The following is a 144179-nucleotide window of genomic DNA, read 5'->3' as shown; positions in this document are numbered from 1 at the left end:
GCCCCGTCGCCCTGACTGAAGGCTCCAGTCTCAGTGACTGTCCTCAGGCATCACCAGGTCCCCTGTCTGGAGTTGGTCCTTCAGGCCCAGAGCACTTACAGTATCTGTGCACAGGCAGCCAGTCAGGTGAAAGTGTGGGGGGCTGAGGCATACACTTAGAAATCATTCTTACCTTGTCCACAGAATGATATTTATTATAACTGTAGATCCCTAAACGCCCATCTGATTCTGTTCTTTGTCCACCCAGTAGTCCCTCTGTGTTTTATATTAAGAGTCTGTGTCATGGGAGGGAAAGTGAAAAGCTTTCTCTGGAACAAATCTGGAATGGAAACCTAATAATGATTTTTTTTTTCCAGGCTGGATAAATGTCCTAAATGAAAGTGCCAAAAAGTCTGACATTATGTCCCTGATTATAAGCTTTTTCTTTCCTTTTGTAGTTGGTAATTACTTGGAAGAATAGAGCTACGGTTTCCAAATTGTATCAGAGTTTTAGAAATACAGCTTGCATACGTTGAACTCTAATTTTCCTCTCTGGAAGGTAAATGATCATGATTAATAGCAATTCCATTTGTGAGACTTCTGGGCCACTTGGCCCCCTAAGGAAAAATGAGAAAATAAAATCAAGCTAAAACGCATTTGTCTTCATTTCAAGAGCATGTGTTATTTGCTTCTATTTATTTAATGGTGTGTTCTATCAGTCATTGACTGGGGCTGCCTAATATTCTTGTGCCTCCAAGAGGGCTTACGATGGCCCTGCTACATTCCAGAGCCTGCCTCTGGGATAATCTTGTCATCCAGCCTGGCTTATCTGGAGAAAGAAGGACAACCTCACATCTGTATGGTATTTATTGTTTATCATGAACTTTTACAATATTATTCCTGGAGTCTAATGATAAAACCATTAAATGGGCAGAACGACTGTCATAATTTTCTTTATATAAACACCTTACCTTGCCTCACTTCCAGACACTTGGGCCTTCTGGTCTCTGATATTTATGGATTTATATTTAGTATACACAAACTAATTATCTAGTTCATTAACCTGGTAGAGTTGCAAAAATATCATCACATCCTTCTGGACAGGATGACCACTTCTAGGCCTCAGCTTCCTCATCTTAGAAATAAGGGGTTGCATTCAGCTGATGAGGCTCAGTGGATTGAGCATCGTCCCATAGACTGAGGGGTCCCAGTTTGATTCCTGGTCAGGGCACATGCCCAGGTTGTGGGCTCGATCCTTGGTAGGGAGCATGCACGAGGCAGCTGATCAATGTTTCTCTCTCACATCGATGTTTCTCTCTCTCTCTCTAAAAAATCAATAAAAACATTTTTTAAAATAAATAAATAAATAAGGGGTTGGTTGTATACGATTGCTTAGCATCTTTTTAGTCCTAATAATCTATTGGTGCATAAAAGAGGCCTAACCAAAGTACAGACCTGGAGCAGTCAAGAGTGGGAAGCAATGACCACAACACACATAGGATGTAAGGAATTCTCCTATAAACACAGAAGAGCAGTATACACTGGATAAGAAACTGTTAAAGAAAATAGGAAAATGGGCACCAACCATGGTCAAGAAGGACAGCATGTGGTTTGGCTGTTAGTGATGCTACACAGACCATCTGGTTTGGGTGATCTGTCCATAAAATTTGTAATAATGATGGATTAAATTAGGTCTATTGCGATATGTAGGAAGGGCATGAATGACCCCAACTGGGGATGACTAAAGAAGATCATGCATTTCAAGATTGAACAGACATAAATACAGGACAAGGTCTGTTACTGATAATAAGATCTGGCTTCTGTGACAATGGTGGAAAATTCCATTTTTCTACTTACCTTGTTTGCTTGCTTTCTCAGTCTCCTTTACTGGCCCTTCCTCTTCTAATACAACCTCTAAGTACAGTTGTTCCCCATGGTTAAGCCCCAGGGCCTTTACCCATCTCTACCTTCCACCTGTTCATGGGTTATCTCTTCTAGACTGATGACTTTAAATAGCACCTACATGTCGAATACCTTTAGATCTCCCAGTCTCTCAGCAAATGGCACCACTTCCCATTAGGAAAACCCCAAATTTACGCATCGTCCATGATTCTCTTTCCCACAAACTTGTCAACCACTTACTCTGCAAATATCGTCAATCTCTGCCTCCACATAGCCTAAATACATCCATTTTTCTCCATCTCCACTACTATCATAATCCAAATTATCATCATCTCCTCTGTGGGATACTTTAACAGAAGTTATAGTTCCTCTGGTTGCTAGACATGGTATCCATAGCTAGGTCAATCAGATTTCCTCTCTTACAAATTTAAATCTTAACCAGGACACACAGAAGTCACCCTCTATCATCCTTATTTTAGGAAGCTAGTTGGAGTTGAGTCACAACAATGTTAGCACCATGAGGAGCCAATCCAAGGGTTCCTGGCCCTGAGATTCTAGAGCTTCCTTGGGTATTTTTTCTTCAAGTCCTCATCATTTAGTTTTTCCTTTGATTTGGGGAAGTATACTTCCTTAGTGAAAAGTTTACCTTGGGGGACTCTGCAGAATACACAAATGAGCTCTAGTTGGATGCTTGCCATGACAAGGGATACAAAAACTTGATTAGAAGAGCACCAGTCCAGAAGTTATCAGAGATTTTCTATTTTATTCACTGCCATATCCTTGATGTCTAGTACAATGCCTCACCAATACAATACATTTACAAAATACCTGGTAAGTGAGCGAATGAGTGAATAAATTCCAGCCAAGCAAAGGAGGAAACAAAGAGAGTTTCAGATCTAAAAAGTAACAAGGTAAGTTAAAGAAACTAAAATAAGTAAATAGTCCAGGTTCATGTGACCCAAAGAGCCAGAGAGGGAATGGCTAAAGATAAAGTAAGAGTGGTCAGATCATGATTGGTTATAAGCCTGTCTCTGTTTTCCAAGTAACCATTTCCAAATTTTCTACTCTCCCAAAATTCCTGACCTCCCTGCCCCAACTCATGATCAACCTTGTTGAGAAGACAGAGCTATCAGAAAGGAGCTCCCTGGACTTTTTGTATCTGTGCCCATCTTTCCCTCCTTTCATCCTGACATGTTGAAGAGGTCTTCCAACTCCTGTTTAGGGCTATTGTCCCACTTGCCTTCTCCCTCATCCATTCACTCAACGTTTCAAACAGCCCTACGCTGTGCACATGAAACACAAAGTTGGAGAAGATACTGTCCTTCCCCCAAGAAGTTCAGAGTCTGTTGCTGAGATAAATAGGTAAGCATACTATAAGTGGATACTATTGGTAGTGCTGTGAAGAGAGTGCTAAACGCCCCGAAATGGTTCTTTTGGGCTCTCAGATAGGAAATCCTGGTGACTCCTAAACTTCTCAAAATTAGGCCCTCTCAATTCACCAGCTCCAACACATCAAGTAACATCATGGTAGCCCTACAGAAAAATACCATTTAAGATTGTAGAACAAAACAAAAACCCAAATTTTCTGAGGGGCATTTGTCTTAATGGAAACAACACTTTCTATTTTGAAATACAAATGCACACAATATATTGTCTTTAAGTGTTAAATAAACAAAGCAACCCATTCTATTTAAAGTGCTGCTATTTATTTCTTGGTAGCTAATCTTAATTGCCATGTTCCAGGAACAAGGTTGGGGAACAATACAGGAAAATCCTCAGCATATATTCAAGCTTCCCTTGGTAAATATGACAGACACTATAATTACCAGCATATTGAGTTTGCTATATTAAGATTGAAGTATATCCATGTATGAATAACTGAAATGCATGAAATATTCAAGTTGTATCAGTTAAAACATGCCATTAGAGATATGTAGTTTCCAATGGCTTCTCTCTCAGCAATGAGCAATCACCATCTGGGCATCATCTATAACAATGGTTCCCAACTGCTGTGCCACAAGCGTTTTTTAAACATGCAATACCTGACTATTTAGTCAGGGGCACTGACTTCTTTTCCCTTCAACTGTCAAATAAGAAAATGACAATGGCCAACACAACAATAGCCGTCCAATGTGAATGAATCAAAACTATGCCTATTTTTTTCTGTCAAATCGGCAAAAAAAACACACATATTTTTTGGTGTGCCACATAATTTTAGTAATTGTTTATGTGCCACGAGATGGAAAAGCTTGAAAACTGCTGATCCAAAGATACAGGAGCCCCCCCCCCCAACAAATACCCCATAAAATGAAACTCAGTCTAGAGCAGTGGTTCTCAGCCTTCCTAATGCCGCGACCCTTTAATCCAGTTCCTCATGCTGTATGTGGGCGCATCTGCATGTGGGTGGACCCGCCTGGAGACGGATAGAGGAGCGGTGTCTCGGGTCCTAAGACCATCAGAAATACGTGTTTTCCGATGGTCTTAGGTGAGCCCTGTGAAAGGGTCTTTTGACTCCCAAAGGGATCGCGACCCACAGGTTGAGAACCGCTGCTCTAGAGAAAGAGAACAGTCACCGAAACAGATCAAAAGGACTGTGTGGCAGAGATTGACACAGGCTCTCCAATACCACTATTTCCCCCATCTGCCCTTTAGTACTAGGAAACTCTGAGTTTTAGCTGGGCATCTGCCATTCAACTACAGACTTTACTTTCCAGATTCCCTTGAAAGTAGGTTTGGTTATGTGGTGATATTTTGGTTAATGGCATGAGAAACTTCTGGGAAGTTTCTTAAAGGGAAGCTGGTTGCCCTCAATGCCCTCTTACCCTGTTCCCTTGTGCTGGAAAGAGGACATGATGCTTATGACCTGGCTTTGACCATGCAGCTCAGGACAGCAGACCCAGGGAAGGCAAAGCTACAAGGTAGAAGAACTCAGTCACTACTAAAACTTCTAGAGGATCGCCAACACCCAACCTGAATCTAGAGAAAGCACCCGCGACAAGGACAGCAACTGTGTGTGACATATTCGCCTACGGTATACTGGTCTTGTGAGTTTCTGTTACGTTCAATGCCAGAGAAGCAGTTAATTATTTTTCATCAAGGTGTTTAAGGGAGAAAAAGAACCAGGTGGTCAGGGTAAAGGTGTACTTCGCTTCCTGCTGCCCCGTTCCAGCTGCCCACCAGTACAGACAAAAATCTAACAGTGAAGGATTTTCTAAGCAAAATGTACACAGAACAAAGCCCTTTGTGCACACTGAATGGTCAGCAATATGCTATTTGTTCTACGAGTTATTAGCACTGTACTCACACACATGGCCACAGTTTGTTAGTTTTCTCGGCGGCATCTGCCACATTCTTTGCTATTATCCACTGACTGTTCTACTAAATACATATTAAAATATATTTTTTTTTCTGAAACAAGAGCTTCTGTTGCTAAACTGGTACACCCAGACATTTTCATTTTTTATAAGAGTTGGGGTTCATTGTTTATTATAAACCCAATAAACAAACGTCCCTTTATTGCCTCATTGACAACTACACAATATCTCTACTCTCTTACCTACTGAGTTTTATGGAAACTATTTCAACAGAGTAGACATTTATCATTGCAAGAAAAACTCCCATTCAGACATTAACTACCTTAGCTTTATTAGAAACTCATTTTCTACGAATGTCCAGGCATGATTTGCTCCTTTTTATCAGGAAATAAATAATATCAGGTAATGGCTTCCTGTAGCAGGGGTTACATCTTTATTATTCCCAGGGAAATAGATATCCACCAGTCAGAGAATAGCCAGATGGCGTCCTCTTCTTATCAATAAAATTTAATTTTCACTAAGCCAATTCTGACCAAGCTTATTTCTAAATAGGAAGCAGACATTTAAGATTCTTATAAAAAGCAGCAAATATGCCATCCATGAGAGTCTCAAATTTGAACTAACACAGATCCCAAGCCAGAATCCTAGGCATCTTCCTTGGCACTCAGTCAATCATTCATTAAGTCCTGTTGGTTCTAACACATATTTTTACCTGAATTTGTCTACTCTTCCTAGTTCCAATATCACCCCATAGTTTAGTCCTATCATCTCGCACCTGCTTTACTGAAACCACCAAACCAAACTGTGCCTGCCCCGTCGATCTTCCTCTTTGCCATCACACGGCCGTTCAAACAGAAGCTCATTCCATTTAGGGTAGATCAAAATGCTTAAATGTGGCTTTAAATTCTGCTTGATCTGCGTCCCTGCCTGGTTGCCTGCTTCGGTTGCTGCGGCCTCCACTGCCGATCCCTCGACCCATTTACATGCTCACTACTTGCAGCTCCTTCAGATAGACCACCTTCACTTCTGCCTCTGTGTGTTTCCAGCACTGTTCATTTGCCAGAATGCCTTTCCTCTGCCCTCCCAGCTCTGCTCTGTCTCCACTTTAGTAATTCACTGCTGCTGTCATTTAGTTTTGAGCATATGCATCCTTTTCCTGGTGAAGGTTTTCCTGGTCCTTTAAGACTAAACTAGGTATCCTTCCTATACGCATCCCCAGCATCTAAGTGAATTTTCATAAACTTTACTGACAATCAGCAACATTGTCAATATTAACTGGTTAATCTTGTAGAATCCTGCACAGATGATTAGTTGAAGGGGGGGGGGGGTGGTATCGGGCATAATTATTACTCTGATTTCTGATTCTGACACACATACCCCAAGCCCACTGAACTTGACAATGTCACCAATAATACTAGGTGCATCTGTTAGGAACTGCAATAAGGATGCTCCTATGAGAGAACAGAACAGAGGCTTAAATAAAAATAGAGGGTTATTGCTTTCTCGTAGAAGGAAAAGTCAAAAGACAGACAGTCCAGGCTGGCACGGCAGCCAATGTCTGTCTGGTTCCTCCACCATCTTCAGTGTGTGACTTCCGTTCTCAAAGCTGCAAAGTATCTCCGGGTCCCTAGGTACCCAGCTTCGTTCCGAAGGAGGAAAAGGGAAAAGGAAGGGGGCAAAAGGGGCCACTTCCTCATGCCTTGCCTACTGCCTTCAGCTTTCAGAAAGCATGTAAAACGAAGTCTTCTGGTGCCTCAAAGAACAAGTTGTTTAGGAAAGAAAGTGAAAGTGAATAGTGTGTTTAAATCAACTAGCAGTGTACTCCACATTCAGAGTAATTTTATAATCTACTCTTTCAGAAAATAATTGCCCTGCTTTGTATAATCTAAAAATCAATTAATTGTTCAGCCAAAAGAGTCACAGCAGGAACTTTTAAAACAACACACTTCAAAGATGAAGGAAGTTTTAAAAAATTCAAATCACATATCATCTTTCAGGAACACATCTCTGGTGCAGAGTGGGGGGCATTCCTCATGTGGAGAACTCACTTATGCACTCAGATATTATCCATAATGAACTGTTAATGACTAACATTAAATACCTCATTTGTACCTCACTTGATGAAGCAGGATTATTATTCCCACTTTGTAGATTAAAACACTGAGGCATAGAGTAGTCAAGTGACTTACAAACAAATCGCATTGCTGGGGACAGTGCCAGCACTGGCACCAGGTCTGTCTGATGCTCTCTACTCTGTGACACTTCTCCACCAACTTCCCCTTCACTCCGACTAATGATTCTGTCACTCCAAGAATATAACTGCCACTGTATTGTGTAGGTTACCTTAAGATTGAAGTGGACTCGTGTGAATATCTGAAATGTATGAAATATTCAAATTGTATCAATTTAAACATGACAGCCAATAGCTGAGCCCATGCTGGTTTATCCTTAATGGCAAATATTGGGTATTTTATGTGTTTAAGCATTTTAGCACACGATGAGTAATTTAATTAGGTTATTCAGGGTCCTTAAGCTAGACCATCTAGAATCACTTTGCTCATTTTTGAGATGAGAAAACCAAACTGGCTAAGAGAATTTGTGAAAGTCATACAAATAGTGTGTTATACTGCCCAGGAGAGATCCCAGGCCCCTAACCCTCATTATTTACAAATTCTCTTCTTCTTTCCCAAACTTATAGCCAGAGGTCTATGTCCTCGGCCACACCCTGATACCTTTTATTGTATAGATCTGTTTTATTGGGTAGATACAAATCAGAGATTTATTTCTGATTTCAAAATCCAGCTTAAATTCCATGGCATCTTTCAGGCACTTCATGATTTTCCTAATGAGAATTATTCCTTTTGATTTATATTCATTCTGTGAGCTAGCATTCCATTTTAGATTATACACTCTTTAAAGATTTGTTTTTATAGCCTCCAAGCGTCTAGTTTACTATTTTGTCTATACTAGATGTTCAACATGTATTTATTTATTGAATGAATGAATGAATAATCTAATAGTGTCTAAGTATTTCTTTAGTTCAAGTGTTTGCATCCAAAAGTGTGTCTCTCTAGACATGAATATAAACAAAACTATGATCATCCCTCTGCAATAGTATTTTTCATATTGGGATGGGTTTTTTGTTTTTGTTTTTGTTTTTGTCTATACCCATTCAGAGTGTCTTCCAATAGAACACAGGTCTATACAAATAGACTTTTTACATTTGTTCTCTTTCTCTCCCAAGGCCCAACACCATGTCTAATTCAGAGCCAACTCCCAACCACCCAATAAATGGCAGGTAAGTAAATGAATCTCCTCCTCCATTTCACAGACACCCATTAGATATTTGCAATTTTTTTTTTTTCGTGGTATGTGCCCCTAGCGGGAACTGAACCTAGGACTCTCTGGTCCGCAGGCCAATGCTCAACTGCTGAGCCAAACCAGCCAGGGCAGATTTTTGCAATTTTATTTATTTATTTATTTTTTATCCTCACTTGAGGACATTTTTCCATTTTTTTCTTCAGATAGAGCGGGAGGGAGAGAGAGAGAGAAACATCGATGTGAAGGGACACATCGAGTGGCTGCCACCCGCACGACCAACCAGGGCTGGGGACACACTGCAACCGAGGTACATGCCCTTAGCGGGAACCGAACCCGGGTCTCTCTGTACCGCAGGCCGACGCTCCAACCACTGAGCCAAACCGGCCAGGGCCAATTTTAATCCAAGTCTTTCAGAAGCATGAACCCACCAGAAGCAAACAGTTACTACATTCTTCCAAAGAAATTGTTGTAGAATATGTGAGACCATTAAGTGGGCAGATATACACCATGTTTTAAGGAAAATAAAAATGTGGTTGTTAAGGAGAAAAAATATGAAGACAAGAGTCTTTAAAGCTTTCTCATTCACTATTCCCACAACAATTCTAACTCCCAACCAATCACAACACTTCCATTGAATACAACAATAAGCAATTTTTGCTCATGTCTCTGAGATGGTTGATTAGGCGACTTCACTGATTTTGGCTGGGCTTGGCTGGGTGGTTCTTCTGGTCTCAGTAGGGCAATCTCACATATATATGGAGATGTACTGATGGATGAGGGTCAGTTGGCTTTCAAATGCTATAGGATGTTCTTGACTGCAATGACTGGGCTAATTCATCCCTGTCCCAAATGTCTAATCACCCAACAAGGAGCACAGGCATTCTTATGGTAATGAGGAGGGTAAGAATGAGAACAAGCCTGATAGCATACTGCTTTCAAGGCTTTGGTTATGTCATGCCAACAACTCACTGGCCACAGCAAGCTTTATGGGAAGCCCCTCGCCACCCTGCTTTCTTATAAAGCTGCAGGCACTGGGGTTACTTTAGAATGTGGAAATATCATCTCCTGGAAGAAAATTACCAAGAAGTCCCATTGTCATCTCCGGATCCTTGAAGGCTTGCTTCTGGAGAGGCGAGTCCTAGGCTTTAGGAATTACTGCATTTTGAGAAAACAGTTTTGAAAAAAATCAATGCTAATGAAATAAAGCTTCTTATAATTAAGAACACATTAAAGCAAGACCCTTGGGACATACAACCCAGCCCCAGTGGCAGCTCTCCAGGTATGGGTTCCAACTATAAGGACCCACCCAAATCTATTAGAGTGTGATTGTCAAAAACAGAAAGTCAACAAAGAACTTCAGACAGGCCAACATTTGATTCAGATGCTCTGAATTTCTAAAGTTCTCTCCGTTCTAGCAAGTCCTATTTGGGCCCTCTTTTAGATGGGGCAAGTACTACTATTACTAATACTACAAATAAGAATGATAGAAAAGTATGTGGTTACCATTTATTTGTGCCTGCTGTGTATGGTAGGTGGGATAATGACCCCCATCCTCACTTCCAAAGATGCCCTAATCCTCAGAAACCATAAATTTGCTATGTTAACATGACAAGGGAGAATTAGGCTATAGATGGAATTAAGGTTTATAATCACCTGATTTTAAAATCCTGGATTTTCTGAGTGGGCATAATATAATCACAAAGATCATTAAAAGTCATAGAAGGAGGCAGAAAAGTCATCATCAAAGTGATGAGATGTGAAAAGACTCAAGCAGCCACTGCAGGCTTTGAAGATGGCGGGATGGGGACAGGAGCCAAGGAGAGCCGGCAGCCTCTAGAAGCTGGAAAAGGCAGAAGTAAAGGCAGCCCTGCCAACACCTTGATTTTATCCCAAGACCCATTCTGGACTTCTGATTTCCAGCACTCTAAAGTAATAAATATGGATTGATTTAAGCCACTAAGCTTGTGGTGATTTGTTACAGTAACAATAGATAACAAATACACTATACCAAACTTTGGGCAAAGTGTTTTATGTTCAATGATCTCTAATTCTGACAAACACTGCAAGAGAGGCATCATTACCCCATTTATACAAATGAGGCTCCAGATGCTAAGTGACTCGCTGAGGCCTTAGCTAGTAAAATAAGGGGCTGAAATGCAATCCAGGTCTGTTCCACTCCCAAACCCCTGTCTTTTCTCTATTCAAGACTGACCATGTGAAATAAAACCCTAAACAACCTCAGGTCCTTGTCCACCAGATATGCACTGCTCCATCTTGGCTATTAGACTAGCTCCGTAGAAGCTGAACACACACACACACACACACACACACACACACACAGAGTTAATTACCATTTTAAAATAGCTCCCTATCCAAATGGCCAAATTAAAGTATTATTTTGGGCTAATTGGTCCTCATCTATTCACTACATAGGACTCTTCTGATGAAAAGGAGAGAGGGAGCAAGGGGTGACTTGTGAATGTAGCCTAAAAGCTTGGCTGAAAGCATTTTGAATCAATAAGCAAGCCAGTGCTTTGGTCTGGGAAATTTACTACAGTAGGGTTTGAACTGCATTTTTGTTCTTACTTTTATAATTAATTACTGTGGATAATGGCTTTTGTTGTTATTTTTATAATTAATTACCAAGCATTGCTAGTAGCCAGCAACTTTTCATACATTGCTTAAAAATACGGAGATAAGAAATCAGAACCATAACTGGAGTGCACGTTCATGGGTTACTAAAGTACTCACATAAGAATTACACACTAATTCAACTACAACAAAAAAATTACACTTGAAGAGCTTATTATGTACTATTCCTTCCCCTTTTAAGAAACATTTTAGCAGAAGCTTAGCAGGGTTACCATGGCAACTATAATGCAAAATTGTCAGTAACTTTATGAATTGCAAATTCCTCTAAGGGTGTTGGGGTTTTTTTTTTTTTCTACTTCCATTTTTAACCATCTCATATGCATTATTCCAGCAATATGTTAAACAAGGTTTTTGAGAACTCATGCATCATTCTGAAACAAGCTACGTTTTAAACCCTCAAATTCCATTATTCTAACAAGGTCAGGCTAAACAGGGAATACCCGATTTACTGAATTTTAAATTGTCCATTGTTTTTAACTGAGTTCTTAACACGTTTACCACCTGCACCTTTTCTGAGGAGGAGACAGTTAGTCAAATAAATGAAATCACTATTTTCTTCACTATTGCCTGAATCTCTCTGTGTATAGAGAAAGAGGATAGCCCCAGTTTAAAAACAAAACCAAACCAAAGCCCTGGATCCCACAATCTGTATTTTTCTCCAAGTAACTTCAGTTTCATTTGCATAAAGCCTTTAGTGGAAGGAAGCGTCAATATTCAGTGTTTTCCTTTCTCAATCCCGTCTTCTCTCATAGACACTTCTTTCGTTAGAGCATGACAGTGAGCCAGAGAAGGTCCTTGAGTAACCAGTTTCCCTAGCTAGAAACTTGCAGAAGTAGCTAAAACCATCATGGGACAATGTGAGTGCCTTTTCATTTACAAATGCTTGTAATGAGCGGTAGGGTTACCCGCATAATCATAACTGGTTCGGGTGTTAGTGTGGCTCTTTCCTAGCCAGGTGACTTTGGATAAGTCACTTATCTTCTATGAGCTTCACCCTTCTCATCTATAAAACAGGGATCTTTTTTTGCCTGTCCATTTCACAAGACTGTGGCAAGGATCACAAGAAAATGTATTAGAAAGTACTATGTCCTATTAAGATATTACTATTAATTCTTCTGACAATTTATTTCAGATTACCAATACTAAGGATCTACAAAATATTAATAGTCTTTATTTTCAGAATTTTATATCAAGAACATAGGTGTTTATGATTGTGTGTCAAAGGGTTCAGAAAATAAATATAAATAAAGATAAAAACAAAAAGATTAGAATTAAATTCTATTTTATATAGGAAGACCTAAATTATTTCCTCTGTTCCATTTCCAGTTTGGGGGACCTATTTATTGGCAACACTGTACACAGAAAATGACTGCATTCAAAACACATCTCTAAGGCTAGTGTCCCTCCATGTGCCCAGTGAGCTCAGGGAGCAACAGCATTTTGTGAAGACAAGAGTCTCCTGCTTTGTTCCTTTCTGTGCTGTTTCATAGCAAATTCCTGAGGTCAGGAGAACATTGTTTTTCTATCCTTGAACAGTACTTTTCAACAAGGATGTGAGTATGGCATAAACCCTGATAGAAATAAAATTATTATATGCATGATAATCAGAGAAGTCTGATGCCAAAGCTTCAAAAGATGGAAACCCTGCCTGGTTTCCAAGAGCTTTCTGTTTTTTTTCACTAATACCTTTATTTACTCACTCAACAAACATCTAATGAAAGCCAATTATACTCTGCTCAGGAAAATAAAGAGAAGATCAGATGTGTTTCACTCATGAGGAGCTCTTAGTTTACTGCGCAGGGGGGCATTACAGACTCCCCTTTTCCAGTCCTAGCTGCATCTAAGGGCTATGGGAACACAGAAATGGCATAAGTGGGGGCAGCAACACCCCAGGGGATTGGCTGTTTGAGCTGCATTGACTAGGAAGTTTCCAGACGGAGAAGAGGTGGTGGGAATTCTGCAGAGTAGAAAGCGCGGGAAGGCTCGGGAAGATAAGATTAGAACGTCGATGAGGGGCTCTGGCATTCCAAGGATGGGGACTAATGACCACAGAATCTCAAAAAATGGGTTCAGGGTTCAACTCACCTATATGCAGTAAATGCGTAACCAATGAGGAGGTCTGAATAGTCTAAATAAGGGAGAGGGTCTGGTTTCAGGCAGGCCCCACTGGGAGTAGCAGAGTTGACCAAAACAAGTACAAGTAGTCAATGTCACTGACATGTCCAACAAATAAGCCCAATTTCAACAGCGCAGGACCTAAAATCCTGTGGTCTTGGGCAAGAGATGCCTGGAAGAGGAAGTCGGGATCCACCCGACACCACAACTTCCTGAAGAGTGAGGAAATGTTTGGAAAATTGTCAGCATTATCTCAGAAGGTGAGCACACAGATTATGCAGAATTTCTACCTTCCCCAGCTTGGCAATAATACAAAAATGTGGTCGGTTCCCTTCACTCCAAGTAACTCACACCAGATGCTGATGCCCTTAGCCTCTTCCACAGCTACAGTTCCCAAAATCATTTCTTTCCAGAGGTCAGGCATATGGAGCTCATTAAGCCCCATACGCCAACATTTTGACTGTGTAAAACTTTATGTTTGCAGTGCAATTTAATGTTGAATTTGATTTACAAAGCACTGTGTATTTTTAGTCCTGGGGTGACAGGCTACTCCTCTATGAGCTTAAGACTTAGTCTGAAGCAATAAGAAGAACCGTAGACCGGAAGCTGGAATTGAAAATCTGAGCTTATGCTAATCATTGGTAAAGAAGGAAGAGCTTCATGTCTTAGAAGTCTATCTGACCATGTTGTTGTACAGATGAGGAAACCCAGATCCAGAGAAGTTAAATGAGAGACTAGAACCTGGATCTCCTGATGCTCAGTCCAATGACCTTTCTTCTTTACTCTTTCTACCTAAAGTTCAAAATACAAAGTAGAAAAAAGAGGTAGGAGCCTTTCTCATTCATGATGAAATTCATTCAAAAGTGAAGAAAAAATTATCCATGTATAACGCATTAGTACCTTTATCACCTAGCATAAAAATGAGAGAAAAATTGATGGCATTTGTTTGAAAATTACTTGCTTTCTGTTTGATTAGCATGAAGTTATGTAATATATCATATATGGCTCTGGAATCGGATCTGAAAGATTACGTAACTTGCTCAAAATTATGTGGTTGGTAAGGCTAAGTCTGAGTTCCTTCATCTATGAATGGTCATAATAATATATACCTTAAAGTTGAAGTGTTAACCATTGAGAAAAGTGCTTAAAAGATAGTGGCTATTATCATATTTTATATATTTGGGTTTGGGCTTAAAATAATTTCCCTGGGAGACTCACTATATATTTATTCCCATGATGATGTCATTGTTCAAAATATTTGGTGCATTTTTCTTTTGGAACTGCCTTCAGAACTAGTATTTACATTTTAGGAGAAAATTATCCCTTTATGCTTATATTTTGGCCAAAAAGAGTATAGCTCAATGTTATCAATTTCACCAGCATTAGCTATGAAACCCTTTTAATGTGTGAAAACCCGAGACAAAGATAAAGTTTTGTCATGACTGTGGATATTTAAAAGAATTCGCTTCCTCAAGTGGAGGGGACACATTTTCTGCTTGCTGGGTCAGGCCCAGAATCCTTGGGAAAGTCCTAAGTCACAGAACCAAACCCTGTTGAGAAGACAGAAAACGGGGATGTTGCTGACGCAAGTTCAGCCCTTGGGAAGCTAGAATTTTCTGGAACTCTTGAGAGAGAAATACTGCCTCTCAGGAACAATGACATGTGGATTTTCACAAGCAGGGAAGATCATCGTAGTTCTGGTAATGATTAATTCTCATTCTGTGGGAGGGCCAGAAGGAGGAAGCTTGTGAGAGCCCTAAGCACTCATGACCTTGAACACAAACAGCCTGTGCTAAACCTAAGAACACCTGGCCCACTCCTAGCCCATCCTTACCCAGGGTTAGCTTATCCCCCTCCACTCCCCTGGCCCCAAAGTCTCACACTCACACACACACACACACTTACAGAACAGACTCCCTGCCTCTGAAATTGTCTGCAATTTGTGCCTCAAACATTTTCATTCTTCATGTTGTTATTATAACCCTATCATTACAATGCTGGTTAATCATAAACAAAACAATAAACAATGAAAAACCTTTCCCTGGTGCGTATAAATAATTGCAGATGAATACATCTTGTTTGGGGCCCTCACCGTGTAACTTGATATGCCATTATAAACAGTATTAGGGGATGTTTATTGCAAGAGATGATTTTTCTAATTGTAATGCTTACTCCCCTCAGATTCCAGCCTCATCCTGAAGGCCAAACAAAGTCACCTAGAGGGAGTTGCAGCGCTTGCCTGCAGTTTATGGAAAAAGTGTCCATTCTCCTTGGTAATAACCCTAAAATGAAAATGAGAAACCGAGCAGAAGGAGGGGTTGTTTCCTTAACCAGAAGCGAAAAGAGGGGAAACACCACACAGGATATGGATTCTAGAGTGAGCCTGGCTGCTGGGGTAGAGGAGCAAGGAAAAGAAGTCCCGGGTTCCTCTTAAATTTACACGCACGTGGGAGGCCTTTACAGGTGAAACCGGCCTGCCATGCGGGCCAGGTCAGCGGAGACCTCTCAGGCATATACCGGAACATTTGGAGCCTCACTTGGCTGTCAGAATAGCCTCATTTCCAGGTATTAAAAGTTCATCTACTGACCTCTTCTCAGGGCATTAATCTCTCACCCAGTTTGAGGTTCTCTTCTCCAAGCTCAGCAATGAGCAGCAGTCTCTTCTTTGGCTGTTTGTCTACCTTGATCTTGTCACTCCTCCTGCCCCACTCCCTGTGCTGCCTCTGGTCCTGCGGGGCCAGGATGGAGATGGAGGACAAAGGGTACAGGGACAAGGTCTATTCGCCGGTGACCTGTATTCTGTGATGATGCCTTTCGGGTATTAGATGCACAACACTGGCTCCTCCTCACGTGAGGGACCTCTGGGGGTTCTTAAGAGACACCCAACCACGCACCCCACCCCCTTTCTACTGGCTGCAGCTCTGACACCAGTGTCTCTGCCCTGCCCCCCTCTCCCCCCGCCACTCTCAGGCTGCCTGAGATGACCGCACACAGCCTCTTTTTGTGGGTTTGGCAGGAGGAGCTCCTCTAGGGCTGTCCTGTTCAGGATGGCTCAAGCCTGCCACCTTCTTTGGCATCCATTTCATCCATGGGAGACATTATGCACCCGTGCCCTCCCTCTCCCTGGCAAAACCTAGGCTCCTGAAGCCCTCTCGCCAGGCCCTCTGATAGCTCTGCCATCAGAGGCAGCTCCAGGCAGCCTCCTGCCTTTGGGCTCTTCCACGTGAGACTCAGGGTCCTGTCTCCAGGCCCCAGTGTGCAATGGGCTCACAGGAAGCTCTTGAAAGGCTTCTGAGTGTCACTCTATGAATCACGGTTCCACCTCACTGTGTGAACAATGTGTCCCAGCCAGCAGACACCCCCGGTCCCAGGCATGGGGGCCATCCCCTGCCCTTCCTCTCCATACACTGCGCTCCCGGTATGGCAGGTGGCTCTAGCTAGGATTACGAATCACGTTTCTCTTGAGACTGTATCAGCCTTTTATTTAACTAAAAACGTCAAGCATAACATCTTTCTCTGTCATCATTTTAGGAAATCTATGGAGATAAATTTATGATTTCATATCTATAGCACATTATGCATGAAATTTTAAGGTTAATTTGAATATATAATTCTCGCACATACAAGTTTATACTCATATACAATATTTCCACAATACTCAAGTCAAAGATGGTGTGTACCTACATACATATATATACATATATATAGTAAAATTCATCTCTGATTAATTAATCCTGAAAATGTTGTCAGCTACACATAATATATGGGACCTAATATAGTCATACATTCTTATGAAATGGATGAGCAGGTGGATGGATGGATAGAAGGAGGGATGAAATATGTTTAAAGCACCAGATCTAGGAAGGGGGGCGGGAATTAGAGATGGATTTAGTTTCTTGTTCAATATAATAATTGTGACCTTGGAAAATGTCATTCAAGCTCTTAGTGTCTCCATTTCCTCATCTGTATAATTGTGACCTTGGAAAATGTCATTCAAGCTCTTAGTGTCTCCATTTCCTCATCTGTATAATTGTGACCTTGGAAAATGTCATTCAACCTCTTAGTGTCTCCATTTCCTCATCTGTAAATAGATCTAATCATCACAAAGACCCCATGTGAGCATCAGATGAGATCATCTTGGGAGCTCTACCTCTGCCCGTAGTGGAAAGGTGTCAGTGGGATGGGGGCAGAGGCTCCGCCACTCTGCTGCTGCCTGGAAGAATTTCCACCTTTTTGTGACTCACTTTTACTACCTGCAAAATGAACATTAAAAGACTTCTCTCCAGCTTTCCTTGGAAAGTAATATATATAGGGCATTTAGGAGACCCGTTGATTTCCAGGCCCAGCAAACCTAACCAGCTGTACAACCATGAACCAGTCATGAAAATCTCTGTGCTACAATTCTCTCACTGTTTAAAAGGATGATGATGATTACTTCATGGGGTGTTTGTGAGAACCAAATGTCTTAAAGTAGGACGCTGCCTAATACATAGATAACAGTGCTCAGACTAGATACAATGATTAGAGTCAACAGTGTCCTGTGAGTTTCCAGGGAAAAATATCATGGGGTTACCTCTCCCTTTATTGCTTAGATTCAGTCATTTCTGAATAAGCTTAGTTGCTATGGTTACCTCCAAAGACACCACATTTGAAAATGTGTTGGGAGATGGGGATTGATGGCAGAAGGCTTCAGCAGAGGACACAAAGCAACTTAAGCAACTGAGACATTTTAATGCATGCGAACTCTTTCCCTTGGAAACCAAAGTCACATTTTGCCAAAATGGAAATGAACTCAGGACATGGAGTGTTCAGAAGTTCTTCTTCTGGCCAGCCTCCTTCCCCCATCACCAGGACCTCAAAGACAGGTATACCTGGCCGGGAACCAGCTCCCGAGCATCTCAGTTTCCTGCCGCAGGAGGATCTGGCAGTCTGAGGGGTGTTGGTTGCCAGACAGAATTCATCAGATTCACTTCCCAGATGCTATCGCTTCTGATGCCGAAAGAAAAATAGGTTGCCCAGAAATTGAGGTTGGAAAGGACGCATGTCGTTGAGAAATGCACAGTGACACACAAAGCAACACAGGGCTATTCTTGTTAAATTCATTAACATATGTATTTGAATATTCCAGGGGTCCTTACTTCCCTCATATCCCATACTCAGTCCCTGGAGGGACGAGCACGAACATCTCAGGCTAAACTGTCCCACACAGCAGTGTTGTAAATGGTATTCGATCTGTCAAAATCAGTCATGGCTCCAACAGCGAATGAATAAGAGTTGGCCTGAACCCGCTTCCTGTTTCCAGCTACAGCAAACCCAATACCCGATGGGGCCTCACGGGCAAGAGTATTGTATACTCAGTCGTACTCAAAAGACTCTTTCTTCCTGGTCACTTTTTCCCAGACATCCCAGGGAGCTGTCCTGTTCTTATTTGAAATTCAAACCAGAGGGAAGTCACCTCTAAAACTACTGGTTTCCCCTTGTATTTTCACGATGATGCAGCGCCACCTAGGGGAGGTTTGCATTCATTTCTCACTATTTCCACTATAAAATTCCTCTTAAAATAGTTCAGTGCCTCACCAAAAAACAACCACCTCCCTATATCTCATGAGAAAGGTACAGAAGCTTCTCTGCACACACTTTTCAAGATTCACTTACAGACTTACTTCAACTGAAAACCCTGGTCGATTCACTATCACACAGTGACCGCTGCCAAGGGTGGTGGTTCACATTCACAATCACCATGGAGATGTTGCTTCCTTATTACAAGAACTACCAATTATTAAGTATCTACTACATAGTAGGCATATATAACTATTTCTAATATACACAATAGTCCTTCAAATTGGGTATTAGTATCCCTGTTTTACAGATGAAAAGACCAAAGCTCTGAAATGTTGAGACTTACCCAAGATCTCTGCTGAGGGCTGTCTTCGTTTTTCTGCTATAAAATGCTCTCTTTCTTTGCCCTATGTTGTGCTTATATAGACATGAAGCTGCTCATTTTAATGACTATAAAGCAGAACATTCAGACAAGTATTGTCTTTCAAAGAAGTCACTTTGAAGCCCATACTGGTCATTCCAAGGACTGATGGGAACTTCCTGCAGGGCTCTCTCCCTTAGACACATGTTACATTTTTAACGAAAATAGGCTGGAGAGATCATGACGTCAAGCAATGTAATTTTTTAGGCCCCTTGTCTGTGGATTTTGATTCCGTATATCTGGGACAGGGTCAGGAACTTGTAGTTTCATCAAGTACTGAAGGGATGCTAATCACCAGGAGAGTTTTAGAAATACTGGTGTAATGATGCACATGTGATCATGGGGGTCAGAAGGACTTAGGTTTCATATCTAGCTCTTTTTTTCTAACTGTGCAACACTAGGGAAGTCATTTAATGCCTCTGAATATGTTTCCTCCTCTATGAAATGAATATTAATACTTATTAATAGCTGCCAAACAGGGTTGTGGCAAGGACTGAGCGAGAGTATGGTGTGAAATGCTAGCAAGTGCGTGGCATACTAGGCACTTAATAAATGGTCATTGCTATTGTTACTTAATCATTCACTCAGTTCATCAGATATGTCCTAATTTGCCTTTTTTTTTTTTTTTTTTTTGCTATTTCTACAAATTAAACACACAGTGAAAGGATCTGAGGATACATAAATGTACTATAGTAATATACTTATTAAAAACAAATAAAGATTCTTAGGAGAAGAGATGATAGATAATACACAAATAGATGAATACAGAGATACAATCTTTAAGATAAGAAAATGTTCTAGGAATGAGAAAACCAACATTTAAAACAGTTTGACAGTTAGGAGAATAACAAACAAACAAAAAAGACACCCAACACATTGACTGGAAAGGGGGAAGCAACCCAAACATCCCCGGACAAATGAATGAATAAAAAATGTGGTCTATACATACAATAAGGTATTCTTCAGCCTTAGAAAGAAGGCAATCCTGTCGCATGCCACAACATGGATGAACCTGGAGGACATTATGCGAAGTGAAATAAGCCATCACACCAAAGGACAAATGTTGTATGATTCCACTTGTATGAGGTACCCGGAGCAGCCAGATTCACAAAGACAGCGGTGGGGCCGGAGCGTTATTGTTCCGTGGTGTGATTTCAGTTTTATAAGATGAATAGAGGTGTGTAAGGGCGTAGAGGTCATAGCTGCGCAGCAATGTGAATGTACTTAATGCCACTCAACTGTCCACTTACAAGTGGTTAAAAAAGATGGTAGATTTTGTGTATTTTATCACGATTTAAAATGTTTTAAATAGATAACTTACGTGGATATCAAAAGCCCAGCTCAGTGGAGTTTGAGAAATGTCCTGCTGGGTTTGTGCTCGAGGACAGAGTGAGACACCGGGGCTGAGAAAGGCGCGGAGCCCGGCCTTTTCCAACACGAGCCAGGCAATCCACAGGGACTTCTCCATCCACATTCTCCAAAGTGTGCCGGCACCGCCTTGTTGCCTCTGTTTTTCGTTAAAACTACATGTTTCCTAAAGATCACCCCCAAAATACTATTGGGCAAAAGAGGGGGCTGAGACAGGAAAAACAGCTCTGCTTGAAGTCCCCTGGCCCGGGGGAGGGCTTTGAGAAATGGCCGCAGGGCCTGGAGCATCCTCGGGAAAACATGGGAGAGAGGCCGGTGCTGTCCCGAAGCACTGTGGCCGGGGCAGAGTCCTGCACTGGGGCAGCTGGGGAGACAGTGGGCATCGAAGGCACTGCCTGCGGGTGGACTGTGCGGACCCAGCTCAACGACAGCCTGCAGCACAGCTGCGGGAGCAACAGCTGGGCGTGCAACCTTGCCTGAGCCTCAGATGAAGAGGGCATTGCCCTCCGTTTCAGTTCGCTTTAACCGATTTTCTTCAAGGCTGGCATTTCACAAGATTGACGAATATTTTTAGATGAATGTAAGCAACATCAAAGCACTTCAAAGTTCCCAAAATGGTAGCATTGGCTTTTTGTCAAAAGATGAAAGTTTTCATATATTTAAAAAATGCCATGTATGTCTTCATTCATTGCAATTATTTTTCTAGTAAACATCTGCATAGCTTTCCTGAGACAGCTGGGACCTCTTTCTCTCTTCAGGTTGATGTGGGTCCGGCATAGAGAGATTTTGAGAGACGGAACTGGCAGAGCTGCAAAATGGGGAAGGACAGTGAAAACTGGGTGCAAGGAAAGCAGGTAGGAAACAAAGGCAGGTGGCCTGGCTTTGTCCCTCCCCTGCCAGGGGAGCTTATTGCTGCCGGAGAAACCTCCAGAGTGAGGTGCGTGCAAAGCCAGCTGGCCGTGTGCATAGATAGTCCTCATGGTTCTCAGTAACATGATGTATGTCTCTAAGCTGCAGTGAAATTCCCTAGAGATAAATTCAGAAAGTTTTAGAGAAAGATATCCTATTTTTGGCTCTACAACATAGATAGATAGATAGATAGATAGATAGATAGATAGATAGATAGATGATAGATAGATGTTATCTTTAAAATCAATATTCAGATAACAGAAACCACTCTAGCTTAAATGTAATGTGGTTGGATGCTAACTTCTGGCCATTCACAGAAGCCGTCTGCACACCTGATGATGGGAAGGACTGTGTAGTCTGACTTCCAACAATGACTCTCAGAACAGCAGTGCAGAGCTCCCTGTGCAGAAGAGCAGCTACTTCTGCTTCTGACCTGGAAGCTGGAAAATCATGAAGATGCTGCCAAATTGCTGGTTCCAGGGCCACATTACCTTAGCCACAATCGCCACCCACAGAACAGATGCCCCATATCCTGCTGCACCACACTCTGGGGCCTGTTACTGCTATTCCAGAAAAACCAAATGCTCCGTGATTATTGGCAGATACAGAAAAGCATGGTGTCTATCTCATCTGGCCTTCTTCATCTCCAGCACACACATCTTCTTGGAGGAAGCTAGGTCACATCTGGAATTCAACCTGGAAGGGGGTTTGGGAAATGTAGGGACTTCGGTTTTCTGGGCCCACCAGTGAACCAATGCACAACCACGTGCCACAGATGGTTTGCAAGTATGTCAGAGAGATCTGTCTCCTCCGCCTTCTGGGTAGCCACAAGGGCTGGGCAGCCAAAGCCCCCTTGGCCAGTAACCTTCTCACCTAGCACTCCCGAGTAGGCAACCCAGGGTGGGGTCAGATGGGTTACCCCTCACTTCCTACTAATAAGGAATATGGGAGGCATCTGGCTTTTGCTGTCTGCTGTGATGGATTATGTGAAGCCAAGAATACACCCAGTCACCTGGACAGCTACTTAAGAAGCCTGCTGCTGAGTGAGCCACTGACCATCATCAGGAAGAGGGACAGTCTGGCTGTTCAATAATCTTATGGTAAATTGCAGTCATTTGGGGTTTGGGGAAGACTAGCTCTTCATAAGTACAGCTCAGGAGCCCAAATCTCTGTCCGATGTTTACTTATGTCTGGTTAGAGACATCCAAATTAGCTGTAGGTTGAATGCTCTTACAAAACACACACACACACACACACACACAATAAATGGGAACTTCATCATTATTTGGAAATAGTTGCTATGAAAAAATTCAATTGCATTTGAGATCCATTTGTATTATCACAAAAATATCAACATCACATCTGTCAATGACAAAACAAGAAGAGCTGTTAGGCTCTAAATACAACCTTCAATTCCTGAATGGTTTCTAAAATAGTTTAAAATTGTTTCACCAGCTACTGATGTAAACAACATTTCTTGTCAATGGCGACTACCAAGAATTTGAAGAACTCATCATTCAAATGTCTTGAGAAAGAATTGCACATTAGCTATTTCAAGCATACCACTTGTTATTCAATAGTTATGTCTAGAAAGCAAGATCAAACCTCTCACTAAGGAATTTTTTAAAATGTATTTGAAAATTTTACACAAAATTAATATTTAAAATCTTCCCTAACTTTGGTTTTGCTCATTTTTAGCTTTGATTATATCAGATTAAAACACGTAATATTTTGTCCTACTAAGCTCCAAACACTTAAAATACTCTCCAGCTTAGTACTATGTAAATGCTATCATTTCCTACGTGCACTATGACCTATAAAGAGTAGAGTTTGGCCCTGGCCGGTTTGGCTCAGTGGTTAGAGCGTCGGCCCACAGACCAATGGAGTCGCAGGTTCGATTCTGGTCAAGGGCACGTACCTCAGTTGCAATTTGTCCCCTGCCCTGTTTGGGTCATGCAGGAGGCAACCAGTCGATGTGACTCTATCACATCAATGTTTCTCTCTCCCTCCCTCCCTCCCTCTCTATCTAATGATAAACGGAAAAATATCCTCAGGTGAGGAATAAAGAAAAAAAAAGGGGGGAGGGCTTAGAATGGAGTGGATGAGCCAATTTGCAATATATGCTACAGTATCACATACACAACCAGAGTCCATAGTAAATTTAAGAAAATTATTTACTTGTTCCATTAACATTTAAGCAGAGGATAATGCTCTTGGATCCTTTGCCTTTTAAAATTAGGTTATCAGCTCTGGCCAGTTTTCTCAGTGGTTAGAACGTCAACTCTTGGATCAAAGGGTCTCAGGGTCAATTCCTGGTCAAGGGAAGGTACCTGGATTTTAGGTTTGATCCCCAGCCCTGGTCTCTCTCACATCAATGTTTCTTTCTCTCTCTCCCTCCCTCCCTTCTACTCTATGTAAATATCAATGGAAAAATATCCTTGGGTGAGGATGAACAAAAAAATATTTTAACCAAATAAATAAATAAAATTAGGTTACCAGAATTTATTACCGGTACCACCCACCACTGTCCCATCTTGTAAAAAAACTTGAAATAATTTTTGGATCATATATGGTCTTCGTCTGCATGTTGTCAAATCTTGTTCATCATGCTCTGCAGAGCCAGCTCTGAAAACCCAGCCCCGCAACCCCTTTGCCCTCTGACCTCCTGTCTTCTGCTTTGGGCCTTGTCATACATCAGGCTATCTTTTGACACAACAGTGGCATTTTATCTTGTAAGCAGCTTGAGAGGATCTCTGTCTTAACTTCTTTATACCCCCCTCCTCCCCCCCAGTTCTGGGTGTATATCCAGCTCTTAGTGGTTATTCCTACTTGCTAAAATGCTGTTCAGGGAATCAAATGTTAGAAAGTATTTGCTTTCCAATGTTAAGTGTACTATATATTCATTCTAGAAAATATGAAAACTAAAGTGTAAAGAAAATTAAAATCACTCAGAATTCCATTATTCAGAAATCCCACTTTCTACATTTTTATCCCTTTCCATTCTGTCTTTTTATGCACTCTTTAAATTGCGCTTTTTACAAACAAAATTTCAATCTTAGTAGTTAGTGTTTGCTTTTCCATTTAATATAATTGCAAAGTTTTCCCCGTGTCGTGAAGTAAAAGTACATCCAGATTATATTGTACAAATATTAAAATTATGTCTTAGAACAATGCTTCTCAAATTTGAATGAGCATACAAATCATCTGGGATATTATTAAAATGCAGTTCTGGCTCAGTTGATCCAAGATGGGTCCCAAGATGCTGCTTTGGTAACATCCTCCAGGATGATACCGATACTGCTGGTCTGCAGACCACACTCTGCAGCAAGGGCTTAGAGAGATACATCCCATTAATGATGAACACTGAAATAGTTTCCAGTGCTTGGCTCTTATGTGGTGAAAGACCATCGGTGGAGTGATAAGAATCCTTACACATAATGTAGGAATAATACAAATATCTATCAAGTATATGCTATGTATGCATACAGGCACAAAGATGATTTAAAATCTAATTACTGATCAATGTCAAGAGATACCAGTCTTTTCAAGACTCTGGATGCATATAGACAAAGGGCATTCCATAGTGACAGAAACCAGATCGGTGGTTTCCAGGGAACGAAGGGAAAGGGAAAGAGGGAGGAAACTTTTAGGGATGGTAGATTTGTTCATTATCTTGATGGCGGTAATGTTTTATCTATATGTATATCCTGTTAAAACTTATCAAATTGTATTCTTTAAATAAATGCAGTGTCAATTATACGTCAATAAAGCTTTTTTTGTAAGGGAAAAGGGGGACAAAGGCCACAAAGTGCATTCCAGAAGGCTCGTGTTAATTTACATCCCACCAGCAGTATATGAGTGCCTGCCTCATTAAACCTGTCAGCACTGTAATTCTTAAAGAAAAAAAACCTGCTAATTTCAAAGGCAAAAATATCTTGCATTTACCAGTAGACTGAAATGTTTTTCATGTTGATCAACTCTTTGCTTATTAATCTTTTATGTGTGTTATCAAATTACAGGAGCTCTTTATTTAGATATGTGTTATAAGTATATCACCTATTTTCCCTTTGACTTGTTTACTTCTGTGTGGACTTGATGTAATTATAATGTGAATTGATATTTTAAAGAAGTTCCAGAATCAAAACAAAACTAATATTAATACTGCTCTAAACATGTGTAATCCAATTAAAAAAAAGCTTATTTAAGTAAAAAGATAGAATGAGACCAAAAAATTGAATTCTTCTCTAGTCACCTAATTTCTTTTCCAGGTTTGCTGACTAAGCATAAGACTACATCAGAAGCAGGTCACATACATAATCAAGTAATACTTCTCATATTCACCCTTTTGGCGGTTAACACAGTAAAACAGGTGGTTTCATTCTTTTTAAAATGGAGATACTACTAAGATGTAATGTACTTTGTGATTTTATCAAGAGCAGTTTGGATTTATAAACTCCCAGTTTTTGTTTACTTATTGTCTTATTGTGTGAGAAATGAACCCATAAAATCAAACTGGGTTGTGTGGTTTTAGATTTTTTTGAGTCAACTGAATAAATACCAGAAAAGGAGATTATTTACATATTCTCCTGAAGCAAGGAGTGAATCCTTATTTATATTAATAATCTTGAGAAGACATATTATTATTTAAACTGTTTTCTTGACTCTGAACCTGAGTCTCACAGGATTTTCTTAGACCACAAAGCAATGAAAAATGCTAATGCTACAGTAATACCAGGGGGGGAAATATTTTATAATCTGCCATGCTAGTTGGTAAAAATTCAGGAAAACTACTTTCCCAAAAGTTGGTTACAAGTATTCATAAATTGGTCCGATCCTTCGAATATGAGTCATTATTAGCCATTAGAAGAAACAGACACTTGACGTTTAAAGAATGAATCTTAGTTTCTTTATTAACAGAATACTTTCTTGTTCTGAAGTTTATAATGGTTAAATCATCTGGCTACATAGACAAAACTAGATGATTTCCAGTCTGGAACCGGATTCCAGATTTCCTGAGACACAAGCTGAAGAGCAGTAGAGGGTGAAATGACATGGAAATCAATGATACAGCTGAGACTCCAGAAAAATCTGATTCTTGGGTTAACTTCCTCGTCCATAAAATGAGGGAAGTGGATTAAATGATTGCTAAATTTCCTTTCAGCGCTGGATACACCGCAGGCTGGACACACCGATAAAGCCTGACAGTTGCAGTCACACGGCTGGAGTATTTTTACTGGGGTTCCTCGACGATTTTTCTCAGCAAAGTCTATCAACTCTGGCCCTGCCCTATCTGTTGTAGCGCTGGCAAATAATTTATTCTTACATTAGAGGTAAGGAATCGAGGGGCTTAACAGAATAATAAGAGCAGCTGCACCTCAAAGAGAATTCATTATTAAGATCATGAAGAGAGAATACACGTGACTACTTAGCAGTGCCTGGCATAGAGCAAGGTGTCTAGTACTTGCATGCCAATATTAACAGAATACCATAGATTGGGTGGCTTATAAACAGCACAGATTTATTTCTACAGTTCTGGAGGCTAGGAAATCCAAGATCAAGATTCTGGCAGATTTGGTGTCTGGGGTGAGTCCCCTTCCTAATGCATAGATGGTCATCTCACTGTGTCCTCACATGGCAGAAGCAAAGAGGGAGCTCTCTGAGGTCTTTTAATCCAATTCATGGCTCCACCCTCATGACCTAATCTCCCAAAATTGTACCTCCAAATACCATCACATTGGGGTTAGGTTTCAACATATGAATTCTGGGGGGAAATTAACATTCGGTCTTTTGCGTAGGAGTAAAATAATGCCAACTTATATGGCACTCAGGTTTCACAGGTGAAACTCACTGTATCCCCAGTGAGTCAAATACCAAGGTAGACAGGTGTTCAACAAACTTGAACAACTAGTTCAACAAGAGAATGAACAGCTCGGCTGGTGTGGCTCAGTGGTTGAGTGTCTACCCATGCACCAAGAGGTCGCCAGTTCAATTTCTGGTCAGGGCACATGCCCAGGTTGTGGTCCAAATCCCCAATGGGGGCATACAGGAGGCAGCCAATTGATGTTCTCTCTCATCGATGCTTCTATCTCCCTCTCCCTCTCCTTTCCTCTCTCTCTAAAATCAATAAAGAAAAAACATTTTAAAACTGAATAAACAAAGACTTTACAAAGTAGTGGGGAGGGGAAAGATGAAGAAAGAGAAAGGAATGACCTAAATAATGGCAAGGGTTAAGGGTTTAGCAACCCACAGCCTATCTGTTTTAACAAACTTGGATTCCTTGCCATCCCTGTGTTATCTCATCTGTGTTTCCCTTAGTATGGCCCACAGACCACCACCACCACCTAGAATGTGACAGATGCAGATGCCCGATCCTCTCACCCATGTTTAAGCTGCCACCTCATCCGCTTACAGTCTATAATTTGAGAACCTGGTCCAACTGCTATGTGGCCAGTGCTTGAAATGTGGTCAGTGCCAGAGTTCTCAAACAGCTATAGCAAGACTGTGTAAACGTGCAGATCCAAACACAAGGACTGCCCACACCAACATACCTGCAACCCATCACAACTAGGAAACAGTTTTCAATTCACCAAAGCTATTGAGAAACATAAAACCTACAGGTCATGAATTTGTCAAATATCTGGGCACTAGAGGAAAGAGTTATGGTTGGAAAATGTACCCTTCTGGAATTTTGTCAGCATTTTCTAAAACACCAGAAACAACATTTCTTCTAGTCTTAAAATTAATTTTAACAACTGAAGTAACACTTTTTGTTATAGTGAGCAGTCAACTGAATTCCATTGGCAATTGAACTATAGTCTTTATTAAAGTTATTTTTACAAATTTATATCTGTCTCCTAATATGAAAAGGTTGTTATTTACTTTAATATGTGCTTTGAAAATTAACATCAGCAGTAGGAGGATCTTCAGTTGAATAGATTTGAGACTTCAAAAATGTGACTGCATCCTTCATCTGTAGTTTTTCCATCTCCCAATTATTGACCTTACCAAGGAAATAAAAAAATAATCAGTTTTCAAGAAAATGATAACACATAAAATAAAAGCTAGTTTCTAGTTCAAACATATTAAAGTAACAACATCAAGCCAACTGCTTTTTAAAAACAAACGTTATCTTATAATTACATTTTCAAGGCTGTGTAAGACTGTTCTAGGGTTGAAGAAAGTGCTAAGCTGAAACGTAGGAAAACTTTAAAGGTCCTCTAAAGGGTGCAAAAATTCCTTTCTTGGGATAATCTTCCCTAGAATATATATAATAGCCAATAAAAAAGTCTTAAATAGTAGCCCATTAAGAGAAAGGGCCATCTTAATCTCAGCATCCATGTGTAATCCACTTTTGGATACTTAAGTGCCATAAGGAAGATTAGAATGTTTAGATTTCACAGGGCCAATGAGTGGCATTTAGATAGATCACAACATTAACATAAATATAAATTTATTCATAAAGTTCTTGCTCCATGCATCTGGAGAGTCTGTTCAAGAAAAGCTGTGATGCTCAGAATCAAAATGAAACATAAGAAGGACAAGGAAGAACCGCCGCTTATAACCGTCCAGCTCTCCTGGTGACAGACATCCTGCAACACCCTCACACTGGCCCATGAAAACAAAACTTTAACAAAAAGGATTAAAGTTGACCAAATGTACCATTTATAAAACCCTGGTAAATGACAGTAATCTCGTAAGTAGAAGCCAAATCATGTACCAGAAAACAATAACTAAAAACACTTATTTCGATACTGCTGACAGTCCCTCTAGAATCCCAGTAACCAACTTCAAATACAACATCCTGGCAGAGTGGACATCAATAACTGAAGGACATGTCATCTGTATTTTTTTCTTACCAAGATCACATGAAAACCCATTACTTTCAAATGACGCACTTTCATAGCAAGAAATCCTCTGGGGTGGGTTAAATCCAAACAGTAAGTAGATCTAGGAACACATAATACAGCTACTCTGAAAACAAAAATATACAATATGAGAACGGTTTCTAATGCAATCACCATTTACAATCTTGCTGGATTCCTGTTCTTTGAAGATTTCGAAGTTGAGCTCTCCACTAACCACAGTCCTCACCACTCCCTACTGTCTTCACTTCCTTGTCACTAGGCCTCTATAGATATTCTCGTATATGAAGTCTACTTTAGTAACCAAAAGTGCTTTAGACAAAGTTATCCCTCAATCATCTTTAAGGATGGCTACATTTCTGATAAGGAAAATTTTCAAATATCAAAGCCCCCATTTTACGGTGCTAATCTCTGACCTAAATATAATTATTTACACTACTGTAAGTACTGATATAGATAATACCAAATGGTAAATGTTCTTCTAGTGCGGAGTGCCTCCCAGAAAGAGAGCATTTATAAACCAGAACGGGAGACCAAACACAAAGAAAACACTAGAAGAAAGACAAGACTGTTAAAAAGATAAAATCTGTATGTGTAACAATAATGTGGAATGTATTAATTTGATTTGTTCATTGTTCTTAGCCTTTGGGGAAAAGACATTTGTATCCCTACTGTCTCCTGTTATACTCTGGCTATTATCTGAGATAACAGATAAGAGAAAAAAAATATTTCTACAGGAAGGCTCAGATTCCTCAGTTCTTCTCAGTACTTCAGGCTGAGAGCTACTAAGTTATATTATTACACCAGAACTGTGGAGTACTTGAAAAAGAAAAATGGCCTTTCAACAAGGTCAGAGAGAAAGCCTTTGTTTTGGGGGGAGATGGGCAACATGCAAAGGGAGGACAGCAGGTGAAAAGGATGGGAAACACACCAGATGGATGCAGTACAGGGTAAAAGTTACAGAGCCGCATGTGAAGGAGAGTTCAAATCCTCACACATTTTTTTCTGTACCTCTCTCTACCGTATTTATGAGCATGTCCTATAAAGCAATATGGGATAGAAGTGCCCTGGGGCCAGGATCCACGGCTGACTCGTGCCTGTGTGCCCCACAGGCCCAGCGGAACCTTCCACAAAGGACTGAACATGGGGTGTGCGATCCGATCCGATGCACCTACTTCAAAGGCAGGGCATTCCCTCAGGACGTGGCATTGCCTTTCTCCCAGAGACACCCTATTGTAGTGTGTGAGTCAAGGAAACAATTGAGGATTAACTTCAATATGGTCTGACCCATACATAATATAGCTAAATTAAAAAGCTAGTTTTTTTCTACCTTTATAAAGGTCTTGGTAATAGAGCAAAGTATTTATTGGGTATTTGATTTTTGTAGATGCTTTAATTCTTTATAACTACTATTGCATTATCTTGGCAAAACTGCACTGACAGTTTCAATTACATTAACACTGTTTTCTTGAACTGTTTAGCTTTAAAACTTAATTTTTAAAAATTGCCTATTTCTTTCAATGGCTCAACTCCAGCCCACTGTCTTTAGCCACTGTGCCCACACTTAACACCGGAGTAAATTAGCGGTGAGAAGTCTCTTGGTGCATTACAAGCTCCATACAAATATAAGGTCATAGGCTTGTTACTGCTATTTAACAGGAAGTTTTTGAGAATTAAGATTTAAAATCAGAAAGCTTGGCAAATGAATAGATGTAAGCAACCTTTGAGTATCTGTAGCAGAAGTTACTCCATTCACATCAGAAAGTGGAAGAACATGACTCCTGCTAGAATCCATTCTGATTTCAAAGTCTGAAAGAAAAGAATTTATATTCATTTTTCAAACACTGCTCAAAGTGATTTTCTGTTTCAAAACATACCCTACTACTACCGATAACAATAATGGCAGCAGCTAAAACATACTGAGCTTACCACGTGCCAGACACTGGTCTGGATATCACGTGTGCATCTTGTTTACTCAGCACAGGAGCCCTACGAGATGGGTACTGTTATTACTGCCATTTTACACAACAGGGCAGGGAGGCTGGCAAGTGAGGAGCAGAGCGAGATTCCAAACCCACGTGGTCCAGCTCCAGAGCCAGCTCTGCGCTACACTCAACTGCCACGGTCCACTCCTGGGCTCTTGTCAGAAAGAAAGAAAGAAAAATAAACAAAATAAAATAGATGAAAATCAGCCTGGCTGGTGTGGCTCAGTGTATAGAGCGTCGTCCCGTGGACTGAGAGGTCCTGGTTTGATTCCTGGTCAGCGCACATGCCCAGATTGCAGGCTCGATCCCCAGTAGGGGGTGTGCAGGATATCTCTCTCACATTGATGTTTCTATCTCTCCCTTCCTTTCTAAAAAAAAAAAAAATCAATAAAATGGATGAAAATCACACCGAGTTCCATACCGACATGATAATTATGTGGCAACTGCACATTCGCTGCGAAGTGGCCCTCCCCCAGGAGGCTGTTCAGCACCGCAGCAACCTTTGCATTCGGATACAACCGGGCGGACGGCAGCGGCGGCAGTACTAAGTCTACGGCCTTGTGATAAGGAGCATCGTCAAGTTTTAGACAGGCAGCCAAAACATGAAGCCTGTGAACATTCCTCTCTTTGTCATCTAAAAGAAAAGAGAGAAATATGTACTTAAGAAAAAATATTAATGCCACAATTAAGAAACTGTGTTAATGCACCTGTATTCCTGATGACCCATTTCTTATCAGGAGGAAACTATGTCTCCCTAGTTCCCAGTGGCTAGAATCTAGACTCTAGATCAATGCCCTGTATTTGATAGTGTTTTAAGGTTTAACATATCTTTCAAGGTGAGTTAGTCTAAACTCTTCATGGAAGAGATGAGAACGTGCCCAGGAGTGTTGAGACACCTCACGATTAAAGGCAAAGCTGACACTAGCATCCAGGTCTCCTGGGTTCCAGGCTGTTCCCCACACATTTGATTGCTTGAAAAATCTAAATGTGGTGTTCCTTCTTCTCAATTCAAATTGTAATTTCATAACGTTGTTTTCAGGTTTTAAACTACCCTATTCTCAGACACATGAAATTTTGTACACCTGTCCAGATAGTTCTTTTCCTTGTTCAATATTAAAGACCAAAAGTCAACAATTAATTTGGTTCCTAGAGTAAATAAATTCACTAGTTTGGTAACTATTTGGTTTCTTGATCTAATAGGCGGTGCCTTTGTTACAGGCTACGAGAGACAAAGTGTTTATATGTTTATATTTGCAAGAATTGACTTAATTTGGCTTCATGGGTGACACACAGAGTGAGGAAGTACAAATACCTCTGCTGCTTAAAGCATAAAGAACAAGGTGAACCTCTGTGTAGGTGCAGAGAGTAGAAATAAAAGGAACGATGATGACGCGTTTCTCATTCTTATCTTCTATGTGACCTTGACTTCACCATTACCGGTCCTTTGCTCAGTAGCATCTGTTCTGCACATTCTAACACTGCACTAAAACCCCATTCAGAATCCCAAGGTAGCTAGTAGTATTGCCTTATTTCAGTCACCCTTGTGCACTGACATCCTACCTGACCTCAGCAGCTCACTGATGATGTCCTTTTGGAGAAGCTGATTAATAGCAGCCAAGGGAAAATGGTTCATCAAGCAAAATGAACACACAGCATTCAACAGGTTTTCAGAAGAGATGTGGTGGAGATAACCAGTCAGAGCACTGGCCATAACTTCTAGGAACCTTCAGGGCAACAAAGAAAAGTCAGCTTTCAAATATGAACAGAAGACAAGGTCATGGCAGAGGTGCCACAGAACCAAAGGCTTTAAGGAGTCCAAAGAAAGGAGGTAAGAAAATCAGGCTTGAAATAAGTATTCACATATCTTTCAGATCAGGTGGCTAACTCATAATAAATATATATACTCAGTAAATATTAGCTGTCATTATGTCTAGCACATGGCAAATTGTTTACAGGCTTTAACTCATTTAATTCCTATTAAAACTCTATAGAGTTGACATTATTATTATCCTGACAATGAAGATGAGTATACAGGCTCAGAGAGGTTGAGTAACTTATCCAAGAACACACAACCAGGAAGTAGCAGAGATAGCATCGGAACCCAGGTTGTTAGCCTCCAGAGCTTTTTAACATTATGTTATATTTTTATCATGAGTATGTTCATAAGACCTGGAACACCACTGCAGTTTTATAATCAATTAATATTCTCTAGCTATCAATACTGAGTTAAAAAGAAAAACAACAACCCACAAGCTTAATCCTATCACCCAGTATAACAAAGCAGTTAAGCACAAAGATAGGAAAGATCAAAATCAGGGAAGGTCTCTTGTCCAGATGACACTGCTAATAAATGGCACAGACGCTCTGTGAACCCAGGTCTGTCTGACTCAGGGCACAGGCCATGCATCATTACGTAAGACAAACATGAAGTACGTGCAAAGTACTGTGATAGTGCACAGGACAGAAAGTACACAGATGGCTTTGGGATAAGGAGAATTTCAATTAGTGAAAAAGACAGGAAAAGGAAGATCATGTGAAACTGAGCAAAGAAATGGAGACCCGGGAGTGCACATTATCTGTGCTATAGTAGGTAACTAGTGAGGCTAAAGCAGAGAAAGGCGATGCTTACAGCAGGGGCAAGTCTGCCCTGAAGAAAGTCCTTATTAACAATGAGGCTGAAAGGAAAATGTCTGCGATCAGCTGGGAGGGCCATGGGGAGGAACAGATGGATGAGGAACGGAGTGAGGGAGGAAGGCAGAAGAAGACTAAGTAGGACTGTGGGAGTTACAACGGGCTGGGAACAAAATAACAGGTTCCAGAGACACCAGTGAGGTGGCATTTACTAACTGACTGCTGGCGGAACTTGAAGCATGCAGCAGAAAGGGCAGGCTGCAGACAACGACGTCTGGAGCCTGAGCGGTAAGCACCTCTCCAGACATCTCATCCTGCTCCGATGTTTCAGCAACTCCAAACCGCATGCCGCTCCCTGCGCGAGCTCTGCTGTCTCCTTCCTCCCTGACTTGAGTATGGAGTCTTACTCAGAATGTTCTTTCTGTTTATCTTCCCTCCTATCTACCCATCTTTTAGGATCTGCTCGGGCACCATCTCCTCCAGGCAGCACTACGTGGCATCCACCTCGGCCCTCCACTTTGCCATGCTAGCTTCCTGCTCATCCTCCTCTACGACCACAGGTCCTGTATAAAACCCCATCACTCCAATGGCATGCTATATTTAACTGGGGATGTATGTCTCACTACCAATTACACAGACTCCTTGGGCAAAACGATTATGTCTATTCATTTTGTCCTAAGTACCCAAGTGCTTGGCGCACGTCTTCTGACGACATAAATAAACAAACTTAGATGAGGACAGGAGAAGAATGAGTTGAGAATAATGATCTAAAAACTCACCAAGTTGTACACATTGAGTATGTACAGCTTTTTACATGTTAATCTTACCTCAATAAAGTGGTTTAAAAAATCACTTTGCAGCCCTGGCCAGTTTGGCTCAGCGGTTAGAACGTCAGCCTGCGGTCCGGAGAAACCAGGGTTCGGTTCCCGCTAAGGGCATGTACCTCGGTTGCAGTTTGTCCCCCACCCTGGTTGGTCGTGCGGGTGGCAGCCGCTCGATGTGTCCCTTTCACGTCAATGTTTCTCTCTGTCTCTCTCTTCCTCTCTCCCCATCCCACTCTATCTGAACAAAAAATGGAAAAATGTCCTCAGGTGAGGATAAAAAAAATCACTTTGCATGGTGGTTGGTAAATAGTAAATAATTGAGGGGGGAAATAAGAATGAGCTGACTTCTAGAATTATTGACCATGAAGGACGCCTGTGGGACCTACAGTGACCATATGCAATCCACAGGCGTTCCGGAATTCAGGGACACACAAATGACCAGACATGCACATCTGGTGAACCAAAGGACTGAAATAACAGTTTAAATGTTAAATGCTTTCTCCCTCAGGTTTCAACCCAGGAAGCTACTCTGGATTTAACACACCTCCTTTCCCAGGGGCCATCACATAAATGATTCCTGTACATACAATATGTAGATATACAGTGTGTTAAGCCAAATTTTCTACCACTTTCCTAATTCATCTCTTCTGGTCAACTCACTCCCCAATGTTTCGAGTTACCTGCTCCTAAAAACTTTGCCATTCCAGCCTGAGACGCCATCTTCCTTTCTCCCTCCTCCATCAAGCATCTGTTTGCTACCTATTATTTACTGCCTTCCTCTGGATGAACACCACCTGCCTCTTTAACTGGAATAGAAAGGAGAGGGGACACAAACTTCGTTTTGTTTTTTTACCAGTCTTCAGAACACCAAATTCAAGCAACTGCTCATTCACGGGCATTCAGAAATTCTGACTTACTAACATTGACCTATCAGCTGCACGTTCATTGGTGCCCTCTCTCCAAAGGAGAATCGTTGAGGTGGAAGAGTAAGGGTTTCTCAGTCTCAGCACTGACATGGGGCTGGATAATTCCTTGTGTGGGGCTATCCTGGTTGCTGTAGGATGTTAGCAGCATCCCTGTGCCTCTACCACTAGAGGACAATAGTACTCTCCTCCCTACCCACCTTTCCCTGGCATAAAAACGAATGTCCCCAGATGTTAACAAATGTCCCTGGGAATCAAAATAACCTTACTGAGAACCAGTGGGTTAGATGAATGCAGAGCAGACAAAAGTACAATGTTCAGGACCCCCTCAGCATGATTCTGCTCTTGGTGTGTTTTATTAAATGTCCCAACCTTTATGTGACGACTTAGAGTTACCTTATCTCACCTCTATTTTCAATATAACAATTTTATTGGATGAGGATGTCTCTTGGGATGTCTACAGTCAGCTGAAAAGCTCCCTAGGCACCCAGTGTTAGTTCTTCTAATCCCATGAAATCTGTGGGGCAGTTTGTAAAGTTTTAATTACCACTCAGGTTGACAATATTCATCAAGAGAGTATAGGAGGTACAGGGAAGGCAGCCTCACAAGAAAACCAAGCAAGGGTGCCCCAGCTGGTTTGGCTCAGTGGTTAGAGCATTGGCCTGTGGACCAAAGGGTCGCAGGTTCAATTCCCAGTCAAGTGCACATACCTGGGTTGCAAGTTCAATCCCCAGCCCTGGTTGGGGTCTTGCCGGAGGCAATCAATCGATGTGTCTCTTGCATATCAATGTTTCTCTCTCTCCCTCTCCCTCCTTTCCTTCCACTCTATCTAAAAAACCAATGTAAAAGTATCCTTGGGTGAGGATTAACAAAACAAAGAAAGAAATGAAACCAAATCAGGGGAGCAAAGGAAGGTTGAATTTGGGGGACACTTTTCAACCTTTATTAAATGCCTACTCAGTGGCAGACTCTGTGCTAAGTTCAGAATAACAGGAACCTGGGTCTGACTCTACAGAGTTTTCCAGTTGAGGAGCAGAGACAGGCTGACAGGCTGTATGTCAGGGCTGCACCAGAGACTTGATAAGATGTGACCAGCACAGGGCTCTGCTGGAGACAATAGGGAAGGCGCAGGAAATGCAGCATGAACTAAGTCTCTCAGCACCACGCAGAGCACAGCAGGCAAGTGCTTTTCAGTTGGCCTAGTACCACTTCCTTGATTACCTGCCACAAAGGATGGGCATGTGACCCAAACTCAGTCAATTTGATTTTCTCTTTTAGAAATCTGAATCTTGAGAGGAAACCACGAGGACAGAACGCAGTTGGAGTCAAGACACTAGAGGGCAAAGAGATAGCCACTGAGTGAATCTTGCCATTGAGACTCTCAGAACCGCCAGTTTGCTTCTCCAAGGCCTCTGTGGCCTAGACTCTAATTTTTTTTTTAAATCTAATATGTACTGCGTGCTAGGAATTGTTTTAAAAACCTGATATAGGTTAACTCATTTAATCCTCACAACAACCAGATATGATTAGAAATAACTCTTATTTCTTATCCCCGTTAAACACATGAAGTAACTTGCTAAAAAGTTAAGCAGCTAATGAATGGCAGAGTTGGGATGCAAACTTAAGCAAGATGTCTCCAGAATCTGTGCTTTGAATCACTCTTCTAACAAATGACATCTCACACGCGTTTCCAGTTTTTAATGAACCCTAACTAATCTAGAGAGGAAGGAAAAGATGCTCTGGTGGAAAGTGGAGGTATGCAAGGGGCTGGAATGCTTGAGGAACTGCTGCAATGAATACTAGAAATGCATACTTGAGAGTAAAAATGAAAAGAACAGAAAGCAGTAGTTTGGGACTAAATGATCAGTTAGTTCAAAACTGAACTATGAATTCAGGAGCCGAGGAAATAAGCTGGGTGGGAAAGCTTGAAACGATGACTCCTATTTTATTACATTAAAAATACACCAGAAAGAACAAAGGTATAAGCAAGACAAAGAACAACAAAAATAAAAGTCTGTGTAACTTCATAAACAACGAATACTGTGTTTTATTTCTTGATGTGGATGATGGCCACGAATATATGTACCTGTAATAATTCACTGACCTTATGCTGATTTGTAACCTTTTTGTAAGTATGTTAGGTGGCAATAAAAAAGTAAGAAAAGTACATACTCTCGGGTCTGACCCCTGTAGAGGTGATTCAGAGAAGAATACACATGAAGAATAGAGACAATGCTTTTCATGTTGAGGAAGCCAGGTTCATCTACCACTTTCTTCATAAATAAGTCCATCAAACCAGTGTGTCGAAAGGCAAAGTTTTCAAATAAAATAAGGAGAAAAAGAACCTTAAAAAAAAGGGTAAATTAAGGGAGAATATTTTAATAATTATGGTATGCTAGTAGTAATTTTTTTAGATTGCAAAAAATTTAAACAGCAACAGAACCGTCCTGATCAAGAGAATATTCCCTAAAAAGGAACAATTACCTTTTCCTCACAAAATCTGTTTCAGTAATTTTCGATTCAGGTATTAAGTTAATAAGCAACCTCTTTTTATAAGCAGAAAACCAGAGTATACAATGGTTTTCATTTCATTTAAAAATAAGTCCTATCCTACAGGCTTTTCATACAACAGTCTTGAAAACTACTTTAAATATATACATTTTCTGAAGTTTTTCAAAGTGAGCAACTCAGTTTTGAACTGCTCCCCCTTCCAAACCTAGACAACCATGTAAGAGATATCTCAGAAATTTCTAAATTCAACCTGGATTTCTATAAATAAGAACTTAGATGACATAATATGATTAAATTAAAATTTCCAGTTCACTTCTCATTTCCCTCTTGGCCCTTCTCATGATTAGCACTTCTCTTTCCAAAGTCAATTTCTACGGCGAACTCAATATTTCTTACCCTCCAAACTAAACTGAACCTGCTGATCTAACGGTTACCACTGCTTAACTGCAAAAAAAGTTTCACCGGCTGCCTCACTGATGTTTTTATTACTAACACAGCACCTGAATTTAAAGGCCCCTACTCTGGAGGAAATAAGCAAACATTTCATAAATAGAAAATGGACATGATTATTATAATGACGTTTTAGTCTTCAAAATGCATAAGCCTGTCACATCACCCAGATTTATTATTCTAAATCTAATGAAGAAAAGGAGAAAGTACTAATCCTAATTGTCCAAAGTACCATACAACCTTTTGAATGACAAACATAAGAGCAAACACTGAACAATATAATTTTTATTTCAGATAGAAAAATAGTCAAAAGATTGAGTGGTATATTAACAGGTAACTCCCAGACAGGAATGATAAGGAGCTAAATTTTTCAGAAGTCAGTTTAGTACTGGAGTATTAACTGCTATAAAGCTGAGAGAGAAACACCTAGAATGCTAAATGAATATGTTTCTTGAATTTGTTCCTGAGGCTTACTCTAACCTATTAACATACTTACTTGTTTCAACTTCCAGATGTCAAAAGTTGTAGCCACATAATCTGCTATCCCATTGAAAAGATCTAAATTACGGTATCGAAGGTCTCTGCAAGACTGCATTATGTTGATCAATATTTTTAAAGGACACCCATGGATATTACCTTTAAGAATGAGTTAAATAAATAAATAAAAATTACCAGATAGTTTGTAAGATCCAAGAGACTACACTCAATACGTTTCTTCTTAAAAAAAAACAAAAAAACAAAAACACATAGCACTGTATTTTATTAAAAACAAACTATAGGCAAAAATAAAATTTAGATCTAACTATATCATCAGATATTTTTCATATGTAATAGCAAAGTTCTTAAAACAAATGTAATCCAGAATAGTAGGTCAGATGCTAAAAATAATGAAAGAAAAATTTCCCTTACCTATGACCATCTTACTGCATTCATTCAGGAGTATAATAGAACGGTGATCCATAGCAGCTAGTGCCTCAAACATGTGCTGGCTATTCAAAATAGAAAATCTGTCTAATTCCCTCAAAGCTTTCATCTAAAGAAAAACAAGATTAAATTTATCATTTGTGATAAATCAAACTTTTATTTTAAATAAAAAGGATAAAGTTTGAGCAAAATGACTTAAATAGATATATAGTAAAATATATTTATAGACACAGATAAATATAAATCTACTTCTATTATTTCACTTTTAAAAAGTTAAACAATGTCCTCCTAAAAACTGACTGCAGGAAGTCACAGCAGATCACAAGACATATTTTTTTCAAATCTCATCCACTAGAGAAAATTCAGAAGGTCTTTACCTCCAGTTTCCTTTTAAGAGCAACTGGGGCATCTTTTCCAATACTTCTCATCACAGATTGTAGTGTGAAGACACGTTCTATTTTCCAAACTTGCTGATCAACTAGTATCCTGCAATCAAACACAATAAATATCACAGACCTAGAATCTTAAAACCAGAAGAGAAATCTTAAAAGTCATTTCGTCCAGCTCCTACTTCTAGGCAAGAAATGGGAAGACATGATCTACCCGCCGAAGATGCTGTAAGTAGTTACTGAAAGATCCAGGACCAGTCTAGCACACTCTCCTCTCACATTATTTAGCTCTCTTGATGAATGAACAAATCACATCAGATTATAGTCAGATATCAGATATCCCAATGCACCGTCAATGAAAAAAGGAATTAAGCATTATTCTTACTGGCATATGACATTATATCAGTTGTATCAATTTTATAAATTATAAAATTATAAAATTCAAGTTCCTTTACTAGCCAGGCCAGTGTCATGTAACTTCCAAATAGTGTCCAAATAACCATTATGATTTGAATACCTGCCAATTCTCTCCCAGCCCACATCAGTACTGTTTTAAATTTAGATTTCAATGTTGCTCATACCTTTATTATTGTGGACCCTAAAAGCAGCATTATATCCACCTTTACCTGATCCAGAGTCAGAGTTTTAAGTTTAATAAGGTATTAAAGACTATAATTACCATCAAAATTTCCCCCAAATCAAAAAAACAAAAACAAAAAAGCAATTCAGCTTTCATGTTGGTTTTTCATTTGAGATCTTTTCTTTTTTTTAATCCTCACCTGAGGACATCTTTTCATTTTTTGTTCAGATAGAGTGAAAGGGAGAGAGAGGAAGAGGAGAGAAACATCGACGTGAAAGGGACACATTGAGTGGCTGCTTCCCGCATGCATGACCCAACCAGGGCCAGGGACAAACTGCAACGGAGGTACGCGCCTTTAGCGGGAACTGAACCTGGGTCTCTCTAGACTGAAGGCCGTCACCGCTGAGCCAAACCGGCCAGAGCTCATTTGAGATCTTAAAGAAACAGAGACTGCCACAGGAAGAAAGCATAAGAGAGTTCTCACCGCAATCCTGCTCGAAGAACCTCCACATTCTTGCATGGCTCCATTGCTTCTAAAACAGTTGACAAAACTGAAAGACATTTCTCATCACACTCATTGATACGCTCCTATTAAAATATAATTACAAAACACTACAGATGATGAACCCACAGTAGACTATTGCACCCATGCAAAACTACTAAACTGATGCTTTCAATTAAAGGATTAAATATGAAACATATTATTTATACAAAGTCAGTCTTCAATAAACAGTATCTTTGGGAATTAAAATGCTGCACATAATGAATTTTTCAAATACCCAATATACACTCTTTTATTCATCAAAACTTTTTTACATCCACCATTATCACTGAAAATCCATTATTGATTATATCCTTCTGCTTTTGAAATAACTTTTATCTAACATTATTTTGACCTCTTCTTAGGACTCAAGGCCATCATGAAGACAAGTGTAGTAATAGAAGAGCTACTAGGGGATAGAGGGCAATGTGAGCATCCCTAAAGAACCCTAGATAGCTGTGTCCTTATCATTTCCCTATACCCTTTCCTGGGTATGAAACCTAACTTCAGTTGGTAATCTTCTCCACATCTGTTGTCACATTTGACCTCCATCATCTGGGTGTCAAGGGGAGCCCCAGGCCCCAGATCTTCCTTTCAGGTCCCTTGGGTTAGGTATTAATTTAGACCCCAGAAATGGCAGTGGGCATAATTTGGAAAATGAATAGTAACAACACAGATTACCTGGTGCTCTACTATTTAATCACAACTAGTCTATATACCTCACAAGAAAACATCTGAGGAAACTTAGGCTGAAAGAGGTATGCTCTTTTGCTAAAATTATATGACTAACAAGGCACAGCCTCAAGTCAGAAATGAATAAGAAATGGATACGGATGGAAGAAAAAAAAAGATCTCATTCCCATGGGAGGGTTTCCATAACAATTTACAACATGCCATCAATATTTACTATGAAAAGAAAGACCACCTGATTACGTGTTTAAAGGACAAATTCACTGATGACATACTGTCCTTTTATCTCTAGATAAAGTGTCTTTACAACATTCAAACAGGTCAGTAAGACACATACATACAGATATTCTAATTCCAGATATCCACTGCTCACTGATGCAGATGCTATGCTGATATGAATACCTATCCAAAATCGAGTAAGAGCACCACTGACCAGGTAAAGTGACTTACACTAATCACTTTATACAATATATTTTTTTATTTTTTTCAGATAGAGTGGGAGGGAGAGAGGGAGGAAGAGAGAGAGAGAAACATTGACGTGAGAGACACACCTACTGGTTGCCACCCACATGACCCCAAACAGGGCCGGAGACAAACTGCAACTGAGGTACGTGCTCTTAGTGGGAACTGAACTGGGAACTCTCTGGTCCACGGGCCGACACTCCAACCTCTAAGCCAAACCAGCCAGGGCACTATAATCACTTTAAAATAACCACATAGGGTATACAGTCTACCAAATAAACATGAATATTCTGTGATTTAAAAAAACACACACACAAAATAAAAATCAGTTCTTGGTTGAGGACATATGGAAGTCACAGTAACATAAAAAGTTAACTCTCATATACCTATAAACCCAATTCTTAAATTCTGTAGTAGGTAAGGATATGTGTCAGATCATCCTCAGGAAATTCCTGTCTCTTTAAAAATTATTTAATTGTAATCATTGAGTTTAGAAGTCTGAGCTGTCCACTCTCAAAAGGCAAACGATTACTTTAATAAGCTATCCTTCCCGCATCACATCTGTTGTAGTTTCAGTGACATTAAACAGGACACTGACTCTCTTGTTTGAAACAGAAAGTGGCTCCCCCATCTAATTTTATCCTTCTTCTGATCCATTCTTCACTCATACAGTGATCTAAAATACAAATTTGAGAATGCCAACCCTTCGCTTAAAATACTTCAATGGATCCTCACTGCCTGCAGGATAAATCCAAACTCCTGAGCTAGACATAAGGACTCTTTATGATTCCCCCTTTTTTCTAGCCTCATGTTTCGCCACTCCTCCTAGCCCCTCCTCCATGACCATCACATACACAATTTTCTCTGCACTCCCTCAAACACCCCCCCCCCCCGAATGTTCTATACTTCAGCCATTACCAAACTACTTTCAGCTCCCCTAACTTGCCAAACTTTTGCTCTGGGATGAACATGCAATCTTATCTACTTGAAAATCCACCCTATTCACTATCAATCTCTCACAAACTGCTGTGCATTCCTTGGATTCATTGTAGACATAATCTACTGAGCTTGAATCCTAGTTCTACAGCAGAACTACAAATACGTGACCTTGGGCAAGTGTTTTGGCCTTTCTAAACCTAAATGTCCTCATCAGTGGTAAAATGAGAGTAACAATCCCTATTTTAAAAGGCTACACTGAGGATTACATGAGGCAATTCTGTTTTCAAACATATCTCTGCCTCAAACACTAATCCTATATCCTTCCTTCCCCATCTCCTCTTCCCATCATGAAGGCCTTCTCCTGCCTAGACTGGAAGTCCATTATACTCTCATAAGACTCTATATTTTCGTTTCATTGCATTGAAAGTTCCTTGGGACTATTAGTTTGTTCACAATTATATTCCCTTGTGTTCAGTGCAATGCCTATCATACAGTTAATATATGACTCAAATTAATGTTGGTTATTTTAATTGCCTAGAAAATATTTGTATTCACTCCAGATTATAAGGGCAGGAATCATGTCTTCTATATCTTTGTATCTCTAGAGATAAGTGCAGTAACTGATACATAGTTGACATCCAATAAATATTTACTGCATAAAAGAATCCACTAGCTGTGTGACTTTAGCTAACTTGCTTAACATCACTATGTCCATTTCCTCATCTGTAAAACTGAGGAAACATCAATTTTGCAAAGCTGTTGAGAGAATTAAATACGATTATATAAGTAAAAGGTGTACATACTCAATAGATATTACTCCCTTTCCTTTCCACTTCCTTCAACTACCCAGCCCCCCTTGCATATTCTATCTCTCTCCTCATTCTATCTTATTACTCACTATTACTCTGCTCTGAAGAAGAAAAATGGGGCAAGCTTTCATAAATTTCCATAGCAAAAGGAAAGAAAGACCTAGCTAATTTAAGAACTCAAAATCATATATATATATATTACACATACACACACACACACACACACACACACACACACAAGAAACTACCATTCTACTGATAATCTCTATTTTCCCTCATTATTTCAAGATATGCCAAGACTACATCTCTATTTCCCTTCATTTTTTCAAGATATACAGAATAAAATGATAGTTAAGTCTCCTTTTGATTTTACCTGAACCACCCTCAGCAAAGTCTGTACCAACAGAGTGTTCTGAGGAACACCAAGCTTCACTATAGCATAAAGACTGAACAGCAGGTGGTCATAGTACATGATCTTGGCTTCTCTCATCATTTGTTCACACAGCTGGATAAATGCAGGGTGATTAAACATCAGTTGTTTTTCAAAGTGCTTCTGGTCATTGGACATCCTTTTGGCAATTGTCCACATTGCTAAGAAATAGTTACTACTAGGAAATGTAGGTACTTCTGAAAATTTATCTAACACATCACTCAGGGAATTACATTCCTGAGACAGTTTTCTAAAGGTGACAGGGGTTGGTTTTGTTTCCTTGGTGGAAACATCTTCATTAGAGGCCTGATGATGAAAGTTTATTTTCTTCAATTCATTATCAGAGACAGGAGACTGTTTTGAGTCAAAGCACAGTCTTCTAGGACAGAGTAGTCTGTTGACTATAAGGGCTGTTACAGTGCTTATGCCCTTTGTTCGAAAGTCATCATCTTCTGATTTAAAAATCAAGGCATCCTGAAAGAGATATCTAATAGATGATTGCATTTTGTTTTCAAGGTTATTCAAGAGAAGGTTTCTTGGGTTCCAGTTTGAATAAACAGTTTTTGGTCTGCAAAATCCCAAAGGATACAGCCTCACAGTTGTGCTTGTTGGAGATACAGTAGTGAATTGTCTGAGGTTCCATAAAATGGAACCTGCTCTGTTATTCATTTTGCTGTCCACTGAAACACGTCCCAATGGCTTTAAAGTTGTCAACGTGATACAAACGTAGCTTCTATCAGTGAAAGAGAACACATGCCCTTGTTTGTCTTCCTGTAGGGGAAGGGGCTATGAGGAATAAAAATGGAAGAAAAACCTTTACTTAGACAAATGAAATGCACTTAACAGAGACTAAAGTGGGGACCTATGGAGATATGAAAGGTTTACATTAAAATGGTAAAAACTCTTTCACCGATAGGGGCTTCCTCCACTTCTACCCAATGTGTACATCTCAAAGGAGCCAGGTGACTTTGGAAGTAGCCGTTGTATAAATGAGCTTAAGAAACGAAGTGGGTTTCTGGTGCAACAGTGTCCCCACAAAGCTTCCTCTGCAGGGGCGGATTTCATGTTACCATTGCCTTGGAGATGTCGTCAAAGAAACGTAAGGGTTTAACTTTGGATACTTTTTAACAAGAGCATTTAGCAACGGCAGAACCGGACTATTAGGAACAAGGATTTGAACGAGGTAGACCGGCTCAGGAGAGGAAGCAGCACACTACGGGGATGTCTGCATGTGGTCTGCGTTCGGGAGCGAGACGACCCGCCAGACTCTCCAGGTTTCAGAACCAGTGTCAGGGGCCCGTCCTTTCGGAACTAGGCCACCCAGTGTGACCCCCCTCCCTGAACTTAACGCCCGGGAATCTCCTGAGACCCGCCCCAAGAAGCAGTAAGTCTAAAGCGCAGCACCGCCAACTGTCCCGTCCGCGCGCGTCTTCACTCACCTCGGCGCTCAGCCCCGTGGTTACGTTCAGGCGCCGGCATGACAGCGGCCCCGCGAGCCGCTCCTATCGCGAGATTTGACGGATCCTTCATTGGTCCAAAAGAGCCCGTTCGCGGCGATTTGAGGATTCACTTAGAGAAAAAGTCTACCGAAGAGTATGCCTAGTTTTCTTGGCTGCAAGGATAGGAACGGAGGAGAACGCAGAGCTTTTAAAGGCCATGTTTGATTGTGTACCCCAACATCGAGTCTTTCCCGCGGGAAGCCAGACCCCGCTCTTAGCTATAGAGTGCGCCTGCGCCCTGTCCTTGGCGGCGTGGTTGCTAGGAAACTGGGGAGTCGCGGTTCCAGCCCCGGGTCACAGCTACATCATGGCCAAATTCGTGATTGCAGGTGAGTGATCCCTGCGTGAGCCCACAGATCGCTCAAAACACCGACAGCTGCTCGCCTCCTATGGCCGCTTAGCTGTCATCTTCTTAACTGGCTTCTGTTCTGGCGACTCCAACCTCTATGGACCACCTCAGGCATCATTCAAAGGTGTTTGTTGGGCAATGAGCCTGTGCAAAGCACTGCTGGACACAGGAGATACAGTGGGGGGAAAGACATGTCCTTGCTTTGAGGAACTCTCGGCCTCACGGGGTACAGAAGAATGTGAACTAATTTTGATACAGTGTGATTAATGCAATGAGGGAGACGAGCACAGGGCTCTGGGATGTCTTACAGGGGCTGATTTGTGAAAGTTAGGGATAGGGAGGCCATTCCAGATAAAGGCACAGAGGCTACAAGTCGCATGGCCTAATGGACGATCTGGATATGGAGGAAGTGACTGGGGAAGGACTTGGGGCAAGAACGGGATCCCCAAGTGCACCAAGCAAAGGTGTTTGAACAGTATCTTAAAAGTAATAAGGAGCCATTGAAAAATTTTAAGTAGGAGAGTGTCCTTAATGGGCTTGCATTTTAGGAAGCCCACCTTGTAGGCAATGGAGGAGAAGGACTGGAAATGACCGCTGGAAATGCACTGAAGAGACCTTTACTACAACATGCTATTGTACCTACCTCCTTCCCTTTTCTTAAAAGAATAGACTGATCTTCTATGTCTAGGTCCCCTTTCCACTCAACCTGGCTTCTACATCTACCTCCTTTCCAAAAGAGCCCTCACCAGCGTCACCAGTGACTTTAGAGAAACTGTCTTGTTCTTGTCTTATCTGACCTTTTTGATGCATTAACACAATTGACACCTCCCATGTTCCTGAAAATAAATTTTCTGTGCTTCTGTATTCATTCATAAGAATACTCCTAAGCACCGACTGACTGTATGCTGGGAAGAGAGTGGTAAACAAACGTACAAAGAATGCAGCTCGTGTGGCTCAGGTTCTCTGGGAGCAGTGGCAGTGGCAGAGGACCTTACTTAGGCAAGAGGGCTTCCCAGAGGGAGTGATTTTTAAGCTGAGACCTGAAAGATGAAAAAGAGTTACCTAACAGAGAGGAAGTAAGAAGAAAGAGAGTACTTTAGGCATGGGTAATAAGAAGTGGGGTTGGAATGAGGAAAACTAGCTTGATGGTCGTTGAGACTATATGATAAGTAGAAAATTGAAATAGATTTAGTGGGATTGGAGCAAAGAGTACAAGGAAGATTAGCATAGCCTGAGGCCAGAGTTAGAGAATGTAGATCCTCGTGAGCCATGTTCAGTATTTTAAACTTTATCCAAGGTACATGCAAGGTTTTTGGAAGGGAAGAACATTATAAAATTTACACTTCATCTGAGAGTTATCTCTGCAGTGCGGAAAGAGAAAGACTGGATGCCAAGAGCCCAGTTAGGTGCCATAGTCCCATTGAGAGATAATTGTGTTTTGACCTAGGCTGGTAGACAATAGAAATGGAAAGAAGTAAGTGGATTGTAGAGATGTTAGTAATCTAGAATCCATAGAACTAGTTGTCTGATTGGGTGGAGGAAGGCAAGTAAGGAAGAAGAAAGAGTTTAAATTATTCCCAAGTGATTGTTTGGATAACTGGGTAGATGAGGAGTTATTGGGGGTGGAAAGTAGAAGACCAGGCTTAATACTCTGGATAGTCTTAATACGCTTAGATAATGGGGTAGATGGGCATAAAGGACATAAGAGAAGGAGAAGATTTAGTGAGGGAGTGGTACCAAAATCCATCATAGACATGCTGAGTGCCTATGGGACATTCAGAAGAAGATGAAAAACTACAAGAGGGTATAGATCAGATTAAGGAAATAGGTCTGAATTGGAAATACAGATTGCTGCTTGAAACCAAGAGAGTGGAGATTGGCCAGGAAGAATGTGTAGGGTATGAAGATAAGCCTTGTGGAATGCTTACATTTTAATAGATTGATAAAGGAATACAGACCTACAATGTATAGTGAGGAGTGGGCAGAGAAGTAGAAAGAAATCCTGGAGAATTCCCAAGCATAGTGTGTGCTGCAAGAGGATAGGAGGGGGCCAAATGTGCCAAGGGTCAACAAGAAAAGGATCAAAAAGTATCCATTGGATTTAGTGACATGGAGGTCCTTGGTGACCCTCTAGAGAATTATGGGAACATCCAGATTGCTGTGGGATAAGAAATAAATGGAAGTGAAGAACTAGGGATGGCAAGTGTAGAGAACTCTTTCAAGTTTTAATTAAAAAATAATGAAAGTTCTAATAGAATGATCAAGTGGAAGACAATAGCTACAGAGGTGCATGGGCTTTTTGTTTTTTAGTACTGGAGAAACTTAAATATGATGAGTATATTTAAATATGAAGGGTAAAACGCCTTGGACGGTTTGGCTCAGCAGTTAAAGCATCAGCCCACGGACTGAAGGGTTGTGGGTTTGAATCCCAGTCAAGGGCACATATACCTGTGTTGCAGATTTGATCCCCAGTCAGGGTTGTGTGGGAGTCAACCAATCAATGTGTCTCTCTCACATCTATGTTTCTCTCTCTCTCTCCCCACCATCCCTTCCATTATCTAAAAATCAATGGAAGAATATCCTCAGGTGAGGATTAACAAAAAATACATATATATGAAGGAAAAGGGTAATTAGAAACAGAAATAACATTCCAGAAAGAAGGTATAACGAACTGATCAGAATCAGCGGAAATTCTGAACGTAGTATTCAGAGCATACATGGTAAGATTAGACCTGGACAGGAGGTAGAGTACTTTTTCCCTTGAATAAGAGAAAGAAGGAAAGGATGACTCCAAATGCAGACAGGCTTGTACATGTGATGGCAGGAGGTTGCGGGCTTTCCCAACTGATGCCTTTTTGTATGGATTGGCTTTATTTTTTGTAAAGTAGAGAGCAAGGTTGTCTATTGTCTTTTGGTGGTCCAGAAAAAGGTTGGAGAGAAGAAAGAGTTTCGAAGGAGGTGGACAAAGTCTAGAACAGCAATTGTGGAGAAAAGAATAATGCTGCTAAGGGAAATAGGGATCTCCAAGGGGAGGGGAGGGCCAGTTGAGGCTGGTGACCATGAATTCAATGGTGCCTCTCTGCTTGGTTCTGCCATGTTTCTCCAGGGGTGGCTAGCAGATGGGACCTAGGCACAGAAAAGGCAGGTAATTTGGTTCATCCAGAGTGAAGGGCCTTTATCAGGCTGATTTGCCAGAGCACAGTGGGGCAAGATAATTTAATACGTAAGCCAGAGAGTGGTTTGAATTCATAAACTATGAATTTGAACCAGACAGGGTGGCAAATAGATAGGGAGAGTTTGGGAGGGGTTGATGAAGTCTCCATGAGGTTAACGAACTGGCAATTGGGGTTGACTAGGAAAGAATGCTATAGAGAAACTTCTGTATTTGACCCCTGCCTATCAGACACCCAAGTACTTGCACATCAGTGGCTTTAATTTCCTGTGTGTTGATGGCTGCAAAATCTACATCTTAAGCCCTTACATGGGGTTTTCACTTAAGACTTATGCATGCAGCTACCTATTGGTCACATCCACTTAGATGTACTGCAGATACCTCCAACTGCACTTGTCTATAATTAAACTTCTCACTGACAGTTTCTCTCTGCTAAGCTCAGGATCATCTACACAAACCAGAGTAGAAGTTATTCCAGAATCTTCTCTCTAACTTCAGCTTCTTCTCCCCCAATGCTCCCAGCTACATACATCAAATTCACATATGATTCTACCACCACTCCTCACTTCACACTTTGCCTTTTCATGGCTACTAATGAATAGTGCACTGTTTGTAGTGCATGCTTAATTCGTAGCATGGAAGCCTCTTAGAGGAAGTGAGATCTACCATAGTACTGGAGGGGAGTGAATATTCAATAGTCTTTTTTCCCTTTCTGTATGTTATTAAGATTCTGACTGACCTTCTCTTTACCAATATAATAAAAATCAAAAGCTTATGTGGTGGCAATTTATACTATAACTATGTTGTAAAATATAACTTTATGATTAATTCTATAATTATACAGCATATACTTATAACTGCATGATAATGTCTGTATGATAAAAGGAAGCATTGTGAATTTGAACTCTTTTAGGTAGAGCAGATTGCCCATATTATGCTAAAGCAGAACTTCTGGCAGACTATTTACAAAAGAATCTTCCTGATTTTCAGACATATAAAATTACGCAGCATCCTCATGTTTGGGAGGTAAGAAGCCTTTACAATTTGTTAAATGTACGCATGCACAAAAATGTGTTCTAATTTGCTTAATAGTAATATATCAGATAGGCTTCCTATAATGAATGTTCATGTACTACTGATATTTTACTACTAATAAAATAAATTCCCACTTGACTAACCGGTGTGGCTCAGTGGTTGAGCATTGACCCATGCACCGAGAGGTCACCAGTTCACTTCCTGGTCAGGGCACATGCCCAGGTTGTGGGCCCGATCCCCAGTAGGGGGCATGCAGGGGGCAGCCAATCGATGTTCTCACTCATCAATATTTCTGTCTCTCACCCTCTCTCTCTTGCCCTTTTTCTAAAATCAATAAAGAAAAAATATATATTAAAAATAAATCTTCACTTTCCAGTCTCAAAACATTGTTTTTTCCCTTAATACCTAGTAGAACACATGAGACCCTAATAAATAAGTAGAAAAAATTTGGCTGCCCCCCTCTCCCCCCCAAGAATCATGGTAACTCATATTGCACTTTTTAACTTCCCATTCACTTTCATATTGATTTCTAATGGCATAGGGTGCCTGTTTATTGAAATACCCTCCTTTGGGACTGGATTTTCCCAGAAACAGACTGAGATGAAGATTTCAGTGAAGGAATTTCCTTTATTCGAGGGTGCTCTTGGGAACATCGTCCTGGGAAGGAGTAGGGGCAGCAGCATTGGGCAACGGGAGAAGTTGAACTGCCATGATCTGCAACAGAGGCTCAGCCAGTCATACCAGGAACTCTGAAGCTGGTTGGTACTTCAGAGGTACCCCCAAAACAGGCTAAGGGGCTAGGCTTCTGAACTTCCCAGCTAACAGTTACTGGATGCCAGCTGCCCCGGGAAGGAATTTAACTTAAGGCAAGGGAACTTCCTTCGGGTAAGATCACTTCCTGGAGGAAGACTCAACACTGAGCCATCGGCAGCCAACAAATCCAGTGGCCGAGGGATTGAGTGCCTTGGTCATGAAGGGGAAACCTGGACTGCAATGACCGGATCTGCCACAGGTCACCAGGTGTGCCATTTGGATCCACATGCCCACCTAATAAGTTCATATCATCTGAGAACAGCTCTTCAGGATTCTGGTTGGCCTTTCTCCCTAGAGAAGCTTTAGAAGAAGCTTAATCAGCTGAACTGTAATCTCCACTGCACATCATTTCAGGCCTATAACTGACATTTATCACTTTACTATCCATTATAGATTCCCCTCACCTTCTGCAGGTCTAGGTGACTAAGTAGGTGTGGTGACCTATTCCTGTATGCTTAGGGACTAAGCCCTAGTCTCCATTCCTTTTTTAGGATGTGACTGCTGCACTTGTCCATTTGCTGTCAAAACTGAGCAAGATAGTAGCAAAGATGCCCCTATAAATCATCTAGATAACAAATATTCTTTCCTGCCCACATTGGGTAAAGCTGCCCTACATGCTTCTGATTATCCAGGCCAATTATTCTGTCCAGGATGGTAACTCCTTTCCTTGCCTGCCGGTCTCCGGCACAGGAGCTTAAAGTGATCAAGTGTCATCCATAGCTTAGAGTTAATGGGAGTCTTCCTGATAGATGCACACCCCCACCCCAGGATTTAGAACCTGCAGACCCACAGACTCGAGGGCAAGTGGGTTTTAGGAAGCACAAATTCCCCACATGGGTGATGGTAAGCAGGGTCACTCTTAATTTCATCCCTTGGTTCCTGGATTCATTCATTCTAACTATTGAGGCAAAACACTGTTGATTTATGATATGTATTGTGTCCTGAAAAATGGTACCCCATCCTTGCAAGGCATCAGTCTCCAAGCTGGTGCCTGTACCTTCAGTGGGCTGTTCCGTCCCTCTCTCAGGCTGCTAGGTGGTATGAGGCATGATAGGGCCCGTGAATCCTTTGGTTATGTGTCCTATGTATGTAGCCTTTCCATTAAAGTGGGTCCCTTAGTTCAAAGTGATGTTTTGCAGGATCACATGTTGATAGGTTAAATAATGTGTAAGCTCTTGAACAGGGTGCTGGGCAAAGCCCTATAAGCAGGAAAAACAATTCTTTACCCAGAATATATGTTGATTCAAATTAAGATGAATCACTGTTCTGTTCAGGATGGAGGGGATCCAATTATAATCAACTTGCCACCAATGGACTGGTTGGTGTCTTCAAGAGATAATGCCATTATGAAGGGGTCGGCATTGGTCTCTGTTGCCACACTTTGGACATTTAGTAGCAACAATAGCCACATCAGCTTTGGAGAGTGGCAGCTTGATCTCATAGCTTCTAGCTCTTCATGAGCCCACGTGCCTTCAGCTGTCTAAGTTATCTTCCTGCCGGGTTGCTTAGTGCTTCTTTCACAATAGATATTCTCTGGTGGGCACTGCCCCATGGCCACCTCCTATTTCAAGATTCTATCATCCCAGGGGCCTGGAGTCCAGCTCTATAACAGCATGTCCTTCAACAGATCTGGCCTAGAATAGATGGCCACACGGCTTCTCAGCAATACTGAGACCCCTTTCACCAGTGCATTTCTTATCGCTTTGTGCATGTAGTGTCCCAGGCCCTTCTAGAGCACCTCGTTGACTAGTAGGTTTCCAGCATTCTGTAGTAGCACATACACTTTTGCATGCCTGTTTTTCTGAGCTTTTCGGTCCCTTATTCTATTGTCTCCCAAGGCAGTTCTGGCATTCCTATTTCATTTCATGTGGGCCATCACCTTCTCCAAGCTTTGGAGAACCATCCTAGCAACATTTGACCACTGTCTTCTGAGGTCTTTGCCAAGGTGTACACTCTTAAATTGCAAAAGAGTGATTCATATTGATAAAGTGTTCCTTGTCCAACTTTGTTCCACTCTTGATTCAACACCCTCGGGGTCTAGTCCTATACTCTCTCAGCTCTTGCCAGGATATCAAGTTGCCCTTGATGCAGAAGGTCCTTTGGGGTAGAGTCCCTTTCTTCCATAGACTCAACTTCAGTGGTCAAGCTGTGTTGTGAATATAAGGCCATGGTGGAATCTTTACAGCAGCACTGTTTGCTTTAAGGTGGGATAAAGGCAGAGAGACTTCAACATCGGAAGGGAAATTTGTTTCTATGATTTTATTTGTAAGGCAGTGACGTTACACATGCCTCCAAAGACAAAAATGCTATCATGTGCTTTACCCATGAGAATGTTGCTTTCTATCTCTAATCAGCTCTCCTCTTTGGACGATTTGACTGATGCAAACCAGATCATGATTTAAGCTTTTTCTAATAAATATTATCAGAAATCCCCCAGGTAACTGTTAACTCATCAATTTGATCTGAACAATATAAACTTCACTCACAGATTTGGAAAGCAATATCAAATGTATATGGCCCTGAGACTGGAAATATTTCCTGTAGAAGAACAAGGGGAAAGGCAGTTGAATTTCTCGGAAAGCATTTGAGTTGGAACACTTGGCTTCTTTTTAACATAACACTCCAGGTTTCCTCAGCAAAGACAGCAAACTTCTGTACCTTTATTTGGTCAGTGAATTTGAAGAATATTCTTTCTTATCTGATTAATTTGTTGCTTAACTCATCACTATTTTCTATATTTACATTTTACAGTTTAATATATGTAAATTTTATGTATATACAATAATAGTAAAAAAAAAAAACCAAGCTAGTATTTTAGTGTTTGAATTTAAAGTATTGGATTCTGAGGCAGATATAATGTGTGACTTCGCTTGGAATATCTCTCAACAGAAGTGGCTGAAAGATTTGTGTGAAGAGAATAAATGGAGCCACCAAACTTCTCCCATCATCTGGAGAGAGCTATTGGATCGTGGAGGAAAGGGTTTGCTTTTGGGAGGATATAATGAGTTCCTGGAGCATGCCCAGGTAAATAAATTAAGTTGATTTATCTGTTCAAAACATTATCATTGTCTCACATTGTTTTGTTTTGCTAGTATCTTGCTTTCTAAAGTATTCTCTCAGCTCTTTTTACTCCACTCTGGCTTTAAACAAGAGCTTTGCATCATAGCCATGATCACCTAATTATATTTTCTCTGGTGTTCACTTTTCTTTTGCAAAGTTTAGCTTTACTATGGTGTCACTTCTAGCATGATGACTAAGCTGATGAAGACAATTGCTCAAGAGAACCTGCAGACACTTATAGAAACAGAGCTGGAGAAAGAATCCCTAAAAGACCTCATCGACCCTTTGCAGGTCTGGATCACCAGGTGGGACAGTCAAAACCTAGGATTTGGGAGGTTGGCTTTTTATATTTAGAAAGGAGGGTGATGTGGGATTAATTCTGTGATAGAAGAATATCAAAATGTCAAGTTTGAGATTTGTATATATATGTGTGTGTGTGTGCGTATCCTCCAAGATAGGACATGTATGATCTTTAGATTATATGTATATATATGTATACACATATTAAATCTAAGGACAACTTTACAGCAAAGATATTCACTTTGATAACTCTGTCTCCAGCTCATCTCCTCATTCAGTGCCTCTCACACTGTCTCCTGCTCATCTTGCCCTTATCTTGCTGTTTGCCCTGTGGTCTCTCCTTCCCTGTCCCTTGCTTGCTTCGCCTCTCCTGCCCCATCTCGCTAGCTGTGGCCTTCTCCGTTCCCACCTGCCACAGCTGCTTCTCCGTCAGGCGCCCTTTTCTGGATCCCTGCCCCTCACTGTTGCTCCTTCTTTCTTTTTCTCCTTCTCACTTCTCCTCATTGCTCTCAGTCTTCGGCACTTGTAGTCTTGTCATTGATTTTTCTCTCTTTGTATCCCCACACCCTGTCCCTCTCTTTGTCTCTTTTGCTGTCGGTCTTGCTCTCTCTCCCTCCCCCTTTCCTTTCCCCACCCATCAGTCTCTGTCTCACACTGGCCTTCTGACTACATGTGTGTGGATCCTAACAGAGATGCTCATTTTAAAAATCTTGTTTTATGAAAGATTTCAAATACAGAAAAGAATTTAAAATGATGTAATGAAAAGGGGGACATCTGTAATACTTTCAACAATAAAAAAAAAACAGAAAGAAAATGATGTAATGAACTTACATGAACCTAACACCCAGATTTCATAAATATTACATCTGCTTCAGGTGGTTTTTTTAAAGGATTAAAATGGTACAGCTACTGTGGAGACCCCCATTGGACCCCTCCCCAAACCCACTGTGAAAACCAAAAACTCCTAGATGCATTTCCAAACTCCCTTCAAGAGTCATTACAGCTCTCAGTTGATAGCAAACCATACAGAGAGTCCCCACATACTTGCTGAATTATGGGCAAGAGATGGTGATACCTAGACTGTCAATCCTAAGCTTCTTCATAAGGATTTAGAAAATATAGTCTTTCCAAATATGGTCATTGCTTTGTAGACAAGGGTATAAAGTACAAAAGAGCTATGGTTAAGAGGAACTTGGTATTTCTTTATCTTTTTAAAAGACAATGTAAACATGTAGTTAGAGAAGTATGACACAGTTCTCTCAATTTTGCTTTCTGCATATTCTATTTTAATTTGCAAAAACATATAAACAGGTACATTTCCTATTTGGGGATTATTTTCAGATGGCCAAACAAGGGGTTAGTAGTGAACATTTTTTGTTCTACTCTTGAATTTTAGCCTTAAAAATTAAATGTTCTCATTTAAAAAAGGTAAATAGGTGAGGTGATGAATATGTTAATTAACTTGATGGAGGAATCCTTTAACAATATATACATATGCAAAATTATACACTTTAAATATCTTACTATTTTATTTGTCAATTATACCCCAATAAAGATAAAGTCTTTAAAAAGTAGCAACATGTGTAAAATATGGAAAAGGTGTTTATACAGCTGTGTATGCTTATTTAAAATAATAAATCACTCTATTAACGCACATGCAGAAATATCTATCAAGAATAAAGGCTTCAAAGGGACAAAAGATTTGACCATTCCTAACCCTGCTTTGCGTTGTTAGCGCAGCTGCCCCTGCCTGCTACAGCCTCATTCCCATCCTGGCCAGCGGCGAGGTGTTCGGCGTGAACACGGAGATTAGCATAACTCTATTTGACAATAAGCAGACCGAAAAAATTCTCCAAATCCTTGCGACAGAGACGCAGGACCTGGTGTCGCCCTTCCTGCGGAGCATCTCGGTCTGCACGAGGGCGGAGGACGCCTTCCGCCAGGCCCACGTGGTCGTGGTCCTGGACGACCCCACCGACCAGGAGGTGTGCTCGCTGGAGGACAGCATCCGGAGCAGGGTGCCGCTGTGCCGGCTCTACGGGTACCTGCTCGAGCAAAACGCTCACGACTCTGTCCGAGTCGTTGTGGGAGGAAAGACCTTTGTCAACCTGAAAGCGGCGATGCTCATGAGATACGCCCCGAAGCTCGCGCACAACATTGTGGCCGTGGCGCTGGGGGTGGAAGGGCAAGCCAAAGCCACGCTGGCCAGGAAACTGAAAACCGCCTCCTCAAGTGAGTGAACCCCGTTTCCGCTTGTTTCTGAGCAACCTGATCTGAAAGTAGCTCTGTGCGGTCTAGGATCCTTCAGGAATCTCGAGTGGAGAGTGCGAGGCAGATACAAAAAACGCCTTCCTGTGTGGTTTGACTTCTGTGCAAGCATTTTTTTTAACTGGCTTTCGTGACTACCTGACGTCCATCATTATACAATAAGGTTTATACTTTTCAAGTAATCATTTGAAACCTAATATTTCATTTCATTACCCATGATATTAGTTTAAAAATGTAATCAGTGTTTTTGTTTTTCTAATAATTTTTTTTAAAAATTTACAGTGAAGCCCTATGTTAAAGTGGCTCCACCCCACTTCCTAATTGTGGGTGTTGGGGCAATCACTTCACCTGGCTGTGCCTCAGTTTCCTCACCTGTAAAATGAGGCTGTTAATAGCACCTAGAACTGACATGAAGATTCGATGAGATAACACTTGCGAAGTGCGCAGAGAGCACTCGGCACATGGTAAACATTTCGAAGCCATTAAACTTGTGGTGGGATTGTGGTACCTGATCAGTTTCTGCTCCTATGAATCTTTGAACTGATAGATGTCACAATCACCTGAGGATGAGACTGGATCAGAAAATGGACTGTTGTATTTAAAATAGAATTGCTGTAGTTAAAAATATTTGTCATATTTAACCAATCTTAGCTATTTGTGGCCTTAGCTGGAGCAGGCACAACAGAGTCCACTGAGAATTCAAGGATGTGCAAGGCATTCCCTCAGGCAATTGGAAAGATACTAGATGGAAGCCCAGAATGCTCTGAATGGGGCTATAAATGATTTCAATGAGCCCCTAATGCATTACGGCAAGAGCTGTATTATCCATTTCTTTACAGTGAAGCCCTAGAACCATAACTTCTGCTATTCCTGCATACACATCTTCAGTGTGTTACCCCCAGGGTCTGTCATACCTCAGCCAAATTGATACTAAAATCATTCAGTAGGAAAGCGAGAATTTTCTAATCATTTTATCTCTGTTGCCAACCAACCTTATATGTATATGTGTAGATACTGATCTTTGTGATGATCAAAAGACATGCTGATGAAAGTGTCAAGAAGAAGCAGAGTTACAACATTTTAAACAAGGTGCAGGCTGGCAGGGGCTTCAGCCAGAAAGCCACTTCCGAGGGTCTGCTGGTGCTGTACATTCTAAGCCCTGCTGTCCTCAAAGACAGGCACATGAGAAGGAGGAAAAGAAAAACAAAGTAAAGTTGGAAAAAGGAAAGAGAGACAGTAGAGGGACAGTGGTCAGAGTAGAATTGTCAGTGGAGTAGCGAGGAGAAACTCAGCAGCTACAGAGACCGAGCTGAAAAAAATGATGTGAAATACAAAAACCATCAAGGAGAATCGTTCGGGGAAAATTCCAGATGCCAAGAGGGTAGCAAACCTTTTCAGGATATCCCCTGAGTTCAGTTTACACGTGACTGTCTCTCACACTAGGTGACTATGCACTTTGGCTTATTGGGATTCTTTGTGTTGCAGGTGACAGAACGTCCACTCAAAGTGACTCAAGTCAGATAGAAGACTTTCACATCACTGGAAAGTGCAGGAGGTGGTTTTGATTTCAGGTGTAGCTGGATGCTAGGGCTCAGACGATGATATCAGGACTGGCTTGTGTTCTCTCTTGGCCTATTGCTCAGCTCTGCTTTGCTCAGTGTTGGTTTGACTCATAGGCAGAAGTGCCAAAATGGCCCCTGGCATCTCTTGCCTCATATGTTCATAGTTTCACTACCCTTGCAGAAAGAGGGCCCCCCCCTCTCTCAAGTCTTCAAAATAGCAGGGTGGATAATACCTCATTGGCCAGGCTTGGGCCACATGGCCATCTTTGAGATCAGTCGTGACCAGAATCTGGAATTTTGGTTTCATGCTTATTGATAGACCTAAGGGGTGAGGAAATCGCCCTTCAACCCATATGGAATGAAATCAGGGAATGGTGTTTAGTTAAAGAAAAACCAGGATGCTCTTAAAGAAAAAAATAAAATAAAAACTAGGGAGAGATGCTAGGAGGGAAAAAAGAAGATGCCCACTATAATTTTCTCTAGTATAATTTAGGGCATTAGAGCTATAAAGGACCTAAAAGCTAGTAGGAAAGACAATACCCAGTGATATTAAAAGGTTTCTTTAGACTTTAGGCAGAAAGCCTACCATATGCTTACTTGGAGCTGGAGAATTATTTTCCCCTTGTGGGATCCCATGAGCTCCATACCAGACTCCACCTTCCCTTCCCTCCCACAACACGAAGCTAATAGAAGGGCCCAAATGCACATCACTAGCTCTCTCCGGATTTGGGTGTTTGAGGCATCACTGGCTATTGCTATTTCATGAGTCATCGTGATGAGAGAGAATTTCAGAGGGCGATGGTAGACACTGATTGTTGACTACACAAGATCCATTTCTCCCCCCCAACTTCTCCCCCTAGCCTGTCTCTTGCTATGAAGGTTCAAAAAGACACTCATTTGTTCAGCTTCTCTTGCATCTGGGGTTGGTCAAGTGATGCAATCTGCTTGAAGTCCTATGCAAAGACGTTTCACTCCCGCCCTGGCCGGTTTGGCTCAGCGGTTAGAGCATCAGCCTGCGGTCCGGAGAGACCCGGGTTCGGTTCCCGCTAAGGGCACGTACTTCGGTTGCAGTTTGTCCCCGGCCCTGGTTGGTCGTGCGGGTGGCAGCCACTCGATGTGTCCCTTTCACGTCGATGTTTCTCTCTCTCTCTTTTCCTCTCTCTCCCTCCCACTCTATCTGTACAAAAAATGGAGAAATGTCCTCGGGTGAGGATAAAAAAAAAAAAAAAAAGACGTTTCACTCCCTGAAAAGGCAAAGGAGGAAGCCTCTGTCTTGTTCTATCCCCTTCTACCTGCCTTTGAACACAACTGTGAGAGTGTGATACTTGAGCTGCTGCAGCCATTTTAGGACCATGAGGGGAAGGCCAAGAGAATAACATCTTTGGGCTGCTGAACAAGCACCCGCATCACTGCCTTCCTTGACAGCTTGTTATGTGAGAAGAGTACATTCCTGCCACTGAAGCCAAGTTTGTAGGCTATTCTGTTACTTGAGGCCAACAGCAATCTTACCTCCTATAGAAGAAATAGGGAGGAATTTCATCTTTAATGTAAGAAGTGATGTGGCCTTATAAACAAATTGAGTTTTAAGCAAATAAATAGGTAATAAACAAATCAATAAAATTACTCATTTTGACAATATTCCTAGAACATTTACAATTATAGAATCTTATTCAGTACCAATCCCTATTTCTCTCTAACCCCATCCTCTGATTTTCCTTTAAAGTATGCACTGTAGAGCAGTTGTTTTCTCATCCACTCCCCACCACCTAGAATTGTGCAAGGATTTGGGCTGATGGACTTTCTGGTAAGCCTACCACCTAGCAGGGCCTCACACATAGAAGCTAATTCGCTAACTGTGCGTCAAGATGTTCCTCGGGGTCCTCTTATTACAACACCCTCATTCTGCAGCAGACAGAACCCACCGGGGAGTTACATGATTGCCCACATTTCTTTTCCAGTCTAGAATCAGGGACTTTTTGTCAGAATCAAAGTAGATAAATAGTTCTCCTAAGGCAAGCAGAGGAATGAAGTCAGGACCAACGCCAGTGGAATCATTATCAGCAGCGATTTCTTCAGGGAGCATTTCAGTATTCCTTGGTTTCAGTTATATGCCCACACCACACCGCTCACAGGGCATTAGGAGGGATCGCCAACCCTGAATGAGGAGATGATTGAGCCGCATCATTTGCACATTTTTAGGCAGCATAAACTGAGATCTGTTTTAGAGCAAAAGGACCAATCCCAAAACAAACACACAAATGAGAAATAGGCTGCAGGAAATATTGGATATTAATGTTCACTGTTATGTTAATTTTTGTTTCTTTTCTTCACAGGCATCAAAGATGTGATCATTTGGGGTAATATTAGTGGAAATAGCTACGTTGACCTGAGAAAAGCCAAGGTTTACAGATATGAGAGTGCTATTTGGGGACCTCCTGACTTTTCACGCCCTATTTTAAGCCTGGTTTTTGATAGGTACTGTATATTTCGAAGAGAAGTATACTAACAGTGTTGAATAAATGTTTAATAATTGTCATAATCTTTTAAACCATCTTGGAAATCTTTGTACAAAACTAACTCGACATTGTTTACACTCATCTTTGTTTATGCTCTGTATTGAAGAAACATAGAAAGTTCCATAGTATTTCAGCTAGTCAGTCCCCACCTCCAATTTATTTGGTTTTGAAATTATACATTTTTCTATTTCAGATTATCCTGAAAGTGGCTCACCTGTTCCGTTAAAGTTCTCTCTAAAGCAAGCATATGTAATGTGAATCTCATTTAACGTAAAGACAGATATGTACCAACCAATGTTGAAATTAGTTGAACATTTTCAAGAACAGGGAATGAAGATGCTGAGCAGGCCCAGGCCCTGCTGGGTGTTCTGTCCCGGGAGAGGCAGAATGGAGAAGTGCTGAGGGGCACATCGCCCCTAGAGCCAAGGCACCGGGGTTGAAATTCTCAGGTAGCCAGTTATTAGCTGTGTGACTTTAGAGAAGTTACTTAGCCTTTCTATTCCTCAGTGTTTTCATCAACAAAATGGAAACAGTAATATAGTATGGGCCTTATAGAGTGGTTCTGAAGATTAAATGGGTTAATATTACAGGTGAAGCCTACCTTAGAACTGTGCCCACCACTGTCAACACCGCCATTGTGCTAGGGCAGAGGAGAGAGGGAAGGAGGAGAGCCTTTGAAACATTTTTCAAAATTTTGCAGCACTTTCCTGTCCAATGCCCCTCCCTTTCCTTCCCTTCCTCCGGCCTTAAGAATTTTGTCCATCCCTAGGAAGGCTAAGTCTCCAGTTTACCCTCTTGGAGTGTGGTTCTTCTGCAGTTGCTACCTGGATAGGGGCAGTATCTAATGGGACTGTGTTGTGATGGCTTTGCAGGGGCAGCCATTTAGTGCTTGCTCTAGTCTAGCTGGACTATTCCTTGCCTATAAACTTCAGATTATAAAAACACAATACAAAGCATTATTTCCCTAGTTCTCAATATGAGTAAGTCAACATTTTATGATGCTGTTTTATTTAAAACGAAGGATATCACTGGTTCCAAGATAGTATCTACATAGAATAAATTCTTTGTAATGAAAGTAATTGTTCTTGCAGCCTTTGACTCCTTTTCTGTGTTTCATATTTATTAATTATCTTGTTTTTAGTTTGAAACTTTGAGATTCCTTTCTGCTCTATCTCATTACTTTTCCATCAATGTTTTATGGGATAGAAGAAGTTTGAAGAAAGGATGCAGGAAGTCGCATCTCTATTTTGTGGAGATGATTATTTATACTCAGATTCATTGTCCCAGGGAACAGTCTTTTTCATCTCCATTTCTCCCTTCACTGAAAAATTGCTTCTTTCTCTCCTTACAGTGAGTGGATAAACAGAGAATTTGTGGCAACTCTTCAAGACTTGGTCAGCACAGGAAAACACTTTGGAGGCATGTTGGCTGCACACAGTATAGCCACTACATTGAAATACTGGTACCATGGCTCACCACCTGGCGAGATCGTGTCCTTAGGAGTGTTGAGTGAAGGTAAACCTGGGTCTTTCACATCTTGTAATATTGGAAAACCTCCATGTATGCCTTGCACTCCTGATTCTGTGACCCCACCTATTATCTCTTAACATGATCATTAAGCTGTCTGGATTTTAACAATTTCATAATTGTGTTCCTTGTATTTCTTGAATGTTAATTAGCGGAACCACCATCCTCCCCATTCAGCCTGTGACTGTGGTGCAGCTCAAGGAAATCCCCCAAAGCCCCCTGATCAGATTAAGCTCTGCCTGTCCTCTGTACCCACGTAGCATTATGTTCCTCCATCAGAAAGCATGTTCCAGCCTGCCTTTATGGATGGGTGGTTAGTCGCATATGTTCCCTCCACTAGAGTGTGTGTACCCCCTGCAGGCAGGGCTTTGCCTGGGTCTTCCCACTGCTCCTTCAGGGGCAGACACTCAATGAATCTTGTTCAACTGCAGTTACAATGTATGAACATTCTCTTTGTCTATTACCTTTCAATCAGTATATTACAAATCAGTATATTACCTTCTTAGTGAAATAGGCATTTTAAAAGTTACCTTTATTTGTAAAAAATTTAATTAATCTCTGTAGCATTTCATCAGTAAATGAAGCAATACTGGGGAAGAGGAGCTGTGACCATTGTCTCCCTGAAACTGTCCATATAAGTAAACCCTCATATGTTATCTACCCATAGAGCTGGCTCTTTACAGAGAAAACAAATAGAGAGTGAACGGAGGACCTGGGACACCCTCTGAGGAAGTTTTTTAGACCCTAGTTTCTTGACTCTCTGCATTTATTTTGCCCTAGTGGCTACATTTGTGATGGCTAGAATGGTAAGCATAATTCTCTTATCTGACTGAGGTGCTCAAGGGGTGGGGCAATGTTATCTGAATGTTGCTCAGTTAGTAACAAGTATTGTCAATCTTTTTATTTGGAGCACATCCAGGCTGGGAACTGGAAACTGAGAGGAAATCACCAACATTCCTGCTTCCTCTCTTTCCCTTCCCAGTCCTCACAACTGAACTGTATGACTGCCATAGTACCTTAGAAGAGTAGAAGGCCAGGGGGACAAGGCCAGCGGCTCAGGGGCTGCGAGAGGCACAAGGAAAAGCCTTGGGAAGTAGACAGAAGGAGCCCAGACAAGATGGAGAAGAAAGACTGCATCAGCCCTCCAGGCAGAGGCAGGCAGTCTGAACCCAGAACAAAGGGACGAAGAAGAGGGAACATGGTGCTCCCTTCCAAGAGAAACACAGAAGGGGGAACTGTCAGAACTTTGACAGATGCCCAGTCAGTACTTCTGAAGGGTTTCACTTCTCCCTGAAGAAGAATCGCCAGAAACTTAGTTCCACCATCATCATTAATATTCATGTACCATGTCTGTTCTACAGTGTTTCATAGGTAAGACTTATTTTTCTGAGTGTTTTTGTTTTTCTTGGCTTTGTGTTTGCTCACTGCAGGCCAGTTTGGTATTCCTGAAGGGATCGTCTTTTCTATGCCTGTGAAATTTGAGAATGGAACTTGGGTGGTTCTCACAGATCTCCAAGATATTGAAATAAGTGAACAAATAATGACCAGAATAACAAGTGATCTAATTCAGGTAATGTCAGAATAGATACAAGGCAACTGAGTTTGATAATGATCTTAAACTGTTTCTCCTAGGCCAAGGCATACATTTGTTTTCTTTGGATTGAATTAGAATCTTATTCCTAAAAACAATAAGGAACCAACACAAGTTTGAAAAAAATCAGCAGAGAATCACTGTTCATTTGGTTGTATAATTTCTGGTACATAAAAATTGTTGTAATTTTGGGTAATTGTAATTGTTGGTTACTTAAAAATCAAGAATCAAAGTGTTTTCTTTTAAAGAATGATTAAGTTAATCATTGTGGTCATTTAATTCTCTAATTACAAAATTTTTCAACAGGAAAAACTTGTTGCACTTGGAGATTTGATATCTTTTCAGCCATATCAATCAGGTAATCTTTTAGATGTGATGTTTTATTGGGCTGCTCTTGAAAGAGTATTAAAATATTCATTAAAACTGAATCACTATTTAATATAGATAACTATAATCCATATTTTACCACCTTTAAACTAAAATTTTTATAAGATAAACTGCCAGGTTTACTGTGTCCTTTGAAATAAAACATCTCATAAGAACACTAAAGAAATCACATCTTGAAAACACTATGACCACATAAATTTTGGGTATACCATATGTATTCATTTTCTCGGGCTGCCATAGCAAATTACAACAAACCGGATGTCTTAAAACAACAGGACTGTGTTGTCTCATGGCCCCCAGACTAGAAGAGGTGTGGGGGGCCCTGCTCCGCTGACGCTCTGGGGGAGATCCTGCTTTGCCTCCTACAGCATCTGGAGGCAGCGCTTGGCATTCCCGGCCTACAGCGGTGTCACTCCGGCCCCTGCCTCTGTCTTCACGTGTCTGTCTTGCCCTGTGTAGTCCACATTTCCAAATCCAAGGACACCAGTCATTGCATTTAGGGCCCGCCCCAGTCCAGCATGACCCCACCTTAACTTGATTATGTCACTGCATGGTCTCTCATGCCTATTGATTTTGTTCTATGTACGTGTTTTGCACACCCAAAAACATAAACAGTCGGATAGATCGATCTGGATCAATGAACGTTAATGTTGAACAACCAATGGAGAGGGAGAGGGTGAAGACAGCGGGTAGTGAGGAGAAAGATTTTCAAGACAGGAAAAAATAAGCTCCAGAACACGGAATCAGCTTCATACAGGAAGTGCCTCTGCTTCGAAGGCCTAGGGGAAGGGAAGAGGTGGGGGTGTGGATACAGGGAAGTATGTAGGATGGGGGGATTCAGAAAAAACAGGCAGCAGGACCAGGTCCCCAAGACTAGGGGAAAGGCTACCATTATAAGGGAAGAAGTACAGATTTGAAATAACCGTCAGAAGGAAAGAAGGAACATGGAAATACACAGATTTTTTTTTTTTTTTTGAGCTGAGGGCTCAGTAGAAGTTAGAAACCATGAATTTGTAGTGACTCCAATATATGTTGTGTGATTCGCTGCAGAGGCGCTCGGCTGCCTGGACGCAGGAGTGGAAACCTAGATGGATGATTTGTAGTAAGCCCCGACATAGTAGGGTGTACTGCCATCAATGCAATTGGAATAAAAATAACACTGCACTGTATTCCAACAAAACTCTGAATGTTTCCATGATGACTTGATTTGGAATATCAAATTATTTCCCAAAAGTTTTTGTTTTTCTCATTTTTTTCCTCATATTTCTCTTGTTTTACTGGCACCCTAAATGGGTTAAATGGGTGCTGCGGTAATTTTGTCATTGACATTGAACATGGGGATGGAAAATGAGTAGTTGTGTTATCTTACCATTTGGGAAGGAAGGAGGTGAATCAAAAAAGTTGAGGATACTTGCAAGAAAGCCAATGAAGTGATGAATTATAGGCATCTAGCTTGGATAAAGAAAGAAGTAATAAGTAGAAATAAAATTAAAAGCTCCAGGCAGGGGTGGTATTGAAAATATTTAACGACCAGTATAGTATAAATTTCAACCAATTAAAACAGTTGCTGCCTCTCAGAATGGATTAACTGGTATAAAAAAATAAATTAAAAAAACTCTGGCAGTGAGCAGGACTGCCCTTGGTCCAGACCATCCAGACCTGAGTTTCGGGAGGTCGAAGGTCAAAGTAATGGCAGTGAGAGGAAGGGCATGGGAAAAGAGGTCACAGCAGAGGGCGGGCTGTGGGAATTCACACTCGGTCTGGCTGTTGGTGAACCCAAACAAAGCCGGGAGGCAGCGCAGAGGCAGAGGGTGCAGGCACAAACGTCTGATGAGCATTTGGTTTTCATGCAAAATCTTTTGCCCTCAGAATTTAGAGGTCCTCTGTGTCCTGTCTGCACTTGGCAGGCCTCTAAAGCTGTAAATTCCTTTCATGATAATGAGCTATAAAGCAGTCATTCTAAATTTGTCTCCAATGACTGGTAGGTAGTTCTAAATTTCCCATAATACTGGCATTACAGAGGGTTTTGTGAAAGAAAATGACCTGATTTTATGCTGCGTTTTTATTAACAAAGGTCAAGGTGTATATAGAGTTGATTGATCTTGGCTCTGTCACCATTGGACCTTGCCCAAAACACTGCTCCAGAAATTCAGATCAAAGCATTGAAAATAATTAGAACTTTGCAGAGTTTGGGCATCTCTGCTTATTAACATATCAGTGAGATGATTCATGTGTGAGAATTTTTTAATCTTTTGAATTAAGTTAATACTTAATTTTCTGACTTTTAGAAGTTGAAAGGACTATCTCACCTGCTACAAGTGATGACCAGGAAAACCAGAACGTCTCAGATGGTAGGTATATCAATTAGAAAAAAGAAATACTCTTTTCATTCGAGACTTAACACTAAATTTCAAAGAAGTTTTACTCAATTTGTTAGCAGTTTGATTACCTATTAGCCATATAATAAGAGTTGAAACTTTCATCATCCTAATCCTATACTAAAATATAAGATCATATTCAAAATCTATTAAAATCTTTGAAGGAAATGACCAGATATTCATCGAACACCTTCTATGTACTGATCACTCTGAGAGACAGTGAGGGACACAATAAGGGAATTTTGGCCACAGAAACATATCTGAGGGAAAGGAGCCATGAGACTATGAAAAGGTAAATGCCAAGATACGCAATGAATTAAAAAACTCAATAAAGCCCTGGCTGGTTTGGCTCAGCGGTAGAGTGTCGGCCTGCGGTCCAGAGAGACCCGGGTTCGGTTCCCGCTAAGGGCACATACCTCGGTTGCAGTTTGTCCCCGGCCCTGGTGCAACCACTCGATGTGTCCCTTTCACGTCGATGTTTCTCTCTCTCTCTCTCTCCCTCCTCACTCTATCTGAACAAAAAATGGAAAAATGTCCTCAGGTGAGGATTAAAAAAACAACAACAACTCAATAAAACTAAGGTCGAGACAGGTAAAAAAGAAAGAATGTATATAATAAATAATCTAAAAACTTACAAGGAAAGGAAAGATTCTTGTACTGTATGAAGGAGACAATTTAATAATATCCTGAGATCTAGTTGTGACCTAGGATGGCTAAAGATAGTCAAAGGGCATTTGTTCAGAAACTGTGCTAGTTCATTCACACCAGATGGGAAACGTCTAGAGATCTACTCCACGACAATGTGCATATGGTTAACAGTACTATACTGTACACACTGAAAGTTTTGTTAAACAGGCAGAGTCTATGCTACGTGTTTTTACCACAATTTAAAAAAACAACAACTGTGCTAGGTCCTAGGGACATAAACATAAATCAAATGTTGTTCTTGCCCTCAAAGTGTTCACCGTCTTGCTTGGGAAGCAGCAAAACTACCTTATTGAGAAGTGTGGTGACAGAAACAGGCCCAGTGTATAATGGGACCACACAGGGTCTCCTGACATAGGCTGGGTGTGTAATGAAAGGCTTTTAGGAAGAGATGAAATGGGAGCTGAGTCTGGAAGAGTGAGTGAGAATTATTCGTGTAATTCAGTGCAAAGGGCGTGTGCAAGTGGAGGGTTGGCTAGGAGAGAAGTTGGGAAAGGTATCCCCACCTGAGGGAAAAAAGGGCAAAGGAGGCGTTGCAGGTGATCAAGGCAAGGCCAGAAATATGAACCTGAGACAGTATAAAATTGTATTCAGAAGATAATAAGTAGGGTAACTGAGCAAGAGCAGCAGATCCCAAAAGAATGAGGACAGCTGGCAAAGGTAGGCAGGAGCATCTGCTGTTTGGTTGAATGGTTGGTTATGAGCTCGGCAATATGGCTGGTGAGTGGTGGGACGAAGCGTAACATAGATGGAGGTCAAGCTTAGAGGACTGTGCTTCATCAGTGCCCCTCTCGATGATGATCAAGCAGCCCAGTCACTGTCCGGAGGAGTGTGGTGAACTCAGTCCCAGCCAAACTAGATCTCTTACGAGGCCCACTCAGATAGACAGTATCTCCAGGCATGTGGTCTGTTATGCCAGCTGCCTGGCTGGTGTTACGTGCAGAGGACTGGTGCGGCCCTCACGGAGAGGCCCGAGGGCTGCAAGGCTCCAGTCCGGCGAGAGGTCTGCGAACATCCCCGAGCTCTGTCGTGAAAAGGCTGGCTGGGCAGCTGTCCCGGACCGAGGAGAAGCCAAATTGTCGAGAATGTATTTCTGAGTCTCCGTATTGGAACAATTTAAGTTGTTAATTAAAGTTTTAGGTTTTTAGCCCTGGCCAGTTTGGCTCAGCGGTTAAAGCGTCGGCCTGCGGTCCGGAGAGACCCGGGTTCGGTTCCCGCTAAGGGCATGTACCTCGGTTGCAGTTTGTCCCCGGCCCTGGTTGGTCGTGCGGGTGGCAGCCACTCGATGTGTTCCTTCACGTCGATGTTTCTCTCTCTCTCTCCCTCCCACTCTATCTGTACAAAAAATGGAAAAATATCCTCGGTGAGGATAAAAAAAAAAAAAAAAAGTTTTAGGTTTTTAAACCTTCTAATAAATGATCATCTTATGCAGACTAAGGAACTTTAGTGGTGATAAAGTGGAGATAATTGGGTTGATTTCAGGTTGTTTGGGGGGCTGTTTGTTGAATGAGTATTCGAATCAAATATAGCATTATGCTTCCCATGTTGTGGGTTAGGTAGGTTGTGAAAATATTTAGTGGGTCATGAAAATCAATTTAATAACTAGCATATTCTCTCAAACTAGAATAAAATTAATACTAAAAGGGTAAGGAGATCAGAATTTTTTTTCAATGACCTAGGATTAAATAGAAAGAAAAAGATAAGCAGAAAGAGTAAGAAAAGAGTAAGAAGTGTGGAAAGGGTAAATATTGTAACATTTTGTTTCAAAATATGCACACAGTGCATGTATTGGATTCTGATGTAAAATGCATTTTTTACTGTGGGTCATGGTCAACAAAGTTTGAAAACACTGACTTAAAACACCTCAAAGGCTGTGAGTTATACTCTAAACCCAACATGTTTTATCTTGTTTTGGTTTCAGAACATAAAGCTAACACTCAATTTGATCCAATCCAAGAGGAAGGAAAAGATGTCGTTAAGCCAGATGGTAAGTCAGTTGAGTTAGAAGCAATCTCTGCAGTGCTAGTCATGACTCATGTTGTTCAGTCTTAGAGTATATGATCAGAGGAGTACAGTCCAGCAACCGAAGTCATGTGGAAATAACTCCGTTTCTTTTCTTATACTTTGTAAACAATTTGAAAGAGGGATAAAAATGTCAACAATTTTTAAAAATGTATGGAAACTGCTTCCGTGTCATATTTACCTCAAACTCTTCCCAAATACTCTAACCTCAGCTTAGCCCTTCAGTGACGTGGCAAGTCAGGGTCCTCCTCAGAAGGTGTGTGAGAGGAAGAGGCTGAGAAAGCCAAGATAGAATTTTTTTAAAAAAATTTAATTAATTTATTTTTGTTACAGATGTTTTTCTTTTTTTCCCCCATTGATAGCCTCCTCCCAATCCCCCCCCCCCCCAGCATTATTGTCTATGTCCTTGTTTACACATACATGCATAAAAGTTCACTATGGAAAACACTATGGTGTTTCCTCAAAAAGTTAAAAATTGAACTGCCATTTGATCCAGTGATCCCACTTCTAGGAATATACCCTAAGAAGCCTGAAACACCAATTGGAAAGAATATATGTACCCCTATGTTCATAGCAGCACTATTTACAATCGCTAAGATCTGGAAACAGCCCAAGTGTCCATCAGCAGATGAGTGTATAAAAAAGCTGTAGTACATATATGCAATGGAGTACTATGCAGCTGTGAGAAAGAAAAATCTCTTATTCTTTGAGATGACATGGAAGGACCTGGAGAATCTTATCCTAAGTGAAACAAGCCAATCAGAGAAAGACAAATACCACGTGATCTCACTTGTTTGTGGAATATAATGAACAAAACAAGCTGAGGAACAAAATAGAGCCAGAGACATGGAAGTGGGAGGTGGATGTGCAAGGAGGGAAGAGATAAACCACAGATAGAATGGATAAAATTCTTTTAGCAGGGAAAATCTCTCTCTCTCTCTCTCTCTCTCTCTCTATATATATATATATATTTTTTTTTTTTTTTGTAAAAATATATGTATACATACATATATATTTGTAATACATATATTTGTAAATTTCTATGTAAATATTTATATTTGCAAAATACTTGTTAATATTTATGTAAAGTTATGTAAAAGATTATATATTTGCTAAATCTGCCTATACAAATATCCAAAAATAATAATAATCAAGCCCTGGCCGATTTGGCTCAGCGGTTAGAGTGTCAGCCCGTAGACCAATGAGTTGCAGGTTCAATTCCAGTCAAGGGCACCTACCTTGGTTGCGATTCGTCCCCAGTTCTGGTTGGGGTCATGCGGGAGGCAGCCACTCGATGTGTCCCTTTCACATTGTGTTTCTCTCTCTCTCTCTCTCTCTCTCTCTCTCTCTCTCTCTCCCTTTCTCTCTCTCTCCCTCCCATTCTATCTGAACAAAAATGGAAAAATGTTCTCAGGTGAGGATAAAATAATAATCTAGACTGTTTCCATTTTTACCACTTCTTTACCTGAAACTCTCTGTATGGGAGGGACTGGCAAGCACTGAGAAATTGCCCAGTGATTTATGTTGTGAGAACCAAGGCTACACAGGGAGTTGGTAGAAAGGTGCTTGCTCATATTGCCCATGGGGCCATGGATGAGCCTCTGTCATGGTTGAAACTCCATATAAAAGTAGCCCGAAAGCTCGCAACCTCCAAAGAGAACAAGACATCCAGAGGAACTTGGACTGGAAGGAACAAGAGAGGAGAAAAAGAGAAGAACTGTAAAAAATCAATGTGCTTTAAATACTAAAAACTCTGTTCTTTTAATTCTCTGTTTACAGCAGTGGAAAATTCAGATCTGACTTCTAAAAGCAACTCTGTAAAAACACTCGGTCAAGAACCCATTCGTAGTAGTTGTTAAACAAGGCGTTCACTAGCCTTTTCTTATTCTATAAATAAAACTTGGTAGAAGAGATCATGTCCATAAAACGGTTCTTTTCAAACCCTACCCCCTCCCACATGCCCAGGCATGAGCCTTGCTGACAATCCTAGAACCTAGCTTCCCGCTTTTATAACCAGGATAACAGTGACAACCAAATCCTTCCCTCAGGATGAGTAAGGAAATGGACACAGAAATGTCTGTGAGTCCAGATTTTCAAAGTATACAACTGAGCTGTCCCAATACTTTATGAAAACAAAGTTGATGCAGATTTCTTTGTGGATGACCAATCAGTACATTCACTCAGACCTCCAGACTTTTATTTGAATATACAATAAAATGGACAAATCCATTGCACCTTCCATTCGTAAAGTGGAGAGTACAATGGACGTTGGCGTGTGGCTACCCATGGGGAATTGGAATTCATACACAGAGGAGAAGCAGGAGCAGGAGAGGAAATGGAACTGAAAATACAGCTGAAAACAACATTCAGACTGAGAAGCAAAGGAGCCACGAGACACCACACATAAAAGTAGATTAAGCTCAGCAAAGAAGGCCGACTTTAATTTTGTTATATGAAAATATCTGATGGTCTTATGGTTCGATTTCCCTTATAGGATCCCCCTCACACACACCTCCCCCAGCTGTTGAATCAGACTGAATACAGAAATCTGGAAAACAGAAGGAAAGGGGAGCAAGAGAAAAGCTAGTAAAAACAAATGTTACTAATGTATTTTTAAAATTGTTACATCTTTTCATTTTTTCTTTCCTTTACAGACTCGGAAGGCAAACCTGTGGAACAGTTAACAGATCAAAATAGGCCAACTACAAAAGCATAGGCATTGTAATACATATAGAAAGAACACATGATGACAGTGCTTAGGGAAGAAGAACTGGAAAGATTTACTTCAGCTTAAATAATATTATGCTAGACAATGAAATAAGTGACAGCACACACACACATGTCAGAGTTCAGTTATTTTGTGTATCCACTCATGTGGCTGTTTAATATCAATTTCTCATAAATACTTTGGTATCAATTGTTATTTTTTGAACTTCAATAAAAAATTTGTCACTCATTGTGTCCTTGCCTGTACACCCGTCAGAGAGCACCTTCTTCCCCCTGCAGGCGGTACCTAAGACATGGGCCTGGGTGGCTGTGTTTGCTCAGATGTTCTTATCATGTTGGCCTCCATTGGTTGGGCGAGAATAGACACACCTTACTCAAGGAGAACCAATCAGATTTGCTCTGTAAAACAACTGGAACTGAGGAAAAAAGGATGAGTAAGCTGGTGTGTGAGTGGTGGTGATGGTAGTGAACTGGAGAAGGCCACAAAGTTCTGCCTGTGAACTCTGAGCTGGTCATAAGGTCTGGTGTGCACTGGATGTCCTTGGATTTGCTTGGTTTTGTTATTTTTACAATAAATCACAGTGTTACTTTAGCTTAGACTAAATGGGTTTCTGTTTTGTGACACCAGATATGGCCTGAAATTTGAAAGAATAGGATCATATTTTTTTGTCCTCACCCGAGGACATTTTTGCATTTATCTTCAGGAGAGAGAGAGGGAGGAAGAGAGAGTGAGAAACATCAGTATGAGAGAGACACACAGACTGGTTGCCACCCACACGACCCAAACCAGGGCCGGGGACAAACTGCAACTGAGGTACGTGCTCTTAATGGGAACTGAACCCAAGACCCTCCGGTCTGCAGGCCGACGCTCTAACCGCTGAGCAAAACTGGCCAGGGTGAATAGGATCATATTTTTATCTGAATTTTGAAAGAATAGGATAACATTTTTACCTAAATTTTGAAAGAATAAGATAATATGGTTTAAGTAAAAATTAGTCTTTTATTAAAGCAGTTGTAATCAAACCAATATGCTCATATAGTTTTAGGCTAAGAGGACCCTTTACAAATGCCAATTAGGAACTCTTGAAAGCACAGAGATCATGTTAAAAACTGCTGATATCTGCTTTCTCTGTAACTTTAAATAGGTCTTAAGATACAACTTACCTTCTGAAAATTCAGTGAAATTTCAGATGCCGTTACTTTGCTTCTGACTAGTATGATTCAAAACCATGACTAACCTTTGTTTATTTTCAAAGTCAGCACTTCATTTGATGTTATTGTGAAGAAAGCCTAATGTCTGTCTGTGTTAAGGACTTTGGGTGAGGTTTTGTGCCCAAATCCTGCTGTTTCCCCTGCCTCTCTCTGTGGGGCCCTCAACCGAAGGAGCGTGAGCACAAGAACAAGAACTGGGTGGGAAGAGCCTGGTGCTCCACACGCAGCTGGGCACGTGGAGGTTGCCCCTCGATATGCAGGGCTTCGTCGTGGTAAAATCAAGTTAGATTGGAAACCGTGACTCAGACAGAAATCCGAGCAGAGCTTCCTGTCCATGCCCCTGAATCAGGTGTGCCTATCATTTACCAGCGGGCACCAGGTGGAAAAACGAGCAGAGACGACAACCACGAACACACATCACCTTTAAGGCAGTGGCTCTGCTGCTTAGTGAGTGAGGGTCCTCCCAGCAGGGTCAAGCCCTGACCAATCAATCAGCTGCTTCTCCGATAGGTGAACATCTAGGAAGGGGCTAGAGAGAGATGTGGGCAGAGTTCCTTCTCCTTAGGGACACGATGGGAAACATTGAGCCCATCCCCAATGGACTGTACTTTCCAGTATGAACATGAACTATCGTATCTTTGAACCACTATAGGATGCTCTAGGAGAGACTCCCACAGGAGAACAAAGAAAACTGATTTTAATCGCTATACCTACTACCACACTTTTGTCCCAGATTAATATAAAATACAGAATTATACTGGGAGGAGAGAACAATAGTCCCCCACTTATCCACAGTTTCACTTTCTGATGTTTCAGTTACCCATGGTCAACTGTGGTCTGAAAATATAAGAGAAAAATTCCAGAAATAAATAGTTCAGACATTTTAGATTGCGCGCCATTCTGAGTCGCACGATGAAACTCAACCGTCCTGGTCTGTCTCATCAGGAACATGAGTCATCCCGTTTTCCACGGCCCCACCCTGTGTACACAACCCCCATGCCTCCCTTTGTCCCTAGTAGCTTCTCAGTTATCAGATCTACTGCTGGGGAGTCACAATGCTTGTGTTCAAGTAACCCCCGTTTTAGTTAATAATGGCCCAAGTGCAAGAATAGTGATGCCGACACTGTGAACAGGCCCCAGAGAAGCTGCAGAGTGCTTCCTGTAGGTGAAAGGTATGTACAGAGTACAATGCAAGAAGACATTTTGAGAGAGAGAAATTCACATCACTTTTATTACTCCATATTATAATCGTTGTGTTCTATTTTATTGTTTTTAGTATCGTGATTCTTGATTCATGTAATTAATAATCAACGCAGGAAGTCTGCTCAACTCTCAACACGACAGCATTCAGAAAAACATTCCAACCTCCTTATTGCCACACTTCCAGTATATCCTGCTGCAGGTGTAACGGAATGTAAAAATTCTAGATGAGATTTCACTTTTGAGTCTGCAGCGCTTAGGTATACACTTTACATGCGATCGCCTTGCTCTCCTCCTACACTGTCTCATCTGCTCCCAGAAAATCAACAGATTTATACAGAGAAAGGCAGTTGATTGTTTTGCCCCAATACTAATCTATTTTTATTTTTATTTTTTTTAAATGTTCCAAGTTTCAGTTTTTAAGAAACCAATATTGTGATACTGATACTTCTCAAAAAGAAAGCGTAAACTGTTTGGGTTTCATACCCACTTTCCACAGCAGACTTTTATAATGGGGCACTCTGGAGTGGATTCGTGGCCATTTATCATTGTTGTTTGAAGTGCCTCCATCGGGACCGCAGACGCCAGGCATTCTGGCTCTCCAGGTACTGCTCACCGAGTGTTAGGCCTGTTCTTCAGGTTCGAACTTTTTTGAAAGACATGTTAAAATCGACTCCCTTCCTCCTTGGCAGCCTAAAGACATTCTTGATAAAGTTCTAATATATTTGGTTCACATGACAAGCATTTTAACCCTATTAGGATTAGAACATTTTGTTGTTGGTAATCCTCACCTGAGGATAGTTTCCCATTGATTTTTAGACAGAGTGGAAGGGAGGGAGGGAGGGAGGGAGGAAGGGAGGGAGGGAGGGAGGGAGGGAGAGAGAGAGAGAGAGAGAGAGAGACATCGATGTGAGAGAGACACATCGATTGGTTGCCTCCTGCATGACCCTGACTGAGTGGGGGATTGAACCTGCAACCCGGATACGTGCCCTTGACCTGAATCAAACAAGTGAACATTTTATTCGCTGGCCAATGTTCTAACTGCTGAGCCAACCCAGCCAGGGCAGAAAATGTTTATTTTTAATCATAATCCAAACTTCTTAAAAACTACATTTTCATATTATACTTAAAATCTAAGAAGAAATGTGCCTTTGTAACAAATTACAGTATTATTATCTTTTTCAAGGCTTTTTTAAATGTGTGGCAGTACCTCTGTATTTGTATAAGAACTGATCAAACTAATTAGTTTGTAGTCCTAGGTCACTCTTCCTGGCTGGTCAGGACGGTGGCTGTTCCCTGGGATGTACAGCCCGTCACTGATCTCTGACCTCTGTGCTAACTGTGCCCTCCAGAGCACCCAGATGTTTCGCTTGCCTCTCCTACACATGAAATTAGTACGGAAATAGCCCCTTGAAATAGAGATGTTGGAGTGGTCTTAAATTATTCAAGATGTTTATTACTAATGAATGCACTCTGTGAGTCCTTAACCACGGTGTCGGTTCAATGTCACTTTTTGCATGTAATTGCTGCGCAGTCGGGACAAGACGTCCACTGTCCTTAGGAATGCCACATCTGGAAAGCTGTTATTACTCAGCTTTCCCTCTTCCCAAATTGCTCAGACGTTTATGCAGAATGTTTGACTAAAATGCTTCTCCAAGAAAGCTAAGAAAGGTAAGGACCTGGTGTGGAGACAGAGATTGTGTCTCCAGCCGTACTGTCGAAGGGACAGGGGCTGGCTCCTTCTGCACCTACTGGGGACTGCAGGAGGAGCTCAGGGGACCATTTCTACACCAAGAAGAGTTCTTGCCTGAGTTCACGTAGTAAAACTTTCAAAACAAATTTTACTTGAATATATTTGAAACCTTTCTGGTTTTGACAAATCTGCAATCACTATTGCGATTATATTTATAAAGAACTAATGTAGCCAGTTTTTGCTTTAGTTTCTTTGTAAAATATTATTTATCTGGCCAATAATTTGTCCTTAATTCATTCATTAGAAGGTGTGGGGGGTTCTATTTAAATTTAATTATCATGTAACATTTAAAAATAGTTTTCAACTGTTCACATTAAGAAATGTCTTTTTCTAAGAACTGCATAATGTTTCTTATAGCGTAGCCCCCTCTTTTTGTTAAAAGCAAACATATATATGTATATACATACATATATTGAGTTTGAACAATAGTTGCAATGTAAAACAACAGGTAGTTAATTTATTACTCTTTTTAAAATGAAATATTAACTAAATTCTATATATAGAATTGTGTAATAAGGTTTTAAATGGGTATAGTACTTGTCAGAAATTGAATTTGTAGAATTGTTCAGCATAGTGATATTAGAAAATTAAGCATTGAGAGCTTCAAATTTTGTCCTTCAGAATTCAACTAAAATTACATTTTCTTGAAGGGAGAATCCAGTTCACTCTTAAGATTGTAATGCCTCAAAAGTTCTAAGTCGTTACGGTGTTAGCTCCGGGAGCTGTTTTCAGTTTCTGAGCTAGAGCTTTCAATTCTCAGAAGTGGGAGAAGTGGAAGGTTCTAGCCCCGTGTTCCTTATTTCCATCCTCCCAAGAGACTGCAGCATCTTCCTAAACACCTCACATCTTTGTTCCAGAGGCGAAATGATGTTTCGTTGCCTTTGTTCCCGCCCCCCCCCCCCCCCCATTCTTCACTGCACAACCTCTGCTTAAAATATTGGTTCATTTTCAGTTAGGAGGACCTCTTACCACCTCCTTCCCAAGAAATTCCTGAAATGGACCCAGATAAACAAGGTGAGTATTTTTGTCAAGTTTCTGAGCACAGTTTGTAGACAAAAAAATTTAGGCACAGATGTTTGTATTTGCAGACTTCAGAATTGCGGCAGCGTAGACATTTGGCAAATTTGGGGCTGAAAAAGAAACTATTGGGTGATGTAAAAGACTTTTTCCTCTAAACAGAAATTCATATTTAAGAATACTTGGCTTATTGTCTGCAAAGCACCCAATAATTTAACAAAATACTTGGTCTCAATATAATTACATTTTAATTATAAGAAGTGACTTATTTTTATTCTTGTCATTTACTGTTAAAATGACATCGCTGTGGAAATTCTCATGTCAGAGGTTAAGTTCACAGTACTGTGTGGGCCCGAAGCTGGGAGGAGGATCTCACAGCTGTCATTAGATGAATATCTGGTTATGGGATGCGGGGGAACCAATTCCCCTTTCTTCTAACATCTTTGAAGGCCAGCATGGGCCCAGGACTGGTCTAGAACATTGTTGTTGCTGGATCTAGCTGCAGCCTTATTCCCCCACCTAAAATCTAGATCGCTAACTTTACTTGTTCTATATCAAATTCTACAATAACTCAAGTTATTTATCTAACACAACATTATGAGTAATTCAAATTATCTTTGGGTTTCCCATATTTAGAACCTCATGTTGATAAGCTCAACACAGAATAGTAGCTAATGCATTCAAATTCCAGTTTTCTCTCCCTAAAGGTGTGTTTTTCAGTGTGTGTCAGAATCACCTGCAGGGTTTGGTGAAATGCTGGGCTTCACCTCCGGCGTTTGTGCCTCAGTGGGTCCAGGGGGGTCCCAGAATGTGCATTTCTAAGAGGTTCAGGGCGATACTGATGCTGCTCGCCTGGGGCCGCACGGGGACACCCACTGGCCTACACTCTCTATTTCTGGACCATCAAACTAGACCATGGACAGTTGAAAGAGATTGTATTATATTCTTAATATTTATAGAAAATGATGCATATTGATTTGGCTAAACAAAATTAAGAATCATTTAAAGAGAAACACGTTTCCCGGTCAAAATGCTTCCATGAACAAGACCATACGTGGCTCGTATTATTTCTTTGAGCATCTAAAAGCTATGAACAGGGGGATCCTGTTCGTAGCTTTGGGCCGGATATATGCAGCAATTTGCCGTTTCTTGACTCCCCCCTCCCCGATCAGGGGAAACAAAACAAAGAGCCTTGGGGAAGCAGGGCTGGCGGAGAACCCCGGGGCGCCCGGTCCTTCTCCGCGGGATCGCAGCTGGCCCTGTTCCGCTGCGTCACTTCGTCAGACGACGCTGCAGAACACAGTCTGACGGCAGGGTGCCGGCCAGATGGCAGGGCCGCCGGAACCGCTCCTCGCCTGGCAGCATCTGGGCACCTGCAGAAGCCCTGCTTTGCTGATTCTCTGTATTCATTTGCTACATCTGAGAGGAGCCAGGGCAAAACAATGGACCAGTTTCCAGGAGGAAAAAAAAAATGTTGGGCATTACACTGTTGTAAATAATTTCCAGACTCTTATCTTTATTCTCAGTTTGTTTTACTTCGGACATAGGGCAGACCTCTGACTTCTCCCGAACTTTAACTTTGGACCCTTGTCTGAAAAGGAAGTGGTATTTTTAAATAAGGACATATTAAATGACAAAAGACTTAGAACAAATTGTCATTTTTGGTATGGGTGTACCTGTTCACAAAAGAAAAGAAAATGTGGAGGTTTTTAAACAAGATTGCTTGTTTTGGTGGCATTTTTAGGTGGGTGCTTCAACTCCTAATTATATATTAATCACTGACTTCAATGTGTGTTCAGGGAGAGCCCTTTGGTGTGCTCTAACTCCTCAAAGATGGGTCTGAGCGGGTTCCGGGGTTCAACATAGTGCCTGGCACTCGGTACCCACATGTGTAACAGATAGGACTTGACCCCACAACATCCAAGGGCAAGGCATCCTTTCCCAACCAATGTAAAGTCACTGTTGCCTGATGTGAAATTTACATCGAGTGGAGTCTGGGAGGAAGAATCCCTTTGAGACAGACAAAAACCTCGAAGGTTTTTATCCTGAACATCTGGCCTGAAGTATTCAGAACATCTGGTCTGAAATGCCATCATGATCCCCCCCCTTGCTATGCTTTTTGTCTTTGGCTTTGGGGTCCACTTGAAGACATGGAACTACCTGTCAAGACTGGACACACAAATCCTTGCCAAGCCTAGTGTCTGGTCTCCATGGTTACCCCATGCAGCCACTCAAGGAACTGCTTAGAAGGGCAACCCTAGAAACAGCTCCCCACACCCCAACTCCAGACAGACCTCTCCAACTTCCTGTCCAGGCATCAGCTCCTCCCTCCTACCCCCCCAAAAAAACCAGAGTCATAGCCAGGACAATGCTGAAATAAAGATTGGATTTCAAAGGCAAGGGGGAGTCCAGAATGTATGTATGGGTCAGGGAGGAGGAGCCAGGAGATTTAACGAGATTGAGGATTCAGAAAGTGGGAGATCCAATGACTCTCTCAGAGGGAACCTGTACCTCTGGCCACCCAGCATCCATTCACCTTTCTCCTGGTGAAACCAGTGCACCTATTTTTGCTTCACAAAAACAACTCACTCTTTATTTTAGTCCACGAAATTCTAGCAGTGTTGATTCCAACTCTCCCATTTCCGTGGGTGGCATTAATTATTTGATGGGCCATTTATACTGAGGCCTGAGTGGGGGTGGCTTCAGGGTGGCCCCTCACACACAAAGAAGCTGTTAAATCTCTCAAAGGAGTAGAAAGAGCGTAGGCCTTGGAACACACACAGGAATGGACGTGCAAACTTTGCCTGTTTATTCTTTCATTCTCCCATTGCTGCAAGAACAAGAAAGTGAGTAGTATCGCCATAAATAATCCTGCTGCGTAGGTTTACGCCAGTAAAATCCACTGAGCAGTCCAGTATTCGTTTTTCTTAGGGCCTGCTCAGCAAAAGCTAAACAGGTGGCTGTGTTTCTAGTTACAGACATTTCTCGAGTACACATACAGCTCACTCCCAATTTCCTGAATTTTATGGGGAATCAGCTGACATTAAATTTGAAAATAGTTTTATCCTCAAGACATCGTGCCTTCAGCATAATAAATACAAGGAAGTCTTAGGCTTAAAGCTGGCTTGCGTATTTTAAAACCTTGTCTCCAAGTGAACATTACACGAATAAACTCTTACTTCATTGAGATTTGTCATCACGAGGTATACCAGAGATGCACAGTGGCTTGGCAGTTCTTTCCAAAGTTCGTGAGTGATTTCCTCTCTCCCTTCCTGCTGTAACAATTCCAGATCTTCACCATTCTTTACGTGTTCTACTCTGCCATCTCCTCTCTGCTCACTCCAAGAGCACTTGTCCCCGGCTTCATAAAGAAAACAGAAGGCCTCAGGCACACACTTCCCACACCCACCATCATATCCTTTTAGTCTCTCAGGGAGAGGGATGGGCTTCTTGCCAAAGCTATTTCCTTCACCTGTGCGTCTTCCCCATCCATTGTCTCTACCTCAGGGATCTCATCCATTAGCAATATTTCAGTTGCTTGTGTTAGAAAAATCAACTCAAAGGGGCTTTATCATCTTCTATAATTAATTACCCAAGGGAAGACTAGCTTGCTCTGAGCCCAGACGTGTAACTAGGATGTGGTTTCTTTCCATTGCCAAGTTGATCTCTGCTCTCCTTGTGTGCTAGTTTCATTCTCAAGCTACATACCCTGACAAGACAGTAATTGCTGCTCCATTCTATGATTGCAAGTTCAAGTCAACAGGAAAAAAAATTTTTCTTCCCGGGTAACTTGAACAAAGGGTCCTTGATTCAAGTTCCACTGCTATATTCTTTGGCTATGTGTCCATGTCTAAAGAGGGCAATGATGCACCCAGTGATTGGCTAGGCCTGGGCCACGTGACCCCAAGGAAATTGGCGAGTTGGAGTTAACACTACTACAACGTCATGGACTAAGATGGGGGGGGGGGGGTCACCAGAAGAAAGGTGAATGGATGGATGCTGGGTGGCTAAGGGAACAGGTTTCCGATGAAAGGAACTTTGTTATATCTAATACTATCTGAATTCTCAACCTCATTCTTTCTTCTGGCTCTTTCTCTCTGACACACACATATGTTCTGGAATCTTTCTTGAAAAACAATTCTGATTTTATGTGTTGTTCTAGCTAAATGGCTCTTTTGTCTTTCCTTTCAATTAAGGGTTTTAAAATAGTGTCCTTTTTTTAAGTTTTTGCTTTACCTTACATTCATTGGTTGATCCCATGCAGTTTGATTTTGACCTTCATGGCCACACGAAAATTTCTCTTGCAAAGCCTTCAATAATCAAGTTAATCATAAAAAACAGAGGATATATTCACCCTTTCATTGCTCTCCTTCTGGCTTCCAGATAGCGAAGTATTGGCTTGTCTCTACTGCCTGAAACTCACCTTCCTTGGCCTTTTTACCATTGATTGTTATCCTCTGGTTTCTTTGGCTTTCCCATCTCATTGTCTTAAGTTTCTCTTCCCCCTCTGTTACTTAAATAATTATGTGCGTTAGGGGTTCTATTACTTAGCCTAATTTTCTCTTCACTTACAGCACTCTACTTAGACAATCTAACAGACGGACATGGTTTTGCCCAAACCCAACACTAATGACTAAATCCCAAATAGTGGCCCTGACCTCCAGACACATAATCAAAAGTTGGGGCAAGATCCTTAATGAACTCACATCAGCCTACATTCTGTCCTCTCTCCCCAAAGTCTCTCTTACACCTTCCAGCCCCTAATGACCTCTGCAATCTTCGTACCCTCGTGCCTTTGCACATGCTCTTCCCTATACTTGTAACATCATTCCCCCAAACCCTTCTTTCCACTTAGTCCCCTGAAAATGTCCTACTTCTCCTTCAGGGGCCAGCTTTCACTTCACCTCCCCTAAGAAATCTTCAGTATGCGCCCGACCAGTGTGGCTCAGTGGATTGAGCGTCATCCCATGGACTGAGAGGTCCCGGTTCGATTCCTATTGAGGCATGTGTCTGGGTTGTGAGCTCGATCCCCAGTGGAGAACTTGCAGAAAGTGGCCAATCGATGTTTCTCTCTCACATCATTGTTTCTCTCTCTCTCTCTCTCTCTCTCTCTTCCTCTCTTAAAATAAGTCAATAAAAAATATTTGATAAAAAAATTAAAAAAAAGAAATCTTCAGTATGCATCCCTCCATGCTTAGGCCAGGGAGCTTGTCTCTCTCTTGACACTGAGTACTCCTGTTTCACCTTAATGTCCTCAGTACCCAGCATAGTGTCTGAGACCTAATGTGCATGCAAATCTTGGGTGGTGTGTGTGCGTGTGTGTGTGTGTGTGTATGATTAATGAATAAATTAAAGATCAATAGCTATTTTATGTACAAACTTCTCTGGAAGCAAGGCCTGGCACATTGTAGAAACTTAAGAGATATTTCCTATGCTTATAGTTTTGAGACTTTTAATATAAGTCATATGAACTCAGTGGTCAATGGCATTCTTTTAGATTTTACTTTTTCTAGAAATGAAGACTGATCATTTCAGTCTTATGCAACAATAAGCTCTGTTGTGAGGTTGTTATAAGTCTCTTAAACTAAATCAAAATCAAATTTGGAGGGTCAAGGAAACAAAGTTAAATTGTGGCTACTCAGAGGAAGATAGGTGATTTAGTAAGTATATTATCTACATTGTCTTATTTAAACATGCAAATACCCTATATAGACTGTATCATAATCCCTATTTATCTGATGAAGAACCTGAAGATCAAAAAGTAAACTAATTCCCCCAAAGAAAAAAGGAATTGGGTCTGGAGCTTTCTCTTTTCCTCCACACTGTGAAATGTGTGAATGAACATTCAGTGCCTGACGAGCCCTCAGGAACCCTAGCCATCGTTGTGGTGATGTTGGTAGTAGAAGCCCTCAAAAGAAGATACATTAATAATTCTTTTTATTATAAAAATGGCATATGCTCTTTATTGAAAATTTACATAATATCAACAAGTAGAAAGAAAATAACTTTGATCATTAACAATTCAAGCACCCAGAGAGAGCTACTATTCCATCTCGGAGGACGCCACTAGAATTAAGCTCCACGTGGCAGGGATTTTTATCTGTTTTGTTAACTGCTATATTTCAAGGGCCCGGAATCATGCCAAGGCCATATAGTAAAACCTCAATAAATATTTTCTAGATGAATGACTGGAAGGAGAGCTTTGGAGTTCTTTTCTATATATGTGTAAATACATGTGTGTATATATAACAAGAATATATTTTAAAAATTGAGCTTACATTTTACACAGATTATTTTATTTTATTTGTTTAGTAAAGCTGTTTCCTTTTTATATAAAAACATGGACAGATTCATGGAGGAATATTCACTTTTGGTGGATTCCTTAGTTTGGCAGACTCTGAAGGTAAGTCTAAGGTCCCCCGCAGCCTAGGATTCTGTAGATCATTAGTATTTGTTCCCAGATAGGAAGGAGAGAAAAATAAAGTGGGGCTACACGATCATAGGACTGACTCCCTTCCAGGCTGTGGGATTTATCCAATGAGATGGTCATTTATTCATGTTATTTCATGTTTTCTTTACAGATGCTCTTAATAGTATTGAGAATTCCATTTATAGAACAGCCTTCAAATTACGATCTGTGCAAACCATGTGTCAACGTAAGTAGAACTCTCTGAAATCCTTGAAATAATCTGATCCAGCTGTGCGGTGTAAATTCACAAAGAAAACAAAAACTCGTGTGAGTGACTGTGGGACTCCAGAAGGCTGGATCTGTGCGGTTGCTCCATTTGTAACAGAGAGGATGGAGGGGGAGGGGCGCCATGTGTTCAACCTCAAGGGTAGCTTCACTGGCTGAAATAGAAAGAAAATGATTTTTGGATACAGTTTTTTTTTTGTTTTTTGTTTTCCTATTTGGTTTCTGGAAAAAAAAATGTGGTGTCCTTTTAAGGATACCAATATTAACACAAAATAAAATTACAAAGTAAGTTAGTTTAAAACCTGTACTTGGAGATGTAAGTTTTAATATTTAAATTTCTTCTACCACATAAGAGTTTCATTTTCAAGTTGTACTTCTTATCTCTCTGAACATGCAAAAGTAGGTTCAGATGAATAATCCTTGGGCCATAAATTTTAAAACAATGTTGACAATTCCCTGCAAACTGCTCTTTTGTGTTAAACTTTTATCTAATTGAATGTAATGGTTTTCTTTTCCTATACTGTTATCTAAGCAAAATTAAGTAAATACTGTAAAAACATTTATCCTGTAAAAATTCTCCAACCTGAAATAAATTAGGTCCTGGCTGTACACAACAGGCATTCAGCATAACTAAACCTATGCCTTCTAATAAGTTCTGTATTACATTTTTAAAAATTACTTTATGTGATATGACATGACAGTATCATATCAGACTTAAAGGAAGCTGTGTTATATATATAACATTTTTCCTAAAGGTTGAATGTTTTTATATTTTGCTTTCTGCCTTATTAGTTGTGCAGATCAATGATTTCAAAGTGTGCTTCACAGCATGTGCATGGGTGTGTAAAGGACACGAAGGGTTAGCAGGGTGGGAAAAGTAGGACAGGCAAGCCAGGAAAATTCAAAAACCATCTCCTCAACCAGAGCAGCTCCGTCTTTCTCTATTTTCCACACTGCCTTTCTGTGTAAGGGCCCTTTGCAGCAGGGATTCTTGACTTAAAAAAAAAAAAAATCACTGATGTAGACAAATAAACTCACTTGTAACTAGTATTTGTTATTCCAGGGATCAACAAAAGGCAAATATATCCTCAGTTCCGCTATTTTCCTGGAGAATTTCTCCTATTATAGAAAGTTAGGAGCAAATGTTTATAGTAATTTAAAATGTACCTATTTTGTACTTTTTATTCTTCTTGACATCAGAAACAGCAAATAGTTCTACCTAAAGAAAGATATCCAAATAAAAAATTGAAAGCAAAAATGTCCCATCCACAGAGACAAAGCATGCCATGAGTTCCAGGCGGCAGGATCTGGGGAGCATCGCTGCATAAATCTCGTGGTGAGATTAATGGACAGCAGTATTATCTGCTTTGCTGTAATACAGAACTCTCAGCAGAAGTCACGGGCGTCCCGTGTGCAGTGCAGCAGGCCGAGGTGATAGGTTTTGCGATTGAGTAACGATAAGAGATTTGGCAGCCTGCAGCCAGGTTTTTATTAAAGTCACATCCTGGAAACTACTCCTCACTTCTTTAGACTCTCCCCTGAAAAGCAGCACCAGAGAACAAATAAAAAATTTTATTATACTTGCTAGATTTCTTATCTGCAAGATTGATTTACGAAGTACAGAAAAGCACAGGGTTTTATCATTTCACAGGCTGAAGCATCTTAAATGCCAGGAGCTCTTGGTGCCCCTGACATCCCCATCTCTCAGATGATACAGTTGGGTGTTTATTAATTTTGTCTGTCATCCTCCGTCTGTAAGAAGCCATAGGGTTAGTTCTATTTCGTTCTTCCTTGTATTCATTGCCTTGTAAAATGTTTAGGAGGTGGTAAAAATATACAGAAAATAAACCATTATTTTTTATAAGCAACTTTGGTGTTATTTAGTGCCTTCCTCAGATAATAATATGAATGGATCCAAAATCAAAAACAAACAAATAAAAAATATTACTGCAGCAATGGTGGGACCTTAAGAGTGATAGTAAATTCAGCAACTGCTCTGCCATGACTCAGTAGCTCTCAGTTGGTTAGATCCTTGACCTAAAATGCCAAGGTTGCAGGTTCAAATCCCAATCAGGGCACATACAAGAATCAACTAATGAATGCATAAATAAGTGGAACAACAAATCAATGTCTGTCTCTCTTGCTCTCTCCCTAAAAATCAATCAATCAATAATTTAAACAATTATTTAAACTTGTATCAAGATCACCGGGGGGGGGGGGGGGGTTGTTTGCTTCTTTTTTGTTAATCTTTACCTGAAGATATTTTTTCCATTGATTTTTTTTTCTTTTTAGAGAGAGTGGAAGGGAGGGAGGGAAGTGGAGAGAGAGAAATACTGATGTGAGAGAGACATAAGGGATCAAACCTGCAACCCAGGTACGTGCCCTTGACCAAGAATCGAACCTGAGACCCTTCAGTGCACCAGCTGACCCTCTAACCACTGAACCACACCAGCCAGGGCAAGATCATTGGGTTTTTTAAACAAAGGCAATTATACATTGACACACAGTATTCTTCTAAAGCTAGGTTGGAGACTGGAAAAACAATATTTAAACATGAAAAGCAAATTTGCTCAATCAACTTAAAGAATATAAAAATGTTTTCACCAACCTTTCACCAGGGTCCTAAATTTTTCAAGTTTCTCACTTTTTCTCCTTTCAATCTCTTTCTATAAGGCGCCATCCTAGAGGTTATACTGTAACAATATCATAACTGTGCTTCACTAACAGAGCACTTTTCCCAAATCACACTGGCTGTCAGGATAGTAACGCCTGAATTACGCCCCAGAGATATGTATCCAAATAGTGGTCATATCTAATTTTCTTTAGAGGAAATGGTTGCCATAAAAAAAAAAATCTGGCCCTGGCCGGTTTGGCTCAGCGGTTAGAGCGTCCACCTGCGGTCCGGAGAGACCCAGGTTCGGTTCCCGCTAAGGGCACGTACCTCGGTTGCAGTTTGTCCCCGGCCCTGGTTGGTCGTGCGGGTGGCAGCCACTCGATGTGTCCCTTCCACATCGATGTTTCCCTCTCTCTCTCTTCCTCTCTCTCCCTCCCACTCTATCTGTACAAAAAAATGGAAAAATGTCCTCGGGTGAGGATAAAAAAAAAAAAAAATCTGAAATACGCGGCAACGTTTGCTGTATTTGAAGCCTTTTGTTCCCATTAGAAGATCAGACTCAACTCTCCGTTTGCTTTCTACAGTGGACTTGATTGACAGTTCTCAGATTCAGGACGTCCTACTACGTGGAAGTTTCTGGGAAGCGAGACAGAGCCCCCTGTCTGTGCAGCATCTTTTTCAGGCCCTCCAGGAGCTGTTTCAGAGGGTCAGGGAAAAGCCAGGGCACACGCATCCCAGAGCTGCGGAACTCACTCTGAGCCTTCTCACAACGCTGTATGACAGGTGAGGGTGTAGAGGTCACACTATGACCTCAAGGGCGGTGTTTGGTTGCCGCTGGTCATTGACCATTTGGAGTTGTCTAATGTTCGCTGATGGATATATAAATGGCTTTTTTGTTTTCCACGCATGTATTACTCATTCAGGAGGGGGACGAAAAAGACATGCTTATCAGCTTTACTGACATAAATGACTCTGGATTGAAAAAAGGGAAGAAATTCCACATTACTTATCTCTCATACAAACTCATTTCCGCTCTAGAGACCATGCACACCCTCTGCTGTGGCAATTACACATCCATGCATGTGAAACGTGCCTTTTGCCCTTCAGTCCTTAGTAGCTTATTTCCTTGCTTCTTTCTTTGTAACCAAGGATTAGTTTTTGTTGTTTCTTAAGTGGAGCAAGGTTGAATAACCTGTGTATGGATGGCTGACCTATTGTCTTAGTCTGTTTGGGCCACTACAACAACAATACCATAAACCAGGTGGCCTAAACCACGGACACTCATTTCTCATAGTTCTGGAGGCTGGGAAGTCCAAGGTCAAAGTGCCAGCCTGCGTCTGGTGAGGGCCTGCTTCCTGGTTCATAGGGGATCCTCTACTCCCTCAGGTGGCAAAGGGGGCAAGGGAGTGCTCTGAGGTTTCTTTGATAAGAGCACTAATCCAATTCAGAAGGGCTCTGTCTTTGTGATCTAATCATTTCCCAAAGTCCTACCTCCAAATGCCATCACACTGGGGGTTAGGAATTCAACATATGAATTTGGGGCAGGGTGACAAAAACAATCAGTTCATTGCACCTACAAACCAGTTTAGACCATGTCAAAGGCTTGATTACGCATGTCCTGGAGTCAGCGGTGTGTGCATGCGTGGATGTGTGTTTCTCTGTGTACCATTCTTCTATCTCACTCATTCCGTTTACCTTACATGGTCGTGACCCAGCAAGCCTCATCCTTTAGAACGGACTTTTAAAAATTCATAGTGAATGTGATACACTTGGAAAGTGCAGAACAGAGTAAAGAAGAACTATCACCCAAAAGCCTACCTCGCAGAGGCAAGCACAGTTTAACCATATGGCAAATCCCTTACCGTGTTTCCTTTTCTAGTTCTGTATTTATTTTTAATTGCACATGATGTATAAACATGTTCCCAAGTTACATTTTCACGATTACAGCCTTCTTAAACATTAAACTTTGACTATCATTTCTGATATTACTGCCTGCTTCTAACAGTCCTCTTATTCTTTTTTAAATCCTCATCCAATGATGTTTTTCAATTGATTTTTAGGTAGAGTAGAAGGGAGGGAGGGAGAGAGAGACATAGATAGAGAAACATCGATGGGTTGCCTCCCGCATGACCCAGCCAGGAGCAGGGATCAAACCTGCAACCCAGGTATGTGCCCTTGACTGGGAATCAAACTCACAACTCTTCTGCCCAACACTTTAGTTACCGAGCCACACCAGCCAGGGCTCCTTTTGCTTCTAATACATCGTTCTGTAGGTGTGGATCCTGCACAGCTGGGGGGCCAAGGATGCGTAGGCTGTAGGTGAGGGTCTGTGAACTGGTGGATCTCTTTAAATATAAATGTTTGCTCCTTTCCCCTGCCTTCCGGTCCTTGTCGCTGTTGTTTGGTTTCCAGACCCGTGAGCCCTGAGGAAGTGAGACTACCTGCTCTGTGAGGACAGGGTGGACCCTGTGTCCCCAGTGCCCAGCACAGTGCTGAGCAAAGAGGAGGCACTCAATCAATATTAGCTGGACACATGAATGAATGAATGAATGAATGAATGAATGAATGATGGATATTTTAATTAAATTATTAGTCTTGTCAAATTCTAGATAAAGAAAAACAAACCGTGAAAAGCTTGAACTTGTTAACGTCCATTAGTGGTTAACGTTTTTTATAAACCACTTCACCAAGAACGACGCCGCCTTTCCCATTCTTGTCCCTGTGTTTTGTTGCTATGCAGCACGGGAACTGGTTTTCTCCAGCTTGCTCCTGCAGCCGCTGCCCTGATTGCCCTCTCGGGGGACAGTCCTCTTACCAAATACAGAGGTAAGAGACGCAGGAGTTTTGAGTGTCTGAAATGCAGTGGCGTCCCAGTCCCCAACACATTGCCTTCCTCCTCACTCCGCTATCCTGGCCACGTGGCTCCTGTTGGGCATCTACTCAGCACGACTTGGAACTTTTTAAGATGTTAATCTGTGCTTTCTACTTATTCACTACTTGGTTATACTTGGTATTCATTTGTGTAGGGATTATTCAGACACCCAGTGGTTATTCTTCTAAAGGCTGGGACCCTCCTCACATTGCTATTTACCAACCTCTTGGTCTTCATCATCAATGTGCTGAATTATCAAGGGTTTGAAAAGTGAACTGGGTTTTCAGAAGTTATCAAATTATCTAGCTTGGGAAGCCTTCAAAATAGAAAGCAAAGAGTCAAGAAAAGAACTTTCCTTTTTCTCCCCCCTTCATACCCACAAATGCACTGTTTAGAATTCAAAGCACATACTCTTCAAAGATACATTGCAAGAATTTAATTTAAAGATTTCCTTTCCCCCTTCTGTGTCTAGCTCTCTTTCAGCTCTACGCAGCAAATAACAGGGGAGGTTATGATGCCGGGGCACGCATGACGCGAAGGGTTTTGAGAAACCTACTAACAGATCTACAGCAGGTAAATCTCTAGTGCTTAAGAATTCTACATTTGTTCCAGCTATTAGCCACATTTCTTATTAAAGGATCTGATTTTTTACAGTGTCGATTCTACCTCCATAGAATTCTCCATGCAGCTCCTCTGCTCTAGGGCTGCTGCTGTTGTCTGAGTACAAGCCTGATCTACTGCAATCACTTCCTAACTGGTCTCCCCAACTCAAGCCTCTCCTCTCTCCAACTCTCCCCCCGCCCTGCAGCCGGTGACTTTTCCAAATGCACACGTCACCCTCATGCCTAAAATTCTTCATTGGCCATTCAAGTCTGTAGAATAGAGCCTAAACTCCTCAGCATCATAAGCAAAGCTTTCAGAGTTGGAATCAATCCTTCTCTTTTCAAAGAGAGGTAGAATCATGATTCTCATACAAATATAAAATAAACATATGTCCAAACATTTATTTAATAAGAGGTGGTGCTGGTAAAATGTTACAGCTAGTTGAAAGAAAGAACCAAAAAACAGACACACTGAGAGATTAGGAATCTTAAAATGAATTGGCTTTTGGGGGAAAAGGGAGAGTTGTTCTTCATCCAAAACAGAATTTATCTACAATTCTTATAGATAAGAATTATTTGCATTTAGATCAGTTTTCTAAAAGTTCATTTTAATCTCTACAGAGTTGTAAAATAAGCTAGCAAAGACAATGATACATATCTCTAAAGGCTCAAATAATCCCCATTGAAAAGATAACTAGTGGTTTCTTTTTGCTTATTCCATAGTGTTTAATTTTCTTTACATTCCTTACACTCATTTCGCACCTGCATTTCAAAATCTATGCTGTGCTGCATGCGCCAAGTTCCCCATCTATCTGCATAGCTGCCTATCCTTCCACTTGACAGTACTGCTCATCTTCCCAGATCATTCAAATATTACTCATCTCCTCACTAAAACCTTCTTTAACTCCCTTTGTATACATTTGTTATAGTACTTGTCAAGTTTTTGTCATGATTATTACCTAGACATATGTTTTCCCCACTAGATTGCTCTTCAAACTCAGGATTATATCTCATTCATGTTTATTTCTCCAAAGATTTGAAAAGTGCCTGGTAGTTAGGCCTTCAACTAATGCTTAATGAAATGCAATTCAGAATATTCAAATAGGTAAGATTTCCATGATTTCCTGTGCTTTAAGATGTGGAAATTTAATATTGTTGTTATCTTTACCAGACAAGGGAATTTAACCTCCTTAAAGAAAATATGTTACTTAAACGTTACAATTTTGTGAAATGTTGTAACCAAGCAAAGAATTTCTGCAAATAGATAAGCAGGCTCTGGATTGCCTTCTGTGTAAGTGGATGTCATCCCACCGTACCTTTTACCCATTTAGAGGATGTCCCTGTTCTTTGTCCAGCTTCTACAAAATCCCCACACTACGTTTTCTGCACAGGTGAAGTCATAACTTTCTGTCTTTTTTCTCCTGGGTCTAGGCTGTTAGGGAGGGAAAAAATAATCTTTTCCTCTACCCATCTTAGGTTTTCTGGCTGAAACCCTGTAAATTGGATTAACAAGAGAAAAACAAACAAATTTATTAACATGGGCATGGGAGCACCCAGTGATGAGTAACTCAAAGAAGTAGTTAGAACTCAGGCTTTCATACCACCTTAAGCTAAACAAAAGAAAAGAGGTTCTGAGCTTCCGAGTTAGGGAAGCAAATTATGAGAAGGTGAACAAGGGTGGGTTAATAAGGTTTGTTATTTAGGTTTAAGTCTGATCCTTCTCCATGAATAAGTGTTGATAAGAGTTAACCTCTTGCCCTGGCTGGTTTGGCTCAGCAGTTGGGATGTTGGCCCATGGACCAAGCGAGTTCGACCAGTCAGGGGCACGTACCTTGGTTGCAGTTGGGTCCCCGGCCTGGTCGGGTTGTTCAGGAGGCAACCAATCAATGTCTGTCTCATATCGATGTTTCTCTCTCTCTCTCTCTCTCTCCCCCCCCTCCCTCCCTTCCTACTTCTCCCTCCCACTCTATGTGAAGATAAATGAAAAAATATCCTCAGGTGAGGATTAAAAAAAAAAAAAAAGTGTTATTCTCTTGCTGTTAGGGAGGAGACATCTTTGGCACATGGAAATTTCCTTTATAACTGTACATTTTCTTTACAACAGGAAAACTTGTACCCTATTTTTAGAGCTTTTCTTGCATCTACTGTTTCTCAATGGCCTTTAGCTCAAGTAACTCATATGCCAAAGAGACATATTTTCATGGGACATATTTCAGTACTCTTTGGGACCAGAGATTCTGAACTGGAGATAGTCGTGTTGGGGGTGGGGAGTGGGTATGAAGGAAGGTCATCAAACACTGGGACCAAGAATATGATCTGGAAAAAATCTATTCGAAATTACCTCTGCTTTGCTTTGGCCTTAATATTAACATTTTATGTTCTTATTGATCATAATAACTAATGTTTAACTTATTCTGGAAATTTTAAACAACATTTAAAATGTTCATATTTCTTTTTTTTTTTTTTATCCTCACCCGAGGACATTTTTCCATTTTTTGTACAGATAGAGTGGGAGGAAGAGAGAGGAAGAGAGAGAGAGGGAAACATCGATGTGAAAGGGACACATCGAGTGGCTGCCACCCGCTCGACCAACCAGGGCCGGGGACAAACTGCAACCGAGGTACATGCCCTTAGCGGGAACCGAACCCGGGTCTCTCCAGACCGCAGGCGGACGCTCCAACCGCTGAGCCAAACCGGCCAGGGCGAGATGTTCATATTTCTTAAAAGAGTGATTTTTAAAAATAAATTAGTAAGGTTGAAACATCAGACAACGTTATTTTAGGGCTGTCTGTTCTGGTGGTTGTGGCGCACATGGATCTCATGGCCTTTTCCGCGGACTCCCGGGCATGTCTCGGGGAATTACTGCTTCGACAATCCCTGCACCCAGGACTCACACTGGTCGGGCCAGAGAGAGTGGGACGTCTGTCCACTCATACAATCAGACTTCTAAGACTGGCGTGTGTAGGTGGATTTGATGGAAGAAGATGGACTGAGGGGCATTTTGCTCCTCCTGTAGAGATCCTGTGCTTGCCTCCTGATTACTACAGCTGGCCCCAGGCTAACACCCATCCAGCGGGCCTACCAATCTGCCCTGTTTCAGGCTGCACTGAGGTCAGTGAGCTGCAGAAATGGCAGCTTCTGCAGAGCTCTGTCCCCCCCCCCCCATTATTATGCTCCTGAGAAAGCTATTAGGAAGGCGGAAATTTGCATAGCAAATTATCATGCCATTGACTGCTATTAAGAACTCAGAGGTGGAGTCCCATGTAAAACTCCAGGTCCCACTCTGGTTCAAACCCCTCCCCCAAGAATGCTAATTATCATTTCAAGTGGTGTTCTGCCTGTGCCAGCTTGTCATCTAGTCATGTTTAATTCTTCCGTAGAACACCTGCAAGAAATTAGTCAAATGGACGATTAACACCCAGAACCTTGGGGCACACACTTAAAGCCAAAAATGTAGGCTAAAATCCACTACAGAAGTGAATTTTCTGGTGACCAGTGTCAGAACCACCGTGCTGGCAGGTCAATCCCATCTGATACACACCCCTTATTTCACAATTAGGTTAAACCCCTTTCGCAGGGCTCAAGGACAATGTCTAAGTAAGTGGTCCAGTTAGTTCACCAGCATTTACAGGCCAAAGTATGAGTAATGAGCTATTTTTTCCAGACAAAGGCTAAATAACATAGGGAGTAGTTTCATGTTCAGCTGGTGATGGGGTTATTATCAATTTAAAGTACAAGCCATCTTGTCACGATTACACAAATGTTTGTTGACTTCTGCCTGGCTAATTATCAGCAAAGTGGTTCTAAGTGCCACTTTCCTGATTAGGAGAATGTTTATTCGAGTTGATGGACTCAGCAGGGAGGTCTTTGAAATTACTTCTGAGTTTGCAGCCCGCTGACAGCCTGTGCGGCAGACGATGTCAGACACAGATTTAGGACCCATGACCAACTGGGCATAAGTGGAGGTGACAGGTAAACATAAGTGTGCATATAGATAATGTCAGGTCCAGGTCCCTGGCCATCTTGGCAGTCACAAGAGATTCTTAGTCCCTCAGCTAAACTCCTTGTGGTGAATGTGATTGAAAGAAGGAAACCACCAAGGGAGTGTAGACTGAACCATCAGAATACGCATAAGCTTGGAGTGTGACACAGCTTTGTGAGAACCCCTCAACAGAGTTAGGAGTCTTGGGGAGGATCTCAGTTCTGTAGCTATAATTTGCTTTGTTTAACCTTGAGCAAAATACCAAATCTCGATTACCCCTTGGTTTAAACAAGGATAATAATTACTGCCCTACCCCAGAAATTGGCAACTGCTAAAATGAGATCTGAAAGTACTTGAAAAGGTTTTTCTTAAAACTACTCTGAACTTGAATACAGTATCGTTATATGTAATTCACAGGTAAACAAGGGCAAAAAAAGGGTTGAAGTAATTTGACTGGAATCATAAGCGATGGAAGCCATCGATGTATTGCTCCAATTGCCAGGCTTTCTGCCACCTCCCCCATCCTCCCAGCACCTCTTCTTCCCACTTGTCAATCTACTGTCTCTAGTGGTACATTGCACACACCCCGCACATTCCTCGTTTGCCTGGATTGAGAGTTCATCCGACCTCCGACATCAGTTCTTGTGACTCCATGGCTGTGAGCACCACCAATAAGGCATGTTGGTGTCCACAGGTGCCTACGTTTTCTAACAGCTAACATGGAGTTTTTTACCTCTTGTAGATCCCAACTGTCGTGGGTGAGAGTCGTGCTCTGTGCTCTGTGGACAGTGCTACACGCAGCTGCTTCCAAGGGGTGAGTGTCGTGCAAACGTCGCAGGGAGCCGGGGCAACTGAAATCACAGAACCGTTACTCCACACAGCACTCAGACGGCCCTCCTGAGGAGGCAGACTTGCCTCTGACTTTTCACGCAATGAACTTTTTCAGCACAGCTCACAGAAACAGAGCTGGAAAAGGAGAGGAAAATATGTTTCATCTGTGCTAGAGACCGAAGTCATTTCTGGAAACACATCAAAGTGTGCCGTTGTTTTTCAGGTGCTGAGCCCAGCAATCAAAGAAGAGAAATTCCTGTCCTGGTTACAGTCCGAGCCTCCCATCCTCCTGTGGCTCCCGACCTGCTACCGATTGTCAGCCACTGAAATGGTCACTCATCCTGTGCGGTGTAGAATATGCAGGAACTTCCCAATCACGGGACAGAGGTACAGTCACTTGTCAGTGTTCCATGGACAGTCATTCTCCAAATGTAGCCATCTCTCCAGAGTCCTTTTGTGGTCCTCACACATCGGAAACTCAGTTGATTCTTGGTGGGGTCAATAATTTCCTGTATGAGGGATCCTAGTTAATAATAAGTATTTTATCTTCTATAATTAATGGAATAAAAAATTCTTCCTTTGATATATACTCTGACCAGTAGGCATTTTTATTCCTCTAAGGGAAAAAAGTTTCGGCCGTTGTTACCAAAATAATCCTTTTAAACACTTTGGAGACATCCATAATATAAACAATAAAATAGTAGGTTGCCTTTAATAAATGTTTTGTTTGTTTGGTTTTTTTTTATCCTCACCCGAGGACATTTTTCCATTTTTTATTCAGATAGAGCAGGAGGGAGAGAGAGGAAGAGAGAGAGAGAGAGAGAAACATCGACGTGAAGGGACACATCGAGTGGCTGCCACCCGCACGACCAACCAGGGCCGGGGACAAACTGCAACCGAAGTACGTGCCCTTAGCAGGAACCGAATCCGGGTCTCTCTGGACCACAGGCCGACGCTCCAACCGCTGAGCCAAACTGGCCAGGGCGCCTTTAATAAATGTTAAATAACTGTTAGGTTGTGTGGTTTATATGGGTTATTTCATCTACAACGTGTGATAACTCTATACAAGGCGGTATTATTATCCCTGATTTGCAGAGAAGCTAAATGACTCGCGTGGGGTCGGTCACAGGGCTCGCCCGTGGCAGAGGCGGCGGTCGGGTCCAGCGCCCTGCTTGGCAGTCGTGGTGCTGTGCTGCCCCCCTGCGCAGGCGCTGAGAACTCTGCGGACTCACCCGGCTCTTCTCCAGAGCAAAGGGCGTACGTGTTGGAAAGCTAGGTTTGGAGGCAGGACAGTCGGATCCTTGAGAATGAGTCAGATCTTTGAGAATGACAGCCAAAATCCCCTCTCAGGGGAAGGATGTTATAGGTCTCCCATAAATAAAACAACATGGAAGTGAAATCAGAGTTATTACTAAAATTTTGGGGAGGAGAGAAACCAACAGATCCAGGCCAGCCCCGGCAGACGCCCTTATCATGATGAGTGAGCACAGGTGTGGGGGCTGAAGCTAAGGAAGGACTGAAAAGCTGGGACAACCAGGTAGCTATGGGGGCAGAAAAATAATTTTCCTCCTACCCTTCTGAAGGCTTCTGGTTGGACTGATAATCAAATTAACATGAGACAGATTAACAGGAGAAAATGGCCAGATTTATTATATATGTACATATGGGGATTCCTTAAGAATGTGAGACCCAAAGACACATTGGGTAGTTGGGGCTTATATGCCATTCTAGACCAAGGAGAGGGAGGCAGGGGCGGGGATTTCAAGGGGAAAGTGGGCAATCACAGGCAGATGAGAAAGAGCAAACATGTGACAGACAAATGCTTGGCCACCCAGAAACAATGGGACACACAGGGGAACCTAACAGACAGACCTGCTCGGACTCTCCCTGTCCCACACTTAATTCCTATGTGCTCAGGTGATTATGGCTGAGGTTCCTTTCCTAAAGCAGGTTTTTCTGTCTGAAATCTTTTAGGCAGGCAAGGGGAGGAGGGAAAACCACAAACAAACCTCTTTTTGAGCTTTAATTGTTTTCAGCTCAAAGGAATCTACATGCCAGGTTGGCACATTCTAGGGAGACTTTCTGCACCCCTACATTGCTAAAAGTAAGTCGAAGGAGGAGGTGCCGCGAGGGTCAGGAGTGGGGAGGATTCGGGGCCTGGCTCCTGCCCTCTCTGTTTCTCATCTCCGAGCTTCTAGATTTTAACTAGCCCCAGATCTCAGACATGCTCCCCACAGATACAAAATAGGTCTGCTGGGCCCACAAAAACTGGAAATCAGGTTTTAATTTTGCTGAGAAAATAAATTGGGTTTGAAAAGAATTCTGAGGACACAGTGAAACTTCACTCATGAAACACCCAGCAAATAACTGAACTTTAAACAATAAAACATATAAATGAACAAGACTATTGAAAACCAAGCAAGCTCAACCAAAGAAATCTCCACACTACAATGAAAAATAAACTCTTTTTGTATGGGACAGTGGAGGAACACGAATATTATTTACCACATTCAATGTATGTTATAATCACTTAACCAATAAACAGATATTAACGAAGCAGTTACTGTGTCCTGCACTGGGCCAGGTACAGAATTCACTCTGCTGTTATATAAAACAGCTTTTGCATTGAAATTTTTTTTTTTTTTTCAAAATCCTTATGTGTGACTTATAGCAGATATTATTATTCCTGTTTTATAAAAGAGTTTCAGAGTGTGAATAACTTGCTCAAGTTACTGAAAAAACAGCAGAGGCAGACAGCAGTGCCACACTTCAGTTTTAGATTATGTTTCTCTCTATCGTGCATGAGGTAGCTGGGTGATCTGGGCAGGGCCTGTCACCTCTCTGGGCCTCCGTTTATTTGTTAGTGAAATAAATAGGGGTGGGTCAAATAATGTCCCAGGCATCTTCTAGCTGTCGCCTTCCGAATCTATTAGAAATTGCTTGCCTGCATTGCAAGCCTGACCTCCATCCTGTGCGTCTGGCTCTCGTAAACTCTAGCAATAGCCTCGAGGCTTTTCATTTTAGTGAGCTCAATAAAGCCATTTTAGAGAAGTGTTCTCAGATCTGGAGGTAGCAGGAAGAGGGCAAAGACTCTACCTTCTAAAGTAAGAGAAAGTACAAAGACCAAAGACTGTTTCTAAGCCAAGTGTTAGATTTTAGCAGCACTTGTCACATTTATGTTCTGTAATAGCCATTTAAGGTTGAGATGAGGTTGGGGAAAAAACTTGCTTCTCTGTTGGTAAAGGCATCAACCACAGACAGTCTCATTATCCACACTACCCCCTTGCTCATAAACCTGCAGGTAGTTTCAGAGCACAGAGGAACTGAAGCCAGGTTAGGGTCAACGTTCTGCCCTAGAGGAGTCAACCGCAACCTCCTGTGATACTGGGTAAAGCAGCCAGTACCAGTGGCTTAGCAAATAACCCTCATTAAAATATGTTCCTTTTGTTAGACATTTCATGTAAAAAGTGTAAGTCTTCCCAATTATGCATGTTGAATGACTTTCAAAGCCTTGTAAAAACTTTGCAAGGCTGAGACGGTAGGGTTGACCAGTCCCAGTTTCCGGGCGACGCCAGCCACACTTCCGTTTTCATTGGCAGGTACCGCTGTCTGAAGTGTCTCAACTTTGACATCTGCCAGGTGTGTTTCTTATCCGGTCTTCACAGCAAGTCCCACCAGAAGTCTCATCCTGTGGTTGAACAGTGTGTCCAGGTAACATCCAACCTATCGTACCAAACTGATCGTGGATCGTATCAGCACAAGCTACAGCGGTTTAAAATGTTCCCCCCAGGAAAACCGCAGAGGGCTCCTTTCACCTCATTAATATTTAAGTCTAAGGAAGTGGCAAATGAACCTTAAATGTCTCTCAATATAAATATGTTTTCTTTACATTGTAAATTTTAATAAAACTTTCTGGGGACAAGAAAGGGCCAAGCAGAGTCCTGTCTGAAGCCCATCCCAGCCTGGGTCCTGGTGAATGTCCGAGGTGTGAGAGGGCGAGCCATTGGAAATGGCTGTGGGTTATGAAGAAAGGGCTCTGGTTTGGTAAAGATGATGCAACGAGGCTTCTAGTTGTCAGTACGTTGGGGGAGTTTTCTTTTTTAACATATCGTTTCCTGAGCCCTAAACGTCAAGCATTTTTTTCTCTAGGAAAAATAAAAGAGAAAGATAGCTATCTCAGTTTTGAGTAGAAGATTATAAAACTAAGACTTTTTAAATAAAATATTAAATATCCAGCAAGAGAATTCAAATCTTTCTGAGAAGAGAGATGAGATAGTAAATTATAAAGAAAGAGTATTTACATTTTATTTTTGGGGGGAAGGACACTTTCTTCTTATCACAAAGTTTCTATGAATCAATTTCTCCATATAGATGACATCACCCTCTAATACCACAACATTGAAATATCTTGATTAGCTTTTCAGAGGGCAGTTTTCTCTTATTCTCCCCTTTAACAAGAATGGTCCACAAAGTCAAGTGCCTGGATCTTGCCAAATAATTCCCAGTGGGCATTGCTTTACTAAACTTTATTAACCCAAAGCCTCAGGTTCATTGGCCTGTGATCTTCCTCTTTCTAAAGCTGATGGGGGAACTAGGACTTATCAGTGTTACACTGACACCATGTGGTCACTTTGTTATTACACTTTAGATTTCAGGAGTTGAAATTTTTAATAACTCATTGCATTCCTTCTTTGCCTTTTTTTTTTTTTTTAAGAGATTCTTAATGTGGGGTTGATGGGTGGACTTTAGGTGGTCTGAGAATTTTTCTGGGGATAATGTCACGGGTGATGATCCTATTCTCAAAGGAATCCACAACCCACATATTAACCACAACCACAGACTTAGTCCTTCTTCATCCCCGCTTCTAGCTTTAAAATTCCACATTACTGCGTTGCTCTAAGGAAGAAGAGTTATTGTAAAAGTTGGGGGATATTTAATTTGGAAACTTATGCTATGTGTACATGTAGACATAGAAAACATAAAGAAATTCAAGTAGGAAGAAAGTAAAATGAAATTTTCTGCAATGTTGGCCATTCCAGCAGATGTCGGCGAAGGAGAATACAAAACTTCTCCTCGGGACTCTCAGAAACAACCTGCTCCAAGGATGCTATAGGAGGAAAGAAGCTGCGAGAAGGCAGTGGCTGCTGGATCAGGTGAATCCAAAGGCCATGGCTGACCGAGCACGGGCCAGGTGAGTGTCTGAGTGACAGGCCTGCAGAGTGTCAGCCCAGGGCCAGAGCAGCAGCTGTCATTATGCTGATGATCCTAAGGAAGGTAGGAGGAAGGGGAGGAGGTAAGATGCTTTCCCCTTCTAGAAATGACCTTTAATTTTAAAATAGGACAAGAGGTGCCCGGCTGGTGTGGCTCAGTGGCTGAGCATTGACCCATGCACCAAGAGGTCACCAGTTCCATTCCTAGTCAGGACACATGCCCAGGTTGTGGGCCAAATCCCCAGAGAGGGGCATGCAGGAGGCGGCCAATTAATGTTCTCTCTCATCGATGTTTCTCTCTCTCTCCCTCTCCCTTTCCCTTTCTCTAAAATCAATAAAGAAGATGAGAAAAAGTAAAACAAGAAGCAAACATACCTTCAAGTGGCCCATCCAATTATTTTGAGTTATGCCAACTAAACAGCATCAGACACAAAAGATTTTTAATATTAGAGTATTTGAATAACTTTGTTTTGTATACCTACTTTTTTTTTGTCGGTTTGCCTTTGAAAATGTAATTTAGAATTAATTTTTTTTTTTTTTTTAATAAGAAAAGACAGTTAGTATTCCATCACTCACAGATTAATGCTTTTCACATGTTAGTGTTCCAAAACAGGGGTTATGCTATAGATGCAATTTTTCATTCATCTTTTCACCTACATTAAATAAAGAGCATTTCCCACGTCATTAGTTTCCAAAATGTCATTTTCAATGGCCTCACTCTCGTCTTTATAAGGAAGTGCCATAATTCACAAGCAATCCCTTATATCACTAGAAATTTTAGTTATTTTCAAATTTTGTTCCCTAAATTTGGTTATCAATATATATATATCTATCTTCCCATATTTTTAACATTTTATTAAGATAAATTTACTCAAGTAAAATCTTGGGTCAAAATTTGTGAATTTTTTTTTTTTTTTTTTTTTTATCCTCACCCGAGGACATCCTTCCATTTCTTGTTCAGATAGAGCGGGAGGGAGAGGGGGAGAGAGAGAGAGAGAAACATTGATGTGAAGGGACACATCGAGTGGCTGCCACCCGCACGACCAACCAGGGCCGGGGACAAACTGCAACCGAGGTATGCGTCCCCAGCGGGAACCGAACCCGGTCTCTCAGTACCACAGGCCGACACTCCAACCGCTGCGCCAAACCGGCCAGGGCGTGAATTTTTTTAATTCTCAAAATTCGGAATGCCAAATTGTACTCCAGGGGTCATCCCAAAGCTCACGGCACCACCAGCAGTGTACGAGATCACCCATCACATGCCCAATCACCACCCTAAAGATGCCTTTACAAAGTCTTTGTGACCTTAATTTTTGAAGTAACCCTTTCTTCATAATTTAAAAATTCAGACGGTAAAGGGAAGAGGTACTATTTCCTACAGCTTATGATCATTGAACTTTTGGGAGGAAAAAACAGAATTGTTTATCTGCTCCTATTTTATCTACAGGGAGTATAAGAAAAGCTCATTTTAAATTGGTAATAATGTATTAATTTCTTTTGTAATCTTCTAATCTTTTCTCTGACATCCACCAGTACATTTCTATCTCAATCCCAGGCCCTATTTCTGTGGTTATTTTGTCACTTTGCAACTTGGTATAATTTAAAAATATATTTATAGCTCTTTAAATGAAAAAGTACGTATAGACTTCACAATGAGATGGCATTCATCATGTCTGTGTCACATTTGCTAGCAGGTTGATATTGATATGTCCTCCTAAAATTTGTGTGTCATCTGGATGTATATCTTTAATAGAGTACAAAGAATTTTAACTTTAAAGTAAAAGCAAAGATATCAGGTTCTAATTTATCTGTCTTCTTCAATCCATTTATTTCACCTTTCCCTAGAAGAGTAACAATAAAATGTCAAATAGCCATTCAGATTTATTGAATACTTGATATGTTGTCTAAATTCCTACATTCTCATAGTTAGAACACAAAGAACTGTATTCTTTTTTTTTTAACTCATCTTTATTGTTGAATGTATTACAGATGCCCTCCCCCTTTTTCTCCCATTGACTCCCTCCTCCCAATCCCGCCGCTCTCCTGCCTTCCCCATACTACTGTCGGTGCCCATTGGTTATACACACATGCATAGAAGTTCTTTGGTTTATCTAATCCCGCCCTCCCTCCCCCTTTCCCTTTGAGGTTCATTAGTCTAACAACCAATTTGTACTTCTTAATTCCTTCATCTTTTTCACCCATCCCCCAAGCCCCAGTCCATCTGGCAAGCAACAAAAAGTTCTCTGTATCTAGGAGTTTTCTATTCTGCTTGCTCATTTTGTTTGTAGATTCAGTTGTTGATAGATATGTATTAATTGCCATCTTATTGTTCACATTTTTGTTCTTCTCCTTCAAGAAGACCCTTCAACATTTCATATAATACTGGTTTGGTGGTGATGAACTCCTTTAGCTTTTTCTTGTCTGGGAAACTCTTGATATGTCCATCAATTCTAAATGATAGCTTTGCAGGATAGAGTAATCTTGGTTGTAGGTCGTTGCTTTTCATCACCTTGAATATCTCTTGCCACTCTTTTCTGGACTGCAAAGTTTCTTTTGAGAAATCTGCTGACAGTCTTATGGGAGCTCCTTTGTAGGTAACAAACTGCTTTTCTCTTGCTGCTTTTAAGATTCTCTCATTGTCTTTAACCTTTGGCATTTTGATGATGATGTGTCTTGGTGTGGACCTCTTTGGGTTCAACTTGTTTGGGACTCTCTGTGCTTCCTAGACTTGTATGTCTGTTTCCTTCACCAAGCTAAGGAACTTTTCTGTCATTATCGTTTCAACAGGTTTTCAGCCCTGGCCAGTTTGGCTCAGCAGTTGAAGCATTGGCCTGTTGACCAGAGAGTCCCAGGTTTGGTTCCCGCTAGGGGCACATACCAAAAACAAACAAACAAACAAACAAACAAACCAAAGGTTTTCAATTTCTTGGTCTCTCTCTCCTCCTTCTGGCACCCCTATGATGAGAATGTTGGCACGCTTTAAATTGTCCCAGTGGCTCTTTACACTATCCTCATTTTTTTGGATTCTTTTTCTTTTTGCTGTTCTGATTGGGTGTTTTTTACTTCCTTATATTCTAAATCGATGGTTTGCTTCTTGGATTTACCTACTCTACTATTGATTCCCTGTGAATTATTCTTTTTTTTTTTTTTATCCTCACTCAAGGACATTTTTTCCATTTTTTTGTTCAGGTAGAGAGGGAGGGAGAGAGAGAGGAAGAGAGAGAGAGAGAGAGAAACATCGATGTGAAAGGGACACATCGAGTGGCTGCCACCCGCACAACCAACCAGGGCCGGGGACAAACTGCAACCAAGGTACATGCCCTTAGCGGGAACCGAACCCGGGTCTCTCAGGACCGCAGGCCCCTGTGAATTATTCTTTGTTTCAGTTAGTTCATCCTTCATTTCTGACTGGTCCTTTTTTTTATATTGTTGATGTCTCACTAAATTCCTTGAAGGTCTTATCAAGTTCCTTGAGCAACCTTATAACCAGTGTTTTGAACTCCGCATCTGATTGATTGCTTATCTCCATTTTGTTTAATTCCTTTCTTGGAGTTTTGTTCTTTTCTTTCATTTGGAACATTTCTTTTTCTCCTCACTTTGGCTGCTTCCCTGTGATTGTTTCTATGAATTAGGTAGAGTTGCTGTCTCCTAGGCTTTGTAGGGTGGCCTATTGTTGTAGGTGTCCTGTAGGATCCAGTAACACAGCTTTCCTGATTACCCCAGCTGGGCACTCGAGGTGCACTCCTAGTGTGGACTGTACACGTTTCTGTTGCAATTGAGTCTTGATTGCTGTTGGCACGTCAGTGGGAGGGATGTATTCAGGCTGATCAGCTGCAAGGACTGACTGTGCCCACTGACCACTGGCTTCTGACTACCTTGGAGGATCAGCTGTGTAAGGGGCCCACCACACAGAGCAAGACTTACTTCATCAGGGCTCTTGTACCCACTGAGTCTGCTCATTGAGTGTGTCACTTGTGGAGGTGGTTGGGTGGTGGTGTTTCAATGTGGTCTGAAGCTGTCCACTGGGTGTGCTTATTCTGGGGCAAGGCCAACCACTGCCTGTGTTCTATCCAGGGCCACCTGGCATAAGCTACAAAGTGACTTGCAGAAGGCTGCTTCTTGCGCTGGGCTTGGAGGTGCCCAGGAAAAGCCAAGTTGTAAACCAAGGCTGGCTGCTCCTAGTGTCAGGCCTGGGGCCACTTAATGAGAGGTATGGGGCTTGCTGAGACCAGATGCTGCTTGTTCGAGAGATTTCAGGAAACTGAAGCAAGATCCAAGACAGGCCAGTCCTATGGTAAAGCCTTTGCAAACAGCTAGGGTGGGCCCAGAAATTGGGTGGGGCAGGGCCTCCAGGAATCACCAGGGTGGGGCAAACAGTGTGAGCCAGGTTTCTGGAGTCCCAGATTGGTGGCAATCTGCCTGTCTTGTGAGGGAAGGGCTCATCAAAGGAACATCAGCCTCTGCCAGCACATCTATCCAGGAGAAAGCCATCTCTCCAGCCCTTGTCCCGAGGCCAAAGAGCTCAGTTCTTCCCTGTATGTCTCTTGCACCCCTCAAACTGCCTTCCCTCCTAGTCTAGAGAGAGCAAATCTTAGTAAATCAGTGCACGGGCCCTATAAGAGGAACTTTCTGGGGTTCCAACAGCCTCCGCCTGCCTCAGTTCCCACTGGTTTTACAGCCAGAAGTGATGGGGACTTGTCTTCCTGACACTGGAACCCTGAGCAGGGCACCTGGTGTGAGATGGGGACCCCTCAGTCCTCAGGGAGGACCTTCCCAGCCGAGGTGTCCTGATTTTTATCTGCCACATGTGGGTGTGGGACCAGCCCGTCCACCTCCGCCCTCCTACCAGTCTCAATGTGGCTGCTACTTTAATTCTGTAGTTGTAGGACTTCCATTCAGCTCAATTTCAGGCGGTTCTGAATGATGGTTGTGTTGTAGTTCAGCTGTAATTTTGATGTGGTTGTGGGCGATACCACATTTACCTACACCTTCATCTTGACCCGAAGTCAAGAGCCATAATCTTAATTGCATTTCTTTTGACCACTGAAGTCTGACTCATCTTTTAAAAACACAGATATGATTACATTTTTCACATGCTGTCTCCTTCAAACACCCATGCCTTAAATCCCTACATTATCTTTCCATTGTTTTTAAGCTAAACACTAAAAATTATAGCGTGATTTAAAAAAGTCCTGCATATTTGAACTACCCTGATAACCTCTCTATTTCATCTCTGTGCCCCAGCCCCCACCTTGTTTCTCCAGCCCTGATTCCTCCCTCTTCCCCATAAGACTAAGCCAGATCCCCTTCTCTTAAAACTTCAACTTTTACTTTAAAGAATTGGTACCTATAGACCACCTCCCTGAATGGCTTGACTCCTCACCTCCTAAAGGCTCACAAAAGGTCTTTGCTCAGTTGTCATCTCACCCTTAGGGCCTTCACTGGCTCCTATTTAATATTTCAGCCTCTGTCTTTACTCTGGCACTCACTCCTCCTCCTTTGCTTTACTAGGATTTTTTAAAAAGCACTTGGTCAATATCTGACATCCTATATATGTTACTTTTTTTTTTTTTGCTAAAATGTAAGCTCAAAGCAGAAAAGCCTTTTATTGTTTTCAGTTGTATTGCCAGAACCTATAACAATGTCTGAATATGATGAATGCATAATAAGTGTTTGTTGAATGACTGACTGAATGAATGAATAATAAAATGAATGGATGCATGATTAAGAGACTGATGGTGGTAGACAAGGTGGGTTATAAGCTCTTAGAATGAAGCGTGAAAGAGTGTTGCAAGAATAATTACCCAGCATTGGAAGATGATGAGGTTTGATTGAGCTTGGGACAGATACACAGAAACCTTGTCCTCAGACATCTGTATGTGTGACCTTGGGAAAGCCACTTCACATATCTATGACTCAGTTTCTTCACCTGACAATACAGATAACCTGTCCTTCCTGCTCCCAGAGTGGTATTTGTGGAGATACGAGGAGGAAAGGAATGGCAAGCACTATGCCAAGCTAAAGGTTCTTTAAATGTCAATGTGTTATTCTCTCTTTACCAAGTGCAATTGAGTTGTTCTCCAAAGTAAAATTCTGAGGTAATAATTTTCAGTTTAGCCTAGATATTGACGAGTGTGGCAATGCTGATCAGTGACTAATGAGAAGAAATGAATGTGAAATATTACTGTTTTACAATGTGACAATAGACAGAAACACAACCTTAGTATCTAAGTTGACCTAGTAGTGCTGACTGCCTTCTAAGAGATTAATAGTTTTGCCAATGGTACGTGCCCCTAGCGGGAACCATCTATTGATTCAGCAAATATTCTTCATGATAATAACCCTCCTCCCTTTGGATGTGGATTCAGTTACTTTACACGTAATAGTTTACATTGAGAATATTTTTATTTATGAAAACATAATTGAAAGCTAGGTACCAAATATCACCACTGTTATTAAATATTTGGGGAAGTTCTTACAAACATAATAAAAAATAAAATTAAAACAATGAAAAGGAACAGAAAAAATTACTTCCATTTTCAGCTGCTATGATTGTGAAGCTCCAAGAAAGTAACTCTAGCAAAAACTACTAGAATTAATAGGCTTTGAATGGTGAAAAATAAAATATATTTGCACAAATTAATTGTTCGTTGCTATACTAGAAATAGCTAGATGTTTTATAAAAATCCCCTTTACAATGTCTCTAAAATATATTTTAAAAAAATAACTAGAAAAAAAAAGATGCACAAAAAAATAAAAGATCTATCTATGTAAAGAAAACTCTAATAATTCACTGAGTACAGAATATAAAACCTGAGCAAATACAGAACACACCAAATTCCTAAAAGGAAGACACCAGTATTAACATGTCCATGCTCCAAAATTAATACAATTGATCCTCATTATTTTCAGATTCCATATTTATAAATTCACCTGCTCACAAAAATGTATTTGTAACCCCTAAAACCACTACTCACAAAATGCTTTCTTGGTCACTTGCAAACATGCCTGGATGATTTTGTAGAACACTTGATGATTTGGCGCAAGGGGGAAGAATTGTGGGAGCGATCCCCTCAGCAGTCCAGAGGGATGGGGTCCAGTGCACATGTGCAGGGGTTGCCTTTAGAAGAGTGGCATCTACTCCACATGAAAATATACACGAGATTTGGACCTTGACCCACTTCTGGAACTGTCTTATAGGAATAAAAGCAACTCTACATAGGAAATCAGGATAAATATCATAGCATGCGAGGACAAGGTAATGGCTCAGAAACAGGCTCCTGGTTCACTGGCGGAAAAATGGTGGAACGTGTATGATACAGACATAGAACAGAACATAATGAATCTACTCAAGAACCAATTTTAGAGCCTCTTTATTATACTAGAAGGCATTCACCATCAGACATTAAGAGAAAAAAGGCAAGAGGCTGAATAATGTGTGTGGACTAAAGCCAATTTTGGTTCAAAAACAAATTCAATATATATTTTGATGTTTGTAAATATTTGTATGAGTACAGGAAATAGTGCTGCCGCCCCCCCCCCCCCCCCAGTATTAAAACTGATCTCAGGTGGGGAAGGAATAGTGTCTGCCATTCACAAGATGTATGACAAAGAAGTTACATGTTACCCTGCTTTTCTACCCCAAATGCCCACCCCTTAACAAATAGTTAAATGTACTATAGAATAATTGCTTATTTTCCTAACTCTCCTTGCATTCTGTAGAAAGAATCACATTATGTAAAAAATGATTGTATGTTTATCTGTTATTAGATGTGAGGTCTCTGCTTTCTTTAAAAATCTTTTTTAATCTACAATAACTCAAGACGGTCAGAGGCTTTAAATAGTTTTTGAATAAAGGAATGAAACTAAATGGAATTACATAAAATTTGACCTTAGACTAGTCTGCTCTATTCTATGTTGTTTCATATACAACATAATAAACACACTTAGAACCCCTAGTATCTGACCTGGACGAGATGACCTGGGGATTTCCTGTAGTTGTCACTGAATGTCTGCATTCTTATTTCTAGATTGTCGGGGCTGGGGGGGAGGGATTTCCGATCCTATTATTAGCTAATTGACTATCAACTGAGTAGTTGGAAAAGAGCACAGAGAAAAAAGTTGGGCTATTTTATTGCTATTATTTAAATGTTAAATTTAATATCTGATTTAACATTTTCTAAGATTCTCCTCGATGTCATGCCTGATCATTAAAAATTGTTACAACCCCTCATAAAACTCTCCTTTATAACAGGCTCTCCATCCAATACAATAGCTCTAAAGTACCAATGTATGTAAGTCCCCTTGGCCCAGTGAAAACAGCAGCCACGAAGGCCTCCAAACAAATATGCCAAAGGATGTCTCGGGCTCAACAAACGGATGACAGCAGTCCACATCATCAGGTGAGTCCGAAAGGGACAGGGACCGTTGTTAAGGCACAATTGATCTGGATCATTTTGTAATGATGCAATCAGATTCAATGAATCATTCCTTTAGTTTGGGGAATATTTTCAAGATGTTCCTATTCATCTTGTGGTCAAGGAAAAATGTAGGAACATATTTTTAAAATAACTTTTTAACTTCAGTCATAAAGCGCTACATATTATAGGAAATTTGGAAAAGTCGTAAAAGAACAAAGACCAAAGTTAAAATTGCAATCAATCCATAATATAACCATTGTTAATATTTTGGTATACTTTCTTCCCTACTAACTTTTTAATATAGTTTATATCATACCATAAAATGTATTGATTATGTAGTTCTTTATCAATGTAAGTCATGTTGTGAGCATTTCCATTGCCATTACAATTCTTCAAAAACATCTTAATGGTTGTATAATTTTTATTTAAATGGACTTAATATTATTGAACACCTTCTCTGTTATTGGATATTTGGGTTATTTCTGATTTTTTTTGCTATCTTTAAAAATTTTACTATTGAAATTCTTGTACATTATTCTTTGTACATGGTTGCCCAATTATTTCATTAGAATATTTCTTAAAGTGGAATCATTAAATGAGGGTGGGAACATTTGTAAAACTCTTCTTACTTATTACAAAATTGATATTTGGAAAGGATATACTACCAAATTACACTCCCAGGAAATTCAAGTAACCATCTCATTCGATCCTTGCTAATACTGACTATTACCATGTTTTATATTGTGTTCATTTTATGAGATGAAACTTCTTTTTCTCCACATGGTTTAGAGGGCAATTATTTTTTGGCTTCTGTCAGTGACCTCTGCCAATTTCTACTGAGGCATCAGTTTGATTTATTAATGTACTTGAACTTTTAAAAACTTAAGTTTAACTATGGGAAGCCTGTCTTCATAATTATTTTCTTGTTAGTCTTATTTATAATGTGCCTGGCTATCTAGACATTTTCAATTCTTATGAATATATAATCTATCTTTTCTGTTATCACAGTTTTATGCTTGGAAAATTTTCTCCATTAAGAAATTAAATGACTTCTTAGCTGTATTTGCTTTAACATGGTTTCATTATTTTCAACATCTTAATGTTTAAGTCTACCTTTTATTTTGATGAATGATAAGAAGTCAGGGTATTCCTCCTACTTCTACTTTTTACTGAAATAGCCAATTTTCTCTAATCTTAAATATATCTTTTTCTTTTTTTTACTTCTGTGTAGTGGTTCCTTTAGTATAAAATAAAATGCTCACCATTTTAGAATGTCTTTTACTGCTATCTATTCGGTTCAGTTGCTTTTAATTTTATTTTTATGTATGAATACTATTTGAATTATTCTAGCTTTATGATACCATTAACACATTATAGAACAAGTTTTCTCTTTATTATATATTATACTTTTTCTATTCAAATTGCATTTTTTTATGATTTTTTCACACCATCAATTTAGGCCATATGGGATTATTTACGAAGTAACCCGATGTTGATAGTTTCTTTTTTTTTTCTTGTTTTATTTCAATTGAGATAGAATTGACATATAACATTATATTAGCTTCAGGTGTACAACATGATTCAATATTTGTACATATTGAAAAATGCTCACCATAATAAGTCTAGTTAACATCCATCACCATCCACAGTTACAATTTTCTTACTACGAGACTTTTAGGATCTACTCTCTTAGCCACTTTCAAATATACAATACAATATCACTAACTGGAGTCACCATGCTGTACTTTACATCCCTGGGACTCTAAGGGAAGCTTATACCTTTTGACCACTTTCACCCAATTCACACCCCACCCCCCACCTCACCTTACTTCTCCGGCAACCTCCAGTCTGGTCTCTGTTATCTAAGAGCTCAGTTTTTTATTTAGTTTTTTTTTTTAATTGATCCACATATAAATGAGATGATACAGTATTTGTCTTTTTCTGTCTGAATTATTTCACTTAATGTCCTCAAAATCCACTCACGTTGTTGCAAATGGTAAGCTTTTCTTCTTTTTAATGGCTGAGTAATAATACATCATAAATAAAGATCATGTTTTCTTTATCCATTCATCAATAGATGGACACTTAGGCTGCATCTGTGTCTTGGCTATTATAATAATGCTGCAATGAATAGTGGGTAAAGATCTCTTTTCAAGTTATTTTTTTTGTTCCTATCATATGATAGTTTGATTTTTAATTTTTTGAGGAACCTCCATACTGTTTTTCAGAGTGGCTGCACCGATTTACTTTTCCACCAACAGTGCACAAGGGTTTCCTTTCCTCCACACCCTTGCCAACATTTGTTATTTTCTGTCATTTTATAGTAGCCATTCTAGCAGGTATGAGGTGATAGTTCATTGTGGTTTTGATTTGCATTTCCCTGATGATTAGTGACGTTGAGCATCTTTTCATGTACCTATTGGCCATTTGTATGTCTTCTTTAGAAAAATGTCCATTCAGATTTTCTGCTCATTTTTAAGTTAGATTATTTGAGGTTTTGCTGTTGAGTTGTGGGATGGGTAGATAGATGACAGACAGGTAGATAGATAGATAGATAGATAGATAGATAGATAGACAGACAGACAGACAGACAGACATATGTTTTCCTCAATGCACTCTCAGAACTTTGTGCTAGTTCAAGCTGCTGTCTTTGTTCTCAGCGGCCCCTTGGCATCCTGGGCACACTGGATCCTGTCAGTATTCCAAGATAAGCTGACTTCCTATTATTCTATGTTTCTCACTGAGGGCTCCCTGGATTTCTTTTCTTTTTTTTTTTTTTTTATCCTCACCCGAGGACATTTTTCCATTTTTTGTTCAGGTAGAGTGGGAGGGAGAGAGAGGAACAGAGAGAGAGAGAGAGAAACATCGACGTGAAAGGGACACATCGAGTGGTTGCCACCCGCACAACCGACCAGGGCCGGGGACAAACTGCAACCGAGGTACGCGCCCTTAGCGGGAACTGAACCCAGGTCTCTCAGGACCGCAGGCCGACACTCTAACCGCTGAGCCAAACCGGCCAGGGCCCTGGATTTCTTATGTTCGTTGTTGCTATTGTGCATAAAGGCCTTTTCCATTTGTATCTTTTTCTTAATTATTGGTGATGGCATATTGAAAAGTTATAGATTTTTGAATAGTTATCTTTTAAAGAGAAACATTTCTGAACTCTCCTAATAATTTCAAAAGTTGGTTTAGTTTGAATCTCTTGCTTCTAGATAGACAATTAAGTGATCTGGGGAAAAAAAGATGTTTTGGTCTTTCTGTACAACACTTACACCTCTTAACTCTGTTTCATGTCTTTATTCCTGAAAGACTCCAGATCTTTCAGAATAATATGAGTAATGCAAGAGATGATGGTGCAGCTTATTTTATCCTAAATAGGATTCAATTTATGGGGGCATTTCCCTAGTGTTTCTCCATTGAAGAATATGGTGTTAGTTGTTGATTTGAGATTCTTTCCAAAGAGGAGGAAGTCGTTTTCTTTTCCTCTTTTTAAAAGTGTTTTGGTATGCAATCAGAAGTCACTGAATTTATTTATTTAAAATCCCTTTTTAGCATCCACTGAAATTATCCCATGTTTTCCCTTATTGGAAGTATTGCATTAACAAACAGAGTCCCTGAGAGTAAACATCCCTGGCATTGCTGGAACTAAAAGCTGTATTTGTTTGTAGTGGATTAGACTTTAAATCCACTTTAAATTTGATTTGCCCCCTTTTTTTTAAATTTAGAATTACAACATACAAGTCAGAATCATCTCTCTCTCTCTCTCTCTCTCTCAATACTATCTTTTTCAGTTTTGAGCATCTGAGTTTTGGTGGTCACATTAAGCAACTAGTTATTTTCAACTTTTCTTGTCTTTAAAACAATTTATTTTACATAAATACTATTTATTTAACAATTGCCAGAATTCAAGAGTAAAACCCTAGGACACTGGACCCTTCATAACATTTAAATACATTTTTCTGTTTCTTCAAGCTTAATAGTCTCTTCATGCTTTCTTCAGTTAACTTTGATCATTTAATTTTCTTGAGAAAGTATCTACTTCAAGATTTTCAAAAATTAGTTAAAAACTTATTAGTTTGTTCATTTTTCAAAGCTTCCAATTTCTACTTAATTCAACTTAAATGTGCTCAACTTTTACTCCAAAAGAACAAAGTAACATTTGTATCAGAATAATCCAGTCGTCTGTTAAGAAAACCTATAATAGTCTCAAAATACATAACTATCTGTCAATTTTGGGCCTATTTAGTATAACCAATTGCATAATTTTTCCTGAAGAGTAGAATAGATCAAGTTTATCTGCTATTTGCAAAAATAAAGTATGTTGTATACTATAGTTTCTCTTCAGTTAAGAACTATGGATTAATGGCAATAGTAATACACAAGATTAATTATAGTGTAATTTGTAGTGTTTGTTTGTGGCATGTTTTAGAGGCTCAATAGTGACATTCTTTTTTTTTCTATTTTAAAAAATAATTTTTAATTACAGTTGTCATTCAAAATATATAATTTAGGAAGCAATTACCCCAATAAATCTAGTACCTATCTGACACCATGCACAGTTATTACAATATTACTGACTAAATTCCCTATGCTGTACTTTATATCCTGGTGACTATTCTGTGACAACCAATTAGTACTTTTTAATCCCTTCGCTTTTTTCAATAGTGACATTCTTAGGGAGACACAAAATCTCTCCTCATTTACATGAGGTTGAGCAACATGAATTTTCTCTTACCTGTTGCCCTCAAAGAGTGGGCAATTGTAACCCCAGCCGCACATGCCACCTTTGACATGCAGCTAATGTACTGTACTCTTCACTGCCTTAGAGGTCAAAGTTTAACGTTGAGGGGATGGTTCCTTGGTCTACATCCAAAAGGTAAACTGCATTCAACTTTGATATCTTTAAGTTATTCCAGTGTCCCTAGATGTGAAGGCTCTGCCCAAAGCTTCCAAATATAACTTATAGCTAAAGCATTCTTCTGTCCACAGGGCCTGAAACTCGCAATGCCATATCATAAGATTTGATGTTATTAAAAAGTAGGGAGAAATTCGTTCATCCATGCATAAGAAAAATGTTCAGGAGTTTTAGAAGGGAAGAGATGAGAGAGGGAGCTGGAAGAAAAATAAGATGAGGGAAGAAACTTAAAAAAAAAAAAAATCCCAGTGAAAATTTTTCAACAAAGGAATTAGAAATGCTTCTTGGTTGTTGGCTGTTTTTTTTTTTTCTTAAGTGTACATTCTACAGATACTTTATCATGTTTTCAATTAGTTGTTTATTTGTCCTCCCATGTGTACCTGCCTTTCCCTCAATCACTGTAATCAGTACAGTCTGCTCCTAAGGCAGGTCTTCGACATGTGATCATCTGAAATGCTTCAGTCCTCAAACGGAAATGGGAGTTCCCATATTGCAGTTGTTCTGGCAGAAGTGTGGGTGGGGAGCAAGACCTGTGACCACCCAGGAACGTGCGGCCTGTGCGGCCACCTGTAGGGTGTTCCTTCAGGTCTGTGCGCCTGCGCGGTCAGCAGGTGCACACGGAGCCACTCAGCCCAGCATCGCCCCCTGCTGGAGCACTGGGCAAAGCTGGAACTCCGTGTGTGAGCACACAGGAAAACCTGCTGTTTTCTCGCTTCGAAGAACAGAGGAAGGAAAGCCATTTTCACAGCGCAGTGTCTTTTCACTTTAACGTGGATTTGTTCTGAGGGAAACATTTTTTTAAAGGTTTTGCTGTTTTGGTTTTCCGCCTTTATTTTATTTTCCTTTTACTCCCTTACACCTGTTTTTCATTGTTAAAGTTGCTGCACTCTTTCTTTGATTTTTTTTTAAAGCATTTTTAATAATATAAATAAGACCTGATTCAGTTTGTCTTATAAAAAGTTAAAATATTACAGGTAAAGTCCTTCTCAACCACAATTCCCAACCCAGGTCTGGTCCCTGGTTCCCCAGAAGAAATCAGTTTGAGATATACCTTTGCAGACTTTATTCTATGCATACATGGCCGGGCCGGTGTGGTTCAGTAGTTGTGTGTTGACCCATGCACCAAGAGGTCGCCGGTTCGATTCCTGGTCAGGGGCACATGCCCAGGTTGTGGGCCTGATCCCCAGTGTGGGGCGTGCAGGAGGTGGTCAATTGCTATTCTCTCTCATTGATGTTTCTATCTCTCTCTCCCTCTCCCTTCCTCTCTCTAAAATCAATAAAGAAAAAAATAAAATTAAAATGCATGCATGACTAAGTATTTGCAGAACATACACTTTTAAAAAATCAAGAAGCATCTCTAATCCGTTTGCTGAAAAAATTTTATTGGGAGAAGGCCGTGGAGTGTAGCCGCAGCTGCTTCTGAATGTAGAGTAATGAAATCCAATCTCCAGTCCAGATGTGCGGAGCCAGAGGCTGGTACATGGTGCCCCAGTAGCCTGCGCCGGCCTGGGTCAGGTCAGCACTTGCACTTGGGTTGCAATGTGATGTGAGAGACACGGTTTTGTGGGAAAATTCTCAATGACAGCTGAGCTGACCATTATGACCTCAAAGAGACGTGGTGAATTCAAAGAGAAGGGAGGACTCTAAGTACATCCGCGCAGGCATGGGGGGGGGGGGGGGACAAGAAAGTTTAAGTAGAAGGTGGAAGATAGAAGTGAAAGCTTTCTTGAGCCAAGAGAAAGAAAGTGACCCAACCACTTCTGTAGATGCCTTTCGGGAAGGCGATGTTCTGGACAGCAACTTAACTTGAGCAAAAGGCTATTGTAACTGAATTTTAAAATCTAAAACTCTTTTTTATGTTTAAATCTTTTTAAAGGAAACTTACGTAAAAATGACATTGTGTAATCGTACTTTGAGCGTATGAACATTTAGACGCATCATGTATATGGACAGAAACCCAAATATTAGTCATTTTTTGTAATAGACTGTACTTTTTTATTTTATTTTTTAGACTACTTTTTTATATATCATGTTCTTATGATGAAATTTCAGGAACGTGGATTAAATTCAAACTCAAAACTTATTTTTTCTATTTATTCTTCCTTAGACCATAGTGAGCATTAGGAATGAACTGTGGAGGACTCATGAGTACATTGATGCTCTCCACAAGGAACGAAGGTAGGAACCACACACGTGTACAAATACTGATGGACACAACTCAATAGCATTTCTTCTTGCTTTTATTAAAAATGTTTCTACAAAGATTTTCCCATGATTTGTTTTGTTTTTGTTTTTTAATTAAAAAGGCATTTCTTAAACAGAAAAATTCTATGATTTCAGTATGAAGGTAAAAGGAGGGCTTTGTCTCTATTTGAGTAGTTAAGCATAACAAAAATCAACTGGCTAATTAAATTAAGTTTTGAGTTGTGATTGCATTCCTTGAAAATTGGTTAAGCATTTTCAGAAAAGTGTGATTCTGTGTATGTCTTGTGTGTGTGTTTCCCCTGCTTCTAAAGAAGTCAGTACACTCCCTCCAGCAGCATCTAACTTTCTACCAGGTTTACTACATTTGCTGGAAACTGTCTACCTTCTTATTGTGTCTCAGGGGCTAATTATTCCTTAAATTCCTGCTGTCGTTCCTATAGAAGACAGAATTCCTGATCCTCAGTAGGAAGTTCCCCCTGAGGGAAGACTTATTTTTAGGCACAATGTTTGGTATTTAGTAGATACTCAATATATTGCTAATTATGCATGTATATGAAGAGATGTGCTTCATAATATACATGTATGAAAGATAAAGGACATTTAAAAAAATCTGTGATATCTCATGAACAGCAGCTTAATAACACTTTCAAAGTAGTTTAATGATTCAAATGTTAAAAGCAATTTTAATCTTTTCTGTGGTATAAGAAAGAGGAATTAGAAATAAAATTAAGGAAAGTAGTATAGCAATAAAAAGGCAACTTTGAAATTTAAAATGTAGAAAAAGAAAGAAAAATTTTAAATTTAATTCTTTAAAACTTAATTCTTAAAACAATTATTTCAAACTATTTTAAACTAGGTTATTGCCTTTTATATAATTAATACCCCACTAAATATATCATTGGTCTCTAGCAAGGTATTTATCAGCATAAAGTATACCAAAGTGTGAGGCTGACTGATGAATAAATCTGTGTGAAGGTTTTATCCATGTTTCTGTCTGCATTATTATTTTTACCAATAAATTGGATAAAATAGTTGAGGGCACGCCTCTCAATTGTGTGTGACAGTGATACCAAATGGCATAGACAATAGTGGAATGACAATCTCAGCTCATTAAGATGTGGCAGTCTGGAACATTGGGGCAATTAATAATGACCAAATTTTAAGGAATTAAAAGCAAGTCCTACAATTAGAGGGCCGGGTTCAGAACAAATAGTGCGCAAAAGACCTGAGATATATAGTTAACTGTAAGTTCAATAACAGCCAACATTGTGTCACTGATCATTTAAAAGGCAACTCAGACAACATTAAAAGAAAGAGTATCAGCCCTGGCCGGTTTGGCTCGGTGGTTAGAACATTGGCTCAGTGGTTAGAACATCGGCCTGCGGACCAGAGAGTCCCGGGTTCGGTTCCCGCTAAGGGCACGTACCTTGGTTGCAATTTGTCCCGGGCCCCGTTGGGGTCGTGTGGGTGGCAACCAGTCAATGTGTCTCTCTCACATCAATGTTTCTCTCTCTCTCTTCCCCCCTCTCTCCCTCCTGCTCTATCTAAAGATAAATGCAAAAATGTCCTGGGGTGAAGATAAAAAAAAAAAAAAAAAAGAATCATTCAATCATTAGTTACCTATTTATTACTCTGTCCTCTGCTAAGTGCTGATCAAGGAAAGAAATGTTTCACTGCTCCGTGCATGAGTCGCTGGGCTTGGCAGTGTTTGTGTTCTATTCGAAGGCCCATCACATGAGACGTTCAAGCTCTTTAACTCGAGAAAACAGAACTACAGATAAAAATTTTTAAAGTTTAGAAAGGCAGAGTTTAAATCATTTGAAAGGAATTATTTCTCAAATAGTCTGAATTGTTTGTTAACCGTGAATATTTGCCTGGAATGTACTGGGTTCCCAGTTGCTGGTTACAGGTAAATTATTCACCAAAAACTCTACAAGAGAATTTACCCTTAAAAAAACAAAATGAAGTAAGAAAAGAACTATACTTCAGATCGGGCTTTGCCAACTTGCACCTGGACTGTGGAAGGAAGGGGTGCCTGTCTTCCATCTGTGTGTGGAGGATGGTCCAGAGAGGAGGAGGGGACAGGAGCAGGGACAACATGGGAGAAAGAGAAACTGTATCACTTGTGGTCATAACAAGCACAACACTTTAAGTACAGAAAACACTGTTAGAGAGGCCTTTTGAGAATGTTGAATTGGCTGCAATATCAAATCTCTAGGTCGACTCCTTCCTGAAAAACCCATCTTAAAGATATATTTGAAACTTCAATTATGATACAGGATTTTAGAACCGGACTCCCTTTTCTCCTGAGCATGACTGCCCAGAAGGTTGAAGGCTAGCCTTAGAAATGCTTGTTTCTGGTGAAACTCCAAGACCTCTCCAAGATCTAGAGCAAGCAGAAATTTCAAAGGCTCTAACACTGAAAAATGTTGCGTTTCCCACCAGAGAGCCCATTTCTCCAAATTTAATAAATATGCCAACAGCACTGATCAAAGAATGAGATTCTACTTTAGAAAGACACTTTTAATTGTGCACGTACTCTAACAGGGACTATTTCAGGCCTCGGTCTGAGAATATTGCAACAAGCAAAGTAGAAAAAAATAGATGGCCAGAATAAAGAGAGAATAAGAGTTATTAAGAAGTAAAGAAAACCATATATAAGTAAAATAACAAGTAAAACAGTTTGCGTGTCATGTCATGTGACTGTCCAGAAGTTTGAAGACTAAATCAAAATCTAAGATGTACTCACACTCTGTAGCAATCACAAAAGGCCATAAGGACACATAAAGTAGGGAAGGGGATGGGAGGGGCTGGAGCAGAGGTTGGGGGCTCTGATTTGTAATTTTAAGTGGGGTAGTCAGAATGGCCTCTCTAAAAACATGGTGGTGAGCAAAGATTTTAAGAGAAGAGAGTGGGCCCAGCAAGAGCCTGAGGGAAAGAAGTTTCCAGACAGAGGGGCCAGAAGAGCAGACTCTGGGGGGAGAACACGCAGTGTGTTCTCAGAGTTACCAAGAGCCTGGTACAGGGCAGGGAGTGAGCGGAGAAAGCAGAGAGGGACTCAAAAGGGGAAAGAGGGTCTTGACCATCCTGTCGGCTATGTCCACCTCTGCCAGGACTTCGGCTCATTCTAAATAAGAGGGGAACCACTGGAGGTTTTTGAGCATAAGAGTGACATGATCTGCCTTAAGAATTACGCTGCCTACTTGGTTCCTCCTTAAACCGATGAACAACTAGACTTAGGAAGAGAAGCCGAAACAGACATATGATTCATGGATTGCATTGCATCATTGCCTCCTCCCTGTGGTCTCGGTCACGTGTTAGGTGTTTAGCCATGACATGTATCCTGTCCTACATGGAGTATTTCTAGACCAAATGATAATGAATAAAGTCAGTGTTAAATATTTGAGTATCTGATGAAGGCGTGATGATTTTCTATGACCTCTCAAAGCCAATGAAATTCTTAGTGGAATCGTGTACATAATAGACCCAAGGGCAGCTGTACATGGTGAACAAACAGTTAAAACAGTATTGATCAATGTCAGGTAATAGTCAAGGCACAGGCCTCCCGACATTGTCTCCCACGAAGGGGACCTGGAGTACATCTCCCTACTCACGCCTGGACTTAGTCCGCTAGCCTCTTGCCCCTTCAACCTACTCAGACTTGTATTTTTCCAGGTTCCTTAAAAAGCAGTTAAACCGATACAAAGACAAGTTGCAAGCCATGCACACCTCCCAGGAAGAAAAAAGTTGCAGATTTGAAACAAAGATTCACGAACTTACAGCCAACCAAAACAGTCTGTGGACCAAGCTACAGCAAATGGGACAGGATTTACAGGTATCAAATGTGAGAAACCCTGGCCATCTGGACCATCTGACAGTCTGACCTCGAATCCTCTGGTCAAGGCAGGGCTGCAGCCTGAAGCTTTGCATCTCACTTTAATCAGCCTCCTCCCTTTCCCTCTTCTCTCATACCCTGACCAACTCCAGCTTTTATCCTCCAGACTGTATCCTCCCCCTTTGTGAAGGTAGTGCCATTGGGAGGGAAGAGTATTCACACCATTTAGAAACAATAGCCCAGGGGCAAAGTGGTTCTTTACAGCTTTCATTCTTAAACCTTTTGGTCTCATAATCCTTTTACCTTCTTAAAAGGTTTTAGGATTCCTGAGGAGATTTTGGGGGTTATATCTATCACTATTTACCATATTCAAAATCAAAACTGAGCCCTGGAGGCCCTGGCTGAGTAGCTCAGTTGATTAGAGCATCGTCCAGATTCGCCAAGGCTGCAGGTTTGATCTCTCATCAGGACACACACAAGAGGCAACCAATGAATGTACAAATAAGTAGAACAACAAATCAATGTTTCTCTCTCTGTCTCTCTCCGTCTCTTTCTTCCTTCCTTCCTCTCTCTCTAAAATCAATAAATTTTAAAAATTAAAAAGAAAACTGAGCCATAGATTAAAAATAAATGTATTAACTAATTTAATAATGAAAATAATAGCCCAGCCGGTGGCTCAGTTGGTTGGAGCATTATCCCATACACCAAAAAGATTGTGGGTTCAATTCCTGATGAGGGCACATATTTAGGTTTTGGGTGTGATCCCCAGTCAGGGCATATATGGGAGGCAAGCAATCGAGGTCTCTCTCTCTCTCTCTTTCTCTCTCTCTCTCTCTCTCTCTCTCTCTCTCTCTTTCCCTCCCTCCCTCTAAAATCAATAATCATATCTTTGGGTGAGGATTAAAATAAAATAAAATAAAATAAAAATGAAAAGAATAAATCTATTATATATGTAACAATTTTAAACAGTAACTACATATTTTTTTAAAAACTTAGAAGAGTGGCATCATTTTATAATTTGTATAGATCTCTTTATTATCTGGCTTAACAAAAGATAGCTGGACTTTCATGACTGCTTCAGCATTCAATCTGTTGCAAGATGTTTTGGTTGAACTATATTAATAAATCTGGCTCCACACAAACTTGCAGTTAAAAAAGAGAGTGTTTTAACAAACTTTTCAGATAATTAGAGATCTTTGATACTGCACCAAAACATGATACTATTTCTTAAAGGATAGTTGCAATATTGAATCTGAAACCATATCTATTTTAAACTCCACTCCACTAAAATAAAATGTTCTCTTGTGCTCTTTGAATGAATCTTCTACCCACGCGTGATTCTGTAGCATCACACATTGATCATTTGGAAGTTCACGGAGCTATGCTGAACTTCCTTATACTCACCCATTTCATTATACAAGGCAAAAAAAAAATCATATTAATTAATATCACCACTAATCTCATCAGAAAAGTCTTTAAGAATTGGAAAACTGCCCTGGCCAGTTTGGCTCAGCGGTTGGAGCGTCGGCCTGCAGTCCAGAGAGACCTGGGTTCAGTTCCCACTAAGGGCATGTACCTCGGTTGCAGTTTGTCCCCAGCCCTGGTTGGGTCACGTGGGTGGCAACCACTCGATGTGTCCCTTTCATGTCGATGTTTCTCTCTCTCTCTCTCCTTCCCACTCTATCTGAACAAAAAATGGGAAAATGTCCTCAGATGAGGATAAAAAAAAAATTGGAAAACTAGCCAGCTCATGGAGATAGATGCAAGTTTTCCAAAATTCTAATTTTTGCTTAAAAGCTCATCTGTTATAATTGTCAACTGTTTTCCTTACTATGACAGTCACATTTCATTCATCTTTGAGGTGTTTGCCAAATACCCAAGTCTGAATAGCATCGTCTGTAAGTAATTCTTCCACACAAGAGGCATTTTTTGTACTTCAGGAAATGTCAGAAGTGTTTTATGCATACTTCCCATTTCTTCACAGACAATATTAAGACGATGTGTTGTTATTAAGAAAATTAAAAATTTTTGCTACGCCATCAAGGATATTCTTAAATAGAACTGGCTTTTTTTTTTTTTAACCGCAGGTGCATGGTGACAAATAGCATGACGACTAACACTGTTTGGTAACACTGCCTTGATTTGTGGTACTGATAGCTTTACCTACTCTTGATTTTGCACCTTCATTGCAAATATCAACACAATGACCAGGCAAATAACATCTAAGTATCATTGTGCAAATAATTTCGACCTCGTGGCCTTCTAAAAGGTTCTCAAAAACCTCCAGGAGTCTGTGGCCCCCACTTGGAGAACAGTGCTTGTAGGGAACACATCCCCTAAATTTTGTACCTATGGATTATCATGAAACCCCGCACAACATACCTCCCTAGATGGGTCATGAACATGTTTTATAATAAGACTTTTTAACCTATCAACTCAATATAGGCTGATGTTTTCAGAAATTTCTTATTATGTTTTTAGAATCTGAGCTTCTAGAACTTAGAATTTTTCAAATTTCTTGTGATTATTTTCTGTGATATTTTAATAACTGGGCTTTTTTAACTTTTGTAGACAGTTTTAGGTTGATATTGAATTAACAGCATAAAATAAAATTAATGTATTTACAGAGCAGAAAAAAAAATCTTGCATTAAAATTTCCTATTGGAATATTAAAATTTAATGTATTTACTTTAAAAAGTAAGATAAGCCCTGGCTGGTTTGGCTCAGCAGTTAGAGTGTCAGCCCGCAATCCAGAGAGACCTGGGTTTGGTTCCCACTAAGGGCATGTATCTTGGTTGTAGTTTGTCCCCGACCGCGGTTAAGGTTGTGTGGGTGGCAACCAGTCGATGTGTCTCTCTCACATCGATGTTTCTCTCTCCCTCTTCCTCCCTCTCTCCCTCCTGCTCTATTAAAAAAAAAAAAGTAAGATAAATATAAATTTCTTCATAAAGATTTTTCCCACCAGGTAATGTTGCAGCCACTCCATTCATCTTCTTCCTGTCAGAATATGATTTCCAACAGTGACCATGGAAAGGCTGAAAGGTTTTGGAAGGAAGAAGATTCTTCCCAGAACAAAAATGCCTATGTCAATGGTCCAGAATGGGAATCTCTTCCTAACCCCACTGTGATTGACAAAAGTCAGCGAAGTGAAGCAAAAGCAGAGCACGCTCTACCAAATTCAGGATCTGCGGAGGGCATTTTGCAGCCAAGGTCAACGCAAAGCCCCAAGGCACAAAACCAAGTACAAGCAATCTCCAAGCAAATCTTTAGCTCCCCAACCAGTTCTCAGGAAGGACTGCTGCAGGACGTCCCCCAGACTGCTCCCACTGAAATAAACAGTCCTACTCTGGCATCCATGGAAAGGAAAGAGAGAGTTAACACCCAAGAGGAAAAGGATGAGCTAGAAGAAGAGGAACTGCAAGAATTATTATCAAAACTTATGGATACCTTCACTCTAGAAATGCCATCAGGTAAGGTTTTCACCATCAATAGAGATAGTGATGGCCTTTTAAAATGCCTTTTAAAACACTTTATTTTATAACATTAGTTCAATAGCTACAATTCACCTTGTAAGCACAATTCATCACCAGTCAGAGTAGTGAATCTTTTGCATATCAGTAACATCTCTGAACTTGATTTCTAGTATTACCTAATTCATAGGGTTTTGTGAGCATGAAAGATGATTAACCATATGAGATTTTAATGTAGCACCTGGCACATACCAAGAGTTCAATAAATTCTTATTAGTTTCTTATTGCAATTATTGTTATCTATAGTATTAAAACATATAACTGGGCAGCCTAATGTTACCATTTTAAAATAGAGATAAGAATTATGCTCTCTTTCTAGAGGACAATTGGTTAAATTTTCTATATTGTAAGTAGCACCATCATTATCATCATCATATTCTTCATAAACTATGACTCATTGCTAAATTCTGAAGGCTCTTTTTTTCTCATCCTTCTTTGCTATAGTAATTTATTCTGTTTTGCCATGACATTGTCTTTTTTAATAGAGTGTTTTGTTATCATAACATACTAATATCTATAACAATATCTATTTCTTTTTAAGAAAACCTAAAATCTTTTATGTTGTAGTAATCATCCAGAAACTTGGGATAAAACAAAGAATAACATTCTCATGTGTTTTGGCATCAGGGGAGGTCTTCTCAAAATATTGGAGTTGATATATTAGTTTGCTAGAGCTGCCATAACAAAGTACCACAGACTGACTGGGTGACTTAAGCTAAATAAATAAATAAATAAATAAATAAATAAATAAATAAATTTTGCGCACACGTTTTCTAAGAGTCTTGGAGGCTCAAAGGCTGAGGTACGGTGTCAGCAGCGCTGGTGTCTGCTGAGGCCTCCCCTAGCTGGTGGGTGGCTCTTCTCTTGCTTGCTCATCACTCTCCCTCTGTGCATGTCCCTGTCCGAATCTCCAGTTCTTACAAGGACACTCCAGGGTGGTTTCGGAACTACTCATGTAACTTCATTTCGACTTAATTTACTCTTTAAAGACTGTCTCCAAATAGAGTCACATTTTTAGGTACTTGGGTCTATAACTTAAACTTATGAATTTGGAGAGGAAGACACAAGTCAGCCCGTATGAGTTGGTGAACTGTACAAATGGGTGCATAATGCCAGCTGGATATTGAACTTGGTAGAGTCAAGTCAATGGAGTAATTATTTGGTGATTCTAAGAATCTCTATCGTGAAGGGAGCTGGAGTTATAATCATTGTATTAGGGAAAACAGGATCACAGAGATGCCGGAAGTATGCTCACACTGCCTGAGACAGAGACGGGATGGGGACGCTCAGTGCCTGATTCTGAGGCTGACACAAGATTCCACCCACTCTCCTTCCATGTAAACATCTCTGGGGTCGTGATAAGTATCCAAAGCAAAGTTAATATCCACTTGAGCTTTTTTGAAAATTTTCACATAAAAATTTGGCTTTTATTTTAGAAATTCATTTAGTATTTTATATCTTTATCTCATTTTTATTATTTGTTTTTGTTTTTCCAATTGAGCTTATGAAAACTGATGATTTCTAAAATGCTGTGCTGGGTCAGCCACAACAAATAGAAGTTTGTTCTTTTGCACAGTTCAGATTTCTAGTAGACTAGGTCTCCTACACATATTTGGAAGACAACATCCCACACTGTGTTCAGTTTGAAACCTAAAGATAAAAGATTTATGCATGTTTTAAGGACTTATCCAGATCTACCAAGGTCTACCATTAAAGGAAAATCATGAAAAAAATCAATTCAATTCAGATGATGTAATAATGTAAAAAGTGCAATTAACAATATTCAATAATGTAGAAATTATAAAAATATATGTCTGAAAAAAATTTTCTCTACTTTCATTTACAACCAAAGTAGAACTACTGAAATACTTATATGGAAATTGTGCATTATTATACCAAAGTGCTTACGATATAGGCAGGGAGATGCATATTTCCCCTTTCTGTTATTGGAGTACTGTATAATTCATGATTATTCAGCACATACTAATTGATAAGATTTATTTATAGTATTATTTATTCTATATTAATCTTATTTCTTTGAGGCTTTTAGGTATCAGATTTATGTTCACCTTCATGGCTACTATTTTCATTTATTAAACACTATCATCCTTCACTCAAATATTTATTAATTTTATATCCTTATTCACTCTGGTATTGAATATGATCCTATTTGCAAATTTTATTTAGGCATTGGTAATATGGATTAGAAGCCAGGTGGCTCAGATGGTTGGAGTATCATCCCGTACTCCAAAAAGGTTGCAGATTCAATCCCAGGTTAGGGTGTGTACAGGAAACAACCCATCGGTGTTTTCCTCTTACATTGATGTTTCTGTCCGTCTGTCTCTCTCTTCCCCTACCTCTCTATCTAAAGTCAGTAAAAACATATCACCCGGTGAAGATTAAAATAAATAAATAAAAATACGCTCTATTATTTATGCATAATCTATGCATGCTTACTAGAATCACTTCATGCTTAATCAGAGACAGAAGCATGATAACCACACTAACAAAGATATGGAAAGGCAAAGAAATGAAATTAAGGTATTTGCTACTTTTGTTTTATTTCTATCTCTGTCATGGAAGAATCAGCCCAGAGCAGGAAGTTTCTGATCATCTTACTGTCCCAGTTGTTTTTCTTAATTTGGGAGTTTGGGAGAAGATTAGAAAGATCTACTGTTTGTGATATGCTAAGATTTATTCAGATAGCGTCAATGTATTCACCCAATGTTGTGATTATCCTAGTAGCTGACTACCCTTTTGGATTGGAGCTGTACTAAGGAGTCAACACATTTTGAAAATTAAAATGAACTTTCTATCACTTAAGGCTTAATAAGCTTAAAACAGCAAGCCTGATGGTCTGTTTGGGGGCCATTGCTGATATTAATTGAATAGAGTCATTCAGTATCAACATCTAGGATAATAGGATTTAAAGAGCCTATGAAGACTTAATAGAAAAGAAAACGTGTAGAAGGGGTTCCCCAAACCTCTACAAGTTCCAAATGTTGACTTGAAAAATCAGCAGCAAACAGTATGCTCAAATTTTCAGTAGAAAGATTAGATGTTGAAGGAATGTCTGACACTACTTGCTTATGTGGTGACAAAACAAAGGACAGAATCCTTTAGTCTTACTTTCTCTTTAAATTATCTTCTATTTTGAGTAAAATTACCTGGGTACAGCTCTGAAATCCTTTTCCCACCTCTCTCCCATCCCTTTTTGCCGTCTATTTGCCACTGTAGGTTTCAAGGATGAGAAGGGAAAGTGAGGGAGCGAAGGGATGGGGTTAGGGGGCCTGTTTAAGGGTGGAGGTGTTGAAGGACTATTTCTGTTCTTTTCTTCCCCTTCTGGAACCAACATCTAAACTATTGTTTTAAAAAAATCAGAAGATGAAGCTTGAACTTTAGCAAATTGTAAGAAAATAAAGAACAGGAATTTGGCAACCCCAGAAATAGACATTCAGCCCTATATCTTTGTCTCACTTATTTAGAAGGTAGTCTTCTCAACTGTTGCCTAGGACTCCTAGGAGTGTGGACTGAAACCTTAATAAATTTCCATGAAGGTGGAAAAAAATGTCTAGTTGGTTCATCACGCATGCATTCATTCCTTCATTTAACAAATAGTCATCAAGCATTTACTGCATGCCAAGTGTCGTGTTAGATGCTGGGCATTCGTTTTGAAATAGATAGATATACATTTTTGAAACACTCTGGCATGGTGTGGACAATGGTTTACAGAAGGACAAGAGGCTGAGCAAAGCCTGTTGTAGTCTCAGCAAGAAGTGGTGGTGGTTTGGCCTGGGCGGATGGTGATCACTATCGCAAGGAGGGGAGCCGGGAAAGCTCAGACGGAGGTCTGCCAATCAAGAGTTCCGTTCTGAGCACAATGAGTGTGAACTGCCTGAGAGACATGCAAATGGATATATCGGAGTGGCAATCAATGTGTACAACTGGAGCTCAAGGGACAGGTCTTAACACAGTAGATATTCATTCCTATTGGTGTGTTTAATTATTGTAAGAAAAAAATGGGCTCAGTATTTCAGTGGTCCAGAAAGATAATCATAGACGACATAACCCTTTAAACCTCTATGTCTGTTGATCTGTTAACCTTCTTTTTTATCCTTGATTCCTTCTAAGACCAGAGAGATTTTTAGTAACATTCGAGTGAATTATTTTTCCATGTGATATCCTCTGGATGTTGATTTCACAGGTATGTCTAACATTTCCACCGATGTGCTGTAGCTCTTCAGTCCCTATATGTACTGAATTCCAAATGCATGCCAAACAACATGTGAGGTGCATATCTTTGACTCGTGTTAACATTTCTAGGGACTGGAGCTTAAAATAAAAAGAAAACAACCGAAGAATAAGAAAAACTCCCATGTATAAAATGGATTATTGCTTCCGTGTTTCTTTATTGCTATGTCTTAAATATTTATTACTGTGGGCTGAGAAACAGAATATCCTACAATAAGTTTGCCTCTGGACAAGGTTTTCTATTCGGGCAATCAAATACTGTGTATTCAAGGTCCTTGCCATTCTGGAACGATGTTAGAGAATAGACAGAGTAGATAAGGTATAAAACCTCTCCTCTTGGGTTCAACAGAAAACAGCAAAAATGGAGCTACAGTGTAAATCATGTAACTCAGGTGTGTAACTAACAAAATAAGCTTTTCCATTGCCTGTGATTTTTTTTTATTAATTATACAAACAATTTTATATGACATATTCATTATAAAATTAAAATGTCTAAGCAAAGTTTTTTTTTAATGAATTCATTATCATGTCCCTCACTCATGTTACCTGTTTTGCAGAGGTAACCAGTGCTAAGAGTTTAGTGAGTTTTTCTTCAACCTTCTTACCTACATCTATGTATGTCTTTACTTTTTCAACATAAGTTAGATTATGCTTACTTTTGCTTTTTTCACTTGACAGAATATCTTAGACATTGAGCAATGTCATTTTTTTGATGTGGCACAATATCCCACAGTATAAATGTACCATAATTTATTTATCAGTGTGTAATTAAGTTGCTTCCAATTTTTTATTGTCATAAAAATGCTTTGGTGAGTATTCTTATAACAAATGTCTTTGTACTCATGTAAATATGTAGGATCAAGTCCTAAAAATTGAACTCTTATGGTAAAAATTATGCATAATAAAACTTTTAGTTGGCAACTGCCAAATTATAGATCTTTGTACAGCACAACACCTATTACAACAGATTATAGGGGGCCGCTCAAACCATGAATCCATAGCTACACAGCAGGGATTCTCAAAGAGTGGTCCCTAGATTAACAGAATCAGTATCACCTGGGAACTTACTAGAAATGCAATTTCTTGTGTCCCATTCCTGATACACTATAGGAGATAGAGGGATAGATAGAGGAAGAGATTTATGTTAAAGAATTGGCTCACGTGATTATAGAGGCTGACAAGTCCCAGCAAGCTAGAGACCCAGAAGAGCCATTGGGTGGTCCCTGTGTGAAAACTGGCGGGCTCAAGACTTAGGAAGAGCTGATGTTTCATTTCCTATCTGAAGGCAGAAGAAAACTGACTTCCCAGCTAGTATGCAGTCAGGCAGAAGAAATTCTCCTGCTCAGACTTTGTTCTATTCAGGCCTCAGTTGATTGGGTGAGGGCCATCCACATTAGGGAGGGCCATCTGCTTTATTCCGTCTACTTGTTCATCGTTAACCTCATTCAGAAACACCCTCACAGACACACCCAGAATAGTGTGTGACACTCTCAGAATATCTGGGCACCTCGGTGCAATCAAGCTGACACATAAAATTAACCATCATATATACTGAATCAGAACTCTGGGTAGGAATCAGCAACCTTTTCTAACACTCCACTAGTGATCCTGATGTACACCAGAGTCTGGGAACCCTGCTCTAGAGTGAGTGGCTTTCTGACTGCTCAGATTTGTGCTTGGAGTCATGGGAAAATGCCTTTTGAGAACCTGGTTGGATTAGTAGTTGATCCTGATAAATAATAGCCATCTCATTTGCTAGCTAGTTTAGAGAAAAGGCATTGTCATCAGGAACTGAGAAGAAGATGGATTCTGTTTCTTCCCTACTCTATAGCTTTATAAAGATCAGCTTGAGAACCTACAGATACCTTCTCTGAAGGGCTCTCCTGCTTGATGATTTCAGATCCTCAGTCTTCAGTGAACATGGACCTGTATCGTGGAGCTGAGCGAGTGAGCAGGGCCTTCTCTGCCCTTGTGGATCAAATCACCTTGCCCAACTTGAAGTGAAAAGCATTCCAGTCTCAAAGGCTCCTTGGATTGATGACAAAATGTTATTTTCAAAATCTGTACTGAAAGAATTAAGTCTCCTGTAAAGCATGAAGAAAGTTTTATTTTTCAACTTCATTACCCATGTGTCTTTGTCTTAGTTCTTAAAAGTAAAGCCTTTGGGCCTTGGCTGGTTTGACTCAGTGGTTAGAGCATTGGCCTACAGACCAAATAGTTACGGGTTCAATTCCCAGTCAAGGGCACATACCTGGGTTGTAGATTCGGATGTGGAGGCAACTGATTCTCTCTCTCTCTCTCTCTCTCTCTCTCCCCCCCCCTTTACTCCCCCCCTTTCACGCTATCTAAAAATCAATGGAAAAGTATCCTCAGGTGAGGATTTAAAAAAAATTTTTTTTTTTTAAGAAAAGCCTTTGGGAGTGAGGAGTGGTCAAGGGAAATGGAAAGAAGAGGCTGAGTTTCCAGTAGAGGGCCATTCTTACTTTAAAAATGTTGGAAGTAATATTCAAGTGTGTGATCTACATGAATTCGTGCAACTGTCTTTTCTAATATCATTGAAATTACTGAATTGATAACTATTTTCTATCTGGTTGCTCTTGCTAGAGAATAAGCTTACAGGAAACTAAACATGCACACACAGACAACTGAGTGCACTCATAACTGGTGAAATCTGAATAAACTGGTGTGGACCAATTTCCTGATTGTATATTATATTTTAGTTACGCAAGATGTTGTCATTGAGGGAAACCAAATGCAATGTATATAGGATATCTCTGTATCATAAATCAACAATTATCTCAAATTTATCTTTAAAGCATGAATATTTTTCACTAACACCTCAATTCCAATGAGTTTGCCCAAAGTTCCTGTGTGCTCCCTTTCTCCGTATGTATAATTAGGATGTAGATGCTTAACTTAATAACGTCCACAGTACTGACTAACATTTTTGACTATTAGAGCACTTTGGGTCTAAGCACCTTGCATGTACTAACTCATTCAATCCTTACAACAAATCTAGCAAGTGGATATTTTATAAGAAAACTGAGGCACAAAGAGAGTCAGCAACTTGTCAGACAAGCTCCTGAGCCCATCCTCCAACCACTGCTCTGTACTTTCTTGCAGTAAATACTGTCATGATTTCATTGTGTTACCTATTACCTTAATGTGTAGTTCATGCTACATTTAGCAAGGCTGTGAGTTTTTATTTATATGATCTATAATTTCTAGCACTGTTTCCAGAGTGAAGTGATGTCCAATTGGGTAGAATGAGGACTAGGTCATCCCTATTCAATCTCATCCTAATATTTTTTAATTTGCTTTTCAGATTATCACAAAATTTTTATTTTAGTTTTGTTGCTCAGTGCACTCATTCCTTCTTCCTTCATCCCAACTTGTTCCTTACAGGTTTGGTAGGCACACCCCAGAGCACCGGTCAGCAAGCTACAGCCATGGGCCACGTCCTGCCCACTGCCGGTTTGTACAGGCTAGGAGCTAAGAGTGGTGAATACATTTTTTTAAATAAAAAAAAACTCATGAACAATAATTATTTTCTGACTCTTGAAAATGATATGGATTCAAATTCCAGGATCCATAAACAAGGTTTTATTGGAACATAGTCATGCTCACTTATGTTTGCGTTGTTTCCACCTGAGTTCATTCTACATGGCAGATGATGTGTTGCCTCACAGACCGGAGAGCCCACAAAGCACAGAATATTTGCTACCTGACCCTTCTGCAAAGCTGGCAGCCCTGCTTCGTAGACCAGGGTGAGACAGGAATGAGAGGCTGGCATTGCAAACTTTGTCTGAGAGCGGCATCTTTTCCACAATGTATAAGTGGTAATGAGTTGATGTGATGTTTTTAAAGAATTGATTAAAGACAGTAAGAGAAAGTAGCATGGAAGCAAAACCATGAGCCCACGTTGAAACGGTAGCTGATGAGTGGCAGCCTCTGGGGTGCTCATTCTCCTAACCAAAAGGAGCTGGGGCTGGGCCCCTCCCACTGCTCCCCCAGACTTGCTTCCCCCATGTAGGGCTTAGCTAATCCTCAGATGCAGCAGAGTCTTCAAATAATAACCCTTTAGGTAAGAATTTTAGCTTATGGAGGGCCCTAAACCTTCAGTGCAAACATTTACTAAAGTTTCCTTTGGACCTGGGAAAAGCAAGGGGATTGCTGAGATATTTGAAATTCAAACTACTTGTCAATCATCAGTTATAACAGAATAATTGGAGAAATTAGAGTAATTATATCAGATAAAAAAAAAAAAAGCAATGTGTTTGGAACTCAAATACATTTGCTAATTGGACTGCTCTGCTATGAACCTCGTTCAGACCTGGTCATTTTAAGGGGAAAACTTCATGGGTAATTTTCTTATAAAGCTGTTCATTTTACGTTTAGCTTGCTTTTCCATGCAAAGCCTGATCAATTATAAAGTTCTAATAGTTAATCAGACAGAAAATATACTTATTTGGAAATAACAAACTTAATGCTATTTTATTTGAGATTTGATTATTATTAATGGTAACATTAAATATTGGAATAAAGAGACTTCAACAATAATACCTGGGGTCCAGAGCTTTTTATTAATTTTGTTTTCATTAGAAGAATTTTTTATTCGCACGCATGTGTGTGTGTGTGTGTGTGTGTGTGTGTGAGTGTGTGTGTTTGCTTTGTTTTTTGCTTCATTCAGTTCAAAATATTCAAAAATATTATTTTAAACAAGATTTGGACATCACAGATCATCAGTAACTGGTAATTAATAAATATAATCCTTCATATGCCTGTGCATAAGCAATCAATGGTTAATGGCTTGGAAGTCATGCAATGTATTCAAGTTAAATGTATAACACTTTAGTTCATTAACAATGTCATCCATCCCAAAACATGATCAAAAGGAATACAAAGAATCTGAGCATGCCTCCACTGCTACTCATCTTTGAAAGCTCTTTGAACTCTTTCAGACTGTGGGATGGTCTGGCAGTAATGTCACCATTCGAAGGAACACGCTAGCAGCCTGACAAGGAAACTAAGTCCTCTGAATGTGGCTTAATATTTATCTCTGGACATTCCCACCATTTCAAGTAAGTAAATGATCAATAGTCAAGAAAAATATATTATTTTTAAATTCCAAGATTTGAGTTAGCTCTGAAGGTAGATTTATTTTCTCTTTATTTCCAGACCACTGCTTGCTTTTCCAATGAACTTAGACCCGCTCCTGCGCATCTGCAGGCTTAGCAAATCAATCAACTCTTTCTTCTTCAGGGAGGAGATTCTTAGTTGCTGGAAATATGCACCTGAAAGTAGAGAAAAGGAACAAATCATAAGTCACTAAATTTTTTGCAGGTTAATTAAATATCAATATATTGGTGTTTAAAGGAAAGTTTGCTGTTTCTGCCACTCTACTATCAAAATTCTGTATAAATTTACTGCAGGGGTGTACATGTAAATCTGTACTTATGCAAAGTTTTGTATCCTATGCACTTTAGCTATATAATATAAATTAAGTAAATTATAATAAATACATTTCCTTATTAATATGTATTAAGATATGTTTCTGACTTTAAAATAAAAATGGTCCTTATATAATTTTTAATATAAAAATATGAAGGAAAAAAAGCTTTAAACCCCCCTTAATCAAATCTTCGGAAAATACCGTAGTTTTATGCATACACACTTTATACCATAATTTAGTTTACCATTACCCTATTATGGGACTTTTAGACTATGTTCACCTTTTCTGTTACTATAAGTAATACTGCAGTGAAGAAGCTCATACTGTATCATTGGTTACTGTATCTCTGAATGTCCCCTGAGAATAGAGTTCTAAACAAGTATTTTCTAAATATGTTCCTTAGGAAATTTCTTAGAGTAAAGTGAAAAATGAAGCATTTGTGAATCTACTTATTTATATATCTGAAACATTGTTTTCTCTTCTGGTTAGTGTTTAAAAAGAAGCAATATGAACATTTGCCAGCCAGACACCAACTGCAAACATCATCAAATTTTAAATTTAAATTTTAACTTTCTGGTCATGGAGGAAAACAAAGACTTGCGGTTTTTTACAAACATGCAAACTCCCAAGGCAGGCAGGCTGCCTCTCTCAGGGGCACGGCAAGATTCGTTAAAGGAAGAGGCTCTCGCCCTGGCCGGTTTGGCTCAGCGGTTAAAGCGTCGGCCTGCGGTCCTGAGAGACCCGGGTTTGGTTCCCGCTAAGGGCATGTACCTCGGTTGCAGTTTGTCCCTGGCCCTGGTCGGTCGTGCGGGTGGCAGCCACTCGATGTGTTCCTTTCGCATCGATGTTTCTCTCTCTCTCTCTGTTCCTCTCTCTCCCTCCCACTGTACCTGAACAAAAAATGGAAAAATGTCCTCGGGTGAGGATAAAAAAAAAAAAAAAAAAAAAAAAAAGGAAGAGGCTCTCATTTTGACACAAACAAGGATATACTTTAAAATCCCTTTATTTGCATTGAAGCATTTATTAATCTATGAGTTAATCTCAACTCTGTTATTTTCTATTTGGAAGTAATCAGCCTACTCTTTCCCTAAACCAATTAATATACTTCTTTCCCTGTCCTTCCTCCTCCCCCTTTCCCTCTCTGCCTTCATGTAATTCATCATAATTTAGTGGTTAAGCCTTGGTACACCATCCTCACACCTTCCAGATACTTCAGCATTCAATTACTGGCTTATATCTTTCCAGACTAAATAACAATGATCTTTTGAGTTTTTCTCAAATGCTATCTCTAGCCCTCAGATGTTTTGGAATTCTCATGTCATTTCTGGACTTCCTCTGTTTCTGACCAAGGTGTCCAGGCCATTCATCACCCAGGTTAGTAAGCTGTCCATGGGTTAAAGTTCTTCCAGAGTCTTTCCAGAATTAAACACACACGTTTTGTACATTTCTTTTTATAGACTCACAGAACATTAGAACAGAGAACCTGCAGAGACTTTAGGGGTTATCTAATTCTTTCCATACCCCTCCTTTTCAGAAGAAGAAACAGAGGGCTAAATAAGTTAATTAACTTGCCCAATTACATAGCTATTTTATATCTATTGTTTTTATGTTTGTTGATCTAATATTAACAAATATGATATATTAACATACACAATTATATAGAAGTTTTATGTTTTTAACAAAGCATGATTTAAAGCAACATTTCTCAACTGTATTTAAACTATTTTATTCAAAGTAACAAGAACCTTTTGCATATTGTACAGGCACTGACTTCAGTTCTTTCTTTCTGTTCTGATGATGTGATTTCCCTGAGTACAACAGAGACTAACACCTCTCCACTCTCACCCCTATCCCCACCTGGTAGCAAAAAAAAAATATAGTGCAGAATTTGTGTAGGTACATCCAGGGCCAGTTGAGCCACTAGAGGTTTAATCAAGCCTCTTGAGATGAAATCTCGATGTTCCTGCCATGATTTAACTTCTAGATATGGTGTCTTCTTGACCCAAGACGTTCTTTGACTATAATTATACAAACCAAATGGAAAGTCTTGTTTCCTGATCTGCAAACGAATGCTTATGTCAAATGTTAAAATAACTTCAATAAAGTGAAATGTTCACCTTGCTACTTGCATAGCAACTCCAGCTAAAGTTTGCAGACTGGCTGGGTCAATAGCAACTCTGTAGCAAAATGAAGAAAGTGGCTTCCAAAGCTGAAGTTAAAAGAAGATGGAAATGCCATGTTGAAATATGCTAAAAAAAAAAATAGTCTCAAACTGTTCTGATAGACTTGTTGCAAACAAGCAAACTGTAAGCTGTTTCAGAGAAAGTGTGTGTGTGTGTGTGTGTGTGTGTGTGTGTGTGTGTATTTTATGTTCAGTTGAACACAAATATTATTTTCACTTATTCTATAGAAACTTGAGTAATTCAAAGTGAGTGTAAATATACACACACACACACACAAAAGATTTGAGTATGACAGCTAAATATGATAGGAATGGAAGATAGAACCCTACAGTGCAGATGAGGAAAGTATTCAGTCTTTACTGACGCTGATATCATGGCAACCTCTGTTCCAAATATTTTTAAAATATTGCTAACCAACATTTAAAGACACTCATTTTGTGTTTCCACTTTAGTAGCTAAGTTACTGAAAGAATATTTCCTCTAAAGGAGAAAATTGGTTTAATTACAATAACACTTGCTAAAACAATAAATTTGTTTATAAATAATATCAGTGGATTATCTGTTTTTATGGATCAGCAAATCATGAGGACTTTAAGTTACTAAGGTTAAAACAAACTACATATATACAGGCTCTACAATATCTTGAGTTGATTACTATTTTAATAGATTATGTAAGTATATAAGAATTTTCATAATAAAATGTACACATGCAAAAATTAGCTATGCTTTAGTATTCCACTTGTGTATAAATAATTCTAAGAGTCACTATCACTTAAACAGCCCTTGCTGCAAGCATTGGAAGCTCATTTGTTGAAATAGCATCAAGACAGGAACAAAAACAATATGCATAAGGCTAAGGTATCTCTCAACTTACAGACTAATTCTCCCCCATTCTGATTCTATAAAAGATATTTCTTCTAGTGCCCCCAGAGAAGACTGTATTTTAATATAATACTTAAGTGAAAACCTCTAAATTTGTAGGAAGTTCCAAATTATTATATATTAATTATTCAGCTTGCTGGAAATTAATTACTTGAGATTTGTTTTAAAAAGCAATGAAGAGAACACTCAGAAAGAGAAACTAAAAACAATTTCATTTACCATTGCAACAACAACAAAAAATACCTAGGAATAAACTTAACCAGGGAGGTAGAAGACCTGTTCTCAGAAAACTACAAAACATTGAAAAAATAAAAAATAAATAGAGAACAATATAAAAAAGTGGAAACATATACCATGTTCATGGATTGGAAAAATCAACATCATTATAATGCCCATACTACTCAAATAATCTATAGATTCAATGCAATCCCTATTAAAGTACCAATGGCATATTTCACAGATCTAGAACAAATACTCCAACAGTTTATATGGAATCATAAAAGACCCTGAATAGCCACAGCAATCTTGAAAAAGAAGAACAAAGTGGGAGGGATCACAATACCAGATATCAAGTTATACTACAAAGGCATCATAATCAAAACAGCCTGGCACTGGCACAAGAACAGGCATATAGATCAGTGGAACAGAACAGAGAACCCAGAAATCGACCCAAGACAGTGCACACAACTAATATTTCACAAAGGAGAAAAGAGCATACAATGGAGAAAAAATAGTCTCTTCAATAAATGGTGTTGGAAAAATTGGACAGCTACATGCAAAAGAATGAAACTAGACCACCAACTTACACCATACACAAGAATAAACTCAAATGGATAAAATACTTAAATGTAACTCATGAACTCATAAAAATCCTAGAAGAAAAATGTAGACAGAAAAATTAGACATCATACGTAGTGAAATTTTCACTATACATTGCCTAAGGCAAGAAAAACAAAGGAAAAGTTAATACATGGGACTACATCAAACTAAAAAGCTTCTGCATTGCAAAAGAAACCAGCATCAAAATGAGAAGGGAACCCATTGTACAAAGAACATATTTTCCAATGATACATTGGATAAAAGTTAATATTCAAAATATATAGAGTACTCATACATTTCAGCAAAAGGAAGCAAACAATCCAATTAAAAATAGGCAGAGGACCTGAATAAACACTTCTCCAAATAGGACATACAGATAGATGGCTAGGAGACATATGAAAAAAATGCTCAATATCTCTAATCATCAGAGAGACTCAAATTAAAACAACAATGAGATATTACCTCCCGCCTGCCAGAATGGCAGCCATCAACAAATCCTCAAACAACAGTGCTGGTGAAGATGTGGAGAAGAGGATACTCTAGCACACTGCTGGGGGAAATGCAGACTGGTGTAGCCACTATGGAAAATAGCAGGGTGTCTCCTCAAAAATTAAAAATGCTATTGCCATTTGACCCAGTGATCCCACTTCTTGGAATATATCCTAAGAAGCCTGAAACACCGATCAGAAAGAATACATGTGGCACTATTTACAATAGCTAAGATCTGGAAATAGCCCAAGTGCCCATCAGTAGATAAGTGGATTAAAAACTGTGGTACATTTACACAATGGAATACTATGCAGCTGTAATAAAGAAAGGTCTCTTACCCTTTGAGACGACATGGAGGGACCTGGAGAATATTATGCTGAGTGAAATAAGTCAGTCAGACAAAGACCAGTACCACAGGGAACATCATGAACAAAATAAGCTGTCAACCAAAATAGATTCAGAGTCATAGAAGTAGGGAAAAGACTAACAAACCTCAGAGGGATGGGAAGAGATCAACCAAAGAACTTATATGCATATATGCACAACCAAGGGACACGGCCATTAAGTTGGGGAAAGCAAGAGGAGGGTGGGAGTGGGAAGGGGGGGGTCAATGGGGAAAAAAGGGGGACATCTGTAATACTTTCAACAATAAAAAAAATAAAATAAATAAAAAATTTAAAAAGCAATGAAGGGTAACTTTACAAGCCAGCCATTTTTTTCTACCACTTACTTCATCAGCTAAATACACCTCAAGGAGCCCTTCCATTTACATAAAAGCAATGTGTATGTTTGTTTTTAATTTAAAATTGGCAACAGTTTATGTGTTTTGAATATTCCCCAGGTTTATATTCAAATCTTCCCAATTCCATAGCAAGTAAGCACAGGTTGTGAACCAATGTTGAGGCTACTAGTAAAAAATTTGTGTTAACTTTGTGATATCCCTTTATAATTTTATGTTGTATTTTGGGACTCATTCTTTTCCCTTATTTGTCTTTTGACTTTTCCTTGCTGCTGTTCACATGAAGTATAAGGATAAGAATAATAAGTTAAGATAAACAGCTACTATGTAATACAAGAGGAAGTACTATCTATCTTCCTATCACTTGTGTGCTTTTAGGATTCACCCCTGAGAGAATATGTGTGGCAATAGATTCTTCTAAAGCCATTTCCCTCTTTTTCACAGTTCAGCACATCCATATTTGATTGACCCTTTCCAGACTTGGGACCTGGGGTTGACCACCTTGTTTTCTCCCTGTGTGCTCTGGATGCAAGGCTGAGATCTTCTCTTCCTCTCCAGCCAGCTGTCTCCTTCCTAAGCCATGGTTCCTAGAGAGGATGCAGTCCACATAGATGTCCCAGAATAGTTGGGCCAGATCCCAAAACAGTGCCCCATGCTTTAAGTTCTCAGATGACTTCAGGTAGATCATAAAATCCCAGAAACCTGACACAGTGTTGGAAATTCGAGGCTTCCGCATTTCGAGGAGGAGCATTGAGGAAGACTCCCAGCACTGGGGATCAGCTTGGTTAAGAGCCAGCAGGTCTGTCTGGCTGTGGCAGAAGAGAGGAGTCACACAGCACATTCCCACAATGAGGAGGGAGCAGGTGAGGTTCAAGGGGCGGTAGATCCCTCCTCTCTTTCCAGGATCAGCCATGGCCCTGAAAATGCACATGATGAAAATATCTCACATGAGTTCCTGCTCGTGCTCCATTCAGTAAAGAAAATAGTTATGCCTTTAAGAACCTTGGTCCTAGCAAAGGAGACACATCATCATCTCTACGAAAAGCCTTATCCTTCCTCCAATATAACAAGGCCCATTCTATCTAAAATGATTCATTGTCCCACCAGGTAGTGTAAAACCAAGATATACAGACTAAGAAATATGTATTCCTGGGATGTATTCCTTTAAGATGAAAGAGTGAACATGTTTTTTCCTAGTACAGGAATATAGTTTTAAAGAGTATTAAGTGACAATTTTAAAATCTTGTTGCATGGCTTTCATTATTCTATAATATCATAATTTAACTTAGCTATCCTAATCAAGGACTCCATGTAATTAAGAATTTTAATATATCTCACCCTTGGATGCTTTCCTATTCAGGGTGATTTTAATTTATTTAAAGGCATAAGAATTATAAAATACTATAAGTAAAAATAAACACAAGAAAGTGTTCTAAAAAGTATGTGAACAAAGGGACATATATTTAACCCCTTACAGTAGACTAAATAGACATTTTACTAATACATAAAATATTCCCCAATTCTGATATAACTTTCACAGAGACAATGGTTTCTCATTTCTTTCTTCTTTCTCTAAATCTCAAGAATTTTAACAAAAATAATCTGCCTCATTCAACTTTTATGGCTATCAAAGCTTGTTTCAATAAAATCAAGGCATTCATATACCACTTTGAAATTATATTACTCTTCTGACAAGTGCATTGAGAAATGATGTCCTTAAAATAATAATAACCTCATTTTTTCCCAGAAAACAAGGTTGTCTGACTAGTCACAGACTATACATCTATATTGAAACATTTAATGATAACACCATAATATGGAGTTCTTTCCTTCTGTACAACAGCAGAATGTATTGAGACATCCTTAAATAGATATTTCACAAACTGTCTTGGAATATTTATGTTCCTGTTTTGAAGAGATATGTTGCAATACAAGATTATTCAAAACTTTTCACTCTATATTTCAGATCATTTACACAATATTTCTACCTAAACAAGATTATATTTAATATGTCCTCTTCGGAACTAAACTATCAAAGTCGAGGGGTCCCAAAGGTGCTTTTTCTTAGGGGACAAGGCCAAGATGTCAGTGCTAAGTTTAAAATAGAGGGCGGGACGCTGTCCAGCGTGCTGAAGTTCGCCCTGTCCGGGTCTCCCCGTCTGCGAGGGCCTCAGCGCTCACACTGGCTTCTTTGGGTCCCGGAGTCCTCCCAGAGCCTGGAAGTTCCTCAGCCCTGGGGTCCTCCGTCCGCCCCCGCTACAAGTCCCGCGCGGAGCTCGGTGCGTCTCGCCCCCCACGGCCTCATCATCCTCGGAGCAGAGCTGCCAGGGACCCTCTATGTGTCCTGTGTGCCCCACTAGCCTCCTTACTCCAAGCCTTTGCTCCCAGGTGGCAGAAGGACGTCCCTCCGCACTTACCTGCCCGGCCCTGTCCGGATTCCCGCGAGTGCGTGGAGAGAAAATTCTCAGGCTGCTCCCGGAGCGGAGCGAGTGAAGGTCCCCAGCCTCAGCTCCTGACGGCTAGTGCCCGCACCTCTTCAAGTCTACGTCAAAGCGCCGGGAAACTCGCCCCCAAGTCCATCTCCCACACCCTCTTTCCTCCCTCCTTTGAAGATCCCACTTCAGGAAATGAGGCTTAGCCACACACGCACACACCCTCCTTGACCGTGACCCACACCCATCCTCCACCCAGAGGAATTGAGCCTTTGTGTAGTTTGACGTTTCCGACTCACTCGGGAGACACGTCGCTGCGGGCAGGAACTGGAAAGTTGTGACCCAGCCCCCAACCGATCTAGGTACAAGAGGGATTCTCCAGATTGGCACTCTCCGGGCGTGCCTTGTTTGAGAATGAAGAAATGTGAAAGAAGACCCGGGAATCTTCAAGTCGGAGAAGGCAAATGGGAGCCCTCCCGGCGGCCAGTACGGGCTCCAAGGAATAAGGTCTTCCCTGAGACATCCTTGTGCGAATTTCTCCCGCTTGCCTGCGGTCCTGGGCTGAATGGAGTAAAACACCGCTGGGACCCAAATGTGGGTAGGGGCATGGAGCTGCTGGAAACCCCCTCCGCCTCCAACTTTTGACTGGGGAGAGGAGATTCCTTTATCTCTAGGTTCTGAGGTCTGCATCACCTCAGAACACGGGTTGTTGCTAGCATCTGGCATCACTTGTCAGCCCACCGCTCTGGATTCACAGTGGGGCCCCTGCTTTCCAAGAAGAGGAGGCTGGGATTGCCTTTGAGCCTGGACTCACAGCTAGTGAATACCTTAGCCGGAGCTAGAGTCCTGTCACCCCTTCGGTGTTCTGCTGACCATTAGCAGCCATCCTAACTGAAATATTCCCAGCCAGAGACCTAAGGCAAAAGTTTCACTCTTGCTAGTGTTTCCAGGTTTTGCTCCTTGCCTCCAAACCTTCTAAGCATCCGGAAAACCACTTGTAGTATCCATTTAACAACACTTTTATGCCCACTCAATAGTATCCATGGTTACCTTACAGAAGGCACACAGGGAGGAACCAGACTTATAACAAGGTTTCCTGAGAGAGGGAGACCCCACCCCTATTCAAGTGATAGGAAGACAGCTCTGGAGATGATTTTCAACGGGTTCTGGGCTTGTTCTCCTGCTCTGAGACTGGATGAAGTGTACTTTTGTTTCTCCATCTGTGATGTAGGCACACTGATGCCTGCTTTAAATTACATCCTGAGGATGTGGGGGGAAATCACAGATGAGGTCTTGGATTTGCTTCCTGAGCTTCAAGGTGCTCTCAGCCTCCTTAGAGAAACACAGTGTGTGTGTGCACAGAGACAGTGTGACATGGGAGAACTCCAGGAAAGTGAGAGGGAAAGGAGGGGACAGTGATGGTATCTTCGAGGAGGTGGCTGATGAACCTCTTGAAGAAGTTATACAGGTGTCCTGAGACCAAAGGAGGGGGGATTGTCTCCCCCAGGCAGAGTAGTCAGCATGAACAAACGCATGGAGGGCACATTCAAAAGAATGGTGTGTAGAGAGAGAAGGGAGAACAGAGGTAGAAGTATGGGATTTAATTCTGGTTTGGGATGTGTTGATAGTTACATTAACCTTGAAAATATTGGTATAAAATAAGCAGTGCTTACATTACTTTTAAGTGCCTATGTGCCAGGCACTATTCTAGATGTTGTGTATACAGAAGGAATAAAACAAGATGCCTAGTCCAGCTGCTGTGGCTCAGTGGTTGAGCATCGACCCATGCACCAAGAGGTCACTGGTTCGATTCCTGGTCAGGACACATGCCCAGGTTGTGAGCCCAATCCCCAGTGGGGGGCATGCAGGAGGTGGCCAATCGATGTTCTCACTCTTCGATGTTTCTATCTCTCTCTTCCTCTCACTTCCTCGATCTCTAAAATCAATAAAGAAAAAAATTTAAAAACAAAAGAACAAGGTGCCTATACTCATGGAGCTTACATTCTACTGGGGGTAGAGAAATAAAATGTATATTTTAATTTTAAAATTATATATATAATGATTTGTATTTCTAGTTTCTATATTGAACAGTGAGTTACAAACACATAACAAGGTAATCATGTAAGTAGTGACATGTCTGAGTCAATAATGAGAGTTTATCTATTATTCTGAAACCTTAGGGAAAATGTATGTGTTATGTGGCAAGTGTGATAAGAGAAAGCAAAGGATCATCAACAAAAAGTAAAGTTGGTTTAGAAAGGATGATGGAGAAGAGTTATTTTATGTGGAATACTGAGAAGCCTTTCCTAATGAAGAGATATTTGAGTAAAGACCTATTAAAGTGAGAAGAGTGAATCATGCGTATACATGTGAAAAATGCTCCAGGTGGGACCTGAGAGAAGCATGGAATAAGCATTTTTGTGAGAAGAGTGTTTTCCAGGTGTTATGGTAGGAGATGAGGTCAGAAAGGTGGTCAAAAATCCATCCTGGTTCCTCAGTAGAGAATAGACTGCAGGGGAGCAAGGACAGAGGCAGGAGTCCAGTGAGCAGCTGGTGCAACAATCCAGATGAGATACGATGGTAGATTAGACAGAGGCGTTAGCCATGGAGTCAGTGAAAGTGATCAGATTTTGAATGTATTTTGATGGTAGAAAAGACTAGATTTACTAATAGACTAGATGTAGGGTTCAAGAAAAGGAGAAATTGAAAATGTCTCCAAGTTTGGAAGGCTAAGCACCTGAAAGTTTGGAATTACCATATGCTAAGAAAGGAAAAATGTTTTGAGGAATCGTTTTGGGATAGGGAAATCAAGAATTTGACTTTCAAGATGTTAAGTCTGAGATGACTAACATCCACGTGGAGATGCTGAATAAGCTGGGAAAAGGTAGGAACTGAAGATAAGCACTTAGGATACAGTGTGCAGAAGTGAATTCTAGATTGGGGGTTAGATTTACCCATAGGTAATAGTTTAAAACCTCATGGAAAGTATGTAAAGTGGGTACAATTGTAGCCTGAGGATTGAAACTGAGAAATATTGCCCTGGCTCGTTTGGCTCAGCAGTTAGAGCATCGGCCCTCAGACTGAAGTGTCACAGGTCTGATTCCCAGTCAAGAGCACATGCTTGGGTTGCGGATTCGATCCTCAGCCCCAATTGGGGTCAGGCAGGAGATAACCAATGTCTCTCTCACATTTCACATCAATGTTTCTTTCTCTTTCTCTCTCCCTTCCCCCCTGACTCCCTCCCACTCTGTCTTGAAATCAATGGAAGAATGTCCTTGGATGAGGATTTACAAAAACAAACAAACAAAAAGAATGAAACAGAAATATCAACATTCACATGATAAGAAACCAGAAGAACTTGCTGCCTTGGAAGCAAATGAGATAGAGATTTTTAGAGGCAAGATATCAACCACATGAAACAGGTTCAGAAAAGGAGTCAGTAAAATGGAGACAAAAAAAATTTTGCCATTGGATCTAAAAAACAGGAGGTCCCAAGTTGCTTATTAAGATCAATTACAACTGAGTGCTGGGGGAGAAGTGGTGGACTGAGGCAGAAATGGAAAGTGAGGGAATACAGGCAGTTCCTGTAAAGCAATTTCTATGGAGTTTAGAACAGGAGGTTAGTGGTGGAGTCTTTAT

The 144179-nt window shown here is 40.4% G+C and overlaps 4 protein-coding genes across 4 annotated transcripts; 2 read left to right on the top strand and 2 right to left on the bottom strand.

Moving 5' to 3' along the window:
- Positions 1-28400: 28400 nt before the first annotated feature.
- On the bottom strand, positions 28401-45250 carry FASTKD2 (FAST kinase domains 2). The gene is made up of 11 exons (XM_036254223.1): positions 44434-45250; positions 41104-41207; positions 40028-40136; positions 39636-39759; positions 39223-39362; positions 37938-38110; positions 32948-33111; positions 31809-32021; positions 31124-31211; positions 29397-29511; positions 28401-28540 (listed from the first exon to the last, which is right to left on the bottom strand). The coding sequence occupies exons 1-11, from the start codon at positions 45157-45159 to the stop codon at positions 28421-28423; spliced, it is 2076 nt and encodes a 691-aa protein (XP_036110116.1). The 5' UTR covers positions 45160-45250; the 3' UTR covers positions 28401-28420.
- Positions 45251-46291: 1041 nt separating this feature from the next.
- MDH1B (malate dehydrogenase 1B) lies at positions 46292-72390 on the top strand. The gene is made up of 13 exons (XM_036253350.1): positions 46292-46318; positions 50424-50536; positions 54248-54382; positions 54581-54723; positions 56454-56950; positions 60882-61023; positions 62416-62579; positions 64022-64161; positions 64489-64540; positions 66858-66920; positions 69574-69639; positions 71454-71519; positions 72329-72390. The coding sequence occupies exons 1-13, from the start codon at positions 46297-46299 to the stop codon at positions 72388-72390; spliced, it is 1665 nt and encodes a 554-aa protein (XP_036109243.1). The 5' UTR covers positions 46292-46296.
- Positions 72391-77561: 5171 nt separating this feature from the next.
- DYTN (dystrotelin) lies at positions 77562-129548 on the top strand. The gene is made up of 12 exons (XM_036253293.1): positions 77562-77580; positions 84165-84239; positions 87476-87674; positions 89632-89717; positions 90236-90336; positions 95090-95161; positions 95402-95565; positions 98778-98889; positions 100221-100369; positions 119604-119763; positions 122729-123233; positions 129445-129548. The coding sequence occupies exons 1-12, from the start codon at positions 77562-77564 to the stop codon at positions 129546-129548; spliced, it is 1746 nt and encodes a 581-aa protein (XP_036109186.1).
- Positions 129549-132701: 3153 nt separating this feature from the next.
- On the bottom strand, positions 132702-139021 carry FAM237A (family with sequence similarity 237 member A). The gene is made up of 2 exons (XM_036253577.1): positions 138610-139021; positions 132702-132838 (listed from the first exon to the last, which is right to left on the bottom strand). Exons 1-2 carry the CDS (start codon positions 139019-139021, stop codon positions 132702-132704), a joined length of 549 nt encoding a protein of 182 aa, XP_036109470.1.
- Positions 139022-144179: the final 5158 nt, after the last annotated feature.

The sequence above is a fragment of the Molossus molossus genome, unplaced genomic scaffold (assembly GCF_014108415.1).
Source record: "Molossus molossus isolate mMolMol1 unplaced genomic scaffold, mMolMol1.p scaffold_m16_p_11, whole genome shotgun sequence".
In the NCBI taxonomy this organism is placed as follows: domain Eukaryota; kingdom Metazoa; phylum Chordata; class Mammalia; order Chiroptera; family Molossidae; genus Molossus; species Molossus molossus.
Note: the sequence above shows the minus strand (reverse complement) of the source record. Positions and strands in the feature narration are given on the sequence as shown.

Excerpts from the sequence above, each read along its gene's own strand:
- MDH1B (XM_036253350.1), top strand. The coding sequence starts at position 46,297 with ATGGCCAAATTCGTGATTGCAG. Across the intron at positions 46,319-50,423 it reads GGCCAAATTCGTGATTGCAG|GTAGAGCAGATTGCCCATAT; the intron begins GTGAGTGATCCC and ends GAACTCTTTTAG. Across the intron at positions 54,724-56,453 it reads TTGCAGGTCTGGATCACCAG|CGCAGCTGCCCCTGCCTGCT; the intron begins GTGGGACAGTCA and ends TTGCGTTGTTAG.
- FASTKD2 (XM_036254223.1), bottom strand. The coding sequence starts at position 45,159 with ATGAATAACAGAGCAGGTTCCATTTTATGGAACCTCAGACAATTCACT. Across the intron at positions 33,112-37,937 it reads TACAGGGGTCAGACCCGAGA|GTTCCTAGAAGTTATGGCCA; the intron begins GTATGTACTTTT and ends GTTGCCCTGAAG. Across the intron at positions 28,541-29,396 it reads TGGGTTTTCATGTGATCTTG|GTCAATAATTGGGAGATGGA; the intron begins GTAAGAAAAAAA and ends TTCCTTGGTAAG.
- FAM237A (XM_036253577.1), bottom strand. The coding sequence starts at position 139,021 with ATGGCTGATCCTGGAAAGAGAGGAGGGATCTACCGCCCCTTGAACCTC. Across the intron at positions 132,839-138,609 it reads GCACACAGGGAGAAAACAAG|GTGCATATTTCCAGCAACTA; the intron begins GTGGTCAACCCC and ends CTCTACTTTCAG.
- DYTN (XM_036253293.1), top strand. Across the intron at positions 87,675-89,631 it reads CTCACAACGCTGTATGACAG|CACGGGAACTGGTTTTCTCC; the intron begins GTGAGGGTGTAG and ends GTTGCTATGCAG. Across the intron at positions 100,370-119,603 it reads GCTGACCGAGCACGGGCCAG|GTTCCTTAAAAAGCAGTTAA; the intron begins GTGAGTGTCTGA and ends GTATTTTTCCAG.